The following is a 115,218-nucleotide window of genomic DNA, read 5'->3' as shown; positions in this document are numbered from 1 at the left end:
GCTTGGACTATTTGAACAAGTTGTCGAAACCATTAGAAGAGTTAACTTGTTTCAAGAGGATGTCCTTGAGGGAGACACCAAGTTGGGATGCCGTCGAAGTTTGTCTAAAATATCTGATAAGCAAAGGAATACTTGTGGATGGTGCAAAATGTTTTGACCAAGTTTGCAATTTGAAGTCGTTTATGGAATGTTGTATCAGTGATGAAGAATTTACTGCACTGCCAGCACATACAAAATGGTGCAGGTATTTTCAAAAGTCAAAAAACGCTGAATGTCATTCAGAATTACTAAGGGTTGCCCAGTTTTTCTTTGCTATAGCGCCACACAACTCAAATGTTGAGCGGGTGTTTTCACTGATGCAGAGTCAGTGGACAAAAGATAGAAATAAGATGACCGTGGAGACAATGAACTTCAAAAGCATGTCTTGTGGGGAATTTTGTGTGTTTTTGAAGACCAACAAGACCTTGTTGAAAAAAAAAACAGATCTTCGGAAAAGTACAATTGGTATGAGGGAGAGTAGAGTATTGTTTATAAACTGCTATACGTTCGTTATTTGTAATTATCTTGGAGCGTACTTGCATTCGTGTATTGCAATACAACATTTCTTTGCTGTTAGTGTATAGTTTCGTGTTTATCCGTATTTCACAAAAAAGCAATGGCGGTAATGTACTTTGGTAATTCTAAAGTTGATCAATCCAACTGAGATAAATTTGTTATGGATTGCGCATTATCAAATATAGTAACCCTAGCCTAGAGATCACCAGAGGTTAAATAAGAGATGGCCCAATAGCCTAGTGAATTCACGACACTATGTTCAAAAATCCACTCGGTATACATTGGATAGGCAAAGCATTGCTAGTGTGACGTCATATTGACACACAATATGTTTATACATCATTTTAAAAACCGCTAGTCGGGACTAAAAGAACCGCTAGTGGGGACTAAAGAGTGTCCGGATTTTACACTGATCTCTATGAAACCTGAATAGCGCAACTAGTGGCATGCGTGAGCGGTTTTTGAAGCCAATTAGAAAGCTCTGACGCCATCTTGAAAGGTTCCAAAAGTGCGTAAATTTTGCATTACGTCTTATGGGAGAGGTAGCTTAAAATTGTCTTTATGGCAATATTTGGTGATTATTTTACCGAATTTTGAGGGATTAGTGATGTATTGGTATGCTTGGTACTATACACAATACTAATAAAGCAGAATAACTTGATTTTAGCTCCTGCTGATAGAAATATACTTCGTTTTTACTGGCACCAAAAAAATTTTTTTTTATTTTGCCTTCGCTAAAAAACCTTTGCCTTCGCTAAATTCCATTGGTGATGCCACTACAACTCTGGCCGTACCGTATCCTTAAAAGGTGTTATTTTAAATGTGATTTTGAAGACCTCTATTTAGACACAATACGGAGCATAACCTTATGGTTACATGCTAAAAAGTACTTTTTATGTCATTGATTATAAGCGAGATATGAGCACACTGACATGCTATGGGTCAACATAATATGTACTGGTGATTAGCAAGGAACAACTTGTTGGTCACCTGAGAACGATTTTGCACCGAAGTTATATATTTGTTTTAAATATAAGGCAAATCGATAACCTGCTGCTTTCACACAGGCCGTTTCCATATTAAGTTGTACTGGTGTTGTCGGAAAATTTTACAGATAAATGGAAGAAAAATATTTCACACACAATCAGCAGCTATAAGTATAGAGGTGGCCAGCTTGCAGTGCGATTGCTGTTTTATTATTATAAACTATCGCATCATTGCGAATATAAAAAACACATAACAGGAAAATTAATTTACCGAACGTGTAGCTCCACGTAGTGCAACGATTAGTGAAATTAAAATGTTTATTTCCAGAATATTACGCTGTCCGTAATATTACTCTTTAGTAACATAAATTGCATTTTTAAATCATATAGGCAATAACACGCGGCTCAAGCAAATAACACAAGATACAACATAATATGTAGCCTAATAGTGATCAAGAGGCCACACGCTTGAGGGAATTTTACATTTTGTTTTACCTATACTCACGAAAATGATTCGGGGAATACGCATTTGTTATGGATCTTGGCCAATATATGTAGGGTCTAATATTGTTGCTGCTTTCATAAGGGCCGCATCCTATACTTTAATTTAAAAAAAGTTTTTACTCGACCCATGTTTTACACAATACGGAACATTACTTTCGGTTTCATGTTATATATTCATTTATACTTACACGGAAACGGTATACCACAATGTGGTGGTGATCAACAATCAATAGCTTGATGTCTTCATGTGTTTTACCCAGGGCTGCGGAGTCGGAGTCGGACTCGGGACTCGGGACTCGAGGAGTCGGTTTGTTTTTGCTGGAGTCGAACTCGGGACTCGGGACTCGAGTAACACCTTGTAAAACTACCCGAGTCCCGAGTCCGACATGCGCGTGCACAGTACCGAATTTTTAAACTGATATGGCCGCCAAATGGAAATTGTAAAGGTGGAATATTATATGGCGGAATATTTTCCAACCATGTATTGTAAGTGAATGAATTATACGACACCCCTATAAGTGGATTGCTGAATATCCACGTTATTTTAGTTACGTAAATTAGTAAAATACAGGCTGTAGAGTCCGGGCCGGACTCGGGACTCGACAAATCGCACATTTGACCGGAGTTGGACTCGGGACTCGGGAGTCGGACTCGGGTTTATTTTGTTGGCTGGAGTCGGACTCGGGTTATTTTTAACCGACTTCGCAGCCTTGATTTTACCCAAGCAAATTCGGGGCATTGCCCGAATATATACAATATATCGTGCTTATTGCAAAAGGCTGCATATTATTGTTACAAGTAAACACCTTATTTGACCTGGACAACGCCGGGTATTTAATCTAGTACGTATATGAACGACAAACTTGGCTCGCGGTGATTAGAAGATGTTAACGATTTTGACCCACGACGCACGGCGCAGTCCGACGTACAAAATGGCAAACTTTGGATAATATTTTAACATTTATACATATTCATGTTACCATGTAGCGTTAAAAGATGTTGTAAAATACGTCACTTAACTAAAGCGCAAGTTGCCCGAGACCAGAGTTGGACAACCTTTTTTTCATTGCGGAACGGTTGAGAACTAGGATTTCATCAAGGACCGGCCTTCAGAAAACAAATGTTTATTAAAGGAAATTTATTACCACCTTTTTCCATTGAAAATTTTGAGCTTGGTTTGCCACAACGAGATACCCCACCTAGCAATTATTATACTTAATGAAACCCGCAACGTGTCCTTTACGCCCAGTCTGTTTCGTTGTTTCGTCTTTGGTGCTGCAATCACAGAAATCCACACTCGCATAAATAGGATGTTTAAAATGGCAGCCAAATTTTTTAAGGTTTTTATGGCAAGGTCAGGGTTGTTTGGCCAGACCTTCATCCAAAACATTGGTAGAATGTAAATGTAATTGCATGAAACGTGCATTTCAGGCAACCATCATTAGGATTACGGATCCATTTGTTCGCAGTCCTATAGGGTCTTTAGCAATTAAACTATAATAATGTTATACGCATGACTCTTTTTACAAGGCAGGAGAATTCATGCCCAGGTTCGTTTTCTTACAAAGTCTCTGCTTAAGTTTAAATCATTTTAAATGCCCCTTTGTTTACGCGTTTTCCCATAACTTTTTCAGTCATCTTGAATATATTTGTCATTTTTTCCTGAAGTGAAAGATTTAGTTCGTTAAGCAGATTGAATATGTCACACAAGTAGGCAAGTTTTAGAAAAAGTATTACTTCCAAGGTAAGTAAAAAGCACTAAAGTAGAGTATGTTGCAACTGTGTAAAAAATATATAAAATTCCTATGAATGTTTTGCGGAACTAGGTAAAATTATCACCCGATCCGTTAAAAATCAGTGCATTTCTAAGCAAAAAGGTCTACGACAATCAGGGCATCCAATGGCAGAAAAGTCTAGACTTTTAGACCTTGAGGCCCTGGCAATGCACTGATTTGGACCTTTAGGTAAACTCCCGGCGAAGATAAATTAAAAATATTCATTAAAAGTTCAGAAAAGATAACAAAAAATTTGACATAGGATTAATAACACTTGACCCACCTAAACCCTAACGCTAACCCGAATCCTAACCCAAATAATGTGCGTTATTTTAAATTCTTTCTTTAAATGCTGGGGAAAAAAGCCCAAACTCGGATGGTTTCTCGTCCATTGTATTTAAGATTATTACGTCACAAATTGAGGTATTGGGGCCTGAAGCGTTATAATTATTAAATTATCGCACATTATTTGGGTTAGGGCGCTGGTTAGCGTTTGGGTTTGATTGGGTCAAGTATTGTTAAACTTAATTTTCTTATGCACATTTGTTAATGCAAATTAGTGCATTGTCCAAGACCTCAACGTCTAAAAGTCGGACTTTTTGATCCTTTGAATGCACTGATTGTAGTAGACCTTTTTGCTTAGAACTGCACTGATTTCTGACGGATCTGTCAAATAATAATGTGCCATTTGTCAAAAGCCCAGTACGAGTAATCAGGGTTTATAAAATATACAGAATATAAAATTTAAATGCTCTTTTAGAAAGAAATATTGAGTACATAATTTATTTACACGTAAATTACCCAACCGAAACAGTTTATCCATTTTCATCAATACATTTGTCAGCAAAATCTGAATGTTTCTCCAATAGATATCTTTCAGTGGTTCACGCAATTCAAACACTCTGTTCCATCATTTTCCTCGTCAGAGACACCTTATACTTCTGTGTGCAAAATAAGCCATTAGTGCTGCGCATCCATGTCTTCACATAGCTGCTCAAACAAACAGCCGGGTGTTAAGAGCATGTGCTTTCATGAGGTTGATCAATTTGACTATATCATAAAATGCGACCTTCTTTCTGGTGCGGCCTCCATTATCTGAACTGTCAAACCAATGGTTGAAACCATAAAGACAGACAATCAAGGCTGCAGCCCCATTCATGCATACACCGACACAAAAAGACCGGTTTTCCGTACGGTTTGGGTTTAAATCAAAAGGCGACTACTGGATCCATGTCAAAGAGTTGCCAGATGACGAATAACCGCGCTGTAGTTAATGGGCTACTTTGCACGTTCGTGATGTTCCGTGTATAAAGTTTCGGCGTTGCATTTGTGCTTGTTATGCCTATCATGATTGATTAGATCGCACACTTGTGTCAATAAAAGGCCATGTACTGATACTATAGTATCTATATTGAGTGTAGTGTTTCAACCGAGCAATATGCAGCACGCATTTGTGGAGAGCGGTAAAATACAGCTGTACAAGAGAAGGTGGGCATTCTTGGCCGCGTTAATATACTTTCAGTTTCTCGTTGGATGGGCCTATTCGTGTTTCGGACAAATCAACAACTTCTACGTCAAGTTCTTTCGCGAAAGCTACGGCGTTGTTTACTGGCTGACGACAGGCGATACGCTTGCTCCAGTAATAACAACTTTACCACTTGCTTGGTTGGCCTACAAAGGGTTTCTGGGCTTCAGGAATTTATTCGTCGCCGGTGCCATATTTTCGGTTTTGGGCTTCATGTGCATCGCTGTCTCAACGGCGAGTCGGAGTTACTTCCCAGTGGCTTTTGTCGGACAAATTTTGAATGGTTTTTCAATGCAGTTGTTTTTGGCGACGCCCCCCATTTTCGCTGTGATGTGGTTTCCCGAGGAGGAGATTGGCAGCGCCATTTCTTTCAACGTGGTTGGTATGTACATCGGCGGAATACTAGGGCTCATCATACCTGCTACTGCTTTGCATCTCGACTTTTCAAACGCCACAACTGTAGAAGGCGACCTTACGGAAGACAATCACGTGCTTATGATTATCTACGTTTTATTCACGGTTATTGCCTTGCTGGTCACTATAATTCTCATAGTTTTTGTCACCGACCGTCCGCCAACCCCGCCCACTGAAGCACAGAGATTCAAAACGGATTTACCTGCACCTAAAGAGGTTCCGACAACTTTCTGGGGACAGACTAAGGCCATTTTTACAAACAAAACTGCCGTTTTGGCCATCTTGGCAATGTCGATAATCTGGGAAATATCCGTCGTGGATTTCACGACAATGTCGAGAATCATCGAAGACTTCGTGTCGAACCATGACGCAATGGGTGCCTATGTCATGACAGTCTTTTACATCGGCTCGGCCTTCGGGGCGCTAACATTTGGGAAAGTTGTGGACGCTTACAAACGCTACAAAGTGTTGACGGTTGCCGGTGCTGGCCTTGCGTTTGCGTCATCCGTCGCGATTGTAATCAGCGATCAATGTAAAAGCTATTTATGGGTTTGCACCTCAAACCTAATATTTGGTGCCGCCTCTCAAGCTTCCCTGGTCGTTGGCTTCGAAATACTGACTCAGCAGACGTTCCCCTTGGACGAAAACCTGGTTTCGATTTTCGTTGTCGGTTGTATACTTCCGACGTCCACCGTATTCGGCGAAATTGCAGGAGCCATTTACAAAGCCTGGGGCGGCGTCGCTGTTCTTATATTCCAAAGCCTGGCCGTGTTAGCTGGACTCGTCCTGTGCTGCTTCTTCAAGATTGAAAACAAGCGACTGGCTGCTGATAAAGGAGTCTTGCCAAGTTCTGATGAAGAAATATCGGCGACCACTTCGTTGCTGAACGAAAGAAGAGATCGCAAGTTCTGAACCATGTTAGACCGATTTTGGAGCATAATAGTTGAAAGTTGCAGTAAGACGCAGTAAGAGTATCAAATCCCATACAGAAGTTGTTAGCATTTTTAACGTTTCGAATATCTCTGTATTAATCGAAAATGAAATATTGAAAATGTTCAAAATGCTACCTACTTCTGTATGGGCTTTGATATTGTTAAGTACTACGTCTTACACCGATTGTTACTCATTATTTATCATACGTACAAATGTATATTCTGTTTGTTTAGGCTTCGAGTTTCAAAAGTACAAGGAAGCTTCTTGTATTTACTTGTTGGTACGCTTGCAAGTCACCCGCAAGGCAAGAAAATAGTTTTGTATGTCCAGAATAGATTCGATATACAAAAACCGTGCGTGTGCATTTCTGGAATCGTTTCCAAACTTGCCAGTTCCATATTTAAAACATTAACAAAACGTTTAAGTATAAAAGCTCGTATTTTACATAATTAATCGATAAGTTTTTCATGCCATGTACATCTATCAACGTTGGGTCAATAAGTAAATAACGTTTTGCTTACAAAATCTAAAATTTGTATCTGGGACACCCGAAACCGTCCCATTATCCGAAAGAAAGTGTTGAGAAAGTATTTAATAGACGTTGGCTTTGCGACACCCGTTCCATTCCTGCTTTTTTGAATAGTCGTGATTTTTATAGATAGATGTTACTCTTCATGGTTGTTCAATTTATCGATGATGACTGTGCATAATCGTGAAGTTGGTCTGGCATGTGGCCCGGAACATTTCTGTGTAATTAATTTCATATTCGTGACTGGATTTCGTTAAATATACCTTGTGTTCGCAAGAAAAAACTGTTCGACGAATAATTTGTGCACATTTTACGCATGCCCAAGCGACATTGCGTCATACAACATGCCCCAATGAACTCACAGAGAGGCTAGAATTTTTTGAATGAGTGGCAAGGTTTGAACAAGATTTGTTGCATAAATACATTAATCGGTACCAAAAGCGGTGTTGCGGGTATGCTGTGGTAGGCTACCGTTTAAGTCAAACAGTGTCTGGTGCCACATCAAACAGATGTTAGTGACTGTCAATAACCGATTGCCTTTACAACTTGACCTTCTAATTTTTATCAAATAACAAACACAGAACTATTAGCCGCTTTTTAACAGCGAAAGTCTCAACAAGTGCAAATGGTACGCTTTGATTTATCGTGGCCAGACTTAAGACTTGAACAACTAGAATTGTTTTAGCTTTTCTAAATTAGGATAGAATTAAGTTTGGGGATTTTTAGTTTTACTGATTTAAATTAGCATATAGGAGAAACGTCACTCCACCATAATAATTTTTTGATAAAATTGTATTTTTTTCTTTGGAACGTAGAATACTAAAGAAACCCCAATTAGAAGTCGAAGCACTTTTGTTAAAAAGAAAATTAATCGAACTAGAATTTCAACACACATGGCAAAAATTACAATATAAGGCTTTAATACGTCAAATTAGAAAGCTAGACCTGTCAATTGTTCATGTCTGGCTAGACCCGACGACCGATTTTTGAATAAAGCTAAGACGCTTGCCTGCAACTCATGTGAAGAAGGTTTCCGGTGATGTGTTGCATTGCTTCTTCTTGTGTCAATCCTTATTTTCTGTTCATGACATTCCCTGCATTGGTCAGGCATTTATTTGTACAAGTGTAAATATATTGTTGGCATATCATTGAAAGCGATGGATGACAAACGATGGGTCGCCGTAAAATTGTGTAACGTTTTAGTTATTTCGTGACATCGCTTGTTAATTTCAACTAAAGTGCCTGCGCTGTTATTTTAGTGTTTGGCTCACTTGTCAATATGCAGCGCCAATTTGAAAAGACTAGCCAAATGCGACTGTACAAGCGAAGGTGGCTATTTTTAGCTGCTCTGTTGTTTTTTCAGTTTCTAGTTGGATGGTCGTTTACGTGTTTTGGACAAATTAGTAACTTCTACGTCAAGTTCTTTCGCGTGCACTACAGCCTTGTAAATTGGCTGACGATGGGTGATACTCTCACCCCAGTTATAACCACTCTACCGCTTGCTTGGCTCGCCTACAAAGGGGTTCTGGGATTCCGGAACCTGTGTATATCCGCTGCAGTCTTTTCAGTTTTGGGATTTATGTGTATCGCGATCTCAACTTCTTGCAGAAGTTGCTTTGGAGTGGCGTTTCTCGGACAAATTTTTAACAGTTTTGCAATGCAGTTAATATATAGCACTTCGCCCATTTTTGCAGTGATGTGGTTTCCAGAAAAGGAAGTGGGCACAGCAATTGCAGTTAACATCTTAGGCACGTACGTCGGTGGAATATTAGGACTCATCATACCTTCTACTTCTCTGCACCTCGACTTCTCAAACTCCACGACTGTAGAAGAATACCTGGCAGAAGACAACCACCTATTGATGATCATTTATGCTTTATTTACAGCGCTTGCTTTGGTCGTCAGCATTTTCCTTATGATATTTGTAACTGACCGTCCACCAACCCCACCCACTGAAGCACAAAGGATTAAAACGGAAAGAAGTTTCGCAAACCTTTTGGGGCCAGGTCAAGGTGATTTTCTCCAACCGTTCTGTCGTTTTGATAACTTTATACATGGCAGTAATCTGGGAAATATTCGTCGTCGAAATGACGACCATGTCTCGAATCATTGAAGGCTTCGTGTCCGACCATGACGCAATGGGTGCCTATGTCATGGCAATCTTCTGCGCTGGATCGGCTATTGGAATATTGGCATGCGGGAAGGTCGTCGATGTTTACAAACGCTACAAGGTCTTGGCACTGACCATTGGAAGTCTTGCGTTTATTTCCTCAGTCGCTATTGTGATTAGTGTTCAATTTAAAAGCTACTTGTGGGCTTGCACCTCTAACCTTTTATTCGGTGCCTTTTCCCAGGCTGCTATCGTGGTTGGCTTTGAAATAGCCACTCAGCATACGTTTCCATTGGACGAAAATCTGGTTTCCATTTTTGTTGTCGGCTGTATTTTACCGACGACCGCTGTGTTCGGCGAGGTCGGAGCGGTCATCTACAAAGCCTGGGGAGGCGTCGCCGTCCTTTCATTTCAGAGCGCAGCCGTGTTATTCGCCCTTATAATTTGCTGTTTCGTCGACACTGACAATAAGCGACTGGCTGCTTATAAAACTTTGGAAAGTACTGACGAAGAAATGTCGGCGACCACTACCTTGCTAAACGGAAATAGAAATCAGAAGAACTGATTCTTTTTTCAGCCACCACACCATATAAGGCAATAACGTTATTCATTTTTGTTTAAACTATGTTTAGGTTTCGTACAGTCATAATTTCTCTTGTTCATTGGGAAATACTTTGAGTCGACTTGTCTGTGTTTCCAATGAATTGCAAAACTTATACTACTGTAATTTTCTTGTATTATGCTCGGAATTTAGCTTGTTAATAAATTGCAAAGCCAAAAAGGTCGAGTAGATCGACATCATCTCGGTCAAGACTTTCGATACGAGCTTGTATCATCTTCAGTTGTCACATTAACTGATGTCGATCTACTCGACCTTTTTGGCTTTGCAATTTATTATCAAGCTACACTACCGATTCGTGCATAGTGTACCCAATAAATTTATATCATACTATTTGCAATGACCATTAAGTAAGCCCTCGCGTCATATCACTTAATCCTGGGTCATAAAGAAGGTTGTGGAAATAACAACTAAGAAACACGTTATGTCACACCGAGCTCGTGTAAAAATGCACTAAGCTTTAATTTAACGTCCGTGATTCCCAAGAGCTATATAATAATCATAATTATTAAAAAACAAATAGCCTAGATTTCGCATATCGGTATAACCTAACCGTTCCATAGAAATGTATTCCCTAAAACGTAAACGTCATTATAACTTTAGCGCAAAAAAAATGTGTGGAATATTGGCTGTAAAAGGAAAGTATTGTTGCTAAGTAACGTTGAACAAGGCTTGACTGAGAACCTACACACAGCAAACTATGTAGGACTAGTTTAGTTTGATAATTATATTAATCTAATGTAAAATCATCCTAAAAATGAAAGGCGTAATTTTCCTTTTTTTTATATATTAATTGCAAAGTGCTGTAGCTTTTATTGGTGAAACTGAAACACGCATACCGCTAAGTGTGAATACTTATTCGCGCTAACATCGTTCGAAATGATGAATGCGGTACGTGCAAACGCCATATACGGAGTTCTGATCAGTGTGGCGGCTATGACTCTACAGTTTTAACATTGAGGTCGTGATATTTGGTCGTTGTTGTCATTTTTTCGTTTTTGACAGGTCATGGCGCATTTAGTATAAATGTGTCTACGGCGAAAGTCTAAACTAAGCGTTGTAACTATACTCGCCTCTGTGACATACGAGCAGGGGTGGATTAACCATTAGGCAAAATAAGCACGTGCTCAGGGCACCAAGTGAACCACATAAATTTCCATAGCCGAATTTTCAATGGTGCCTTAGTGTTTACTGAAATAATTCGAGTTGGCCAGACGACTCACATGTCAATGGTGGCCCGGTTGAAATAAATTGTGCTTAAGTATCATTTTAAACCTCTATATGTTTGATGGATAATATCTTGGGTGGTTAATTGCATGTTTTAAATGACATATAAAGGGCACTAAAGTCTTAACTGCTTAAAGGCCTTTAAGGGACATGATCCGGTCCTGCATACGAAACAATGCGGGCGTAGTAACCCATCTCCTCAATCAGAATCGGATTCCATATTGGACACATGGGTAGCCAATGAGCCCCGTAGCTATATGTTTCATCTATTGCTGCCCATAAATGCAAAATATATTTGCGCTTTTCCGCGAACTTTATGTCTTTGCGCATTACACGCAAAGCGTTTTATTCCTTTGCATACTAATGGAATTTTACGCCGTGTGATTCATAAACTCTGCAATGTGCAATTTTGTAATTTGATAACCTAAACCGTTATTTAGAGCAAAATGCAAATCTCCGTTATGTGCCCAATGTTCTCCTATACTTTTAAGTGAAAAGATTGCCAATATCAACCAAATAAACGCCATTTTGTTTAAGCCCGATTGTAGACTTGATTGCGAGTTCGTTCGACAACAACAGGTGTTTTTGAGATTAACCGTGTTATGACGTCATGCTATTACTTAACTAGTGTTCAGGTGTCGTTTTTGAAAATTTTCATGCCCCGAAATTTTTTACAGTTCAAACATATTTGTAGTTTCGAACGCGTAAAACCCGAAGTCACATGAATAGCCATAAGATGTTAGGATGGCCCTATAACAGTTTGGGTAACGGAAATTAAAGTGAGTTTAAACTATCATGTATAAAAGGGTACTTCTTAAAATACACTTCACACCAAAGACGTGTGACGAATTATGTGTATTTTTCCGGAAAGTCATTTCAACTTTCTACGGAGAGATACTCTGTATCCCACGTTAAAAACACCCAATTTGTGTAAAAATGCATAAACTACTTTACCTCGGAACTCAATACACGGATTTCATGGTAATTCCTATTAAATAGTGAAGCCACATTTGATAAAAATTGACTTATTTGCTGTTTTCTGACGTTTCGGAAAAAAAATCAAACCGATAAAACCGATTTATACTTCACCTGATGACATTATCTATACTTTAATAAAATAACGTTTCTGAACCGCGGAACAAATTTATCGAATGCTATCTTTGCTATTATGACAAAATGGTTTTAAAGTCTATTTTGTTTATTATTGCTGTGTCTATATGTAAGTCCAGTATTGGGTTTTAACTCTAAAATATGGTATGCCGTGAAATTTGAACCTACTATACAGGGACTCGTGACCAACTGAGGAATTTTTATCGTTTTTCTTCCATTAAAATCCACACGATAAATATATACGCTAAGTGTAATTTTTAGTTTTTTACGCTAACTTTTGTTGTATCGGAGGAAGAATATAATCGAGCTACCGATATTGGCGCCAACTGGCAAAAAATTGAAATTCGTGGCTAACACGCCAAACCCCTATACCAAACGTATAGGTAATCTATCAATAAACGGGAAGTATACGCATTGGCTTTTGCATTGGCCTGATGATGCCCAACCTTTAGCAAACCATCGACAAAACACTATTTGACTTCCCGTCAATGACAATTAAGCGCTGTGTAAAGTTGACTGTTGACGGGGGTGTTGGAAATTGACACCTGACAACGTGCGTATATTGCTGAAACAAACAGTTGTATCACGTTGCGATCGAACATGACTTTACTTGGTTTGCGATTGGTTTCGGTCATAGGTTAAACGGAACTTTGTTACGTTCTTTTATTAATTGCTATTGTAGGTCCTATAGAAATAAATATATAGAAAAGTTCCTTTAAATAAAACATACGATTTTCTCCTTTATTACTCATGCAAATCCCAACTTTCTATCCTTTACGTACATATCAGCCCCTTTAAAGTGCTACCAACCATAAATAGGTTTAAAATTCAGTCGTTCTTTTGGGCAATTAAATTAGAGTTCTCAAATTTACACGTCACGCTAATGGCGGACGGCTGATGAATGACTGCTGCGTGTAGTTTCCTGACATTACATAACATTATACGAACAACGTGCATTTGACTTTTATCTCAGCAATTGAGTTTTAGTGCTGTGCGTGAGCCAATTAAAATGCAGAAAGGATTAAAGGGGAGGGGCGAAACGCGGCTTTATAAACGACGATGGGCGTTTTTAGGTGTACTGGTGTTCCTACAGTTTGCTGCCGGATGGGGGTTTTCCTGTTTCGGACAAATCAGTAACTTCTACGTCAAGTTCTTTCGCGTGCACTACAGCCTTGTAAATTGGCTGACGATGGGTGATACTCTCGCCCCAGTGGTAACAACAATACCGCTTGCTTGGCTCGCCTACAAAGGGGTTTTGGGATTCAGGAACCTCTCGGTATCCGCTGCAGTCTTTTCAGTTTTTGGCTTTATGTGCATTGCGATCTCAACTTCTTGCCGGAGTTGCTTTGGAGTGGCGTTTCTTGGACAGATTTTTAACAGTTTATCCGTTCAGTTAATCCTGACCACTCCGCCAATTTTTGCTGTGATGTGGTTTCCAGAAAAGGAAGTGGGCACCGCGATATCTGTAAACGTCCTTGGCATATACCTTGGTGGAATACTAGGGCTCATCATACCTTCCACTTCTTTGCACCTCGACTTTTCAAACTCCACAACTACTGAAGACGAGTTAGTGGAGGACAACCACATCTTGAGGATAATCTATGTTTTGTTCACAGTTTTTACGCTGGCCGTCAGCATATTCCTCATAACCTTTGTCACCGATCGTCCGCCCACCCCTCCCACTCAAGCACAGAGGATCAAAACGGATCCATTGTTGTCCAAAGATGTTCCGCAATCGTTTTGGGCGCGTACCAAGTCGATTTTTACCAACGCGACGGCCGTTTTAATAATCACGGCCATGGCGATAATCTGGGAAATTTTTGTCGTTGAAATCACGACAATGTCTCGAATCATCGAAGGTTTCGTGTCGAACCATGACACAATGGGCGCTTACGTCATGACAATTTTCTTCGTCGGTTCTGTGGTGGGCACTGTGGCATGCGGGAAAGTGGTGGATGTTTATAAACGCTACAAGATCCTGTCTTTAATTATTGCTGGCATTTCTTTAGTGTCCTCTGTCGCCATCGTTATTAGCGTTCAATACAAAAGCTACGTACGACTTTGTGCTTCAAATCTGGTGTACGGCGCCGCCTCCCAAGCTTTTCTGGTCGTTGGCTTTGAAATTGTAACCCAACAGACATTTCCGCTAGACGAAAACTTCGTTTCCATTTTCGTGGTTGGTTTTGTACTTCCATCTGCTGCCTTGTTTGGTGAGATTGGAGCTGTCATTTACAAAGCCTGGGGTGGCGTCGCTATTCTTATATTCCAGAGCGCGGCCATATTGGTTGCTCTTTTACTTTGCTGTTTCTTAAACGTAACCAACAAGCGACTTGATGTAGTTGAACATTCGCCGGAAGCCGAACTGGAAATGTCGGCAACCACGCCGCTGCTAAGCGAGAATAGAACTTTAACAAAAGTAACCGACAAGTAGCCTACGTTGAGCGTTTATTATTTGTGCTGTGTGCAATTATCGTCATTGTGTTTATGTATGGTGAACGATTTTTGTTCAGTGCAACGGTTTGTATGGGGATTACTATCCGAACGATGTGTCAACATTCTCTTTTTTTCATTTCGCAATCCGCAAAAGTAACATTTACAGCCGACTGACATTAGACAGTTTTCCTTTGTAGTAAGGTTTAGGATCCTAAAAAAATTGTTGAACAGTTTTCTTTAAAATCTTTAAAAAACATCAACTATTTCCGAATGTTTATAGTTGTTTAAATTTGTCTGCGAGTGCAACATCGCCATTGTAGACAACCATCGGAATTAATAGGCTAAACCAGGATTTCTTAACCTTTTTTGTATGCTTTACCATTTTAAAAAAGATGAAGAATAAGTTTACCACCAATATGTAAAATGGTGCTCATTTATTAAAAAACGTATGTATCACATCACATTAATTATATAGCCTACAATGCAAAGACTGCCCTCGATGTCTGGTTAAGTAATAGATAAATAGATACTGCAAAACGAAAATGATTCCCGTCAACCAATGTGGATATTTTGATTGATAGCTCATTTACCCCATAAAACGAGGAAACTTACCATTGGCGTAAATTTACCCCAGGTTAAGAAAGGCTGGGTTAAACACTAATGCATAATAAACAGCTTGCCTAATGTATCACATCCTTCTAGATCTAGACAACTTTATTTTTGTCATGTATCTTACAGCCCTAACGTAACGCTACTAAAAATCTTTAAAACAAATTGCAAACCTAGAAAGTTCAAATTTAACGTACAATCTTATTAACGCCAAAATATTCCCGATAGTCATAGCACAGTGATATCTGTTTGGTGCGTATGTTGTTTAGGGCTGGGTTAGAATTATCTGGTATCACAGTTGACTAAGAATGTATTTAAAAAACATGCATAATACACACTATTTAAAAAAATGCATAATGAAAATATTCCAATCTATATGTTTCATTTCAACCTAAGTAATTTGTCCAAAAGAATGTAATTGAATTCGTTCATTACTCTTTACCACACTAGAACGTTTGGACGCTAGATTAGTAGGCCTACTAAATTATCAGTTATCTATACTTTGCCAAGTGCTGATGACGAAATGCCTGTAAGCAGGTCATTCATAAACGGAAACAAAAATACGGAATAATGATGACTTTTTACTTGCCTAAACTTGGTAAAGAAATGTTTTTAATAGCGAAAAACGTTATGGCCGCGTTTCATTTACAGCGATAGTATGCAAACAATATCCTTTTGTTAAATCAGTATTAATTAATATGCTGTGCGATACCCATGTATACTGTATAGGTTTGCTAGTTTTGTATATATATAGTACCTCGTGTAACGTCGAAGTCGCCTTTAGCTATTATAGACTTACGTATTCGTTTCTTATTCGGAAAAATACAGAGAGTTAAGTAACAACGACCCATTTTAGCCGTTTTTCGAGACACTAGAATTTCAAGCATATACTTAACGTTGGTGAAATATAAGGAATGAGTAGGGCCTATCAACAAAGCTATGTCACGAACGGGTAACATGTCATGCACGTATAGCCTATAGCTCACATGCATTTACGATTCACGTTTGAGCACAGAACTAATACCGGTAGTAAAACGATTATTATTAAAAATGTCAATCTTTGAATCAAAACATCCCGAAAGCGTGCAAAAGGTTTGTAAAAATCTTGTTTAACTATCAGTTCTGTGCTGATCAGGTCATTTGTGTAAATGACGCTATTTTAGGAAAAGGTAATTGTCAAAGTGACTCAGTTATTTTAATAGTACCAATAGGGCGAAATTTTGGCCTCATATCAAGTCATTTAAATTTTTAAAATATAAGATAGGCTATATGTACATTGTACACCTAAGTTCATGAAGCGTTGACACTTACATACACCAAAATCGTAAGTTTTACAAGGTTTAGCTTATGTTTTTGTTGCTCTCGTTGAGTAACGGCATGCTTGGCGACATTTCTTCATCAGCACTTGAAAGGCGTTTATCAACATCCAATCGCTTGTTATCAATATCGAAAAAACAGCAAACTATTAGGCCAACAAATACTGATGCGCTCTGGAAAATCAGGATAGCGACGCCACCCCAGGCTTTAAAGATGACTGCTCCGACTTCACCGAAAAACACGACTGGCGGCAGTAAACAACCGACCAGAAAAATAGAAACAAAGTTTTCATCCAGCGGAAAGGTCTGCTGCGTTACAATTTCATATCCCACGACCAGCGAAGCCTGAGAGGCGGCCCCGTACACAAAATTAAAGATACAAAGACCCACGTAGGTTTCGTATTGAACGCTTAATACAATAGCGACAGAAGACGTGAACGCAATACCTGCACCGGCAAGCGCCAAGACCTTGTATCGTTTGTAAACATCCACCACTTTCCCGAACGCCAGTGCTCCGAAGGCTGAACCTACAGAGAAAGTTGTCATGACGTAGGCACCCATTACGTCATGGTTCGGCACGAAGTCTTCAATGATTCGCGACATGGTCGTGTACTCTACTACGAAAACTTGCCAAATAATTCCCATGGCTATGATTGTCAAAACGGCACTTCTGTTTGTGAAAATCGACCTAACCTGCGCCCAAAACGTTTGCTGAACTTCTTTGGACTTTGTTAAATCCGTTTTTATCCTTTGTGCATCAGTGGGAGGGGTAGGTGGACGGTCCGTTACAAATAGTATAAGAAATATAGTTACAACCAAGGTAAGAGCTGTGAACAAAACGTACAATATCATCAGTATGTGATTGTCCTTATTTAAGTAATCTTCTGCAGTTGTGGAGTTTGAGAAATCGAGATGCAGAGAGGTCGAAGGTACGATAAGCCCCAATATTCCTCCAAGGTACGTAGAAAAGACGTTTAAAGAAATTGCAGTTCCAACTTCGTTCTCTGGAAACCACATCACAGCCAAAATGGGCGGGGTCGTATATGTCAACTGCGTTGCAAAACTGTTAAAAATCTGTCCGACAAAAGCAACCGCAAAGCAACTTCGGCACGCGGTGGAGATTGCGATGCACATAAATCCCAAGGTTGTGAACGCTGCCGCGGATATTGAGAGGTTCCTGAAGCCTAGAAACCCTTTGTAGGCGAACCAAGCAAGGGGTATTGTAGTGACCACTGGAGCGAGAGTATCAGCCAGCGTCAGCCAATTTACAAGGCTGTACTGTACTCGAAAGAATCTGACGTAGAAGTTACTAATTTGGCCAAAACACGTAAACGTCCATCCAACAGCAAACTGAAGAAACATCATCACAGCTAGAAATACCCATCTTCGCTTGTACAGCTGTATTTTACGTCTTTCTACAAACGCGTGCTGCATAATGTTAAGTTCAAACCGAGCTGACTATACACACACCAGTGCGAAGGTCGAATAGGAAATAACCTAATTGAAAACAACCCGCCATTTATCACCGTGTAGGCTATTGCCGTATATAGTCGACAAATTCTATTCGGCTGGCGTGTGCCAGTGAGGGTTTCAATCTAGCATTTATCAACCGTTTTCAGAATTTGCATACTTGGTTACCTTTTTTTACTTTTTTTACATAAATAAAAAGCACGGGGACAAACGTTCAGAATAAATACCTGTGTATGAAGTTTAGCTTTGCAATTTACACAAAGAACGAATAAAGTTGTGCGTAGCTTATGTTTACGTGCGCGCCAATATTGTTAAATATAAAGTATCCTAATAAACATTTTCTATGGAAAAGATATTATAAACATTGCCTGGGTTTTACATATTAAAAAATCGAAATTGTCAATCAGACGGTAATTAAATAGTAGAACATTTTGAAAATTTTCAAACTAGCATCCCACATGTTAGACAATTTCGACGTTGTATATGAATTGTGCTGCTTAGTATTTTTTATTCTCTTCTACTGATAATAAAAAATAACCTTGGCGTGATTGTACGTTTAATAAATATTCATATAAATGTAATTTGCAAAGCTTGTGAAAGATATTACATTTTCTTGGTAATGACTGCTAAACCTGTCCCTTATTTAGACACCTTGAAACATACCGATGTCTGGCGTCTGCACATACACAGAGCATAACAGGCCTTTAGCACGAAATTAAAATCTTTTTTTTCTTGTTGTACTTTATCCAGAATGCATTGTACACGAACTGCAGTTCCTAATCAGCCAAAGATTTCCATTTAGACCTTCATATGGGATTATGTAGGCCTATGCCTTTAGTCATTGGTCAATTTTATTTTTAAGGCACGTTTAACCAATGTAAAACGCTAAATTTAAAGATTAGTACTAGTACAGCAGGTCACGAACGTAAAACAAATCACAACGAAGTAAATCATAGGCGAAAAGACATATGGTTCTATAGACATCAAGATTGCGTGCTGTCATCGGCGCTAATCGATACCAATCAAAGCTACGACAAAATGACAACTCCTAATAATAGTAAACGTGTCAAATGTTTGGTCAGATTTTAGGAAAACACTTTGAGATTCAACCTATAAAAAATATATCTTGACTGTACTATTTGCTTGGCCACTTACAATGCAAATTCCCCATAACAGTTTTTTAAAAAGAAATATTTAATGTAGGCTACAGGGTTTTTTTAAGGTTTGGTAGTTTTAAGAGACCGCAAGTGTTTCATTTAAATACCAAAAAGTTGCAAGTCCAAAATTTGGGAAACCGCTGGAGAAATTTGGGGGACCGTTTCGGTAGGGTAGGGATGTCCGATACTTGATATATTATTTTAAAAAACGATATTTTTTGACAAACATATCACGTCCCGATCTACCAAATAACGTCATAAATTTGCTTAAACAATCAAAATAGCTGAAATTGAAACATTGAATGACTTTTTCGCCAGGATGTTTGTCCAAAATTTGCTTTAATTTTAATAAAGTTTAGTTAACTGCGACCTACTTTTTTGAAAATTTTACTATTCAAGATTGAATCGCTCCGTTGAGTTTTTCATCATGGCTAAAACAATGTTAATTTGCTATCAAAACGGCACCAAAATCATCGCGGTATCGGACGACGTAGCCTACTGATAGTAGAACATAGCATCGGGCATCGGCTCTGAGTTTATCAAACTCCCTAACAAATGGCACAATATTTAGTTTGGGTTTCTTGTGTTTCCGTTCAATAACGGCGTTTGTGGGGATATTTCCTCATCAGAAAAGCGTTTGTCGGCATCGAGTCTCTTGTTTTCAATTTTAAAGAAACAGGTTATTATCAGCCCAATAAGTACAGCTACGCTTTGGAAAACTAGTACAGCAACGCCACCCCAGGCTTTGAAGATGACCGCTCCAATTTCACCGAACAAGGTAGTTGTCGGAAGAACACAGCCGACCACAATAATTGAAACAAAGTTTTCGTCCAGTGGGAATGTCTGTTGTGTAATGATTTCAAAACCCACCACTAACGAAGCTTGACAAGCGGCACCATAAATAAGGTTTGACGTGCAAACCCACAAATAGCTTTTACATTGAACGCTAATCAAAATAGCGACAGTGGACGCAAACGTAAGGCCTGTACCGGCTAGAGACAAAACCTTGTATCGTTTGTAAACATCCACAAATTTTCCAAACGACAGTGTCCCAATGGCCGAACCGACGGAGAAAGCTGTCATGACATAGGCACCCATAGCGTCATGGTTTGACACGAAGCCTTCGATGATTCGAGACATTGTCGTAAATTCCACGACGGATATTTCCCAGATTATCGCCATTGCTAAGATGGCCAAAACGGCGGTTCTGTTTGTAAAAATGGCCTTGGTCTGTTTCCAGAAAGTGGTCGGGACCTTTTTAGAAGCAGGTAAATCCGTTTTGAACCTCTGTGCTTCAGTGGGCGGGGTGGGCGGACGGTCGGTTACAAATATTATAAGCAATATGCTGACGCACAGTGTAACAGCTGTCAGTAAAACATAGAGGATCATCAGTATGTGGTTGTCTTCTAAAAGGTCGCTTTTAGCAGTTGTGGAGTTAGAAAAGTCGAGATGCAGAGATGTTGAAGGTATGACAATCCCCATTATTGCACCAACGTACGTGGCAAAAAGGTTCAATGAAATCGCGGTGCCGACTTCCTTTTCTGGAAACCACATCACAGCAAAAATGGGCGGCGTAGTATACATGAACTGCATTGCAAAACTGTTAAAAATCTGTCCAAGAAACGCCACTCCAAAGCAACTCCGGCAAGAAGTGGAGATCGCAATGCACATAAAGCCAAAAACTGAAAAGACTGCAGCGGATATCGACAGGTTCCTGAATCCCAGAACCCCATTGTAGGCGAGCCACGCAAGCGGTATTGTAGTTACCACTGGGGCGAGAGTATCACCCATCGTCAGCCAATTTACAAGGCTGTAGTGCACGCGAAAGAACTTGACGTAGAAGTTACTGATTTGTCCGAAACACGCAAAAGCCCATCCAACACAAAATTGAAGGAACATCAGAGCAGCTAGGAATGCCCATCGTCGCTTGTACAGCTGTATTTTACCTTTATCCACAAACACTTGATGCATAATATCAAGTGGAAGTAGGCTACTACTGAAGTGAAAATCAGAACACTGAAGCAAATCGTCTTATGTAAGTTTATCGGGCGGCGGAGACGATCAAATGAGCCTCAAATTCACTTGTCATTACATTTTAGTATTTTGTTCAACCTATTGACGTTTTATTCATGTAGCCGTTGTTGAGGCAGTCTGGCATGTGAAATACTACCACGTTCTCGTTAGTAAGCTGTCGTCATTGTTTTCTTTATTGGTTATTATGTGCATATGCAGCGAGATTTGTCGATCACGTCTAATGCTACATCGTAACTTTTGCTTGCGCAACTTGAACGGTGTCACGAGTGTTTTGGTGCGCATTTTAAAATGGTGACAATCTATAAATGATAGTGGCCACAGTCACACACATTTTAGGTCAAAATTTCTTATTTTTTAGGTCAAAAAATAATCGCACACTATAAGCTACTCACAACCTCGTTTATTCGTTCTTTGCGTAAATTACACAGCTAAATTCAAACACAGGTGTTTATTCTATACGTTTATTGTCTGTGCTATTTGTGTGTAAAAAATGGAAACGGTAACCAAGTTTGCAAATTATGAAAACGGTTGATAAATGCTAAATTGTGCCCCTCACTGGCCTACGTCCGCCAAATAGCGTTTACATCCGACGTGTGCGAGTATACCACACCGTGATAAATAGCCGGGATATTAAATAGGCTCTTAACTTTTCGACATTCTCACTCGTATGTGTAGTCAGCTCGGTTTGACCTTAACATTATGCAGCACGCGTTTGTGAAAAAAAGTAAAATACAGCTGTACAAGCGAAGATGGGCATTTCTAGCTGTGATGATGTTTCTTCAATTTTGTGTTGGATGGGCTTTTGCGTGTTTCGGACAAATCAGTAACTTCTACGTCAAGTTCTTTCGTGTGCACTACAGCCTTGTCAATTGGCTGACGATGGGTGATACTCTCGCCCCAGTGGTCACTACAATACCCCTTGCTTGGCTCGCCTACAAAGGGGTTCTAGGCTTCAGGAACCTGTCGATATCCGCGGCAGTGTTTACAACCTTGGGATTTATGTGCATCGCTATCTTCACCTCGTGCCGAAGTTGCTTCGCGGCTGCATTTCTCGGACAGATTTTCAACAGTTTTGCAACGCAGTTGACATATACGACCCCGCCCATTTAGGCTGTGATTTGGTTTCCAGAGAACGAAGTAGGAACTGCAATTTCTTTAAACGTCTTTTCTAACTTCCTCGGCGGAATATTGGGGCTTATCGTTCCTTCGACCTCTTTGCATCTCGATTTTTCAAAATCCACAATTGCAGAAGATTACTTGAATAAGGACAACCACATACTGATGATATTGTACGTTTTGTTCACAGCTCTTACCTTGGTTGTGAGTATATTTCTTATAGTATTTGTAACCGACCGTCCACCAACCCCTCCTACTGATGCACAAAGAACAAAAACAGATTCCTCAAAGTCCAAAGAAGTTCCGCAAACGTTTTGGGCTCAGGTTAGGTCGATTTTTACAAACAGAAGTGCCGTTTCGACAATCATAGCCATGGAAATGATTTGGCAAGTATCCGTCGTAGAGTTTACGACCATGTCGCGAATTATCGAAGACCTCGTGCCGAACCATGACGTAATGGGTGCCTACGTCATGACAACTTTCTCTGTAGGTTCAGCCTTCGGAGCACTGGCGTTCGGGAAAGTGGTGGATGTTTACAAACGATACAAAGTCGTGGCGCTTGCTGGTGCAGGTATTGCGTTCACGTCTTCTGTCGCTATTGTATTTAGCGTTCAATACGAAACCTACGTGGGTCTTTGTATCTTTAATTTTGTGTACGGGACCGCCTCGCAGGGCTCGCTGGTCGTGGGCTATGAAATTGTAACGCAGCAGACCTTTCCGCTGGATGAAAACTTTGTTTCTATTTTTCTGGTCGGTTGTTTACTGCCGCCAGTCGTGTTTTTCGGTGAAGTCGGAGCGGTCATGTTTAAAGCCTGGGGTGGCGTCGCTATCCTTACTTTCCAGAGCTCATCAGTATTTGTTGGCCTTATAGTTTGCTGTTTTATCGATATTGATAACAAGCGATTGCATATTGATGAGGGCTTTTCAAGTGCTGATGAAGAAATGTTGCTGAGAACGCCGTTACTCAACAGAAGCAACAAAAACATAAGCTAAACCTTATAAAACTGTTGCGCTTGTTGTAGCCTTATGTACCAGTTTCTAAATGTTTTTATAATTTAGATTATGTTTACATATATATTATGAATTTCAAATTACTTAATATGAATTCATTCGGGACAGCTTACCCTTGTATTCGGGACAGCTTACCCCGCTACGGTGATCGTAGAACGTTTTCATGTCGTGGACCGCTTTAGCTGCTATTTACAACTCAATTCCCCCCTAAGAAAAACACTAGGCCTATATTTTGTTCAACCTATTGACGTTTTATTCATGTAGCCGTTGTTAAGGCAGTCGGGCATGTGAAATACTACCACGTTCTCGTTAGTAAGCTGTCGTCATTTTTTTCTTTATTGGTTATTATGTGCATATGCAGCGAGATTTGTCGATCACGTCTAATGCTACATCGTAACTTTTGCTTGCGCAACTTGAACGGTGACACGACTGTTTTCGTGCGCATTTTAAAACGGTGACAATCTATAAATGATAGTGGCTACAGTCACACACGTCGGACTTTATTCACTTTTAGTTATATGTTGGCGTTGTAAAGTTTACCGTGTGTGTGAAGTAATTCAAATATCGGGTCTAAACGCTTAACAGTGATTCTTAACCTTTTTATTAACAAGATATCACAAGAAAGGCAATTTGGTGTTTGTCGATTTTATATCTGTAAGACAACATGAAAATAGCAAAATAGTCCATATTTTGCGTTTTAGTTGGTTTATAAACTTTATTTTAGCTAAAATTTAATTTACGACACATGGCGCACTTATCGCACAACAATTACACATTACAGTGCTAAATATATTACATTTTATCATCTTTTTGACTTTTATTAAAATGTGTTAGGGGATTTGAACTCATTGCTGTGTGGCTGCATAAAAAACGTGTAAAAAATTCGCACGAAAAGAAAAACATTATATGTTGCATTTACTTGTTTCAAATAGCGTTACTTACAATATTGTTATATTGTCAAAATAAATTATTTTTAGGCTAAAATTTTAATTTTTCAGGTCAAAATTTCTTATTTTTTAGGTCAAAAAATAATCGCCCAGTAGTTAGGTAATATTTCAGCCTTTCCATCCTTTACACCAGGGGTTGTTAAACTTTTTTACCGCGAACCCCTAAAATTTAAAAAAAATTTTTTTGACCTCGCGTGGACCACAATAGGCAAATATTTTTAAAAATGACGTCATGAATTTACGTCGCAATACAAATAGACTTCATAAGCCTGCTGATTTCGGTCCAAAAATGTGAAAACGGAGTTTAATGCATTTAGTGCAATACCGTTTTATTTTTAATTAAACTGTTGTGTTTGATAAATTGATTACTTCTATATACACTAACATTTCAATTAGGCCCTCATGGACCCCCAAAAACTAGTTGACGGACCCCTAAGAGGTCCATGGACCCCAGTTTAATAACCCCTGGTGTACACCATTGTTTTCAACCTTTGGTTTGATGTTTGATTGAGTTAGGCCGGCATCTACAGTAAGTAACATTGTGAGATTTAAAGATGGTTTGGAGAAAGATTTCCCCAAACTTGAAAAAATGTGGGGTAACATGGCCCATATTAATTAAATTTTATTTTATTGTGTTTTATTCACTTTAAGCTGACAAAAAATTCAGTGATTGGTCGCCGCAAAAAAGTTGGAAACCACTGATCTACACATTCTCTTAACCTGAACTAGAAACATTCAGCCTACCATCCTATAGTTGTATCTTATAGTGGCACCATTTCAGTGAGACCGAAAAAGATATCTCTAAGCAGATTAATATTTTACTCGTTTGCCATCTACAAAATAAAAGATACAACGAGAGTAATTTAGGATGAGTTGATTTCACTTTGTTGGCAACTGGAGCTATGCAAAGAAGACTAGGTATTGCTATAGTACACTAGAAAAGAAAACTATTAACTGATTTTACAAAGTCATTAACTTTCATCAAGGCGTTCAAGTCGGCTTGCCATTTTTCCACTGCCAGCGTCATTAGTGTTTATTCATTTGTGTTTATAGATTTTTATTTATATAATATTCAAAATAATGTCAGCTGCAAACGTAGGCTAATCTTATGTCATCCAGGTCGTCAATTATTTATAAGAAAACTTAAAGAAAAACACTCTACCGAGAGCGTAAAAATATATCAACGATGTAAAACCGTCCCCAATAACTTGAAACGATGAATGTTAATCGATAACATCTTTGCAACACCACCTTTCAACAGAAATGAATGGAAATGGTTTTATATTTACAGGGTTAAACTACATTTTTTTGTGCGCTAAGTGAGAACGATCAACTTACCTTAAGATTGTACTTCTTGGCAAACTACAGAATAAACAGTCTGCATTAAAGAAATGTTACCTATATCTAGTACAAGCCTACCTTACCGTCGATCTGTCACCAAATATATCGATGGCTTAGCTCGGTAAAAACTATGGTTATGATATTTAAACCAATACCTATACAATACTATAAGCGATATAAGCCTTGTTTTAACATTTCTCTTTTGTAAAATTCAGCCAAAAATCTTTGCAAAAAAAAATAAATGTCGTTAGTCAATAGCATTGACTCAATACCAACTATTCTACAAAATCTTTCCAGGTACTTTAGAAAGCTGCCTGATGCCAAAAATCTCCTACTGTTGTAGCATAGCTTTCATAGCGAACTGACGCTATAACAAAACGTATATCCCTGTTGATTCAGGTTCTCTCTATGATTGTGATGCTTTTGTGATGTCATATAGCCTTTGTTAAAATTAAAATCCACTAAACTACTAAAGACTTAATTATAACAAATAAAAAAATAGCACCGATTTTAAAGTGAACGAACTCAGACAATAGTTAGTAAACCTCAAAAATCACCAAGCTGCTTAAATTAATTAGCCTAAAGCAAGATTATTTGTAATTTGTATAAAAGTATTTCGTCATTTGTGCAAAAATTTCTGGAAATTTAAATACGCTTCATTGGTTTTTCAGCGGGGAAAAATACACCATTACTGTCAAAATGTGAAGAACGCACTTAGATAAAAAGGCTGAACTTTTATGGCTGTTTTTTGTTAAAATAATTGTTTAACGCAAAAAGACTGTTAAAGTATTATTTTAATTACAAAACAGAGATTTTTGCGCTGGTCCAGAATCCTACCACGTTGAAACAATTATTAAAGCAACGTATAATATTTGGGTTAGGGTGTCCGTAACCGTTAGTGTTTGCGTGAGGGTGGGTCAAGTACTATCATTTAATATTATTGCTTATCCTACCCAAAAGCTAACCCGCGCTCTAGCCCCTAACCCAATTAATGTACACTGGGTAGGATTCTAGACCAGTGCCTTCTTTTTTTTACGAATTTTGAATAGCAGTAGCAGTAAGACACTAAAGGTAATTTTGGAAAAGCCTTGACTTACTTTCAAATTGCATAATTATCTGTTTTAAAACACTGACAATCGCGCCAGCTGGCATTCTGTACCAGGTGCATGCAACATCTGTTTTACGCGAACATGAGTATGCAACATCTGTTTTAAGCGAACATTCTACGCTTATAAAATGCAGTCTTCTAATTAAAATTTTTGTCAAATACGCAAATTTTTTGTGCTTCGCATACACCAGTTTTCCCAGTCTCCTAACATTCGATTTTATTTGCGCACAAGTTCGACGACAGAAGCACATTTCTGGAGCGTATCCATCTTTCGATGCTATTTTGTGACGTTTTCTTTAAACATTTCACTGCACTAGTGTACTACAAGAAAACAAATGTGTAAAACGCTTGTGCGGCATATGTTTGCAGTGCAATGTATGCAATACAGAGTACATTAGCAAATCATAAAGTGCTCCAGAGGTCCTGATATGTTACTCTACTCGAGTGTTTCTCATAACATTACAGTTCTACTTTGTAAATATAGTTAAATTGAAATGCTATCCTAATACCCACAAGTAGCCTATGGTGAGTTTTAAACTCACAACCTTCTGGGCCATGGCATGATCGTCGCTTTGCAAATTAAGCTAAAGAGGCTCGGATAGGAGCATGTCAAGAAACAACCATACCAGCATTGCTTGCATCCTATTGGTACAAACAACTTCACAATCTGAGAGCAAATATATTAATAATGCTAACCAACGTTTTAATTTCAATTTCCTAAAAAAAATTTATTTGCTGACACTTCAATATGTTGGCTGCTTTCTGTGTATCTAAACCAAAACATCAACATTTTATTAATTTTCAGGATAGATTTTAAATTTTGTGGAAAACAATAAATTTTTCCTGTCTCAATAAAATGTTTCAAAATTCTGGTGGAGCATCAGGTATTGAATTTTTTTGTGATTTCTATATAATACAAAAAGCTTTTTTTATGCATATATATATATATATAATAAAAATTTTAAAGGAGACAGCTTTATTCAAAATTAGAATTGCAGGTTAAGAGCAACATAATATTTGTGAAATGAAAAGAGATGTTTTCTATTTTTTATAAATAGAGTCTTCTTTCTTAAATTCTTGGGAAGTTTGGATTTTGGTTTGTTTTAAAAAACAAAATATATCCACTACAGAAAATGATCAGACTTGATCTTAATCGAAGCTAAGTTTCCCTTTAAGGTTCTTCTTTAATTGTTTTCCACTTGATGCTAAAAATACTTTTTATGAATAGAGTTCGGGGGAGGTTTTGGTGGGGGAGGATTTCAAGCTGGTGGAGGTGGAGCTGGCGGAGAAAAACAGAGGGTATTTCCTCTTTTTACATTTTAGTTATGCTGACTTCTGGCAATTGATATTTCTGTTGCTGTTCGAATTGTATTGCTTATCATTAACTTCAGATAAAGCACCTCAAAAATATTGTTCAACAAAATTAAAAAATATTTAGTTTGTTTCAAAATTTGAATTATTTTTTCGCATGGCATGCATTTACACTGAAACAAGGTTGTCAAATTTGTGTTTAGAATTTAACAAATTGTGAGATTGAAAACCATAATCCAAATTTTTAAATTTGATTGTCAGAAATTTCGCTACCAAAATATTACACCCCTGACGGCGCAGCATGTCAAAGAATTGACCTTTGATGATTCGGTTTTTCGCCTGGGCGATCATGAAATTAGCCAAGTTACACTGGTTGGCACGGTGATACAAGTGGACAAAACACAAACTTGCAACACCTACAAGATTGACGACACTACTGGAACAGTAACCGCTAAGCATTGGTAAATGTTACCTTAAGGTTCTTCTAATGTAAGATTTTTATTTTATTTTTGTACAGCGCATAAAAAGAATGTGATTATTCGTTATTTTTACAAAAATGTGATTTTGGGAATAAAATTTCAAATTAAACAGAATGAAGTTGACAGGGTCGCCGCAAAGTATTTAAATCTTTAATTTGATTTTTATAAGTCTTTCAAATACTCTTTGATTTTCCAAAATTTAAATAATCTTAAAATTTATTTTTTACGTTTTGCTTAAGTGTGTATTTAAAGGTGTCATTAAAAAACAACAATTTAAAAAATTTTAATTCTGTTGACCTTGACGTTTATACTGTTATGTTTTATAATTATATTACAAAAGCATTGAGTGATCCAACTTTAAGTCATTAAAAATACACAAATTTTTGTTGAAAAATCTTAGAGTTTTTTTCATAAAATATAGAAGCAGCCCTGATGAAATAAAAGTTAGAAATTCTTTATACACTGGCTTTGATTTGTTTAAATAGTATAAGCAAAGAAGAAATGCTATATGACGCAGAGGCCGGTTAAAAACTGGTGTCATATGGCAGCATTCTTCTGAAAACCCTTCTCCTATCTTTTTGTATTAAAGCCGTACATTTCGCACGACTATTTTTGCGTTAAAATCTTACGCCGCTGCTTACTTAAACGTATGTGTATTCAGTTAATGTCTAGCAAGAGAATTTTCTGTAAGAAGATTTTAACGCTGGAAAACTTTATTTTTACATTTACCCCGAACCTGGTGTTAAGCTTTGGTCAAACTCTGTCCAACTGTAAGTTAGACTTAAATTATTAAAGCCACAGGGCGGTGATCTAAAACGCTTATTTTTTCAGGATTTCATTTGAAGGAGAAGACGAGGATGACATGGAAACTGAAGGCCAGGTGTTTGAAGAAGGGACTCCAGTCCGAGTCTTTGCACAAGTTCGAAGCTTTCAGGTAAAGAGAGCATTTAACAAATGTATAAGTAATAAAAAAATAACATGTTTTTTGTTTTAAATTTTTTGGTAAGGTTTGTTTGTGTATCTACAATAAATACTCATTGTACAATTATATATATATATATATACCTTGTTTAGCACCACTAGTTTGTGTTGTTTCTTTAAAACTAACCTGATAAGCATAACAAATCAATTGCAGCATCATTTAAAAAATACAACTTTTTTATGTATATATATTCTTGTTATGATACATTTTTTGTTTCATTTCTTAAAGTGTTGCATATAGTCTGTCAGTTTTCACAATGGCTTAACACAGAGATTTGCATTTATTCCTTGGGAAATTGAACCTACCGAGTGATACAAGTTGCATTAACCAACCTGTATAATATACCCAATCAGATTTTGTTTCATATTTTCAGAAAAACATAACGTTGAATGCACTACACATGGAGCCAATTGAAGACCTTAACGAACTCACAGTCCACATGCTCGAATGCATTAAGTTCAAACTGGTGGGAGAAGCTAAAAAGAAAGCACCCAAGGTTTGCAGTTTCGTAATCTCAACACATCTTCCAAAACAAACCATTTTTAAAAATATGTGTTTTGACTCTTAATATGCAGCAATATTAGTTATTTTGGTATTGTTGATATGACCTTAAAAATGGTATATTTAAACTTTAAACTGCAATTTGAAATCTGCCAAGGGCAATATAGCCCCAAATTTTATTTATTCCCAAAAAATAGACAAACGATATCCGTTATACAATTAAGGATCACACAACACAAAAAATAGTTGGCTTTATGCTTTTTGAATTATACATGGAAATTTAATACTGTTTTTAAAAATGGTGATTTGAAAATAGCATAGTATTCAATTGTTAAACCACCCGCTGTAAAAACTTACCTGTAGAGGTCAATTTCGCATATTTAAATAATAGTTCTTACAGGATTACAGTTTGATTACGCTTGGCTTATGTGGTTGTGATACAACAGGCGTTGGTTTGTTTAGTTGTAATACTACTTTTTTTACAATGGGTGCCTTCTGTAAGCCTTTCCAAAGGCATCTTCTGTACTGTATAATGTGTGCCGTCATCGCTGGTCTGTTCGACTACATTAGGGCTTAATAGTGTGTATATGTACGTTTCAGTCTTTTTAAAGTAATAAAAATAAATGTGCAGGGCGATTCCATCGGTTTCCAAAATAACAACGGAGGTTTCCAGAATCAAGTTGCCAACATGGGAATGGACGCCGTTCAGACCCAGGTATGTGCGTTAATGCAATAATAACAGTAAATTACAGAAAAAAGCTTTATCTCAAAAATGTAAAACCTTATTATACCTCATATACCCCCCCTCACATGGTACTGTTTTTTGTTTTCTTATTTTATAATATTAAAAACTTTTATTAAAATTGAAGCTAAATTCATATTTACTTTTAAACCTGATACTCAGAAATAAATACGGTTTCTTTGAAAGCGTTTATCCTTATATGTATGTTTTTTGCGTCTAATTCAACCTTCAATTCTTAAACTACACAACCATGGCTGTTTTTTCAGCTAAATGTTATATTACCGAACGTTACAATAACACAGTATGTAAACAAGTCATTTTAAAATGATCAGGCCAAGTCAAGTCGTGTTGAATAAATGACAAATGTCAGATTGCAGTCAAGTCAAGTCTCAGTCAGGTTAAACAAGTCCTTTCCAAGTCAAGTCCTTATCATAAATATTGCTGTAAACTATTGAAATTGGTTATTCCGTCCGAATATCAGCAATAACTAAACTAAACATCAAAAACGCAATTTATTTCAAAAACGCAAATTTATAAGCAAATGGTTTATCTAAAAAAATTAAAATAAATTACCCAATTTTATTTAAAAAAATGCTTAATGAAAACAACTGACTTCAACCCAAGTCATTTGTCCAAAAGTGTTGAGTGGAGTAAAGAAATTTTATCCAAGTAAAGTATTTGTATTTTAGGTCATTTAAAAAACAGTGTCACTGACTTACGTTATTACAACACTGCAATATTAACACTACCGGAATGCGTCTTTTAGGTTTGGAAGATAGTGGAAGCGTCAGAAGAAGCAGATGGTGTGAGCGTTACACAGATTAGGTCGCACCTGAAAGGACTCAACCTCAATCAGATCAGGTTCGTTTCTTCGTCTGGTCTATTTCAACGTATTTTCAAATGGCAAAAGCAATGCATTTGGTTTTATACCGATATCGATCGCGGATGTTTTTGGGAAAAACGTACAACCGTCCGATAATTTCTACAAGGTCTATTTAGCAAAATGCAAGCATTGTAGCATACTAGGTCCAATCTAGCCACGGTTTAAGTCGTAGTTTTTACAACCAATAAGTCCATAGTTCTCTTTAGCGAAGAGGACCATATCATCCGCCAAATAAATGGATTTAGGAAAAGTAATACATTCTTTGCAAATATATTGCTACGTAGAAGACAACTTACAGTTTTTTTACAATGCTGTATTGAAATGTGGCCGATTGAATCCATGTCGTATCATACGCTATTCAAATCAACAAAGGTTTAAAATCGCATACCGGGTCAATAACTTTTTTGAAAGCCACGGGCTTTTAAAGTCTATCAAAAGCATACCTTCCAAGCAATCCTCAGATTCGAAATCCGTATGGGTACACTTTATAACTGTTAGAACATATCGTTCGTTCCAACTTGCTTTTTCAAGAAAAAACATTTGCTTTAGAGCAGGGGTAATTAAACTGGGGTCCATTTTGGGGTTCCACGAAGGTCTAATCTAATTTATATTTAAGAAGTAATCAATTTTTCAAAGAAAACAGTTTAATTAAAAATAAAACGGTTTTGCACTGCATGCATTTACACTTCATTTCACCTTAAAATTTTTTGACCGAAATCAACAGACTCATAAAGTCTATTTGTATAGTGACGTAAATTTTTGACGTCATTTTTGAATTTTTGTGGCTACCGTAGACCACGCGAGGCAAAAACTAATTTAGGGGTCCGCGGTAAAGAGTTTAAGAACCCTTGCTTTAGACTGCTAAAAACATTGCTCAAGTCGAATCAAAATGCCTAATTAATTGCTGTACTATCTCCTAACTGCAATTCTTCAAAAGAGGTGCTCTGGAGTTTCTAAGCAACGAAGGCCACATCTATTCAACGATCGACGACGACCACTACCGCTCAACCAGCTAAGGAAAATCCAGTTGGGGCTTCGATCTGTGGTGATCGAACTTCACAACTTTGTCGAAAAAATATTTTGCGCTGAAGAAGTTTCTTTTTAAACGCTCATGTTGTTATTATGTCCTCGTCTCTTGCAACGTTGAACTTCTATATTTGCGAGATTGCGTTGAAATGGAGGTCGTGCAATGACGCAATGGAGCAACTGCCTTATTTTTTACACCGAATCGCATTTTTCGCGGTTGTCGTTAGGTTCGGATCTTGTATCTTGAAATACACATTTGTTCAGTACAACGTTCACAAAAAAATTTACTTATTGGGATGGAACTTTGAAAAAGGAAATTCATTTTTGGTACAATAGAAACGATATATTTTTTAATTCAATGCTTTGAAATACACAGTTTTTTTACAATCTTAGAAAAACAATATTTTCCTGATTAAACGCAAGTTCATTTTGAAAAATAAATACCTCAAGTTGGCTGAAGATTCATTTCAAAAATTATCTTGCAGAAAATGCAGTTCGCTTTCAATACAACACATTTTGAATAAACCAATTTCCTTCAGGACGGAATTTCATTGGGTATGTCAGAACTTTGTAAACGCTTCTGTTTACAAATTCAACCTTTTTTTGAAGTTATTATGTTGATTTTTATACAACGTTTTAACAGCTGAAAGTAGACCTTGTTTCGATAATATAAATTGTGCGAATTTCGGTGACATTTTGTATTGAATACCATTGTATATTACGGTTGTGGAAACCAATATGTGTTTCGTCCTACAATGTTGCACCACTTAAAAAAAAGTCACAACACACTAACCCTGTGATCTGATTCAAGGATCCAATTTTGCAGAACATCCCTTTATCTTCGAACAGTGTACGTAGAATTAATGTCACCTGTGAATATATTGTTTTATGACAAGGTGATCTCCAAAACAGCTTTGTCCCCGCCTCTAAATGATTCAGGTAACTAAGTTTTACGAAACTGTTGGCTCTAACTGACCAGCCTACCTAGTTCCTGTACAGAAAACGAGTCGTATGATTAAAACTGCACGACTGTTCGCGATATAGCTTCTGGCAAACTTAAGCTTGAGATCAGATAAAAACCGGAACGGTGCTTCTCGCCTAAACTACATTGACAATTTATTTTACCTCCATACTGAACCAAACACAGAACTCGACACATATGCTATTTCAATGTAAAGTATAAAAGTAGAACTTGGCTATCTTATTACACATCACTCCAGTTGGAACCGGATTTTTTTTTATTTTGCTTTGCTGCTTCCTTCCGAAGCACATTGCATTTCAGCCGCGAAAGCGCCAAAGAGCACGCGTACAGGTCGTTAAAAGGAAAATCGGAAAATGGCGGGGAACGGTTGGTTGTACAAAATGAAAGGACCGAAAAAATACGTACTGAAAAGAGAGTGTACTGCATGCGCTTTATGTGGAAAAGTATACCGCGTCAAAAAACAAGTAAATTTGCCGCTGCCAGATGCTAGGTATAGTACTTAAACGCGGGGTTTCGTAAAGAAATTTCAAGGGTTCCGCGAATTTTAAATCTATTGACTAATAAATTATATAATTAGAAAGAGCGCGACCTTTCGATTGATTTTCAACGATAAATTAATTTGGCTAGCTTATTCGGTATAATATTTCAAGTGTTGATTTGAATTAATTAAAAACAAATTGTGGACATCCCTGTTTTTGTCTAAATTATTTTCTTTTGGTTGATTTGGTATGTTTTATTTTTTTTAAACTATAGTTTGATTAAAGATATTACTAAAATGGATCGCAGATTTACTAAAATGTCAATAACAAATAATTTTCTAAAATGAATCCCATTATTTCAAGAAAGCAAAAGCGTCCTCATTGACGAAAAAGTTAAAAAACATTGCCCTTAGCTTATATACGTGTATACTCGAATAGCAACCAAGGCATGCCCAGCAACACCATAGCCCGGTAAAAAGCGTCGGCGTCTCTATTTATATAAATTAATGTGGCGCGCGTCTCCTGTACACAGCATAGAATGGTGCCGCGCCGGAAAAAGTGCAAGAAATGCATAACAACGGAGAGAGAGAAACAAAAGGTTTGCGGTATCGTGAAAAAGGTAAAACTGCAATAAAAACGCGAGTATATAGTGACGAGAATAACAATGGAAGGGGTTGCATATTATGGGAGTTTGTGGCCGTCTTGCACCAGAATATCAAAAGCACCACCGTACGACTTCGGGGGCTGTTTGTGTGTACAAAGATTTCCATTTCGAATGTATTGCTTTCTAAAGGCACAAACGGCAAATTCATTCAAACTCAAGCTGAAATTAAAAAAAAAAGCTTTGCTAAAAACAATAACATATTATGTAAAACCAAAGCGATCGGGTGAAAAAAAAACGATATTAAGCCCAAAAATAACGAAATATCAGGATATGTCTTTAGCGATCAGTACAAAAACCTTTCGAAGTTTTCATATTACGTTGCCGATATTTGTCGGTGTAGTTTTGCGATTTTAATCGGGATTGCATTTGGAAAGTCACTGTTCGGAGCGGGGCGAAGTCACAATATGCTGACGAGCGATAACAAATGCATAAAGTGCGGACGGACTTGGAGTCGTCCAGAGCTGAAATGCTGACGAGTGCGTCCAGGGAAAGCGGAAAGCGCCAAACAAAACGTCTTGCTGAATAATCATGTAGTGACCCTATATATACAGTGGGAACGGCATTGTACAAAGCTAAGTGATAGGTTTCAAGGGTGCGCGGTTGTAGAGTAAATCCGAGTCGAAAACTGTATGCTTTATCCATTTTTATAAATAAAATGGCGCGGTCGAGGCTAAACCAGCCAGTGGCTAATTTATATGGCTCAATTTTCTTTTGTTCGCGTCTTTGCCGTAATAAATTATCTAACGAAACGCACTTAGGCGCATGTGACCAATAAATTGTCAAAATTTGCTGGTCGATGCATCGCGTAATATTCAAACAGTATAATTTAAGGTTTACGTATATTTAATTTGTATTTCGCAAAATGGTTGTTTTAGCAGGATTCGAGCCTTTACTAAAAACAGCATATATAATATATAGGTGCTAAATATTGTTCGCTGCGATCATTTTGTTGTGTAATCTCTTAAAATGGCGGCCGTTTATGGAAGCGGTTTAGTTTTTGCATAACGACCGTATATGTGGGCTAAGTGCCAAGTACAGGGCTGAAAAGCCGGCGCAAAAATCGCGTCCACTGGTCGCAAAAAAATGACCCGCTGAAAAAGACGGGGTGTGAACATATGGCACTCAATAAATTACAGAAAAGCGCGCGCAAAAACAAGACAGACAGATAGAAAAAGTGTGAGGAAAAAATCCTCGTCGGGTGCATATTTTTCTTATTCAAATGGCGGGACTTTTAGTCGGAAATAAAACGCGGAGCTCAATATAGCAGCAGTAGTACGTTATTGTAAGCGCAATAAAATATATTTTTATGCAAACGATATATAGTACTATAAGTAAGTAGGCGAACACGAACTGTACAGCACTGTACAGCACTACCAGTTATTGTATGAAGTAACTGCTTTTAACACTAAAGTCGAGCGAATTGGGACGCGTCGATTTTTTTCTAAATCGTGGTCAGGGTCACTTGGTGCGTGACGTCACCGTTTGCGCTCTCCTCGTTTGTGATTTCTATGGCGAAAGTTTCCTCGTCACTGTAGTGCCGCACGATGTTGTCGTCGACCCGGACGAGTATGCTGGAAAGACACGGATCAAGAAAGTCAAAAAATGACACAAAGTTTTTCTAGAAAGTCTAAGGTAGAAGAGAACTTGGACGCTTTTTTGAGAGAAAAAAGTTAGATTGATAATGAATTTCCAAGCCAAAAAGGTCGAGTAGATCGACACTTGATTAAGACGTTTTGATGCGAGAAAGATGGATCTTAATCAAGATAATGTCGATCTACTCGACCTTTTTGGCTTTGCAATTCATTATCAAGCTACATTACAGATTCGTGCATATAGTGTACCCAAAGTTAATTTATTTTTCATATTTTTATTTGCAGTTTGCGAAGCAAGGTGTGTAACTTACCCTGTTTTCGATTTCTTTAAAACTTTGGAAATCTTTTCGGCGGAGATCGCGTATTTTTCCTCGATCTGTAAAGAAATTGAAAACTTTTAATTTCGAGATAAATATAGGGATAATAAGCAAGATTAAAGACGAAGTATAGAGAAATTTCTGCCTAGTTCAGTCTGTTTTTCTCAGTCGTTAGTCGACAGTCACTTTTCATAGTCGGAGGCTGGCTTATCTCAAATTAACTTGAAAACAAAATACGCTCATTAATGCTTTTTGCTAACGTTTTACTTTACGTTATGAACAATATACTTGCAGTTGATATAAGATAAGTTCGCGGTTTGATGCTATGTTTATGTTTAGACATACTTAACTTTGTTTAAATCGTACTGATTGACTAAGGTGTGTGATGTTTAATAACTTTGTATACTGGGTGAAATGTTGTGTTTGTCAGGTCACTCTTCTTAAGTTTTGGTAACAAGTTAAATAGATACGATAAAGCAGTAGCACAATAAAAAATAGACAAAAGCTCAGAATTTTCGGAGGAGCATAATTTTTCACTTACCGCCTCCTTGAGTCCCCTCAAAGTTGGCTCCCTCAGCATGACGCAATCAAACGTCGTCATCATCACCCTTCTTCACGTAGAGGATCACCCTCTGGTCCCGGAACCCGGACCCTCCTTGCGCGGCACCTTGGCGCCGGGAGGGGGGAAATCCCCGTCCTCGGAGCTTACCATCGATTGCGACCGCTTGTGGGCGCCACGCAGCGATTCGGAGTAGTCGAGCTGGAACAAGCGAAAAATGGTTTATTTTTTGTACTATTTTGCCAAAAAAAAAAAAAAAAAAAAACAGAAAAAAAAAGAAATTACTTTACTTGAACTGAAGTCATTCAAAAAAAGCTTGACTCGAATAGGGGGTCATTGAGACAAATAACTTTACATTTAAATAAGTGCTTTATTTATTAATTTGTTTAATTCAGAGTGTTTGTTCTGCAAAGTTATTTGCTTTTTATCTAAATTCAATTTAAATGTAAAATTAAATTATTATTTTATTGACCATAGGATTGGGCTTGGACGAAAAGCAATCATCAAATTCTACATTTCGACTGTTTGCTTTTAGATTTTAAAGCTTGACCTTAGCCCCTTATTTTTTTTAAAAAGCTTACCGCTGATCCGATGAAGACTTGGTCGAGGTCGTGCACACTAGTGGGCGTCATAATGTCGTTGATCAGGTTCTCTGGCGTCCGTTGGCATGGCGACATTGTTACTTAAAAGCGGTTGGTTGGAACTGAAAATAAAAAGCAGATTTAGTAAAACTGCCGCTTAAACAAACTGCAACATCAAAATCCATAGAGAAGACGAATAACTCTTTATTCATTTTCAACATCTGATGTGGACACAGATATAGTGTCTGAGAAGAACATGTTTTTCTGCTGATAAACTAGACGTTGTTTTTGTTCCAGGGGTGATTTACGATTATGGCTTTGTACAGTCACTTATTACGACAAAAAGGCTTTAGCGCTGTAAAAAGCGAGATTATTGTAGCCTTGAGGCTTTTGTCAAGGCTTTTTGCAACAAAGAAATATTCCAAAAAACGAAAAAATTAGGGGTTCGCGGTAAAAAGAGTTTAAGAACCTCTGCTTTAGACTGCTAAAAATATCGCTAAAGTCAATCAAAATGCCTAATTATTGCTGTACCATCTCCTAACTGAAATTCTTCAAAAGAGGTGCGCTGAAGTTTCTAAGCAACGAAGGTCACATCTATTCAACGATCGACGACGACCACTACCGCTCAACCAGCTAAGGAAATTCCAGTTTGGGCTTCGGTCTGTGGAGATCAAACTTCACAACTTTTCGAAAAATTGTTTTTGCGCTGAATAAGTTTCTTTTTAAACGCTCATGTTGTTATTGTGTCCTCGTCTCTTTCAACGTCGAACTACTCTATTTGTGAGATTGCGTTGGAATGAAGGTCGTGCATTGACGCAATGGACCAACTGCCTTATTTTACACTAAATCGCCCTTTTCGCGGTTGTCATTAGGTTCGGATCTTGTATCTTGAAATACACAGTTTTTCAGTACAACGTTCTCAAATGAATTTACTTATCGGGATGGAACTTTGAAAAAGCAATTTCGTTTTTTGGTGCAATAGGAACGATATATTTTTTAATTCAATGCTTTGAAATACACAGTTTTTATTAAAATCTTACAAAAACAATATTTCCCTGATTAAACGCAAGTTCATTTTGAAAAATAAATACCTCAAGTTGGCTGAAGATTCATTTCAAAAATTATCTTGCAGAAAATGCAGTTCGCTTTAAATACAACACATTTTGAATAAACCAATTTCCTTCAGGACGGAATTTCATGGCAGATGTCGGGCCTTTGAAAACACTTCTGTTTTCAGTTGGACATTTAAACTGTTTTTTTCTGATTGTGGCAGAAACTGTATGTGTTTTTTTACACTACGTATTAACAGCTGAATGAGACTTTCGACAATATAAATTGAGCAAATTTTGCTGAAAATTTTCTATTGGACACCATTGTTAAAGGTTGTGGAAACCAATATGCGTTTCGTCCGACAATGTTGCACCACTTATTTAAAATGAAAACAGACTTAACCAGTTGTTTGATTCAAAAAGCCAAATCTGTTCCAGAATATCCCTTACTTAAGACAGCGTAAATAGACGTATAAATGGCACCAGTGAATAAATTGTTTTTATGACAAGGTGATCTCAAAAACAGTTTTTCCCCGTCTTTAAGTGATTCAGGTAACTATATTTTACGGAACTGTTAGCTATAACTGACCAGCCTACCTAGTTCATGTACAGAAAACGAGTCGTATGATTAAAACTGCACGACAGTTCGCGGTATCGCTTCTGGCAAACTTAAGCTTGAGATCAGATAAAAACCGGAACGGTGCTTCTCGCCTCAACTACATTGACAATTTATTTTACCTCCATACTGAACCAAACACAGAACTCGACACATATGCTATTTCTATGTAAAATATAAAAGTAGAACTTGGCTATCTTATTACACATCACTCCAGTTGGAATCGGATTTTTTTTATTTTGCTTCGCTGCTTCCTTCCGACACATCGCATTTCAGCCGCGAAAGCGCCAAAGAGCACGCGTACAGGTTAAAAGGAAAATCGGAAAATGGCGGGGAACGGTTGGTTGTACAAAATGAAAGGACCGAAAAAAATACGTACTGAAAAGAGAGTGTGTACTGCATCCGCTTTATGTGGAAAAGTATACCGCGTCAAAAAACAAGTAAATTTGCCGCTGCCAGATGCTAGGTATAGTACTTAAACGCGGGGTTTCGTAAAGAAATTTCAAGGGTTCCGCGAATTTTAAATCTATTGACTAATAAATTATATAATTAGAAAGAGCGCGACCTTTCGATTGATTTTCAATGATAAATTAATTTGGCTAGCTTATTCGTTATAATATTTCGAGTGTTGATTTGAATTAATTAAAAACAAATTGTGGACATCCCTGTTTTTGTCTAAATTATTTTCTGTGGGTTGATTTGGTATGTTTTATTTTTTTTAAACTGTAGTTTGATTAAAGATATTACTAAAATGGATCGCAGATTTACTGAAATGTCAATAACAAATAATTTTCTAAAATGAATCCCATTATTTCAAGAAAGCAAAAGCGTCCTCATTGACGAAAAAGTTAAAAAACCATTGCCCTTAGCTATATACGTGTATACTCGAATAGCAACCAAGGCATGCCCAGCAACACCATAGCCCGGTAAAAAGCGTCGGCGTCTCTATTTATATAAATTAATGTGGCGCGCGTCTCCTGTATACAGCATAGAATGGTGCCGCACCGGAAAAAGTGCAATAAATGCATAAAAACGTAGGGAGAGAAACAAAAGGTTTGCCGAACACGTTTGCGGTATCGTGGAAAAGGTAAAACTGCAATAAAAACGCGAGTATATAGTGACGAGAATAACAATGGAAGGGGTTGCATATTATGGGAGTTTGTGGCCGTCTTGCACCAGAATATCAAAAGCACCACCGTACGACTTCGGGGGCTGTTTGTGTGTACAAAGATTTCCATTTCGAATGTATTGCTTTCTAAAGGCACAAACGGCAAATTCATTCAACCTCAAGCTGAAATTAAAAAAAAGCTTTGCTAAAAACAATAACATATTATGTAAAACCAAAGCGAACGGGTGAAAAAAAAACGATATTAAGCCCAAAAATAACGAAATATCAGGATATGTCTTTAGCGATCAGTACAAAAACCTTTCGAAGTTTTCATATTACGTTGCCGATATTTGTCGGTGTAGTTTTGCGATTTTAATCGGGATTGCATTTGGAAAGTCACTGTTCGGAGCGTGGCGAAGTCACAATATGCTGACGAGCGATAACAAATGCATAAAGTGCGGACGAACTTGGAGTCGTCCAGAGCTGAAATGCTGACGAGTGCGTCCAGGTAAAGCGGTTTAAAGCGCCGAACAAAACGTCTTGCTGCATAATCATGTAGTGACCCTATATATACAGTGGGAACGGCATTGTACAAAGCTAAGTGATAGGTTTCAAGGGTGCGCGGTTGTAAAGTAAATCCGAGTCGAAAAACTGTATGCTTTCTTCCTTTTATAAATAAAATGGCGCGGTCGAGGCTAAACCAGGCAGTGGCCAATTTATATGGCTCAATTTTATTTTGTTCGCGTCTTTGCCGTAATAAATTATCTAACGAAACGCACTTAGGCGCATGTGACCAATAAATTGTCAAAATTTGCTGGTCGATGCATCGCGTAATATTCAAACAGTATAATTTAAGGTTTACGTATATTTAATTTGTATTTCGCAAAATGGTTGTTTTAGCAGGATTCGAGCCTTTACTAAAAACAGTATATATAATATATAGGTGCTAAATATTGTTCGCTGCCATCATTTTCTTGTGTAATCTCTTAAAATGGCGGCGCAATTAAGGAGCAAATGAACGTTTATGGAAGCGGTTTAGTTTTTGCATAACGACCGTATATGTGGGCTAAGTGCCAAGTACAGGGTTGAAAAGCCGGCGCAAAAATCGTGTCCACATGTCGCAAAAAAATGACCCGCTAAAAAGGACGGGGTGTGAACATATGGCACTCAATAAATTACAGAAAAGCGCGCGCAAAAACAAGACAGACAGATAGAAAAAGTGTGAGGAAAAAATCCTCGTCGGGTGCATATTTTTCTTATTCAAATGGCGGGACTTTTAGTCGGAAATAAAACGCGGAGCTCAATATAGCAGCAGTAGTACGTTATTGTAAGCGCAATAAAATATATTTTTATGCAAACGATATATAGTACTATAAGTAAGTAGGCGAACACGAACTGTACAGCACTGTACAACTGTGCAGTGCTGTACAACACGAACTGTACAGCACTGCACACCAATTGTTGTACGACGTAACTGCTTTTAACACTATAGTCGAGCGAATTTGGACGCGTCGATTTTTTTCTAAATCGTGGTCAGGGTCACTTGGTGCGTGACGTCACCGTTTGCGCTCTCCTCGTTTGTGATTTCTATGGCGAAAGTTTCCTCGTCACTGTAGTGCCGCACGATGTTGTCGTCGACCCGGACGAGTATGCTGGAAAGACACGGATCAAGAAAGTTAAAAAATGACACAAAGTTGAGGAAATCATAAAGCTTATGGTAGACGACCAATTGAACGCATTTTGGAGAGAAAAACGTTAACTTGATAATGAATTTCAAAGCCCAAAAGGTCGAGTAGGTCGACACTATTTTGATTAAGACGTTTCGATACGAGAAAGATGTATCTTAATCGAGATGGTGTCGATTTACTCGACCTATTTGGCTTTGTAATTCATTGTTATCAAGCTACATTACAGATTCGTGCATAGTGTACCCAAAGTTAATTTATTTTTCATATTTTTATTTGCAGTTTGCGAAGCAAGGTGTGTAACTTACCCTTTTTTAGATTTCTTTAAAACTTTGGAAATCTTCTCGGCGGAGATCGCGTATTTTTCTTCGATCTGCAAAAATATAAACAAGTTTTAACTTTGAGATAAATAGGGATTTGTTCTCTCTTCCTCACGAAGCTTGATATACCAAACAAACCTTAAGCACAAAGAGAAAAATAAAACTACAAACAACATACACATAAGCCATATAAAAGTTATATAAAGATTTAACTTCATCGTTTATATATTGTTGGCGATTTTAAGTTGAAACAAAAAATTAGCAATTTTGTTTTTTAGGACAACACAATAAAAAGTAGACACAAGCTCAACATTTTTTTAAGGAGCATTTACTTACCGCTTCCTTGAGTCCCCTCAAAGTTGGCTCCCTCAGCATGACGCAATCGAACTCGTCATCATCACCTTTCTTCACGTAAAGGATCACCCTCTGGTCCCCGCCCCCGGAACCGGGGCCCTCCTTGCGCGGCACCTTGGCGCCGGGTGGGGGGAAATCCCCGTCCTCGGAACTGACCATCGATTGCGACCGTTTGTGGGCGCCACGCGGCGATTCGGAGTAGTCGAGCTGAACCATAACGGCAATTTGTTAAAAAAAACAAAAAAACAGCAATTTTTTAAAAACTTGATGTCTTTACCAAAAAAAAAACGGCAATTTAAAAAACAAATAAACAATACAGAACGGCAAGTAAAAGAGGCAATTGGATAAAACATGATAAAAAAAAACCGGCAATTTAAAAAAACAAACAAAAAATGTCTTTACAGAAAAAAAGCTAAAAATACAAATATCGAAAGAATGAAACCATTGCTCTCAGTAAATGTTTTCAAAATATGATTCCTATATAACCCACGTCTCTGCGCAAAAATACCTGACTCGGCCTGATGGTTTTAAAATGACTTCACTTGTACTCAACAAGCGATTATTCAAATCCCACATTTCGACTGTTTGCTTTTAGATTTTAAAGCTTGACCTTAGTCCCTTATTTTTTTTAAAAAGCTTACCGCTGATCCGATGAAGACTTGGTCGAGGTCGTGCACACTAGTGGGCGTCATAATGCCGTTGATTAGGTTCTCGGGCGTCCGTTGGCATGGCGACATGGTTACTTGGACGCGGTTGTTTGGAACTGAAAATAAAAAGCAGATTTAGTAAAACTGTCGATTAAACAAACTGCAACATCAAAACCCATAGAGAAGTAGGTATCATTTTGAACGTTTCGAATAATTTTTTATTCATTTTTAACATCTGATGTGGACAAAGAAATAGAGTCTGAGAAGAACATGTTTTTCTGCTGATAAACTAGATAGACGTTGTTTTTGTTTCAGGTGAATTTAGGATTATGGCTTTGTACAGTCACTTATTACGACAAAAAGGCTTTAGCGCTGTAAAAAGTGAGATTATTGTAGCCTTGAGGCTTTTGTCAAGGCTTTTTGCAACAAAGAAATATACCGAAAAACGCTTGCCATTAAACATTACTAAGTTTACTTGTGCGTTTTGTAGAGTTAACAAGATGTGTACATATATCCGACAACCCATGCACATTTCGTATAGCCCTCATTTTAAGGTAAATCGTTCTATTTAAAGACGCGGTTATATTAAACCTGCGTTGAACTGTACCAGATAAGTGCATTTATCGTCCAGAAGAAATGTCAGCAAGTGTCTACAGTTGCGCTACGGTGAGGGCCTCCAAACCCAAACGGTAACATTTCCTTGCATAATGAAGGAGCATCCAAAAGTTCGCGGGTAACGTAGACCCCGATGAACCGTGAACCGGGATTAGAACTGGGATTAGAGCGAATTTTGGCGGCGGAAAATATACGATTCCAATCTTATTTCGCGTTCGTATTTTCCGCAAACCGTCGAAAACATATTGACACTGACAGTGGCGCGTGGTAAAAATCTGTTTAAATCAAAACGCTCGGACCGACGCAAATGTAAACCGTTTCAGTCGGTGTGAGGCCCGACCTAGCACCGCGAGAGGCGCCAAAGTAACTGTGCAAACCCAAATCCCAGTTTTGGTGAAAAGATAAAGGATTCGAGAGAAATTGCGGCGCACAGGCGACTGGGTTTTAATTCGACGACGCCCACTATGTTGTGTATCCCAAGCGAACGGTATAGAGCAAGTGTGTTGTAAATGCTTGAACTGCGAAACTCGGACGACCTTGGTTATTTTATAAATGAGGAGGTTAAATGGGTTCGTGCTTCTTCCAAGAAGAAACACTTAAAACAATTTCAAATTAAAAAAAAACAAAAAATAACGCTGTAATAAAGATATTTAAGCAAACCCTGGTCATTTTGATAATGTAACCAAAAATAGAGGGAAAAAATCTAAAAATTTATTATCACTTCTCGACAGTTGACATCACTTTTCCTATATGACAAACTTCAAGACGCTTAAAAACTGCGGTATTTATAAAGTGTCGTTTCCGACCGGGTAAAAAGGCGCCTGGCACAATACGATCACGTGACAGTAGCTCACCGTAAACATCGGGCACGAAGTAAACGGAAGGCGTCACGTGGTCGCTCATCGTCTTGAAGTGTACTACGTCATAACGACGGTGTGACGTCACCCCGGGAAGCGACGATGACGTAGGTTGAGGCGGAGGAGTAACGTTGGGCGACTCGATGACCGGTTTAATGTCCACTGGCGAAATGGCCATTCGCTGCTGGACAGCCATACCTGTGTAGAACGAAGAAGTTCAATCTTTGACTCAGCTTAGTCTTTTTTTAAACTAAATTTAGGTTTGCTAGATTTTTAAAAAAATTGATTTTTAGAAAAGGTGTTTGAAGTAAACGACAGGTTTTGAGTTAGAGATAAATAGTAGGCCTACGATTTTTTGTCATTTGTTTATTACCACTTGGTAATAAGGATTGTGAAAATACGTTATATAGAAGTATTAATTTACGAAGATACGCCGGTTTGAAGGCTGTTCAACAATAAAAAAAAGTTAATTGCAATTATGTTGCTAACCTTACAAACACCATTTAATTTACGGGGAACTTTTGTTTTAAACGCGATCGAAGCTTTAAAAGACTTTTTTGACTGTGTAAGACTTTTTTGACTGTGTAAGTTTGATCAATTGTAACTTTGCATATATCCTAATCACACCAAGAACGTGGTAAAATCATAAAACTAGATTTTTGTTTTGGTGTTTTTACCAGTTTTAATGGGCGAAAGATCACAACAAATCGAGGAAGGGTTCATTTAAAAAAAATAAAATGATTTAAAAAAAATAAAAAAAATCGTCTTTTGTAAGAAAAGTGTAAATTCTCTATATAGTGTCGCAGATTACACGAAGACTTTGGTCTCAGGATTGGTATCAGGCACGTAGGCATCCACAATCCCAACAAATCTCGTGTTATTGGATCCCGCAGCTTTTCGCCATGGCAAAATAAGAGAAAACAAACTTTTTTTGGCAAATTAGCCGTGAAACACCAAAAGTGTAAGCAAACAGTTTAGATTGCCTTTCGACGACCTTGCGGGCCCGGATTAAGGCGGATCCCGGTGACCCGGACAGCGCAAAACGTGTCGGTTTGCTCGGCGCTGCAAAAATAAGCGCTGTTTGTCTTTCGGAGATACGAGCTGTCGCAGAAAACCGTCTGGACCGGATTCATTGAGAGCAGGCCACTCAAAACTGGCCCGACTTTTTTCTGTTTTGGTCTATTTTTTTCTTTTTCTATTTTAAACCATTTTGGTCCGGTTTTTAAGGCTTCGCAAATACATAGATCGAAAAAAAGGTACAGGAAAAACTTTTGAAATTATACTAAACGGAAAATGATAAACATAACAAAAATAGATGTAACATTGAATAAAACAGAGCAGGCCTTTTTACCGAGTGGTTTACGAAAACTGACATTTTTTATGGTAAACATTTCACAAAAAAATATTTGAAAAATGAAAAAGTTTTTTTTTGTTTGTTTTTCTTTTTCTAAAATAAAAAAATAACAAAAAAAGAAAGAAATTCGGCAAAAAATTAAGTCGTCTTCGAAACGGCTATGCAAAAAGGCCGCCGTGCCAAAAAGCTCGAAAATATGGGAAAAAAGTGGCCGCTTGATTTGGTTCGTCGAAGAGCAGACTTTGTTTTGCGCAAAATATCGGCCGGATTTCGAGGAGATGAGATAAAAACGCTGCGTCTCGGCGAGCAGGCACTTATCGTACCGACATCACCTCTTCGCTTAATCGGGTTTGCAATTTCTTTCCAAAGCAGTGCTCGGATTTGCCGCGACGCTATGGCTTTGCACCATGATAGGCGAATAAAAAGCGACCGCAATTTCGCTAAAGACTGGAAAGACTCGACATTGATGCGGCCTTGACGACTGTTGATCATTGCGGTTTAAGGTGGTGTTCGGGCGAACAGCGAATAACAATAATAAATACCTATTCTCTAACCCCTTGCACATTTTGCACTATTTATGAACAAACATTACTATGTAAATAAAATATATAAAAACTGTTGCTGTAAGGCATATTATTAATTAAAAGAGCTCGTTTGGTCAATACGTTGGTTTTACAAAGTTTGGGTGTATACAAGCCACCTTATTGAGGTAATGACAATGTCCTTATAGGTACAAAACTGCGCGATTTACACAGAATAAAAAAGAAGAAGATTTATAGGTAAAAAGTTTCAGAGATTTATGGTTAAAGGTTTTATCAAAGCAAAGAAAAATATTAAAATATCACTTTAAACACTTTGTACATTGCACTTCCAAACAAAATATTAGAAACATTCGAAAGGAGTATTTAAATCTAAAAAATCGAAGCCTATAGCGATTAATCAAGAAACCAACAGTAAAAACAAATTAAGGTTTTCTCTGAAACTAACTTTGATTAGTTAAAACAGTTTTTTTTTTAAATCAATTAATGAGTAGCACTTCTTGCATTTTTCATGCAACCTGGCACGAGTCCACAGTAGATGTACCGACACATTAGCAAAAGAAGGCGCCAATCTGTTCTTCGAAAGCAAAATCGCTCGAAGGCTCTCGCCAAATTGGCGGCTCGCGCTTAATAAGGGCATGTGTCGGCTTTTGCAAAGTCATCGCGCGACCGAAACGAGCGCGCACATACGGCCCAGGAACATTTATTTGCGCGCGCATTCGCAGTGGTTCAACGCAGATCCCAATCACCAACTGTCACAGAGCGCATTGCGGCCATACGACTCATAAAGAAGCAATGTAGCGTCGTTCGACGAGAGGAAAGTTAATTTTAGAAGAAGCTATAGTATAGTTCTTTTGAAGCCGCTCTTTTTTTTGGACTCGTTAGGGGCGAAATACAAGCGATGACGTCATCTAGATGGGGCCGATTAAAAGCGCGAACGAGCAAAAAGCGATAAACTCGCATTACACCGAACTGCGAACTTTTATTTTCGGTAAAAATGCATTTTTTAAATGGAAAAAATAAAAAAAATAAATGTTTTTTCTGTAATCAGCAAAAATCGGCCGTTTTTTTCCTGCAAAGCCGTCAAAAGAGTGAAAAGCATTGACCTATGTATATATATTTTTTTTTGGGGGGGGGGGGTTGCAATTCGTGACGTCACTCACCTTTGGCTTTTTGCTTTTTCCTCAGCGCTTTTCGTTCCTCGTCGCGTATCTTGCGTTCAGCGCCCTAAAGGAAAATGAAAACATTTCAGATGATCAGAAAAATAACGCATTTTAAATCTGCACAACTATAAGCGTGCTGTGCGTACAAAAAATAGTGTCAAAATTTTGATTTTTTTTAAAGACTTATAATGGGGTTAGCCCAGATTTTAATTATGGGATTTTAGTATAGCGTTCGCCGATCAGTCACCTTGAAACTTGATAATGGGGAAAAAACAGAAAAAGTCCCCACCGCGCTTTGAAACGCGCATTTGTGACACAGGGATTACCGAAGTCGCACTGGGGGATTACCGAATGTCCCTTTTCTTGTCTGATTTCTGCACAATTTTGCGGTATGGGCTTTTCCTGAAATCGAGAAATCTCGGAAAACACCCCTAATGAGGGCCGTAAAGGAGGGGATCTCATATATAAAGCGCTATCGAGGTTTAGGTATGGCCTAGAATTTAAAGCTAACACGATGTAAGTTGAATTTTAAGAGCGCAGATTGCTCACAGAAACAAACATTCCGATAAGCGTTTGCAGTAGCAAGGGTGATTTTTCAATCTAAAACGCAGAAATGTGTTATCTCTTAACACTCGTGGCAAAAACCAATGTTATTTTAAGATGTTTCGAGGGAGCAAATCTCTCAAAAAGTTTTGCTTTAGCCATTATATATGGGTATTTTTCCACACTATAATGAAATAGTTGTGATCTTAAATTTCATAGCGGTCATCAAGTATTTCGAGCATAATGGTTGGAGGTTGTAGTAAGACGTAGTAAGAATATCAAAGCCCATACAGAAGTATGGTATCATTTTGAACGTTTCGAATATCTCGGTAATCATTTTCAACATCAGATGTTGGATGTTGAAGATGAATAACGGATGTTGAAAATAAACAACGATATGTTTGAAACGTTCAAAATGCTACCTACTTCTGTATGAGCTTTGATATTTTTAGTAAATCAACAACTAGATTGCTAAAAAAATCGGGCATAGCAATCCGCTTCAAATCCCCATCCAATGTCGATACATTTCACGCGTTCTTTGGCAAATCGGATAAGTGTCAAGACAAGGGGACCAATTACCTTGTCACAGAAGACCTTGAGCTGGCAGACGCCGCGATGCACCGGGTAGCCGACCCTACGGTCGTCCAGATAGGTATCGATCTGTAGGAGCAGGGGAAGTCCCTAGAGATAGAAGGATTGGTTCATTGAAAAAAAATGGAGCTTGTGTTGTTTAAGATTTGCTGTAATCCTTGCATATAGGCTAAAAAAGCCAAATTTTGAGAATTAAAGTCATTTTTATGTTATAGTATGCTTTTTTTTTTGCCTTGGGAAACTTTGAGAAAAAGAGTTATGCGCGTGCTATTTTTAGAGTTGTTCAATTTGACTTTTTCACACGTCTTGTCAAATTTCAATCAATTTTCATTGATGAGCTTAAATGCAACGAATATCCAGAAAAAAAAATTGTACAATAAAAAAATATGTTTCAAACGCCACGATTTAAAACAAAATGCAAGAAATTGAAATATTTCGTTAAAGATACGAAACTGTAAATGTGAGACCAAAACACATATGCGTGATTCATCCATAGCATTAAAAAAACACCAGCAGTCAGTCCAAATACAACGCATAAATAACGTTGTTTGAAGGCTTAAAATCAGCCCGCATTTTACCAGAAAAAAATGAAAGAAAAAACACAGCATCGAGTGACTAAACGCTCAATTGGAAAACCGAACAAATGCATTAGGCCGACACGAGATCGGCCTGGTTCCAAACTGCTGTTTATATGATAAGAACTTCTCAGCACAGCAGCCTTGCAACAATAACACGGAAAATTACCCGGTGACTCACATACGTTTGAACGGGGGCCTGGTACAGCTGTAACGCAATGTCATCTTGATATTGAGACACCGTTGCCGAAATATATGCATTTGGCGCTTGCGACAGGCTTTCAAAGGCCCTTTTTAAAGGAATATGAGATCTTCGAAAGAGGTAGGTCAGTCAAAAGACTTTTCAAACCCGTTTCCTACTTTTTGTGCTTTTTTACTCTTTGCAATCTTAGTATATAAAGAAAAAAGCATGGCTACAGGTATTTGAAATAGGTGCTTCAGCATTTCTGTACTCTTTAAACGGTTTTCAAAGTCACCTTTGAAAGTCAAGTTTTAGGTTTCATTGCAACAGTTAAAGTCGCTCTTTTACTACATGTCTTGTGTAACTTTTAATTTTTTAACGCTAAGTTTAATTTAAACTTTTTGGGTTAAAAATGGCCCGCTATGATTTATCTGACCTATGACTGTGTAGCGAAAAGGGGCCTTAATCGCGATCAGTGTTTGGCCGCAGTTAGTCATCCTTGCAAGCTCTCTCGAATTAGCACAAGTCCTCGGAACCGGAGCGCTGTATTTTTAGCTTGGCGTTTGCTATCGTTTGGTTTAGGGCGAGCAGCTCAAAGACTGACTCATAAATGTTAATCTTGAGGCAAGGCAGTCGCTGATGCTGCCTGGCAGATTACTCCAACGAGGACTCTTATGACAATGTGAGATTGTTTTATGTATACCCGAACATGCGGGCTGCACAAGCAATGTCTACTGCTACCGCGGAATTCGATTTAATCGATCATAAAACTGCGCAAAGCGGCAAGATTTGCCTTGAAGATTTTCAGCGGCATTTTCACAATATGCTTCCTAAAAATGCCGGTTTTAACAATACATTAATAAAGGGGAACCGCTTTAAAAGTAGGAAAATCAAAAACGTAAACTAAAAAGAAATTATATCTTGGAAAGCTAAAATGGCACCAGGTTGGCTTAAAACATCGTAATGCCATAAATATCTTTCTGAAAATGCGAAAAAGTGTTAGCGCTTCACCTTGATGCCCTTTTGTGCGCTGAAGTCGGTGCTGAGGCAGTTGCAGCTGATGAAGATCTTGGCCGGTTCGTTTGTGTCCCAGTTGAAGCTGATGGCGTTGTGAGCCAGCTCGGCGATGTCGCTGATCATGCAGCTCTCCTTGTAGTCGGCTGCGAGCGAAATAACAGGAGTTTTGTGAAACCACGCATTGACCAACTTAACCACCGGATGAATAGTCTGTTGCTGCCAGGCATTGTTTCAATGGTACAATTATTGTTCTTCCGGCAAAAATTTAATAAAGCGCCGACGTTTCGGCCACCTATTCGGGCAATCTTTTTCAGGGCAATATAATGCAACTAAAGGCGGAAACATATATATATATATATATATATATATATATATATATATATATACTATACAAGCGACAACTGTACGAACAAGAGGCTATATTAAAATTCGTGGTATTGTGTTGTGCACGTTAATAGGCCTACTTTTTGAATCGTAAGTTGCGAACATGAGCGAAACAGTTACTTGGAGGCGTCAAAATTTCTTTTCAAAGCAACAATTTTGGATTGCCGTGGCATTCAATCACAGAGCTTTTTTGCAATGTGAATTTTGCTTTTTTGTAATTTATGTGCTCCCTTCACTGAAATAATAAATATTTTTGTCTAAATACAACATTCTGCTTTTCGATGTTTTTGTTTGTCTGCAAACTCTCTGCCACAGCCGCGACTAATTTGCAAGTTCTCCGCCTATGTTTTCGCCCAGTTCATCACCGCATGGGCAAGTCGAGGCACGTACACAGCATTCGCCGCCCACGCTCTGTTTACGACAATACACACGGCGAGGCACGCCTAGACGCAGGAGCAAGAACCTATTGCCACGTGCAACCGCCCATGCGTCTGGCGTGTGCTTCGAAACCCATCCACGTGTTTTGAAGGCCTCCGAGATTTCTCGCGCAGCCGCGAACCGTTTTAAGGCGATTTAGTGGCGCGTGCGCGTTTACCGAGCGGCATATCGCGTGACTGCCGCCGCCCGGTCGAGATTTTTTTGTTTTTGGGCCACCGCAAAACGTTGTGCGGTCCCCCGAGCGACAATGATTTATTGCGCCGCGTGATTCAGTAGCAACAGCAGGTGTGCTGTACAGCCTGGCGACCCTTCGTCATGTTTAGTCTTTTAAAGGCGAAAGATTTACACGTTGTGGAATAAGACCTGAGCTGATGTATGTTTAAACCAGCAGAAGCGCCAAATGGCGGCGACAATGTACTACAAACATCTCAAGAAAGTTGTACAACTAAATCAGCGAAGATATTTCACCTCAGGTTCGATCAACAATAAAATACACTTGCTTTTACTGGCTATTTTGTACTTTAGTTTGACTGTTTCTTATTTAATTCGCCCTGAGTGAACATGTTTAGTCTGTCGATAAAGCGCAGCAGAAGCGCGAAACGCCAATGGCGGCCACCGTCGGGAACGGTTCTGCTGGTTTTCCGGAAACAAGGCGCCTTTTGACACTTGTGTGTTAGAGCCGGTCGGTTCGCATTCCACGGGCGGTTAGTGCACTACATTCTTTCCTGAAATTCTGATGTATATCTGATTGTGGTTACGGCCCAGTCCCATTTCTTGTACTGCAACTTCCGAGCGTGACACGAACTTACACACACCTTAAAGGCTGGAACACACATAACTTTCAGACAATCAATGCAGCAAGTTGTTAAATGAAAGCTTTTTGAATTTTTAGATTAACCAAGAGAGCACTCATCGCATAAACACATAAATTATTTTTGGGAGCGAATCGTTTTAATTTTATGAGAGGTCGTTATTATTTTTTTCTTTATTTTTTTTTCTTTATTTCGCAGTTTGTCCAAACGCACTGGGATGGGGTGGGTCTGACGTTATACGAGTTAAAACAACTGAGTAATGGATATAATTGTTGAAGCAAAACAAAAAAATTAGGTTTAACGTTTGATTGTGGTTTTGGCGTTTCGCAGTTGCAACCATTCAAAATGTACATTTAACTCTATAGTTGGAAATCTCTTCTCTTAAGAAGAGGCCTTAGTTTAGCGGAAAACAAACAGCAAAGTAAAACAGTGTTCACCATTTCAGCAGCAGACTCTCACCTATATCGATGACCCTCTGCTTGGCGGTGTGCTGCCTGGAATGCCAGTACTTCCAGTGCCTCAGCTGTTCCTCTTCGGGTTTTCCGTCGCCGAAAACCACTTGCACGACGCTCTGGAAAAACGCAAAAAAATGTGTTTTTTTTGGCATTTTAGCGCCAATTTTAAAGTTTGTATTTTTCTGTCCTAATATACAAAAAAAAAACATGTTCCAGCAAGTTGTGGAAATCCTAATTTAAATCCTGGTACATAATTTGAAAAATGGAATAATTTTTTTTCAATTTCGTGCCGACCCTAATAGAAACCAAATGCTTTTAAAACAGTCACGAAACTCAACAACGGTTTTTCACTTTATACCAAAATCTACTCAAAATCGGCCATAAAATTAACTGTAAAACAATGCCTGAAAATTTCGTAAGGTGCCACACTGAAATTCGTAAGGTGCCACACTGTAAATCATATCACAAAATGGGGGCCTTTATTTTTTTTTAAACAGCAGGTTTAACCCTAGGTGTTACACGCTGATTCACATAGCGGTGTAAACTCCAATTTCTATAGAGATAGACAATTTTAAAAACTATAACCGCCTATTTTGGCGTTCTGTTTGCAATTCTAGCACCCCGAGTGCAACTAGAAGCCTTGTGTATTATGAATCGGACCAGGGATTGCACAAACATCCTAAAAATAGTAAAACCTAGCGGTTTTAAGGCAACCGTGTTAACTGGTAGTTTAGGCCGCGACAGGTAGCTCACGGGTCACATCGAAAGGGCTGTGATTAATTCGTTGCTATTTGAGGCCTAGACTCTGTGATTGAAGGCTACCGAAGTGTATAGTGAGACTGCGGTGTGTACGGTGGTCTGTAACTTGTTCAAAACACAAGTCAATTGCGGACGAGCTTTAATGGTAGAGGCAGCGCCATACGACAGGATACGCCGACCATTTGCATTGGCATTTATCAATGGACTTGAGTCAACTTCTTAGGAGGGCAAAACTTGTTTCGTCATTATCAGAGGTCAAGTAACAAAGCTTGCGCGAAAAGGTAAAACGGTTTTCAAAAATGAATAACCTTCGAACCTCTACTTTTTTTCTGCATATAGCATGGCAAAAAAATACCTTAGCCTTTTAATGCCGCAATAGAGTTTGTCTACGAAACGAAAATCATTGTGTGTAGGCTACAGTGTCCGGAAAAACTAACTACAGTGTCAGGAAAATAAGCGAAAACACAGCAGCCAGCTAGCCCGTGAGCAGTTTAGCCGTTCCGCGGTCCACGAAATGCGTGCGAGTCTCGAGACAACCGCAGCCGGACGGAGCAGGCCTTAATCAAGGCGGCGGCGGTTTCAGGTCAAACGCGACTCTTACCGTGACGCGGCTGCCGCTCTTCAGTCGGGATCGCAGGGCGCCGCTGCAGTCGCGCAGAGTGATGCAGTAGAACTGACCTGCGGCAATACGAGAGGCGTTACCTTTCTGTTCGAATAAGACTAGAACTTACTTTAAACACTCTGTATACACAAACGCATGGCGTTTTTAAAGAACAACAGTGCCGTTAACCTGTTGTAATGGCTCTATGTATCGAAACAACAACAAAAAAAGTATCTTAATTGCTTGACTTGGATGTGATTTAAGTCACTGCTTTTAAATACCTAGAATTGACAAAAAGGTACAAAATATTGGCACAAGTGTCCTTTAAAATGCATAATTCGAACTTTAGGACAAAATCAATTAGTATGAACGACGAGTTATATGTTTAAGACTTAATCAAGTCAAGTCCTTGCCTAAAAATGACAGATTTTATTGAGTAAGTTCGTAATCCTTCTTTTGTTTAGGTTTAGGCGTTCGGCTTTAGTTCTATGGAATATTAATTTTAACAGTTAAAATTTTACTTTAAAGCAAATAACTTTATTCGGATATAAGATTGAGATTTTAAATCATTTTGTTTCCAATGGTTCTTGAGGGAAAGTTTATCTCAAAAGGATTTTCTCATGATCAGATGGTTGCCCTTAACATCTTAAACTATTGTACGTTCACAGGTAAAACGTATGAGAATAGCGCTTTTCCGATTACAAGCCTTAACATCAGACACTTTAGGGCGAATTTATTTATTTATTTGCGATTTTAAATACCTAAACGTCGGCCAGACATTACACACGAAAGCTCCAAACAGCGTCTGTGTGTGGAATCGACACCTATCACGACTAACGAAGGTGGAATGAGAATGGCAGTTTTTGGCGTTACGTAATGTTACAATTGCACTGTTGGTAAAATATGGGTTTACGAAGGTATAATTGCACACGCAACTGAAGTGGCTCCGTAAACCCGCTTTAAAACAAGGCGAGTCCTAAATTTCCACCAATACAACTGATAAACTTGGGTACACTATGCAATTTAGATGTTTCGATACGAGCTTCTATCATCTTCAGTTAATGCGACTGCTGAGAAGTAAATTCAAGCCTCACTTATAAAAGGTGGGACGCAGTTGTTATCATTCTGAGTTTTTATAGATGCAGCCTTATTTAGCCCCTTCAGGTGCTAAACAGGAACAGCGGTGTTGATAGGATGCCAACGTTCACATTAACTGAAGAGAATAGAAGCTCGTATCAAAACGTCCTAATCAAGATGATGTTGATTTATACTCGATCTTTTTGGCATAAGATGTGAGAAAATACATAAAGGGCCTATATACGAAATAGAGAGTCTTGCGTTTTTCTTCAAAATGCCCATTCGAACAGATCGTGGTATTCATAAAGGTCACAAAATCCTTCTTTAAATAACTTAAAGAAAGTATTTTTCCCCTCTTTAAAAGCGCTTAAAACGAAAAAAAAAACAATCCGCCCAATTTGCACGAAAGATCTGAAAAAGATAGTGACGGGTTAAGTTAGATCTGAAGGAACTCTATGCTGGGAGGCGCTTTTCTTCGAAATGCCCATTTGAACAGGGGGTGGTATTCATAAATATCACAAAAAGTTTTTCTTTAAACAGTAGCAGTTAGCCCCTCTTTAAAAGCGCTTAAACGGAAAAAATTCCAATCCGCCTAATTTACTCGAAAGATCTGACGGAAATGTGCTGGGAGGCGAAAATCGGGTGGCCCCAAACCCAGTTGACCCCTTTGAAATGGCACACAAGTATTTAATCTGACCTTTGTTGATGTAGGACATGGTCGGTTCGCCTTCCTTCTGCTTAAGTGACTTGGGAGCTTCCATCACGTATTCGAAGCAATTGCTGCTGTGGAAGACAAAGTGGTGGGATTAGAATGATATAATCAGATTGAGTAGGGGTTCCTAAACCGGGGTCCGTGGGACCCTTGGGGGGGGGGATAAGTGGACTAGTTTTCGGGGGGTCCACGAATGCCTAATTGAAATCCTGGTGTATAATTAAAAAAATGGAGGATTTTTTTTAAACGTAAAAAGTAATTTGGCGCCTTCTCTTTATCTATCTCTACCTGATTTCAGTTTTGCATTGGTTGAACCGAAAAAAGCAGATTTCTCAAGTCTGCTTGTTTTATTACTTTTCTGACGTTAACAATCAAAATTCTATGCCGACCCTGGTCCACGTGTACAAAAAAATAACTTAAATTAACTTAAGTCAGTTCATTGACTACATTGGTCACTTACTTCTATTTGATTATACACGTTTTTTGCTTGATGCAGTGTTTCAAGTTTATTTGTTCGTTGTTCCGGCGAAATTTTGTTCGAAATTGAACGTATGAAATTTATACAAAGGATGTCAATGATTTGACTTTTTTCAGAAAATACTACGCGTATAACAAACGTTTCCAGAAACAGCATGCAGATCAGAAACAGGGTTAATCTGCATTGTGTTTTCTTCACGCAGGAGAAAACACGCAAAAGGCCAGCAAACCACAAAGAGAAGTCGCGGATCGGCTCTAATGCGAGCGGGATGAAACAAATAACTCAAATTCGGCCGCGCTCGGAGCTCTGTGTATTTTAGCTCAAAGCACGTTGGCGGCAAGAGACGCCGGAAAAGGTCGCCCCGGGGCCTCGCCAGGGCTCCAGCAGGGCCCGCTGTGCCAGGCTCCAACGGCCCGGGCCCGCCCACCTAAACAACGCAAAGAGCGCGCACGCGCACGAAAGAGGCGTTTTTTGTTGCCACCTGCGCGGATTTTGTTGGATCAACTGAGCGCGGTACCACTGTCCCCAAATCATGTCCTTCCTTTCGTACTTACGGCCATTCTTGGGCATCATTTCACGGATTTCGTGGAACAATTGAGCCAGATGAGTTCTGCGCCCTTTGAAAATGAACTATACACATGCGTGTACATTGTACAACAACTGTGATCTTCTTCCTCAAAAACGAGTTATCGTACACAGCGTTCTGTTCTAACGTACGGCCGTTCTAAATCGCACACTTCCAGCCATACGGCCGGGTCAAGCGACAGGGTCTATACATACATAACATTTAAAAAAGAGAACCTGGGATTGCGCGACTGCATCCAACTCAAACACACTCGGACATTCCAACGTTTTTTACAACATCGGGCCTGTGGCGAGTTGTTTACGGGATTTCAAGGCGGAAAAGCTGATTGATTTTATTTATTTACCCAATTTTTGGCGGCGCTGCTCAATTTGGACACAAGACCGTTTAATTTGAACCTATGATTTAGGGACAATCGCTTTTGAACCCCCCCGAAGAAACAGTGTAATCTACATATTTCAGTTTTTGAATGTGAGCATGGAGCTTTGTGTTTAAATGCTTTTTTTGGCAAAAAGAAAGAGCCCTTTACTTTGCAAAGTTCTGAAATATTGCTATTCGTATTTTTTTAAACAACCCTGATAACACCCCATTAACTTCCTATTCTTTTAAATGTTGCAATTTTAGGGTTAGAGCTTCAGCTTAATCTTTTACCTTAACAACATGATTTTCGAATATTTTAATGACGTATTTTTTCAATACGATTTCAACCTAGTTTTCGCGTTTTTGTTTGGCGACGCTGAGAAGATTTCAATTAAAACTTGTTTTACTATTTTCTGACAACATGGCTCAATGACTACATTACAATATTACTCATGGTAGAACGGTGCATATGAACACATAACCGTTTTAATCCTTGCTTTCCAGCAAATACCCAATATCGCCCCGCATCTCACAAAAAGGTTTGATAACAAATATAGGAATGGCTCATATGTTGGGATTAGGTTTTCCAATTAGTTTCAGTCGCTCATTGAACTGCAAGACCCAAGGCCTTTCGACGAAAAAAACCTGTTTAGACTTTAGATGTGTGCATTTGCAATCGTGAACTTTGTAAGGCGTTGCGTTATTTTTTACGCCAACAAACAAAATTCCCCCTAGTTTGTGTGGCCTGACACTGCAATAGCGCAATCTTTGCATTTTAATCCGGGTTTTTTCCTTAAAGTGTCAAGCAACAACAGTACAACTCCCCCAAACAAACGTGTGGTATGAAAGGATATCTAATACGAGTAAAGTGCCTGTCAAATGAGTTTTCCTTCGCGATTCCGAACGGTTCGCGGAAGGGTGATGAGTAAAGTCACAACACCAAAACGACCAGTGTAAATGTGTATTTACAGATTGGCATCGATTTCCACAAACCCTACAATGCGGAAATCAATGATTAGGTACAGATTAAAAGTGCAAGCAAGGTTCAAATCTCGGCCTCGTAACCTTCGAAATTCCCCTCCCAAATGAGCTGGATGAAGATTCGTTCGAAAAACCCATAGAAATCCTAAACTGCGTAACATTTAGCTTCTAGCAATGCAAAAACGATAAAAAAAATTTCTGTGGCTGGGAAAAAAAATTACTGAAATTGTCGAGGTCGTCGTGGAATGATTTACCGGTTTATAAAGCCTCGCCTAAAAACTGGTCGGTAAAGTCTCCAACACAAAAACCACCCTATACCGTTTAAGGCAGTGATTTTTAACATGTTTCCTTGCTGCACCACTTTCAAATCACCAACCAATTCTTGCACCCCCTTCTAGAATTGATCAAATAAGAAAACCATAGTAATTTTATTTTTTATACAAGTAACTGATAACACAATACCAAAATGTGAGTTAGTTTTACCGTTAATTGAGCAAATAATTTAATTACAGTAAAACATTTTCTGCATCTGATTTAGCCACACCACAACCCCATGGAACAGTTCTCGCGTCCCTTGGTGGTAGCACCCCTGGTTAAGAAATCCTGCCTTAAGGCTACGATTTAGATCAGCGTGGTCCAACTGCAGGCCGGCGGGCCAAAGTTGGCCCGCGAGTTTAGCTTTTTTGGCCCGCGAACTGATAGTCAGCTTTGGTTCAATCTGGCAATATCACTTTAATTTTTGTTTTTTAATTTTTTGGTGTTGAAATTATTTCATAACTACCGTAACTGAACAAAGGTATACATTCCATAAAGTTAGTATGTATACCATAGACAAGTGGTCGGCAAACTGTGGGCCGCACAGCCATTTTTAGTGGGCCGCAAGTTAATTTATGAATAAGCTTAGTGTTATAATGTAGTTGTGGGCCGCGTGATAGTCGTACATCCATTGCACTTTATTTTAAAAGTTGGTTTGGCATAGAATTTTTAAATTAGCTGAGCTTTGAAAGGCCCACTTGCCAAACGCGGTTCTGGGAGCTTGTCGAACTACATTCTTGCCAGCTTAAACTGTATGGAATTGAAAAATTTTTCGCGCCTCGCGCGTACATTTTTCGTTTTATAGTATGTTTTACATTATGATATGGCAGTGTTTAGGGCCCTAAGCCGCCGTGTTATATTTCACCTTAAAATCAAATATTCTGAATCCGCCATTATTTCGTAGTGAGTTTACGTAGTGGGCCCTTAATTGCTTTGAAAAGAGTGCTTTGGGCCGCGACAAAAAAGTTTACCGACCACTGCCATAGACTATGTTTATTTGCCAGCAATATGCCTAAGAATCGCAATTTAAAAACATTGGCCCGCAAGACAAAAAAACTTGTTTTTGGCCCGCGATGAAAGGGCCCGCCCACCTAAGACTTTAGATGGGTGCATTTGCAATCGTGAACTTTGTAAGGCTTTGCGTTATTTTCAGCGTCAACAAACAAAATTCCCCCAAGTTTGTGTGGCCTGACACTGCAATAGCGCGATCGTTGCACTTTAATCCGGATTTTTCTCCTTTAAGCGTCAAGCAACAACAGTACAACTCCCCCAAACAACACGTGTGGTATAAAAGGATATCTAATACGAGTAAAGTGCCTGTCAAATGAGTTTTCCTTCGCGATTCCTAACGGTTCGCGGAAGGATGATGAGTAAAGTCACAACACCAAAACGACCAATGTGTAAATGTGTATTTACAGATTGGCATCGATTCGGGATTTCAAGGCGGCAAATCTGGTTGATTTTATTTACTTACCCAATTTTTAGCGGCGCTGCTCAATTTGGACACAAGACCGTCTAATTTGAACCTATGATTTAGGGACAATCGCTTTTGAACCCCCCCGAAGAAACAGTGTAATCTACATATTACAGTTTTTGAATGTGAGCATGGAGCTTTGTGTTTAAATGCTTTTTTTGGCAAAAAGAAAGAGCCCTTTACTTTGCAAAGTTCTGAAATATTGCTATTCGTATTTTTTTAAACAACCCTGATAACACCCCATTAACTTCCTATTCTTTTAAATGTTGCAAATTTAGGGTTAGAGCTTCAGCTTAATCTTTTACGCGATTTTAATTATTATTCTTTACCTTAACAACATGAATTTCGAATATTTTAATGACGTATTTTTTCAATACGATTTCAACCTAGTTTTCGCGTTTTCGTTTGGCGACGCTGAGAAGATTTCAATTAAAACTTGTTTTACTATTTTCTGACAACATGGCTCAATGACTACATCACAATAATACTCCGTGGTAGAGAACGGTGCATATGAACACATAACGGTTTTAATCCTTGCTTTCCAGCAAATACCCAATATCGTTAGTTTCAGTGGCTCATTGAACTGCAATACCCAAGGCCTTTCGACGAAAAAAACCTGTTCAGACTTTAGATGGGTGTATTTTCAATCGTGAACTTTGTTGTAAGGCGTTGCGTTATTTTCTACGCCAACAAACAAAATTCCCCCAAGTTTGTGTGGCCGACACTGCAATAGCGCAATCTTTGCATTTTAATCCGGGTTTTTTCCTTAAGGTGTCAAGCAACAACAGTACAACTCCCCCAAACAACACGTGTGGTATGAAAGGATATCGAATACGAGTAAAGTGCCTGTCAAATGAGTTTTCCTTCGCGATACCAAACGGTTCGCGGAAGGGTGATGAGTAAAGTCACAACACCAAAACGACCAATGTAAATGTGTATTTACAGATTGGCATCGATTTCCACAAACCCTACAATGCGGACATCAATGATTCGGTACAGATTAAAAGTGCAAGCAAGGTTCAAATCTCGGCCTCGTAACCTTCGAAATTCCCCTCCCAAATGAGCTGGATGAAAAACTGGTCGGTAAAGTCTCCAACACAAAAACCACCCTGTACCGTTTAAGGCAGTGATTTTTAACATGTTTCCTTGCTGCACCCCTTTCAAATTACCAACCAATTCTTGCACCCCCATTCTAGAATTGATCAAATAAGAAAACCATAGTAATTTTATTTTTTATACAAGTAACCGATAACACAATATCAAAATATGAGTTAGTTTTACCGTTAATTAAGCAAATAATTTAATTACAGTAAAACATTTTCTGTATCGGATTTAGCCACACCACAACCCCTTGGAACAGTTCTCGCGTCCCTTGGGGTAGCACCCCTGGTTAAGAAATCCTGCCTTAAGGCTACAATTTAGATCAGCGTGGTCCAACTGCAGGCCGGCGGGCCAAAGTTTGCCCGCGAGTTCAGCTTTTTTGGCCCGCGAACTGATAGTCAGCTTTGGTTCAATCTGGCAATATCACTTTAATTTTTGTTTTTTAATTTTTTGGTGTTGAAATTATTTCATAACTACCGTAACTGAATAAAGGTATACATTCCATAAAGTTAATATGTATGCCATAGACAAGTGGTCGGCAAACTGTGGGCCGCAGAGCCATTTTTAGTGGGCCGCGAGTTAATTTATAAATAAGCTTAGTGTTATAATGTAGTTGTGGGCCGCGTGATAGTCGTACATCCATTGCACTTTATTTTAAAAGTTTGTTTGGCATATAAATTTTAAATTAGCTGAGCTTTGAAAGGCCCACTTGCCAAACGCGGTTCTGGGAGCTTGTCGAACTACATTCTTGCCAGCTTAAACTGTATGTAATTGAAAAAATTTTCGCGCTTCGCGCGTACATTCTTCGTTTTATAGTATGTTTTACATTATGATATGGCCATGTTTTGGGCCCTAAGCCGCCGTGTTATATTTCACCTTAAAATCAAATATTCTGAATCCGCCTTTATTTAGTAGTGAGTTTACGTAGTGGGCCCTTAATTGCTTTGAAAAGAGTGCTTTGGGCCGCGACAAAAAAAGTTTGCCGACCACTGCCATAGACTATGTTTATTTGCCAGCAATATGCCTAAGAATCGCAATTTAAAAACATTGGCCCGCAAGACAAAAAACCTTGTGTTTGGCCCGCGATGAAGGGGCCCGCCCACCTAAGACTTTAGATGGGTGCATTTGCAATCGTGAACTTTGTAAGGCTTTGCGTTATTTTCAGCGTCAACAAACAAAATTCCCCAAGTTTGTGTGGCCTGACACTGCAATAGCGCGATCGTTGCACTTTAATCCGGATTTTTCTCCTTTAAGCGTCAAGCAACAACAGTACAACTCCCCCAAACATCCCCCAAACAAACACACGTGGTATGAAAGGATATCGAATACGAGTAAAGTGCCTGTCAAATGAGTTTTCCTTCGCGATTCCGAACGGTTCACGGAAGGGTGATGAGTAAAGTCACAACACCAAAACGACCAATGTGTAAATGTGTATTTACAGATTGGCATCGATTCGGGATTTCAAGGCGGCAAATCTGGTTGATTTTATTTACTTACCCAATTTTTAGCGGCGCTGCTCAATTTGGACACAAGACCGTTTAATTTGAACCTACGATTTAGGGACAATCGCTTTTGAACCCCCCGAAGAAACAGTGTAATCTACATATTACAGTTTTTGAATGTGAGCATGGAGCTTTGTGTTTAAATGCTTTTTTTGGCAAAAAGAAAGAGCCCTTTACTTTGCAAAGTTCTGAAATATTGCTATTCGTATTTTTTTAAACAACCCTGATAACCAGGGCTGGGGAGCCGGAGCCGGAGCAGGAGCCCGGAGCTAAGCATTTTCTCTGGAGCCAGAGCCGGAGCCGGAGCCATTGTTATTATTTTTGTGGAGCTGGAGCCGGAGCCGGAGCCATTTTTATTATTTTTGTGGAGCTGGAGCCGGAGCCGGAGCCATTTTTATTATTTTTGTGGAGCTGGAGCCGGAGCCCTTTTTATTATTTTTGTGGAGCTGGGGCCATAGTTTGTGGTGCTAAAGCTAAGAAATTATATTTTGTTCCATCTCCAACGTTAGTTAGCCAAAAGCTTTTTTAAAAACTTTTTAAAACTTGCCATTGAATAAGTGACTGGTGGCACCGGAGCTGGAGCCGGAGTCATTGGGTGTGTGTTTGATGGCTCCGGAGCTGGAGCCGGAGCCAAAGGATTTGAGTTTTACTACTCCGGAGCTGGAGCCGGAGCCAAAGGATTGAGTTTTACGACTCCGGAGCTGGAGCCGGAGCCATTTAATAATTGCCTGGTGGCTCCGGAGCTGGAGCCGGAGCTAATGCTATTTTACGGTGGCTCCCCAGCCCTGCTGATAACACCCCATTAACTTCCTATTCTTTTAAATGTTGCAAATTTAGGGTTAGAGCTTCAGCTTAATCTTTTACGCGATTTTAATTATTATTCTTTACCTTAACAACATGATTTTCGAATATTTTAATGACGTATTTTTTCAATACGATTTCAACCTAGTTTTCGCGTTTTTGTTTGGTGACGCTGAGAAGATTTCAATTAAAACTTGTTTTACTATTTTCTGACAACATGGCTCAATGACTACATCACAATAATACTCCGTGGTAGAGAACGGTGCATATGAACACATAACCGTTTTAATCCTTGCTTTCCAGCAAATACCCAATATCGCCCCCCATCTCACAAAAAGGTTTGATAACAAATATAGGAATGGCTCATATGTTGGGATTAGGTTTTCCAATTAGTTTCAGTGGCTCATTGAACTGCAATACCCAAGGCCTTTCGACGAAAAAAACCTGTTCAGACTTTAGATGGGTGTATTTTCAATCGTGAACTTTGTAAGGCTTTGCGTTATTTTCTACGCCAACAAACAAAATTCCCCCAAGTTTGTGTGGCCGACACTGCAATAGCGCAATCTTTGCATTTTAATCCGGGTTTTTTCCTTAAGGTGTCAAGCAACAACAGTACAACTCCCCCAAACAACACGTGTGGTATGAAAGGATATCGAATACGAGTAAAGTGCCTGTCAAATGAGTTTTCCTTCGCGATACCGAACGGTTCGCGGAAGGGTGATGAGTAAAGTCACAACACCAAAACGACCAATGTAAATGTGTATTTACAGATTGGCATCGATTTCCACAAACCCTACAATGCGGACATCAATGATTCGGTACAGATTAAAAGTGCAAGCAAGGTTCAAATCTCGGCCTCGTAACCTTCGAAATTCCCCTCCCAAATGAGCTGGATGAAAAACTGGTCGGTAAAGTCTCCAACACAAAAACCACCCTGTACCGTTTAAGGCAGTGATTTTTAACATGTTTCCTTGCTGCACCCCTTTCAAATTACCAACCAATTCTTGCACCCCCATTCTAGAATTGATCAAATAAGAAAACCATAGTAATTTTATTTTTTATACAAGTAACCGATAACACAATATCAAAATATGAGTTAGTTTTACCGTTAATTAAGCAAATAATTTAATTACAGTAAAACATTTTCTGTATCGGATTTAGCCACACCACAACCCCTTGGAACAGTTCTCGCGTCCCTTGGGGTAGCACCCCTGGTTAAGAAATCCTGCCTTAAGGCTACAATTTAGATCAGCGTGGTCCAACTGCAGGCCGGCGGGCCAAAGTTTGCCCGCGAGTTCAGCTTTTTTGGCCCGCGAACTGATAGTCAGCTTTGGTTCAATCTGGCAATATCACTTTAATTTTTGTTTTTTAATTTTTTGGTGTTGAAATTATTTCATAACTACCGTAACTGAATAAAGGTATACATTCCATAAAGTTAATATGTATGCCATAGACAAGTGGTCGGCAAACTGTGGGCCGCAGAGCCATTTTTAGTGGGCCGCGAGTTAATTTATGAATAAGCTTAGTGTTATAATGTAGTTGTGGGCCGCGTGATAGTCGTACATCCATTGCACTTTATTTTAAAAGTTTGTTTGGCATATAAATTTTAAATTAGCTGAGCTTTGAAAGGCCCACTTGCCAAACGCGGTACTGGGAGCTTGTCGAACTACATTCTTGCCAGCTTAAACTGTATGTAATTGAAAAATTTTTCGCGCTTCGCGCGTACATTCTTCGTTTTATAGTATGTTTTACATTATGATATGGCCATGTTTTGGGCCCTAAGCCGCCGTGTTATATTTCACCTTAAAATCAAATATTCTGAATCCGCCTTTATTTAGTAGTGAGTTTACGTAGTGGGCCCTTAATTGCTTTGAAAAGAGTGCTTTGGGCCGCGACAAAAAAAGTTTGCCGACCACTGCCATAGACTATGTTTATTTGCCAGCAATATGCCTAAGAATCGCAATTTAAAAACATTGGCCCGCAAGACAAAAAACCTTGTGTTTGGCCCGCGATGAAGGGGCCCGCCCACCTAAGACTTTAGATGGGTGCATTTGCAATCGTGAACTTTGTAAGGCTTTGCGTTATTTTCAGCGTCAACAAACAAAATTCCCCAAGTTTGTGTGGCCTGACACTGCAATATCGCGATCGTTGCACTTTAATCCGGATTTTTCTCCTTTAAGCGTCAAGCAACAACAGTACAACTCCCCCAAACAAACACACGTGGTATGAAAGGATATCGAATACGAGTAAAGTGCCTGTCAAATGAGTTTTCCTTCGCGATTCCGAACGGTTCACGGAAGGGTGATGAGTAAAGTCACAACACCAAAACGACCAATGTGTAAATGTGTATTTACAGATTGGCATCGATTCGGGATTTCAAGGCGGCAAATCTGGTTGATTTTATTTACTTACCCAATTTTTAGCGGCGCTGCTCAATTTGGACACAAGACCGTTTAATTTGAACCTACGATTTAGGGACAATCGCTTTTGAACCCCCCGAAGAAACAGTGTAATCTACATATTACAGTTTTTGAATGTGAGCATGGAGCTTTGTGTTTAAATGCTTTTTTTGGCAAAAAGAAAGAGCCCTTTACTTTGCAAAGTTCTGAAATATTGCTATTCGTATTTTTTTAAACAACCCTGATAACCAGGGCTGGGGAGCCGGAGCCGGAGCAGGAGCCCGGAGCTAAGCATTTTCTCTGGAGCCAGAGCCGGAGCCGGAGCCATTGTTATTATTTTTGTGGAGCTGGAGCCGGAGCCGGAGCCATTTTTATTATTTTTGTGGAGCTGGAGCCGGAGCCGGAGCCGGAGCCATTTTTATTATTTTTGTGGAGCTGGAGCCGGAGCCCTTTTTATTATTTTTGTGGAGCTGGGCCATAGTTTGTGGTGCTAAAGCTAAGAAATTATATTTTGTTCCATCTCCAACGTTAGTTAGCCAAAAGCTTTTTTAAAAACTTTTTAAAACTTGCCATTGAATAAGTGACTGGTGGCACCGGAGCTGGAGCCGGAGTCATTGGGTGTGTGTTTGATGGCTCCGGAGCTGGAGCCGGAGCCAAAGGATTTGAGTTTTACTACTCCGGAGCTGGAGCCGGAGCCAAAGGATTGAGTTTTACGACTCCGGAGCTGGAGCCGGAGCCATTTAATAATTGCCTGGTGGCTCCGGAGCTGGAGCCGGAGCTAATGCTATTTTACGGTGGCTCCCCAGCCCTGCTGATAACACCCCATTAACTTCCTATTCTTTTAAATGTTGCAAATTTAGGGTTAGAGCTTCAGCTTAATCTTTTACGCGATTTTAATTATTATTCTTTACCTTAACAACATGATTTTCGAATATTTTAATGACGTATTTTTTCAATACGATTTCAACCTAGTTTTCGCGTTTTTGTTTGGTGACGCTGAGAAGATTTCAATTAAAACTTGTTTTACTATTTTCTGACAACATGGCTCAATGACTACATCACAATAATACTCCGTGGTAGAGAACGGTGCATATGAACACATAACCGTTTTAATCCTTGCTTTCCAGCAAATACCCAATATCGCCCCCCATCTCACAAAAAGGTTTGATAACAAATATAGGAATGGCGAACATGTTGGGATTAGGTTTTCCAATTAGTTTCAGTGGCTCATTGAACTGCAATACCCAAAAGCCTTTCGACGAAAAAAACGTGTTCAGACTTTACATGGGTGTATTTTCAATCGTAAACTTTGTTGTAAGGCGTTGCGTTATTTTCAACGCCAACAAACAAAATTCCCCCAAGTTTGTGTGGCCGACACTGCAATAGCGCAATCTTTGCACTTTAATCCGGATTTTTCTCCTTTAAGCGTCAAGCAGCAACAGTACAACTCCCCAAAACAACACTTGTGGTATGAAAGGTGCCTGTCAAATGAGCTTTCCTTCGCGATTCCTAACGGTTCGCGGAAGGGTGATGAGTAAAGTCACAACACCAAAACGACCAATGTAAATGTGTATTTACAGATTGGCATCGATTTCCACAAACCCTACAATGCGGACATCAATGATTAGGTACAGATTAAAAGTGCAAGCAAGGTTCAAATCTCGGCCTCGTAACCTTCGAAATTCCCCTCCCAAATGAGCTGGATGAAAAACTGGTCGGTAAAGTCTCCAACACAAAAACCACCTTATACCGTTTAAGGCAGTGATTTTTAACATGTTTCCTTGCTGCACCCCTTTCAAATCACCAACCAATTCTTGCACCCCCTTCTAGAATTGATCAAATAAGAAAACCATAGTAATTTTATTTTTTATACAAGTAACTGATAACACAATACCAAAATATGAGTTAGTTTTACCGTTAATTGAGCAAAGAATTTAATTACAGTAAAACATTTTCTGTATTTGATTTAGCCACACCACAACCCCATGGAACAGTTCTCGCGTCCCTTGGGGTAGCACCCCTGGTTAAGAAATCCTGCTTGAAGGCTACGATTTAGATGACGAGTGTGGCTAAAATTAGACGCATGCGCAATCGGAGGACGCCTATATACGCTTTACGTTTTCGACGCAGCAGGAAGTTCGCAAAAAAGGCGGCCGCTTTCAATTTCGGACGCAATTTTCCAGGCGCATTTGGGGGCGCGCGAACCTGGCAATAAGCGCCGCCGCAAATGGGCGCTGTAATTCCCGCAGAGGGAGCGAGCGCGAACGCATGCGGGCGAAATTAGGCACAATTACGCGATACCCTGAAATCATGCGTCCCTTGCAATTGGACGCGCCGCGACCTATGGCGTAAACTCAACGCCTGGCCGAATTACTTTTTTCTCAGTCGCCTTCTGCAGCATACAAAGCGACCGCTTGTCCGCGCAAAGCCCTGCTGCGTATCGCGCGAGGCATTGCACTTTGCGGAATTATAGGAGATCGGCCAGGTGGCACGAGGAACGTGTAAGCTTGCACGCCGCACGAAATCGGATACAGTGCCCGGTGCGGGAGAGATAACGGCCTGATGAGATTGACAGACAAGCAGTATGGTTCCTTATATGAACCCCAATGGTCGCGCATTTGCAATGAGATATCATGTAAACTTTCTTCAATAAACCTGAAAATAATAAACATAGAAAACGCGGAACCCTTTAATTTGCCGGTTTGGCGTCTTGTAACCGGGGAGTAATTACAAAGTGGCTTTAAAAGAGTTATTTTTTTGCGCGACAGCCAAAAATGGATGATGGATGAGAGCGACGGTCCTAGGATATCGGGGGTCGTGAGTTTAAACCTCACTGGCAATTTCTCTAGTAGGCTTTACTTGTATTTAATTCATTGAAATAGCATCCAAGTGGTTTAACATGTAAACCTCTGCTCGTTAGCTATTGTCTCACTGGTACAACTTTGTCAACTTAGTAATACCTTCGTATACCATAATTTAACATTTTATTTGTGCATTATGTTTTCTTGGCTTACCGATTAAGAAAAACAATGCCGATATTCAGTTAACGCTTTAATTGCACAAATTCGCGTTCTGAGCGTGGAATTTGGCGGGTTAGGGCGTGCGCTCAACATTAAAATTCTCGAACCGAACGCCACGGGGTAAATCTTCGGGATAACATCAACGAACGAGCGAATTAAAATCGGTCTTCTCAAGGAATCTGGGCTTGGCCCCGAAATCTGGCGAAACTTCGCGAAAAATGCGACCAGTCTCTATATTCTGTTGCATGGAAGAGAAAATTAAAGCAAAAGCCCGTAATCCACCGGATCAAAATTGTTTGCAGAAAAGCGAACGGCGCCTTATCGGTTCAAGTTCGGCAAAAAAGTCTCAGTATATACCAGCTTTGGTGACAAATTTTGAGTCAAATAATGGGGCCATTACCCGTGAAAGGTTAGGAGCCACTACAATTTGTGTGATAGTACATAATTCTCGTTAATGTGTTGTCTGAAGCGAGCTTTTAAGTTGTAATTGCAGTGTGGGTTAAATATGTAAGAGTTTAAATGCAGGAAATGGTAAGAACAAGCAAAACTAACCAGTTATAGCCTTAGGAAACTGTTTACGGTTGTATGATGACTAGGGCGATTATCTTTTAACTTGTCAAAAAAAATCAAAATTTTGTTAAAATTTACTTGTTAGGTCAAAATTTGTAAAAAAAATTTATTCAAGCAAAAATCGAATAAAAATACACATAAATCGTTTACAAAATTAAAAAAACGATAGTCGGCTTTTTGAAATTGATTGTTCAGTTTTTTTTTGTTAATTTATCGTTCAATTTTATCAAAAAAATGTAGTTGTGATTTATATTTAAAGTCATTTTAACCATATTATATCTTCATTAGAACAATATACGGTATAAAAAACGTGTGAATAACGACGCCTAGGTTATTTACATCATTGTATTTCTAACAGGTCAAAATTTTGTCAAAATAAATTACTTTTAGGTAAAAAAATAATCGCCCTAATGATGACGTATTGTTACGGCGGCTTTGACACAGCGTAACCTTTGCGGGATTACGATCACATTGGAATTTCGATCTTACCTTAAGAGAGCGGAGACGTCTCTCGGCAGAGCACCATTACTACAAATGGTGTTATTATAGTGTAGACTGTAGGTGATCGCGCCGACTTTTGCGATTTTTAGGAATTCGGCAGAAGCGAAAAGTCAGTTTAGTTAGAGCTTTAAAGAAAGTCATTTTTTCTTGGTTTTCGGTTGATATTGTAAAACAAGAACTAACGCCAAACAGGTAACAAACGGTATAAAACGTGCATCGCGATCCTAAACTGCCCAAAGAGTGAAAAAAGCACAGATACTTAACTAAAAATGGAAGCCTTGTGTTTTAAAAGCAGTTTCAAAACACAAGGCTTCGATTTCAAGTTAAGTATCTATTAATTAGGGTAAAAAATAGGCTTGGGAACCAGCATTACGAAATAAGAAACCTTCTGCTTTGTAAAGAGCCATTTTAATTTGACAAACGAGTGGGAAATTAGTTTTTATAGATAAAAATATCCCTTGCATATTTGCGACCGGTCGTATAAACTGGTTAGGAGGCGAGAAAAAATACGTGGCGGAAAATAACAGCATTGTATTTGGAAGCGACTATGAGTACGGGGTGGAGAAAGGGAGCGAAAAATGGAAAAAGGGTGTAAATATCATTAGATGCAATATTGAAAAGAAAACGCATGTACTTTGGAAGTGGGAATTTAAACCTACCGTGACATAAAGATGCAGGCTCAAAAAACGCGACTATATAGCGAAAAAAGGGCCTTGCGCTTTCTCGGGCAGCCACGGAGGGAATACGACCTTTCAAAAAAGCGTCATTTTTCTTCTACAACGCGGCGCCTGGCACGCTTGTGCTGTACGGCGAAAAGGACGGAGACCGATCAGTGACGATCATCGGTTTAACTCGATAGTCAGGCGACACAGGCGACGGAATGAGCGTGGGAACGTGACCTTGCGACCATTGGCGACGGCGGCGGTCAAAATAAACTCGAAGCGCGTTTGTTTTCGTTCCGTGATGATCGCATTAGAGGCGACTGCAGCGTATTAGAAGCGCACTTTTGGTTGTTCTGTGGCGAAAGCCTACAGCTTTTTCTGAAAGCGATTTTTTGTGGCTCGTTTCTAATGCTTGGCCAGACAAAATTTCGGTGGACAAATTTAGGCCGAAAGACCCTTCTTAATAAATTTCCAGGGGATTATATAAAAAAGCACACAACGCGACTGAAAACTAAATCATGCTCATTTGGGAGCAATCTTTTTAAACTGTCTGTAGAGTGTGATGGTTTTTTATGTTGTTCGTGATGTTTTAAAGTGTTTTTGTATGCCGGAAGGGTACAAAAGAGCTTTTTGATGCCGGTAGACTATAGAAAATCAGGTAAGGTTTGCTCGCAAAAATAAAGGTAACTCAATCAAAGCTGATAGAAGCACATAATGATCTCAGGCGACATATAACGCCGAGGCCAACTCACGAGGTTTAAAAAAAAGGATAAAACAATAGGTAAAAAGTGCTAAAAAATAACCATGTCATTCACTTCAAATCAAATACTGTTCACATATTCGCAACCATACACTTGGTTGTGGGCCACCAAATATGAAAAAAAAACGTACACAACTAAACTATATATAAACTGTTGCTACCAGGCATAGCAATAAAATTATCAAGAAGCAGCTCCTCTAGTAATTGTAACTGTTTACCAACGGTTCGGCAACCTAATTAAATCGCCTTGTTCAGGGTAAACTTTCATTGAACATTTATCCCTGGGGTGAACCTTCACCCTAAAGAAGGCGATTTGAATTTGCAAAATGTCGATTTTATCGACTATTATGGCTTTGATATTTTTATTGCGAGTTGAATAGGTTTGCCGAAAATATATTTTGTCCACCTATACAAGCAACAAGCCAGAGCTCCCCCTAATACTTATAAACCTTATAGTATAACCCCACCCAAAAAATCGGGCAAAAACACATCCTTAAATACCAACCTGCCGTACTCGGCTTGTAGCGGGTCGCCGTGCTGGTTGTGCTGCGCCACAAACGCGCTCCCGAGTCCGATGGATGGAGATCCCAGGAGGTTGGAAGAGGAGGAGACGGAGGAAGAGCGTTGGAGTGGGACTCCGCATCCTCCCGAGTTGGAGTTGTTGTTGTTATTGCTGTTTTCGAAAGCCTGAAAGCAGGTGGGCGAGATTCGATCGTCCAGCGCCTTGCCTGGCGCCCTCTGGTGCCGGTGGTCGGGCACCCCCGGAACCGAGGGGGTCTGGCCCTGGCCCGGGTGGGGGTCGTGGTGGTACTTGTGCTGGATGTAGTCGGACGGGAAGGCGACCGTCTACGAAAGAGATTAAATGATTGTTTGTTGTTTCATTTAAGGAGGACGTGAAGTTTCTCATATGCGTTAGAACAGTGCTTTTCAACCAGTGTGCACTGTGCACCCTAGGGTGCATCAAATTATAATGGGGTGCACCAGTACGAAATAGTTTACAAGAGTGCATCACAAACTTTTAATGAAATATTAATACTTCTAACTGAATGCTGTTTTATGGTATGCAATAGTACTCGCAAGCAGCCTGCTGCAGCCATAATCAAACTCTCACCGAAAATGTTTAAAACTCCGGCAGCTCCGCCGGTTTAATTAACATGATGATATTGTTAAGAATAATGATTTTTAGATCGCTTTTTACCTCAGTTTACCTTTTAAGTGAACAGGGCGCTTGAGTTTGTCACAAAAACAGGGTTCACCAAACCAAAAAAGGTTGAAGAGCACTGCGTTAGAAGCCATAGACCCAAGGCTTTTTAACTTATTTTCGTCTGCCATCTTACATGTCTTTTCAGGTATAGGTCTGTGGCCGAAAGCCAAAACAAGATTGAGATTAAATTATTGTAATTGTTGTTTCGTTTAACGTGAAAGTTATGACGTAGAAGGTATAAAAATAGCGCCTCAGTTGCGTTAGAGCCAATAGACTGAGGCTTTTTCGTCTGTGACGTATCGTGTCTTTTTAGGTAGGTCTGTGGGCCATAAAGTCAATTTAGGAATTATTCGTGCTTCATTTAAAATATGAAAACTAAAACTATTCCTGACTGCTATTGAAACCATTGCACATGGTCAACGAAATGTTTTGTTACTGTTTGCATATGTGACTGTGCTATAAAAACAATTCAAACATAATTGCTGCCTTAGTTTAAACAAAAATGTTGCAGACTCCTTTTAAATAGATCACTATGGACAGGACGCCAGGTTGTTCGTTAGATAAAAAAAAATATGGTTTGTTTGGTTTTATATTTCTCATGAATTAATAACTTTGATAAGTATTTCGCCGATGACCTATAAGGATTTGTTGATCGCTATTCAACGACGTAATTCAGATAACCATCTGAGGTAAACACGAAAGGTATTTCTGGCACAAACGGGGCCGAGTTTTAAACAAGGTTGGTTCGCATTAGTTTGCGTGCAATTCGTTCGCCAAGAAAAGACGTCGGAAGAGATTACCAATAAACACGCAGACACTATTACCTCGTGGTTAAGCGCAAATATGTATAAATAGGAACACGCGCACTCGAGACCTGGCATCTATACAGTTTGCACGAGGCGCTTCCGTTGATACGTCAAACAACTATAGAGTTAGCCTTACGTAAGCACGCACTTGCCAAAGGGCGCCGGCCCTAATTAGGCGACTCCATCAAGTTGTCGCACAAGTGTGTGTTTAACTGTTTATAAGACATTTTGACAGGTCCTTCGCTGTTCCATATACAGTCTACGCCGGCGTGTCTAAGTGGTATTGACGAGAGCGATCTTATCTGATTGTTGATCACAGTTGATAGCCGCATTCGCCAAATTTGAAATCTCTGAAAATCAGCTGGCAGCGTTGTACGACAAATAGTATTATAATTAGGAATGTCCGAAGGTATTGGATCAGAGCAGATACCCGACACCAAGTGGTGGTATCGGTACTCGCCCGATACTGGGGTGTTATCGTTGGAAATCCTATTGTTTAAAAAGGTCTGACAAAATGCTGCGTTAACGATCGAAGGAAACGAAGCATTTGGACGCTGAAGTAATAATATTATTGGCGTAATTATCCATTAACGATTGCTTTTCACGTTTTGCTATTTTAAGTCGAAACGGTCTTAAAATTTAGATTTTCTGAAGACTTTTTGATATTTTACCTATACGTTATATTGAATATTTATTCGTGTAGCAGATTGGGTGAATGTTACACGCATATTTTTTTATTTCTTTTATGATATTGTTATATCCTATCAAATGTCTAACAATTTTTTTCTTAAGCTATTTTTATTTTTGTAATACTGGCTGCACCTCTACAAAGGAATAACTGTACTTATTTATTTAAAGTTTATCTGTCTTGTTTTGCAAAATAACTTCAAATGCGCTATTTCATGTTTTTCTCAAATTGTACGTCGCTGCAGCCTGGTACATCGTCTTATTTTTCCAAGGGCGTCGCGCCGTGATTCTATTTCGTATCTAAACCAAATTGCAGTCATAAAATGTTTCCAAATAAAATAAAATGTTATCCTTGACGCAGGTGCATTTTAAATCATCGTTACGAAAAAACTACGGCGATTGATTTTGCTTTTTTGACACAGACAAAGAAATTAACAAAATCCAAACGCTTAGGTGCTTCGAAAGTCCAATAAAAGTTTTCCAAATGCAAAAAAGTTTAAAAACAACGCGCAGTGTGATTTGCGAACATTGTTTTTCCTGTCCTACTTTGTGGCGAGATTATTGCTTTTCCTGCAGATTCAAGAAAACGGCGGGGAATTTTCCACTCTTGAAAAGCGCCAACAGCAAGACAAAGATTAAAGCGCTGGTCAAAAGCTTTAATCCGTCGCGGAATGGCCGCTTGTTGTTTTCACTGAAGTGCCATTGTTCGTATGCCGGATTGCGGTGCACCTTGCGGCTAATCGCGATGCTAGAGCGCCGCAATTACATTTCGAATAACAACTTTCAGCAAAGGAACTTATATTTAAGGCATTTCTTCGCTTCTCGTCTTAACGGAAACTCATTTGGTGCTTTTACTAATTAATAAAAAAATATCAGTTCAAAAACGGATTTTAGGAAATTTACTGTTTAAAGTTTGTCAGCATGCCACGGTAGTCGTTTCGCAATTTAACTCTATTTATTTATACAATTCGCCAGTGCTTACCTCCTAAGCAAAGATAACGGCCCACAGCCCACACTTTTAAAGCACCAAGCGCCGTTCGGCTTCTGGAAGATCCAAACTTTTTTATGCGCACGAGATCGAAATAATTTGCCGCCAATTGCAGCAGAAGAGTTTTACACGAAATCTGCATCGCAGGACCCGGCACCACCGCTAAGAATCGGTGAATAGCGGCAAAAGTCCCAACCGCAACGTCGTGCTTCGTCCGGCCGAAGTGAAAGTCTCCGCGAAACTTTTTGCGTTTTTGTCGCTTTCGGAGGTTTTAGAAGCGGGACTAAACCGATTATCGCGACAATTTTGGTTGCAGGAGATATAACGGCGGCCAGCCAGTTTTTGGCCCGAATTCTCGAGTGCAGAGCAAAATCATGGCGTTTGATTCTCATTTTTTAATCCAATGGTTAGTTTTCACTAATTTTTCGTTTTTTAATAAAGAGTGGCCGATTTTAAGAACAGTTGCAACTCCCGTGTTTTTACATTTTAAGTAAAGTACAGTTTCGGGTGTTGAATTTTTATTTTTTTTATTTTTTGTTAATTCAGGCCTATTCCTTGGCAACTCATTATCGGTGCAGTTGTCGCCAGGTTTATTGTTTTTTTTTTATAATTTTCGATAGTCCCGAAATTAAAAAGAAGCTTATGGCAAAATATAAGCGTTTCTCACCCTTTTGATTTTTGCATAGAAGCAGTGGGTAATGTTAGAACACGGGTTCTTAAACTTTTTTTACCGCGGACCCCTACAATTTTCTTTCATCTCGCGTGGACCACTGTAGGCAAAAAAAATTAAAAAATGACGTCATAAAAGAAATATACTTCATAAATTTGCTGATTTTGGTCCAAAAATGCGAAAGTGAAATGGGGTCTAAATATATTCAGTGCAATACCGTTTTATTTTTGATTAAATTGTTTTCTTTAATAATGTGATTACTTCTTAAATATAGACTAATATTGCAATTAGATCTTCATGAACCCTCTAAAACTATAGTTCACGGACCCCCAAGGGGTCCATGGACCCCAGTTTAAGAACCCCTGTGTTAGAAGATTTAAAGTTAGTGGTAAGTTAAACTGTCTCAACAAAGAAACGCGATAAATGTACATAATTATTTCGGAGCATAATGGTTGGAATTTGTAGTAAGACGTAATAAGAATATCAAAGTTCATACAAGTATAGGTATCATGAGAAGGCACTATGATGAAATGAATTAAGCGTTATTCGAAACGTTCAAAATGATACCTTTACTTCCGTATGGGCTTTGATATTCTCATAAAAAGTCCTATATACATATTTAAGCGGCTAAAATCCAAAGCGGGAACTTTTTACGCTCCCGCGCTTTTATCAACCGCTTGCTAATTGCCAAAACTTCCAAAACACTTGGCGCGGAGCCGACGGCGCCAATTTTCACGCGCAAGTCCAATTGTACACCACTTGTCGATCCCACAGCACTCCCGCGTAAGTGATAGAACCAGAAACAATTAGAGTTTCGTCCTTGAACGCTTCGAGCCTCAACGCGCAACGCAAAGCGCTCGTCTTACGTCAAACGAATGCGGGTGGCTTCGGAGCGGCGTGACTAGCCTCGCTCGCAATTTGCGCGTAATTGCGATGACGTGCGTTGGAAAAAAAGAAAAAGGCGGCCAGCTGCGCGGGGCTTTTGATCCGGCAAGGCTTTTAATCGCGCTGGGTTTAATTTTGTCTGGAACAATGGAAAGAACGCAATAGAGGTACGGGAAATTTGACAATGGCGGTTTGAAAACCTATAAGGGCGAATAATTAGCGTGCTTGTGAGGCCAATGTTTTGACAAACGTATCATCTTTTTACCGCTCTACCTTTTTTTGGTAAAGTTGCCATGGTAAAAATAAAGAACTTTTTTCGCAATTGCTTTATGAATGTTTTCGTGTCAGTTTTAAACCGGGTATAGTTTGTCAGTGGAGGTTTGAGATATATCGGGCCGCCTTTGTTAGCGTGCATCCTTTTTTTTATCACATGATTATACGTTTTAATAAAGTGAGTTATGATTAAATATAAGAAAGCAATTCTTTTAGGCATCTTTCGTGTGCCAAACACTAAATAAATTGGGATATGACTTTCGATCGCAAGATAATAAAAGATTAGGCATAGCCATAAACGGCTTATCAGCGCTCATTTAAAATTAGGCAGACATTAATTATATGGTTTTGATTAAACCTTATTATTTTTAACATTGTGAATATGCACTGACGTGGTGGCGGGGAGCGTATGACTGTGGTTATGTGTTCGCACATACCGGTGCTAAATATAATCATTGTGAGTATTTTAGGTAAATCTTAAAGTGCGGTTTGGAGAGATGAACGGGTCGTCTAATAAAGCAACAACTGACGACAGCAATAAAGATTTATAAACAACTTTGAGGGAATTTACATTTTCGTTAACACGCCATACGACGGTCGTTTCTCACTCGATTTTGAAATCGAACCGCCGTCACACGTTATACAACGTGGTTGGAATATGACAAGGGAAAGTACGGCTGGCAATGCGCGCGTCACACTCTCGGGAGAACGGCCAGTGGACTCGATGCACATGTCGCTATTTGCCGATCTACTGGGATTAGTGGGTTCTGATTTGGTCTGGTGTGGCTCTAGACTAGACCGGTGGTTATCATCCTTTTTGCTTTGATTAGCCAACTCCAGCCAAAAAAAACCCGAGTCCGACTCCGGCCAAAAAAAATATCCCGAGTCTGACTCAAGCCAAAATAATACCCCGAGTCCAACTCCAGCCAAAAAAAAACGAGTCCGACTTCGGCCAAAAAAATACCCCGAGTCCGACTCCGGCCAAAAAAATAACCCGAGTCCGACTCCGGCCAAAAAATCAAAGCAAAAAACACCCGTTCTCGCATTTTCGCAAGGGTTTTTTATACTGTGATGTTGAAATAAACGAAATCAAAACATCCAACATCAAGTGTGTACCCCTTTGGGAACCACTGCTTTATACTCCTACATAATTTGTTTACGACTATTGTGAGCAAAACACGCAATGCAATGTTTTCGAGTATCTCCTGTACAGTAAAGTATAATTTACAGATGATTTAAAATCGGAAATATTTGTTTAGTAGATGCTGGCTCTACAAAGCGCGTGATATCTCGCGAAGGATTCGAGCTTGTTCAGACGTGTTTTAACCTTGTTTATCGGACACTTTTCTTCAATTAGCGCCCGGGCCAGAATAAACGGCCACTTGAAAAGAAACGGTTCGGTTTGATTTTATGCACTTTTTTTAAAAAACGTGTCACGGTTTGCACGACTTAGGCCCTTTTTGGAAAATGATTTACATAAACGCGCAGATGGCAATAACAAGCCTGTATATATTAAATTGAAATGATTACACAGCGGATTACAAGTTTATTTCCAAGCACTGTTTGTAACCCTCTTGTGTTAGTACAGTGGAATAAGGTTTGGCCAATTTTCAAGAACGTTTTAAAGAGTATACACACTACACAGGGTATTTTTCCCCAACTTTAGATGGGGCATTTGCAAACGAGAAGCAGCATGAAAAACAAATGAGCCGCTTGTGTTTTAATGCCTATGTAAACGGACTCAAGAGTAAAACACATCACAACAGACTGGGATACCTCGAATTTTATAAGCTCTTCAAACACGATTATAGGCGTAAAAATAGTGTGTTTCAGTTTTCTTTGGATGATATTGGATTAAAAATGGCTAAATTCGCAAAAGCTTAAAAATAACATCTGAATTAGAATACAATTTACCCAATTTAGAATCCATTTAGATAAAAAAAAATTTTTTTAAACAAGAACGCAATGGAAAACTATTTCTACCCCTGCGCGCGTATCCAATAAAACTGTTTTTATTGGCACACACAGCGTATACATTATATATATTTACGTAAACGTGTCTCGCCCCCCTCTCCCCTCTCGCCTCTGTTTACAAACGAGAAGGGCGGGCCCTTCTATTTTTAACGTCGGATTTAAAGCTCGTCGATCACTCGCGACAAGCAGGGGCGGAGAGATGAGCTGTTTGGGAAATTTGCTCGCGCAAAAGTAAACAAGGACCGTCGGGTTTTTACGCTGAGCGCACGAGAGAAACTTTTCCGCTTTGGCGTTAGGCAGGGAATTGCGATCGTGATCTGGGCTTTACGAGTAGTTACAAGTATTTTTTTCGTACATCTGTCGGATAGCGCGCCGCGGTTTTAAGACTTTCCCAATCGTCATACGCGTTAATTAACAAAAATACCACTTTGTGTTGTAGAAAACATTTCGCGGTACGCATTGATTTGGTTAGGGGGTTCGAGAAACTTTAAAGGTCCCTTAAACCCCCCCAAATGTATCATTAAAACATATTTTTCGAAACACGCAGAATATTAGCAGTTCTTCTTCATTTTTTTATTGGAAATAGTGGATAAATCCTTTTGTAAAGAGCATAGGTCAAAAATTTCGACCAGTCACACAAGTTGAAAAAACTTAATAAGAATATCAAAGCCCATACAGAAGTAGGTATCATTTTGAACGTTTCGCATACCACTTTATTCATTTTTAACATAGTTAACCTGTTCTTGGTATTTTAGCGCATTTCTCAAAGGTATCGAAGCGAAACAGGCACCAAACATAGAAACGTTCAGATTTTTCGTAAACACATCCTGATTCGTATTTTTTACACTTATAAACAAAAATGGAAATTTGGCGTGCGGAGCCTAAAATAAAATTCCAGCCTAAAATACAAAATTCTCACCTCGGTCACCAACCCGCCAAACTCTGAGCGCACCGTGTTCAGGGTAGTGACGTCACTCATGCTGACGTGGTGACCCGGCGACGACGGCACGCTTTCGCTGATGACGTCACGAAGAAGAATATCTGCGTGGGAAGTGATACAGTTCTTAATTCAAAACGGCGTGGCTTTTCGTAGTCTAGTTTAAAAAGTATTTCAGGCGAATCAGAGACTGTTTTGTCATGGAATATATTTCCTTTATTTCAATCTATCTTTAAGATAAACGTTTCGAACAAAAATAGAGTTGATAATGCTAAATTTCTAAGAAAATTATTTAGTTTTGGGAATATGTTTAAAAAACAAAATTGTGTATTGTACACCTATAATTGAATTTTTAATCGGTGTTTTTGTAGTGTAGCAGAAAAACTCTGGTATTTGTTCGAATTTCACTCTATTTCTAACAGATGCTCCAGCAAGGCTTCGTACCAGACTGAAGTAAAATCTTAACACCCGAAACGGAGCATTGGCGCAGGCTATGACGTAATGTTAATACCGCCCTGACCTCGATCGTGCTAGGAACCTAATCGGGCGGCGGGCGTTTTTCGGCGAACCGGGTTTTCGGCGGGACGATTGGGGCAAACACGAGAGATTCGCTTGATGTGGCCGCTTAAGCTAACAGCGGTTGCATCGTTACCACCTCGCGCAAGCCTAAGCCGCTGTGTAAGCCTTCCGCTTAAGCCTTTGCAAGGAAAGGTTGTTCGCAAAGTCTAGTCGGCTCCCAAATAAACAAGGCGTTACCAGCAGGTGAGTATAGACTGCCACACACAAGTCCCCGATATTTTTTGAGGAATTAGTGGCGAATCGAGGCACGCACCAAAATAAATTGCGTTCGGATTCGCGCTCCCGATTTAGAGGCTCAGGCCATTGATCTTTTGGACCCTGGTGGTCTGGTTCTAGCGAACAGACTCGCCTACAACAATGTTCATGCCCACAGGTTCGCTTGAAATTGCGTTCGTATCTCAAGACGCTTTAAACATCCAAATTCCATCCGCCGTATTGCGTTTTTTGCGGATTCTTCTCCGGATTCCATGTTGCCGTTACATACAGCGTAGGATCTCTATTTCAGTCACTCTAATGTTATGTTTTCAGCCGTTAAATCAGTTTATTGTCGGCTTTCTTGGAAGTAGAACCCCTTTAAAGTAACGTTGGTAAATTTTTAGTCAGTTTACATAAGTGCTTGGCAGTGAGTGAATTATAAAATTGTAGACAAAGCGTTGTGATATTTTTACCGTATTTTGTGGACCAAATAACATAGTGTTTTATAATAAACAAAGCAAAAAAAACGAGTTTTCATGTTTATAACAATGAAAAAGCGTGTTTTGTGGACACAAGATTGCATAATTTTTGAACAGTGTTTAAGTCGGTTAACAATAACGACCTCAATTTCACATAGTTGTTTTTTATTTTTTATGCTTCCTGTTTAACTTACCCCTTGTACAAAATGCAAACCCGAATTTTAAACGCATCTTTGTCAAAATTTGGCTCAAAATATACCGACAAATAAATGTGTGGCCGTGTCAACAGGAGGAAATAACTCAAACACTTGGCTAATTGGAAAGACCAATCTCGCTTGAAGGTGGCCGCTCGGACCGACACAAACAAGGACTTTGCGGCAAAATTTTGCAACATCATTGCGCTGCCGCAACGCGTAGCTCCCGGCCGCTTTAAACCGCTTAAAGTCATTACCAAACAAGCTCCGTCGGGTTGTTTGTTCACGCCGCCTGCACGCGACCAAGTCAAGTGTTAATTGGCCTTCTTCGGTACGCGTAATCTCGAGAAAGGAGTGCGCTGCGATTTGGTTTGGGTCGAAGTGATTTATTTTTTTTCTAGTCTCTTTTTTTAGTCGTAAGGTTGCAGGCGCTAATCCGATTGCAGCCTTTACACCGAGCTTTCTTCTACGCCTATCCTAGGGCTTGAGCTTGCTCTTGGGTGGCATTTAGCCTCATACCTTGATGTGTTCAACCGAATTGTCGTGATTTTTAGTCAAAATCTTCAGAAGAATGCCAATAGTCGTGATTTTTAGTCAAAGCTCTTGGGTGGCTTTGAGAGTTTTTTTATTGATACATTTATAGCTGAATCAGAGTTGTTTCACATAGAAATATAAAGAAACAGACCAAGATTTCGACTTAATTTGACAACTTTACCGCTGTTGTAAAAAAAATTATTTTAAATAACTCAAAATTAGTCAAATGGATTGAATAAAAATTCAAGTCATATTCCAGTCATTTGCATGTCCAAGCTAAGCCATTTCTAAAAAGCAAACAGAAAACAAAATTTGCTTGCGGACCAAGGATCCTTACCTGTTTGTCCAGACGTGTTCGAGTTGGTTCTGGAACATTCGCTGGAGACTGGAGACAAAACTGAGACTTCGTCCGACATTGTGCCATTGCTCGTATCGAAATCTTGTCTGTTCCTGTACGAAAATGCATTAGATGCTTTCATGTTTTTAGTTTCAGCAGAACAATAAACATTTTTTTTTGTCTGAAGGATACTTTGCAAAATTTTGTTAAAAAATTATTTTTGTAACGTCTTTATGTTTATGGTGGTTTAGTATCGAGATTTAGAGGTTAAAATATCTCATGATTCGGATTTTTCAAGACGTTGGACTTTGAACGTAGAGAGTGCTAAATTAAAACTAAACTTGAGGAAATTCATAGAACGTGACCTTCGGAAAATCGCACCAACACAATTTGGCGTTTGTTTGTTTTCCTAAAGGCGCGGTTTAAAAGCCCATGAAACGCGGCTTCTAATCGCGCCGCGTTTAGAGGTTGTTTTACCAAACACCGAAATATGGGGAGGGGAGGGGACGTTTGCGCATGCGCGTTAACGCCCGGACGCGCTTTAGCTAAACAAACAAACGGTCATGGTCGCGGTTGGGGATACTTTCATTGCTTGGAGAAGTTCGGTTTTACGCGCTATTAAGGGAGGCAAAAAGCAAGCGCCTGCGGGAAAATAAGCAACCATTTCCCGCCGATGCCCGACGCTGGACCCGGATTGTTAGTTTGTTTGTTTACACAAGTGTTTCTCGACCTACGCAAAAAATGATTAAAAAAACTAACAAATAATTGGATCGCCTTTTGGTTTGTTTGGGTCGCCTACTGCATTGAGATTGGTTCAAGGCAAGTTTTCTGTAAGATATAGGAAAATTGCGAAAGCAATGGCGGCTACTAATTAAATTGGAGAGTATTCGATAGGCCCAGACGTCGAGTGCCAAAAGCCGGTCGGAAGTTCATTTCGCGAAGTTAGCGCGCCTCGTGTTTTGCTCCTCAGACCGCGGCGCTATAGCGTCAAGCTGTCGATTGCGAAATCGCGAACGGATCGGACCATTCTGGCGTGATTTCTGTTTTGCAGACTCGCGTTTGCGGCGTCTGAGGTTGTTTCTGCAACACGCTCGCATTGCGATTCGGAAATTTTTCGAGCGGACGAATTACACTTTGAAATTTCGTGGGAAAACGACTTTAGTTTTTGAATTAGGTGCAAAAAATTTTGTGTTTCAAGTTTTTTTCATGATTTGATAAGGAGTGATCACAAATGCGAACCTCAAATAATAAACCTGCGAATACAAGTTTTTTCACCAATTACAAGTGCGTTCGTATCTGTTATTCTTAAAGCCAGTGTAAATACTAAGTATATGTAGTTTTTAATATTGCGTATAACGTTATACTTCGAAAGAATGTCAAAGCTCGAGAGATATTCGAAATATTTAAAATGACACCAACTTCTGTATGGGCTTTGATATTGTTACTACGTCGTACTATAACCTCCAATCATTATGCTCTAAAGTTATATAAACTGTTGAACTGTTGTATAACTTACTTTTTAAACAGAGTAAATTTATTACCTTATTTTCGACTGGATCGAAGTATAGCTTTCTCGTCAGTAAGTTAAAAACAACGATATTATATATTTATTTTCGAAGATGCTCATCTTAAGGGTTTCTATGGCATTCGCGAACTATAGATAAGTTGTCGCTGTAAACATGCCAAAGTTTGGGATTTACGTCAGCGCTGGTCTAATCTTGCACGAGAAGTTTATTTAGCGCATTATCTGCTGATACACAGTTTAGATTGATCGCGGGTTTTTAGGTAAAAGCCAAAAGGGTAGACCGCTTTTACCGTGTACTGGTAGGCACGGGATGTATAATTGTATATATATACGGATTTAAGCGCAATCGCTACGATACGCAGAAAAATATACAAGTTTCAGACACCCCGTTATTCAATCATTACGGACGCTCGAGGGTATTTCAAAACGAACCCGATCTAACTGGTAAGCGAGTCACGCGAGATCTAACCCTTTTCGCGAGTTCACTTTTTGGCAACTTTAAGTTAGGTGTTAAACTTTGCTGAACTAACTAACACGAACTGGGACAGTAAGATTTTACGCATTGTGTTATTTTTCTGTCTATGTTGTTTTTGCTGACTATTGTTTTTTTACCATTATAAAGGCAGACAGAAAAATAAAAGCTTAAAATAAGAAAAAAATCCAAAATTACTCGATCGGATTCGATATGCGTTAGCCAAAGTAATACTATGATTGGCTATTCGTCCGTTATAGGGTATATGACACCGATCTGACATATTACATTAATTTAATATAATGCATCGTTATAAAAGTACTAAACAATTGTAAACTGACAACCAATGATTAGTTAGTTTTAGAATACTAACTAATTTTGGCTTAACAACCCGATAAACAATTCGTTTAATAATTTTAGTTTCATCATTTTTATTTGGACTTTGGTAATGACGTCATTTGGTATCCAATCGAACCGTCATTACAAACCTCATATTGGTTGTTGCGCCGTGTTGAGGGCTGCAGTTCGATTCACAAGTAAGGACCCGTTTCTCTTGCGGCACCTGTGAAGGAAAATCAAGTTACGACGGTTGCCTCGTTTTTGTCATTTTTCATGTTCGGTCAGATGTTATTGCCTCGGCTCTGTTGAATCAAAACGCCGGTTTTAAAGGATTTTCCGTCAAGTTTATGGGAATTTTTAAGTTAACAAACAGATTATACAGTATTTTCAGTAACAGTATAGCGCAATACACCGGTTGGTCTTTTTAGTGTCGTAAAATAAAAAAAAAAATAGTATCGTAAATAAAAGTTTAGGAAATTTTCCACCCTAAAGTGTCTGACGAGAATTTTTTGAAACTTATACAACCGTGAGGGGTATTTTTCTTAGGGTTTTTCTCAAGCTGTTCTTTAAACCGTTTAGCGAACAACTTTGATACATTTTTTTTCGAACAACTCTGAAACATTTTAAAATAGAAAGAAACAGATAACCATCTGTTGCAGGGTTTCCTAAACTGGAATCTGTGGACCCCTATTGGGTAAGGGAACTAGTTTTAGGGGTCCATGAAGGACTAATTGATATCTTGATGTATAATTCCATATCTTAAATACATTTTTCAAAAATAAACAATTACTTGAAATTTATTTATGACTTATCTAAAACTAACGCATCAAATTAAGCGATAACAAAATGTTTCTTCTTAAGTCTTGGTTTTATGACGTCATCCCTTGTTACACGCAAATCGAACAAAAAATAGGGGTCGGCGTTAAAAACATATTACGACCCCCTGCGGCCTACGGTAACCGCAATTGGGTTTTCTAACAACTTTACAGCATTTCGATACACACAAAAACGGCATTATACCATATAGTGATCGTAAAGGATTCCCAGAACGTTCTACGCAAATCAAACAAAAAAGAGGGGTTGGCTATAAAGAATTAGGAATCCCTGCGGCCTATACCAACCGCAATTCAGTTTTCTCGCACTTTTGTAACATTTCAATATGCACAAAAACAAAACGGCATTACACCTTGTAGTGATCGTATAGGATTCCCAAAGCGTTAGCCGACTCCTTGTCTCCCTGGATGGAGATCATGGCCGTCGTTCTGCCAGTGAGTGGGTTCTCAAGGTACGACTTCCACGCTTCGTCTTCGGAGGTGTAGCGCATCTTGCCTGAGTCCCTGACCATTGAAACGCTCCCGATTGCGCTTGCGAGTCCCATGGATGCCATCACCGCCGACTCGGCGCTCCTGGAAGACACAGGGAGTTGTAAGGAGGAGAATATATAATGAGAAGGAGAGATATTTTTAAAGCGGTCAGTTTAGATTAAAAACTGACAACAAGTGGCGCTTAAATTGACAGAGTTCTGACCAGGTGCAGCACGGTTGTGGAAAGGCTCGTCAATAATAAATACAATTTGTCAAAAAATGTTGTCACTCTTTTTGAATAAGACAGATACGACTAACAACCAGGTTGATTTTAGATTAAATTTAACTTTTGGGTAAAGATCGATGTGCTGGATTGCAAACTATATGCCTGAAATGCTTACTGCAAGCTTGGCATCGGACCTGACCGATACCCGATATCGTTACTCATCGGTTTATTTGCCTGAGCGCTTTTAAACGCAGGCAGCAAATTAGGTTTTTCAGTTTTTTCGGCAATTTCACACCAAATTCACAAAACAATCAGAAAACACAAGCCTTGTGAGAGGTGAAAACAGCCAAACGGCGATATTCAATCAGTGACATGTTTGCTTATAAAGTCTAGGGAATTACCACAGGCACAAATTAGTCGCTGAAAAAAAAACGGAAGCCCGCTGCTTTTGAGAAACTCCTGGTCTTAAGAGATAGCGATCTCTTCGGCGCAGTTCGGCGTATATCTCTAGCTGCAATTGTTGGCGGACGGTTGACCTGCGACCCTTCGTGTTTGGTTTCGGATACGGGAGGGGCGATTGGGAAGGAGAGGGGGGCAATTTGCTCCCTGGTCAGTCTTTAAACAAGCTCTTTGCGATCTCGTTTAGAGATACGGCTCGAAAACGACACGTTCTCCAGGCAGTTTGCGTAATTTCCGCGCGCGCGCAGATACAACAAAAAGTCGCGGTACTTGTTCAAGTCGTAATAGGCGCGGTGGCACTTAAGCCGCGGCCTGTGGTGGATATTTGCTCATGATGCTGCTGCAACCGCCGGCAGACAGACTGCAAGGCCACTCGAGAAAAGCCGGCACGCACGTTGTCTTTGACCTTTCTTTTCACCAATGAAAGCCTACGGTCATATGGCCATACATGGACAACGACTTTTAAATTTGACAAAGGTTCAAAGGGCTGGAAGCCGCGCGCGGCACAACAGAAAGACCGCAATACCTACTCGTCGACAAAACACCAACGGTCGATTTCGTCCGAGCTTGGCTGCAGTGGAGTGCAGTGTTTAAAGATTTCTTGGCGCTGGGTAAATGTTGATTGCAGCATAAATATTTAAGGCTGAGTTAGAAGAACCCTACCTGGATTATATACACACGTCTATGCTGTGTTGTTTTAAGTCGCTGTAATTACGCAAGTCATGTCAAGTTTGTCGCAAAACTGGCTATAAAGAACATTTTAATCCAATAAAAAGTAGGAATTTGCGAAAAAAAGTCTTCTGTTTTACTCATTTAAGTCACCGTAATTGTTTCAGGTGACATAGACACTGAGAGAGAACGAACTTCAAATCCGCTATTTTTCCGTGCCCCCAAAATCGAATCGTCCAGTCGGCGACCCTTGCAACAGCATTTTATATATACAAAAAGTAAAATTTACTAAATCTCGACTTAACTACACATTTACCCGACTTAACCTTGTTTGTGTGCTTTAAAACACTTGTGGAGTAACACAGCGCCGTATGGACGCACATTGACGCTAGGGCTCGTTTCGATTGGGAAATAAGCACCCTCTTCAACCAGCTATCCCGACACGCTCAATTCGGCGCTCATTCAAGAACTGCCAAAGGGCCGGGTACACGGCAAGCTTAGCTTTACCGTGACGCAAGAAGACGGCGTTTTTGTGGTGGCAATTACACCCCAGCGTTGGAAGATGAAACGCAATTTGTGAGCTTGTGATTGCTTCCCGAAGAGAGGCTCTTAATTTGCCCTTTCACGACTTTCACCGTTTGTGGTTGTGCTTGGCCTGCTGCGGAATCTTTAGGGATTAGCAGAGCTTTGGCGGGCGTGTTTTGCCTTGCAACTGCAATCACGCCAGGGTTACTTCTCCGGCCCTAAAATGTTTGACCTAATGTTCGCTATCAACATTTTAGTGGCAACGTTCTTATTTTGGAAAAGTTGTTTTTTTTTTTGGTGATTCTTTGCTTTTGTTCTCCCGAACAATTGCCAGCCTAGTTTTTACGCTTTAAACTGCGCCTTTCCCCGCTTCTTGGTAGTAGGGGAGCAGCAGATTTCTTATTTATGAATGCGTTAGTGCCGTTTTCAAACGTAAGTATGACGTACTAGAATGGCCCGTCTTTTCTCCATGTCTTTTTAGACCCTAGATAATTTAGCCCCAGGGCATAATTTTAGTTACTTTTTTGTCAATTTTAAAATAGCTACAGTGTCTCATGTTTACGCTTTTTATCCACATTTTTTCGTTTTTTTATCCTTTGGACAGTATGATTACCGCCTCTGTTTAAAGGCATATGGTATTTAAACATTGGCAAGCTTTTGCAGAACCGTGTTCCACCACCTCCAAATTCTGCAATGCCATTAATGAAAAAAACGTTTTCGAAACGGTATCAGTCCCGTTTACGAATTCACGAGCCAAGGCTAATTAATTTAAGCATTGCGTCTAACCGAAAACGCGTCGCCTTTTTCGAAGCCAGTAATTGCAGCAGCGGGCTTGCATCGTCTGTTGATGGCTAATCACCATTTTTCCGATCGATCGAGCTGAGATTTTTAAGTCACGATTCAATTGCGATAATCCGCTATGGGTCTTACGCCCGCTCGCCCTGTGTTTGTTGCCGGTGGCTTTAGCGGCGGGTCGCGAACTTTGCAAATTCGCGACGTTTATTCGGGCGCGAAAGAGGAGTTAGAAACAAAACACGCAAAGCGTCGGGCGCCCCCGAAAAAATGTGTCCATAGTTGAGCTTGCTGGTTGATTTGAACAACTGCAAGCAACTGTCTTCGAGTACCGAACAGCTGCTATCCTTAAACTCATCCTTAAAAAAAAACACAAAAAATCACCTGCTATCCTTAAACTTATCTTAAAAAAACAGCTGTTATTCTTAAACTTATCCTTAAACAATTGCTGCTATCCTGGTACTTAAACCTTATGTTTTCATCGATTTTCATTGGAAACAAGCTAAAGGTGTAATACTTGACTATAAAGATCAGGAAAAGTGGCAACGTGAATGTGCAGTGGTAAAAAGATGGTGTCGATATAAAAAAAAACGCAAAAAAAAAAATTCGGCAGCGACGAATGGGGTGAACATTTCGCAGGCAAGACTGCAATCAAGACGCGCGTACGCCCATTCCACTCCACCCCCCATTTGACAAACGTGTTGCCTTACGTGCGAAGGGCGCGGTTTTATGACTTTATCTCTGAAAGGAGCGACGCACGAAAAAATCCGGGCGTAGTATACGGTGCAACGGGATTTTGCCGCAAAGGTCGCCTATCTACCCCCGATCGCCGACTGTCTGCGCCGCATCTACGACTATAACTGGCCGCGACGCGCAGATTTCCGCGCGCCGATAAGCCCCGGTGCGTGATTTGCGGTCTTGCTGCATTCTGCGGCGATCGCGACGCCGTTTTCCCGCCGATTGCTTTGCCTTTTTTGCACGCCGGGGCTCTTCTTGCACGCCAGCGGGTTACGCAATTGCCAGGTAAAGCGAATGAAAGTGAGATTTTCGCCGTCGACAATGCGTCGCTTTGTGAAAGGGCGCGCGCCAAGGCTATTGCGTAAGCGCGATTCTGATGACGTGATGGGCTAAAACAGTGTTTCTTTACCTTTTTTTCGTAGCGACCCAAATTCTAAGCGATAAGTATGCGAAGGTTATTGCGACCCATTTCTCTAAATTGAACTTGTTGTAAGTGAATACAATACATTGCAAGGAGAATAAATAAATTCAAACTTAATTGAAGTGGAGCCATATCTTCGTATCTTTACCGCAGTTTTCTTGAATTTTAGAGTTATCTTTCCCAGAACCCATATCAGTAAATGTAACTATATAAAACTTCTGAAATCGGCGACCTATCTAAATGAAACAGCAACCCAACTTAGGGTCACGACACATAGGTTGAGAATTACGCTGGGCTAACAGAATAAAAGTCACCATTAATGGAGTGAAGGAGGGCTTAACGTTGCACGCGCTTGGCTGCAACGATAGCGGTTACAAAATAAATACGAGAACCTGCCGTGTTTAGAGTACTTACTCCTAGACCTAGATTGAAGCAACGCAATAGATACTGTCGCTTTTCAGACAGTGTTTATATTACGATATCATAATCAGTTGTTTGTAGGAATTTAAACCGAAGGAGGCGAGTGAGTTCTCTAAATAATAGTGCAAATTGAAGCCCTTAATGCATTTCAGTAACTTCGCCGCTAAAGATATTCGGTTTGGCATAGTTGCCAAAACAGGACCATTTAACGTGAAATATCGTCAATATAGTGCATTTACAATACAAATTAGAAAGTGGATTTACAATACAAATTTTTGTTTTTTTTCGGGCATAGCTGTATGCAAGTGTATAAGAACACTCCACACAAATATGAAAACGAAAAGCGAGCTATTTTCAAGCGAAGCAACCATCAACAACAACACGCCACTATGTTGGTTATTAAACAGAACAAAGAAAAATTAATAACTAACTGATTTTAGGGCAGATGCAACAGGTTTACAAAAGGGGCGTCTATCAACTGTCGGCAACGGCGCTTAGATAAACCGGCGAGACATGGCTCTAAAGAGATGCAGCAAGGATGTTACAGGGGTGCACTTTGCAGGCAGCGCAAAACAAAAACGCGAACCGCAAAAACCGAAAGGCGCTGGCTGGCACTGAAGGCCGGTGAATCATGCAGATGCTATCGGTCCAGCGATTGGCCTGCGTCCAGCAAGCCGCACCAGCCTTGACCTTTAGCAGACGCAAACATTGCGCCGCGGCGGCCGATAATGCAGGCGGCTTGCTTGTTTTTCGTTCTTTCTCTTTTGCTTTACGGAGACGATAAACAGACGGCCGTGCGTGCGTTTTTTAGATTTAAAGCGTTTTTTGCGCCTATTTCTGTTGCAGATCGTTGAGTGTTTGTTGGTGGGTAACCTGGTCGCAATGTGTTGGGTTTTCGTCATTTTTAGCCGAACCGCATCGACCCCTTCTGTTTGTTTTTGCGCGAATTTACGGGAGTTAAAGAGCAAAATATTTTCTTTGATTGTTGTCGGGTAAAACCTGCTTAGCCGATTGTTTCAAAACGTTGTTGTTATTGTTGTTGACAATTCGGGAAGTTTTTATCAAACATTTAAGACATTTGAGAATTAAAAAAAAATACTTTTGTGTGGGTAGAAAATTGTGGTGGAAGGTATTTTAGAGATGGTTTAAAATTCGGAAGGTTCGTTAGTCGAAGTAGTTGTAATCAAATATAAGTTGGAGGTATTAAGGTATGTTTTTTTTTCTAAAATGACTTTTTTATTATATGTACCACAGAAGCCAGTTTTCAAGAGTTTTGTAGTTTAAATAGGAATTATATGGATAACCACATTCTAGCCTTATATAGCAATATTAAAACAACACATTTTTTTCAAAGAAAGGGTTAGTTTACTATAATTTCTTGCAAACATATACTTCTTTAAAAGAACAATAAAAAGTATTTTGATGCCATAATAATTAAAAGCTTCTCCTCATTTAAAAGTCCCAATGCTTGTTTTTTTAAATGTTCAAAGAGATATTTATTTAGGATGCCATATTTACGTGGTAACGTTGACCAGTGACAGGAAACATAAAAGCGGCCCGCCTTGTGTTGTTTACGTCTCATCTCCTTAACTCGGCCAACTTCATATACAAACAATTACCTAATTATTGCGGAGAACTACAAAAATTCCACATCAAATTTATACGCCACAGCCTAAATAAAAAATTCGCAACTCCAAAAACCTCAAAAACAACACGGGAACAAAATCGAAAATTCGGGCAAACATAAGGGTGAATTCTGAAAACTGAAAAATAAACTCTGAAAACAAAAAACCTGTAGGAATAACTCTAAAACGATGGAAACCAAGGGAATGGCCTCCAAAAACGTAATAAAAACATCGCAATGATTCCAATACCCTTGACAAAAAACATCTCAAAAACTATAAAATCGAAAAACCAAGGATATCAACTCTGAAAACATCCATGACTCAAATGCAGGACAAATCACTTTCTTTCAAAGATTGGTATAATATAATAGAACATCCCCTGAAAAAAAAGTATAACGCCGACCGACCCAACTGCTCTAAAAACCCTGATGTATTCCGCATAGAAAAACAAACCTGCTCGGCATATGTTGCTCGTAGTTGCCCTGATTGACGGCGAACGACTGGGTCAGGTCGACCGGCTTGTCGAGGCTCATATCGCAAACCACGCCACTGGTTGGGTTTGGGTGCCTACTCAAATCCAGCAGCGGCGTATCGACCAAGCTGAAGTCGTCTACAAGCTGCGGCTCCCATCCGCCGGGAATGCGCATTCCGCGGCCGGCCGAAGAATCGATTGCGGATTTGGGGTCATCGGCGTCCAGATAGTGATGCGGCATCTTGTAATCCTCTGCGGAAAGCTGGCGCCTCGTAGCCGCCGCGTCCTGCCTGCAAGAGACCTGCGCGCTGTTGCACATGAACAGTCCAGGCGACTGGTCGTAGGTGTCGCCAGCCACGGAAGACGGCATCTGCAGCGAGACGTCGTTTCCCAGCCGCGCGCAGGGCTCCGACGGTCGGCCGGAAATACGGCGCTGATTTCCCGCCGAAGGGTTTTTCGGCTGGCCCGAGTAGAAGGAAGGCATGAAGGCCGAGTTCTCGCTATGGCTGAACTGCTGCTGCTGCTGTTGTCCTCTTACGCCGCCCGCGTGGCAAGCGGTAACGGAACTGCGTCGAGCGGCTTCCGTATCGCTCGGGCTGCCGTAACGCGACTGCTGTTGCTGCTGTTGCTGCTGTTGCTGGTTAAGCTCAGCATGCTGCTGCTGGTTCTGTACCAGCGAGAACATGATCTCGTCCGGGTCGCAAAAGCTCATGCTGCCTTCGATCTGGCCTTGGTAGCGGCCGGCGCGGTTGCTGTTGCTTATATTGCTGCTGTTGTTTCGTTCCAGTTCTACGCCGAAAGTCTCATTGCCGTCGCACGAAGCGCTGGCGTTGGCGAGGCTGGCGCTGCTGCTGAAGTAACCCGGGTCGGACGGACGCCGTTCCCAGCCGCAATCCGAGGCCGCTTCGCCGGGCGAGTAGTTGAGCGGCGAAAAGACGGAGGAATGCAGCATCTCCCCGCCGGATCTGGAGGTTGCGTTTTTGCGTGGTATCTTTGCGGCGAAATCCCTTGTTTTTATGGAGCTGGTGATTGACTTGATTTTAATCCGTGGGTTGTTTTTCAAAGAGTCAGCAGCAAAATCCTAGGCCTATACGGTATGTGCCAAAGCGCAGTGCTCCTGGCCGCCGCTTATCAGTACTGCGATAAAGGCAAGTGGGTTTAGGGTTTCGCCGGCGTGACATGCGATCCGCTTTCAAGCTAGATTGGCTTGCGCCACCAAATATCCTTCCTCGCACTACTAGGAAACCGCAGCGGAAGCGCCGGCTTGCTTGCCCCTCATTCTAAAAATGCATCAGCTGTATAAACTTGTTCTGGGGTTTTTGCAGTCTGTGCGGGCTGCTGTAACACAAGTGCGCTATTCTGTGTTCTCTAATGCCACATTAAGGCCCGGTTTCAGCCTGCCAACACTCAACCTGAATAGTAGATAAAATGTGTGCATATTTGCGTTTTTTTTCTGAAAAGCTTCTGCCGCATTCTTTGCTCAACTATTTAGCCTTATTATATAAACTGTATGTAGTATATCTAGTAAACAATCAATTTGTTACCAATAGGTATATTTTTCAGTTGCGAGTAGTTAATTTGGTTCTTTCAACTTGGTTTCAATAAAAAAGACTACAAAGATGTTTTTCAATCTCCACTTTGTATTCCCAATTTTCGAAATTTCTCTAAATTCTAGACTACATGAAACTCGATATAATCCACTTCCTAATCAGTTGGTTTTGTACTTAAACTTAAATCCAGAGAAAAGTCGCATAATACATCCTTGCAAGAAATGTCGGTGGGTGACAAACAAATCTTGTACATTGAGCTACAAAATAACGCAATTGTAAACGATAAAACTCCACTATAAACGCTGAATCTAACGCTCGGTTGCTGAAAAGCAAAAGCACGTTAGCTCTGCCCGACGGCGAACTTGTTCAAATACAAAAACTGTTCAACTCTGTGAAACTCTCCAGTCGCCATGAAACCTAACCCGGCCGCTGGCAGCGATAGGTCCAGAGTGGCCATCGGCCGGCCCACACGGGAGTGTTTAACTTTCTCGGCATTTTTTTCGTTTGTTTCTCTCCCAGTCCAAACAGTGGCAGCGGCTCTTCTGTGCAACTCCAGCACTCTTTCAGGACGCCCGGGGGCCTATAGAGTCGAGCAAGTCGCGTCAGCCGCCGAAGAGCGAAGAGCTGTTATTGCTGAGCGAGCGAAGAGTGGCGCGTGAATTTCTTGCCCGGTTTTGAACCGGGATTCCGAGAAAACAGACTCCGAGGCCTGACGGTAAGAGTTGTGCTGACTGTTTTTTGCCTACTGCATTGTCCTTCTATAAGACAAGCCGGCTTTATATTGTTACCACAACAACATTTTCATCTGTCCTGGTTTCATTACCCTTTTAATCCATGAGTTAGCGAAGCATCCTATAATCCATTGCCGACCTCTAAAAGGCTTATTGCAATGCTGCCAACAATTTGAAGACAGCCATCAAACAAAAGTAGGTATCATTTAGAACTTTTTCGAACAACTCTTTAAGAAACGTTCAAAATGATACCTACTTTTTTATGGGCTTTGATATTCTTATTACGTCTTACTACAACCTCCATCTATTATGATCTAAAGTCTTATCATCCGGGCTCAACAGAACACTTTTTTTTACATTTTCACATAACTGGCGAACCGACGTTATACTGATCCAAACTTAGACATGGGTGCCTCTTGCTAAATCACTCTGGCAGTCAACCTACACATTAAGATGATACAGAGTTGCTGCTTAACCCACGTCAAAATCTACAAAAATGCCTATAGTTTTCAAACAGGGGGGGCAAAATAACAGAATGCACTTACACATCCAAGGCCACCTTGAAAATCTAACTTCCAAATGATTGCGGCCTGTATAATTGGCAAACACAGAGAGGTTTCCACCGTTCTTGACAAGACTGGCAATTAAACAGCTTCAGATGGCTTGTCCACGCAAAATTGCCAAAATACCGGTTGAAACGGCTGTGACAGTGTTGTCTTTGTTTCTGGTCATCAGACGCGAAATTAACAAAAGAAGCCATACTAGCACTTGAGACAGACGATTTGCCTGATGTCGCATTTGCGTGCAAGGTACGACAATTGAGAAACATTGTCCCTGAATACGCAGCCGGTGATTAGGGTGATAAAAAAAACCTTCTTGGGCAACAACTAACAAATAGGCTTTGCCTTTTTCGGCCATAAAGGTCATTTTTGCACACTCGATTATAGATAAATTTCGTTTTAATTTAACCACCATAACTTGACGCATATAGTTTGCCATAAAAAAATGAAAAGCTTTCGGCATATAAATATTTACCAATTGCATATATGCTGACCAATACTATATAACCTTTACAAACAAGATAACGAAAATATGTTTTTCTATATTAATTTTTTGCAGTATATATGGGGTGAACTTAATATGTTGTAATTTAAACAGCAAAACATTGCAGGAGGAAGAACATATCCATTATCCATAGTGGATCAAATGCAATATCGTACAGGTAATATTCATTCGTTGTTTTTGCCAAACCGAACAAAAAGTCGGTTTGGCAAGAATGTTGAAGTCAATGGGTAGTCAAAAAACAAATGCAGATCAACTAGACCGTAATCCATCTCACACTAACCGAATCTGTCGATCAATGAAGTAAAGGTTAGGGTTTGTAAAACACCTAGCCTGCAGTAAGGTTCGAACTCACGACCTCCGGCCATACCGGGACTGTTATAGTTAGTTCGCAAAAGGCGATTTCAGAATTGACAATATCACAGTTGTTGAACACGTAAGTGTGTGTATCAATGAACAGATCAACAATTCTCATTTCTATTTGTCGCTTTATGCGCGCCAAGACGTACAGCGAATGGACATCTTAGTCATTCAAGGCGTAATCGAAGTTCGCTTTCTGCCAATTCACTATAGTCTACGACCGACATTTAGGATATTATATTACGGCTTGACGCAGAACGCGTGCATGTGTTTTTCAGTCGCCGGCCGAAAACGCGCCTTTTCGTTGGAATTGCGCCTAAAATGAGGCCTAGCGCGTCTACTGCGTTCCGTTTACGCACGAAGCCCGTTTGCGTCGCCGACAGACGCTATTTATACGCACGCTTATCGGCGTAATAGGTGCCTAGCGCAACGTAACGCACGGGTATAGGAGAAAACGCCACGCGAGCCGCTATATCGGTATGACTCTAACTTTTAGAGCGGCGGGATTTTTTCGCTCGTTAACTGATCAGAAAACGCCGCGCTACTATTAATCGCTTTTAACTATACTATTTATGGACCTTTCTAAATATAGTTATCTCATTCGATTATTTTTTGCGTGGGAGTTATACTGTGGTAGTCATATGCACCGGGTTAAAGGTTACGCCCGTATATAGAAACAAGGTGACCCCACTGGGATGTAAGTTAATGTCACGGTACAATCACCGATTCTATTCTAGCTGCATCTTAATTTTATCCTTGCATTTTTGTAATCTGTGTTGAGCCGGAGTGTTCTGCCTTCAGGCAATTAAATGCATGGAATAATTTATTGCTACGCAGCGCTAATAACGCTTCATTAACCTTAAAATAAATCGAGTCTGTTTTAGTATGTTTTAATGAATTAAGTAAGTATGATATATTTCGATTTGACAGTTAAGTTGATCGATGAAATTTGTTTAAGTTTTAGAACGGCAAATTTAGGGATTTCGCCAAAATTTAGGTAAAATACTTAACCTGTGGTTTTTATCAGTGGTGGTCGTTATTTGATAAAAATCGCTTAGCTTGTTTTGCCGCATGTTAACACAAAGATAATCCGACAACTTTGTCGGTCAAGTGTTTATAAAAATCTATGCAATTGTCAAGATATATCTAATAACAATAAAAGAGTCAATGGAAAACAAGGTTTTGTCTTTTCTCGAACTGACCTCAAATTCTAGAAGCACCAGTTACACAACGGATATTTTCGCCCACGAATTTTCGGATCCGATTGGTTTTCGATCGCATCAAAATATGGTTTCCAACCGGCAATTTATAACTAAGAGTATCATACACACGACACTTAAAGTCATAGTTAACTGCCCACGCATTACAAGTTTCACCCATGTAAGCTTTAAAATAGGACCTCGGTATTATTAGACCGTTTTTATCCTGTACAAAAAACCTCACCCACTTACAATGACTAAGTACGGTAAAACGAATCAAGATAAATTCAGATAAGTCTAAGTAAAAAATTACTTTCACGACGTGCAGAAGATTGATGAACTGTAAAGTTGAAATATTTTGAGTCAAACTTTTTTCTGCAACGCACAACAAACATGCAACCACAAAAACAGCGGTTTTGGATTCTACTTCCTGTGAACGTTAAGCAAATGTCGGAACAAAGGCGCCATATTGATTAAAACGTTGAAACTATTAGGGCTCTAATATACCTCCGGGCACAACTTAAAGGCACAAAACATTGTGGTTTCAGAGAAACAGAAGTCTAAAAACTGAAAACGTGAAAAAATTACCTAAATGTCAGCCGTGAAAACGTGAAAAAATTACCTAAATGTAAGGCTAAATGTCAGCCGGCTTGTCAATTTTGAAAAACTTCAGTCCACTTTATTCGGCCCATTAAATTATTTGCGCGCATTTTGCCAGTCCTTTTGTCGGTTCATTCAAAGCAGTATCCTTTTTCTTTTTTTTGTCCTTATCTGAACAATAATTGCGCAAAAACATGGTAAAAAAACGATCGGGCTGCCTAAATGGAGATTGGGTTGTAAACACGGCCCCAGACAGTCAAAACAAGGCATTAGCCCGCGTAAATATTGTGGCACCTTCGGTGACAGTTAAGGCGCAATTAATTGAGCGATTAAATCAAATATCCAGAAACAGCCTCGGAATGGGCTAGGTAAGATAACATAACGCGGCCATATTGATATACAAGAGAGGCCATTTCAAACTGAATACCACCAAACCGCCATTTTCAATAAACGATGATAATAATGAGCCTTGGAAAAGTGATTATATGGTTAACACACAAGAGTTTCCATTCGTTTGTAATTTACGATTACGTAAATGAGTCCTACAAAGCTATAGTTAGCGAGTTTACAGCAAACTGCGGCTCTCCAGGATGCTTTTCGTGGCTCTTCTAGTTGAATCATAAAATTCCAACACATTTTAAAGGTTACCAAAAGTAGGCTACCGTTTATAAACTTTTCTCTCTTTTTCTTTTCTTTATTTAGTCCAGAATTTCGTTTATGACGTAACACTAAACATATAGTCTGAAGAGTTAGTTAACAAAAGACTGATAAATAAATATTATGCGTTTTATTTTGCTTTTACCGTTTTATTTATTGTTAATTATTACCGTTTTGTTTTGTTATATTACAATTCTGTTATTATATGCTGCTAACCTTGCATTATTTACCATTTTGGATTGAAATAATTTTGAGGCTCTCTGGTACTTGCATTTTCTGCAAATGGCTCTTACGTTGAATACATTTGCCCACCCCTGGGCTATAGTGCACTTACGATAATTTGACCCGAAAAGACAGTAAAATTTAAAGCGGCATTTGCGCGCAGTCAGTCACGCAATCAGCATCGGCCATCAACGTCCGTGATGAAATGCCGCAAAAAAAAAAAAACAGAGCCACGAAAACACGAAAGTTTCGTCTCTCGTCGATCTTTTGTGGCCAAAGTTGCACACAGCGGTTAATGCAGGCGCTCGAATAACCCAGGGCAATGCGAGCGGTAAGCAGGGTCGCAACCTTTTTCGTAGACCGCGGGCTTGGCTTGTGCAATGCGCAGCAGCATATACAGTGTATTGGGCGCATTCAGGTTCGCGCATAATTGCGAGGAAAATCAGCTGAACTTTTGGGCGACGGTGTTAAACCGGTGTTTTGACATCGTGGTTGTGGCGGGACGGGAAAAAGGAAAAGAAACCTTCGAAAAGAAACCCTGATTTGAAGGGCGAGAGTTGTTTATAATTTAGGCAACGCGTTGATTTAATTATATCACTTCAGTTGTTCTTCTGGTGTTCCGATTTTTTGCATGACAAATACGTAACGAATGAACAAATTATTTTTTTATAATGTTTGGAAAAAATCGACAAAGAGCATTCAAATAAATTACACGATTTGTCTTTCTTTCTAATACTCAAAAACGGAAATATAAATTATTTCTGGGTAGTTTTTTTCTAAAAAGTATAAGAATATGTTTTTTTAATGTAACGTCCTGTTATCCGATGGAAACCATAGAAAAATATTATCGTAAGTGACAAAGGCTTTAAAAATGTAGATTTTTTTTATTGAAAATTCTCCCTCCTAAGACCAGCAATATAACATCCGTTGGCCTTTGAGAAAAGCAAAAACTGCAATCCGATCTAAAAAGATCTCCCTGATGTGCTGATTAGAAAACAGGTGGAAATTGTTGCATTGCAAATCATGCAACCGCACCGCCGGCTCCCGACGTCAGATCGACCTATGACTGTACGCCGGGGATGCACGGCGGTTAGTTCCGCTCGTTCGTTATTCGATCTCCTGACCTATAGAAGTCCCGAGTCCGGCCTAAGCTAGGTTGGGCGAACGGCACCGTTGACATTTCGGCTTTGGCTTGCTTGTTGTTTGGAGGTCGCCGGAGCCTAAACAGGAAAAACCGAGAAACTGTTGTCGCGAGGCGAAAAGCAATTAAGTCTGAGATAAAACGCGGGCCGGGGCCTTTAGGTTCGACGAAACCGCACAACTTTGCATGGAACGTTTTTCCTAAACATTGCCATACTAAGAAATGTAGGTTTTATTGGGCACGAATGTTTTTCGCCTGGGCTGGCATAGCTTTTGAAAAAGTAACATTTTTAGGGTATAAAAAAAAAACTAGGGCGATTATTTTTTGACTTGTCAAAAAAAGTCAAAATTTTGTCAAAATTTACACGTTAGGTCAAAATTTGTCAAAATTTTTTCAAGTCAAAATCAAATAAAAATGCACATAAATAATCGCTTAAAAAATAGAAAAAAAAACTAAAGTTAGCTTTTTGAAATTTATCGTTCATTCTATCAAAAAAATTTAGTTTTGATATATGTTAAAGTCATTTTAACCGTGTTATATCTTTATTAGAGCAATATACGGTATAAAAAAAAGCGTGCTTAACGACGCCTAGGTTATTTAAATCAATGTATTTCTAACTGGTCAAAATTTTGTCAAAATAAATTATTTTTAGGTTAAAATTCGTCAAAATTTTAATTTTTCAGGTCAAAATTTCCTATTTTTTAGGTCAAAAAATAATCGCCCTACTTTTAACAATACGGCAAAGCACACAAAGTTTTATGTATGTGTGTGTTTTAGTGGTTAAATAGTTGGTCCTGTTTTATCTCTGAGTCTTATATGATACTTGTACTGCGCGAGAAACAAAATTTATCAAAATTTTTTTTTAACAAACAAATTTATTAACTTAGAGGTAACCCTGGTTGTAAGGTTAATTAGTATACCTTGCTCGCTGACAACTGTCTTGATACGGCCCTAATAGAAGGATCGTAACGTGAAAAAAGGCCACAATTAAGTAATTGTATCCTGGCCTTCCATAACTTGATTAGTTCCAAATGGCATTTGCAGCAGATTCACAATTCAGTACCGGCGACCTATTTATGGTTATCTTTGACACGAGGCTCTTAATCTGACGTCTATGGAGGCAAATACAAAAACACCGATGGCATTTGCCTTTTTAAATTGCGTGCACTGCCTAAGAAGCCAAATTCCGATTTTCAGATAGAACCCCGCAGCTTTATATCAGATATAATTTATTTGAGGGAAGCTAAACTCGCTCAGCGTTATGTAACATCACGTCGAAATTACATACGACGAAGTATTTTTGCTTGTGTACGAGATGGATGTTTAGAATTGTAATTTGATGATTTGCTAAACAAAGAAAACATTTATATCTGAATTCGTAAATAACAAAGAGGATTGCTTTAAACTAAATTATTTTTAAATTCAATTAAAATGTTTTAGTACAAAACCAATTTCGAAACGATTTATTTTATTTAGAACACTCAGAATTTTTTTTTAGTTTGGTATCGAAACAAGGCTAACTGTTTTTCTTATGCAACAGTTGCAGAGGTGATTTTGAGAAACCTTACAAGTGACCGATTTGGTATACCGCGCGCAAAAAAGTGAAGCGAAGTAGCGAATGTCCGATGTCACGGAAAAACGTTCGATTTTTCAACGACAACAAAAATCAGCTCGAAAATTCGTAAGTGCTGGGGGTTCAACGGCCGTTTGTTTATAAGTGCGACACGTCGGTCGAAGATTTGATAAAGGTAATGGCCGTGGCATCGCCAGGGCAATAACACCGACGTCGGGCGGGACACAAAACAGAAAGAGAAAAGCATTATTACACAAACGGAACGCCCTAGCGTTTTACCATTGCTGCTGCATAGCTGCATATGAGTGGGAAAAGGCGTAGTCTTTGCGCGGGCCAGAAACGGTTATGGCAGTTGTAGGGGGGGAGGGTGGGAGGGGGTGGTTACGACGTTGCAGGCGAAATTTTGCGGCGATTTGGCCAACGGGCGTCTCGTTAAGTCGGCATAACGCGGTAACGCCTTGCGCGAAATGACACAGAAATCATCATCATCGCAACAATCATCAACGCGCCGTCGCTCGCCTTAGCGCCTTGTTGTTTCGCGCAATCAAGGCAAAATAGGTCGGTCGGCTTTTTCTCCACACTGAGAGCTAACGACGACAGCTATGCCCGGCGTTCGCTATTCGGCCGAATTAAGCGAACTTGCGGCCTTTTCAAGCCGATTTTTTGCTACCGATGTCTGCTGACTCGAAACATTGGTGAGTGTATGCGTGTTTCGCCGTAAAGCCGGGCTATTTCGCTCGGTGTGTAGTGAGCACTTGTTGTGTTGTGGCGATGCGGCGATTTCAACACGGCACACGGATTTCAGGAGTTGAGAATGGCTCGATTTCGGCGCACAAAAAAAAAACGGCGACTATTTTTGACGCTGTATACGTCTTGTTTTTTTTGTTTGTTTTTTTAGTTTGCTCGATTTAATCGTTACGAACAATCACAACACAACGCACGCTGTATTTTCCCCATATATTCAAAACTTAGACAGTTAAAAAAACACATTTAAAAAAACAGGTTAAAGAGGCAACAGACAATCATTTTCCTAAATAAAAAAAATCTACCCTTTCTTTTTACAGGCATCAGTTTTTATTAGTTAGAATAGCAACTGGTCATGCCTACTCATTACGGCAAAACATCAAATTTTGTTTCATCTAAAAAATGGTTACGTTCCCCTTTCTGTCATTTCAATAAAGTGTGTAAATCTGATTTGACGCAAGAATCATTTTGATATTTCTTCCTGGATGAGATTGCTGACATATACGAGATTTTTTTGTCCCACGGGAAATAGTTTTTTAATTTTTCAATTAACATTGCTTTTGCAGCTATTAAAGTAACTGAAAATGGAACTTAAATAGTGGCGCGTTGCAAGGTGGAAACACTTTTGAGCGAAAGGTTACAAAACTAAAATAAATAACAAAGTTCCATTCAAAAGGCCGATTTGAAACAGGTATATTAATTATTTACTGAAGAAATTTTTTTTCAAGAAGTGTCCCTAACCCCCTAACCCTTGTCATACATACAAAAAAGTCAAAACGTTGTTCTTTCGAAATTCAACCATTTCATTTCGCAACTCCAACAAAAAAAACTCAATATACTACATTTTTTCTGCATAACAAAACAAGATAAACTTTTCTCCCACACTTGTGCACTCCAAGTTCAAGTTCAAGTTCAGGCGAGTGCGTCTTTTTAATATTAAAGGCGAGTAATCTTCCCAGAAAACTTTCGACGCTGATCAAAAGGCAGATACTCTGTTACGTCAGAGAGCGGTGTGTTGCGTTACAAGTGACGAAAATGCCAAGGCGCCTAAAACCGTGTGTGGTTAAAATACAAGTCAGTATAGCTTAAATCAGCCACTAAACAACTTTTTTCCCAGTTAATCGGCGAATATCAAATTCGAACCCACGGGTATCACAACCTCTATACGTAAACACAACCGCCGTTTTCACACAGTCGATTATTATTATCGGTAGGGCGTCGTGTATATAGCTTCCATGTAAACAAGCTGTGGCAATTTAGAAGAAAGTCAATAGCGAGAGATGGCCGTAAAAAGACAACGGCCGGCAATGGCGCTGCAATTACAAGCTCGCAAAAGTGGCCGTGCTTTGTTTTGGCTTGGAATTGCCAGGCGACGGCTTACACGGACGAGGACAAACCCTTGGTTTGATGCATTTGAGGCAAACATGCCGGCACGATTTTTCGCCGCTGCCTTTGTTTAGGTTTGATGTCGACTTCTATTTTGGCACGGCGAGACTAAACGGAAAACTTCAAATTTGGCCTGCAAATTGGATTTGACATGTTGGTAAAATTAGGTATACAGTGGTTTAATGGCTTGAGTCATTCTTTTTAAATGACTTCACCTGACTCAAGTATTTTGACTTGGGTTAAGTGAAGTCTTTCCGACTAATGAATTGGGTTGAAATATAAAGTGTTTTCATTGAGCAAATTATTTTTTAAAATTTGTTTATTTATCCTAAAGATTGCCCATGAAACAATTTACTTGCAATTTGTTGCGTTTTGTTAATTTTTGGTGGGGTTAATGCTCATAATCGGACGAGTTTACCAATTTTAATATGCTCACGTTTTATGTTTTTGGGACTTGAATTGGAGTTGACTTGCTCTAATAATGACTTGATTTAAGCAACTGATGACTTTTCTATTTATTTAAAATGACTTGACTGTGACTTAAGTCAGTATAAAATTTCTTGTTTGCAACACTGCAGGTAAAAGTATCCATTGTTGTAATGACTTAAATAACTTTTAGGTGCTCTAAAAGTCCCTAATGAAGATTTTCCCTATAGGCTATCGAAACATAGGTAAATTTATTAACATTTTTTTATTGATGCAATGCCTGGAAGCAACATTATATTCAGTAAGTGAAATGAAGGTAAAAACTATATGTATTGCCGCTAAAGCAAAATTTGAGCATAATAACCTGGACTTGAAATATTTGAAGTTGAACGTCACAATTTCAACAGTTTTGCGCATTTGACAATATTAATGTTTGCTGACGGATCAAATGGCCGCACTTTTGTCTAACACATCGGGTAATCACATTAAAGGCCAGTTTACACTACAGCTGCGCTGAGCTGAGCTGGGAGTACAAACGCTCCAAAACGTAACGTTTTCATATAGCTGCCCTGGGCTGGAGTTTAGCAAAGCGTGGAAATCGCTCCAAAGCGTATTTTTCCAGCTGCACGGGGCTTGAGTTTAACAAAGCGTGAAAAGCCCGAAACAACAGAGTTTTAATGCAAATTACGCTTTGCTCAGCTCAATGCAGCTGTAATGTAAAGGTGCCTTAAAACAGAAATTAATTATCAGACATCTATATCTGGGTACCTCGTCTAGTAATTACAAGACAGATAGAAAGTTGCGAGAAATACGAAAACGTGTTCGTACGTAGAGCGTCATCACGCACGGCAGCACGCACCGGTCGGGCGAAATCAGGCGTTGTGCGGGTGCCGGCAAAATTCCGGGTAGTCGCATGGGCCGGGTCTTTGGCCGTCGGCGTGCCAGGCACCGTCGCGCTCTGATTGTTTACGTAAAAACGGGCAAACAACGGCCCGGTGCCTCACGGTCAAATGCATGGCGCGGCGTCGGATTGTTTGGAGGCGAAAAACAAGCGCTCTAATCGCGACAGCTTGGTACGTTGGAAAGCAAGTCGCTGAGCGTTTGTCGTGGGTGGACGCCGCTCCGTTGTTTGCTTGCAAAGGGTGTAATTGCGATTGCACGCCTGTCTGGGTTTTTTGCAGAATGACAGAGGCGAAAGCGAAGCTTATTTGACGGAGAGGCTGCTTTGACGGGCCGCGATGCAAACCCAAGGGAAGCATGCGGCTCGAAATTTCGTCGTGTATTTTTTCCGGAAGTAAGCAAGATATCCAAACACAATGAAACTCTCAAGGAACGAACCCAAGTTGTTCGAAAAACTGACTAAGTCCAGGTCAGGTAATTTGTCCACAAGATAAAGTCAATACAAGTCATTGGATTACAGTGACTGACGTCAAGTTATTAACTTATGTCATTACCAATACAACACTAAAAAAACTGAAAATGTGCTAAAAATGTCAAAAGCACAGTGCTTGAAACGTTTGCCTTTTCGGTTTTAACGTTCGTTTTTATATAAGCGTCCATGCACCAGATTAACTGTCGTCATAATTTGCGGGTTTTATTTTCACGAAATAGGGCAAAACTCATGTGTGTGTTTACTTATCTGGACATCGTTCGTTGAATTGTGCTCAGGAATTAAACTACGCCGGGCAACATAATTTAAAACTGTGAGGTACATAGTTCGCACCCGACTCACATAGACCCGGAAAACGTTGGGTGTGGTTGCAACGACCTAATCCTCAATCAAGATTTGGGAAAAGGCGCAGTAACCGGACTGGAATTCAATCGGAGTACAAATCAAACATATGTGCGGCAAACATGTAAAGCCAGTTGATTGCGGGCCCCGCAAAACAAACAGATAAAACTCGCCCCACAACTTTTTCATGTTTAAATACGCCGAAAAAAGACCTGAATCTGGGTCGGCCCCTGAATTAAGATAATTGGGGCGGGGTGGGTTACCCACAGACGAAGTTCAAAGCGTGAGATATGTGAACAAGTGCTTTTTCAGCTTCGTTTTTAGCAGATTTGATGATTCGGTCGCTAATAACCCCCATTATCGCTGCTGCGCATCTAAGCTTTCTTTAAATTTTCCAACGGGGCATGTCAAAAAAGTCTCTCGGTCTGCAAGGCGCCAAATATCGTTTGTTGTATTTTTCTAACCTATAATCTCGCGTTTCATTGCGGCTCAACAAATTGCAAACGAGCTAATGGGGGGAAGTGTGTAATGGCAGATCTCGACTCGCCCTTGGTATATTCGTTTTTTGCATGAGCCGTGGTAGATTCAGAGATACCCGAAATGACCTTCAACTTGTGCTAATCGCCAATCAGCGTTCGGTTTATTATCGCGTTCGCGCATCGCAATATTCCCTGTGCGACACGCAAATGGAAAATTGACTCACCTGACCTCGATTGCTACTTGAATTTGCATTTCAAAAAAGGCAAAAATTCACCGTGAAACATGCCAGGACGAAATAGCCCTTTTCGTCACTCAAGAAACGAATCGTTGAAATTTAATATAAATACATGTCGTTCGAAGCCATTGGATTTGAAGGTTTTTTAAGGTCAGGTAATTTTTGCGGGAAACACAATTTTTATGTTATTTTTTTATCATATTAGAAAACAAAATAATCTTTCCTCAGGACATCAGTAAAATAGTTATTTTATCCTGCCGTTTTTTGTCGAACGGTATAGTTTTTCTTGTGTTTGCCAAATAAATAACTTTGTTTTACTGATATGCGTTCCGTACCATTTCGAGTATTTCAATAAAAAGTAAAAATTTAGTTAAACTCTGAAAAAAAAAAGACTACAAAAATATTGTCCATTTACATTTTTAATACAATATTATTAATTTTTTTTTTTTTGTAACTTGTTTTCATTTTTTTTAGGTTTACCACATTCTTTGCAATTTTATTTTGATTGTTAAAAAATAGAAATAAAGCTTGTCTTATTTTTGTCGAATTTCAATCAAACCAAAAGTTATTCACAGGTAAACGCGCTTTAATAAACATTGCGAGAATAGTGGGATGCGCACCACGGGCCCGAAATGTGTCAAAATGGCAAAATGACCTTTGAAAATTAACCCAACGACAATCAACAGGCATTTTTCGTTGGCTGTATAAACTCGAGTAGGGGTTGAATCGTAAAACGTATGAACAAGCAAGCTGAAAAAAACGATCGTACGAGTTAATAAAGAGAAAAAGGACGAAAAAGAGAAATGGAAAGAAAAAGAGAGCGAAAAAAGGAGAGAAGTAAGTGAGCAAGACGTGTCCCGGTAGCCTAAATATCAAAATGTCGGACGCTTGCAGTTTAATTAACTTGGGTTTAACGCGACGGCTTATGAGCGCAGTCCCAAGACAAACCGAAAGCGCCCAGTCGACATCATCAGCAGCACTAACAGCATGGGTGGCACTCTCGCTGTTTTTGTCCTTCATATACACAGACATACCGCGTGCAGCCTTCTTTGCAAGTCTAGGAAGTTTTTTTTTTAAGAATCTTGATTGTGCTCTCCGGCGACCTCTTCCGGTGACTTTTTTGACGCCTCAATTTCCAAAACAACCAAATCAAAAAATGCACTTCTTTAGCGACTGGGATATTTTAGTTGGTCCAATGTTTCACAAAGATGCAGTTGGTTCAAACGGGGATGTAAAGATTAGGAAATTGGCCCAAGATAAAAAAAAAAGAACGAAAATATGGAGAAAACTTGTTTTGGGAAAGGAGCACAGCACTGACCAACGGGTAAAAAAGCAATACTGAAAAAATTAGCGGACTGCACTGAACAAATAAATACTTGTGGTCTACTTCCTTGCTCCGTTTACAATCTGTGCCGAATCGCGCTAAGAAAAATGTAATTTTCTACAAAATAAGTAATTACCGCGTAAACAGGCTACGGCGTTATAAGTGGGGCGATTATTTTTTGACCTAAAAAATGAAAAATTTTGACCTGAAAAATTGAAATTTTGACAAATATTGACCTAAAAATATATGTTTTTGACAAAATTTTGACCTGTTAAAAATACATTGATTTAAACAACTTATTGTTGTTTGAAGTACTGCATTAGTGTCTTGCCGTTGTCAACCACACGTGTTTGATGTTTTACTGACTACAGGTCGAACACAAGTCAGTTGTTTCGGCTTTATGCAAAACAAGACGTTGGTTATTTAAAAAAATGTTTTGTAAAACAGTTCAAATAAATACAAGGTAAAAATATTTGCAGAAAATTAACAAGACTGAGCATATTATCGAAATAGAAAATAGGAATATTGTAAATCACAAGCGACGACAGCAAATACTGGTCAATTATTTTGTCCAAATCAGAGATAAACAACTATATAAAGCAGGGGTTCTTAACCTTTTTTGTATGTTTTACCCCTTTAACAAAGATGAATATCAGATTTACCCCCCATTATATAAAATTGTTCTCATCTATTAGAAAATCAGGTATAATAAATGCGACGGGTTCCCTTGCTTTTGGCAACGACTTGTTGTTAAAACATTCCAGTTTGATCTATTTTTTTCATTTCAGACTGGACAGTTTTGACTAAAAAACGCCAGTTTTTGCTCATCATAATTTGATGAGAATTTGCTGCCTTTTTAAAGGAGCCGGTTTCATGGTACTGTTTAAAAATGTTTCCGCCCACGAGACACGCTTAGGAACTTAAAGACCATTCTCAATAAAATATGCAAATTCAAAATTAAAATAATTTTTCTGGTACTTTCTCTTCTTTTGGTACACGCCATTTTTAAGATTACATTTTTTTGTTACTTTTACGGACTATAATTATCAGTCAATAAGTTGTTTAAAGCCTTAATCATTGGACTAAAAAGATTAACAATAAACTAACTTGGCCAGTTAAGCAGTACCCATTGACAAAATTAGGCAATCACATGTATAACAAACACTGAAATTTCAAAAAGTGTATCGGAACTTTCAAAACAGCTCGCAGAAACGTTCTCCAGTGGTCTCCAATCTTTGAAATAAGCGACCCCAATTTAAATAAGATGTATTTAGAGTTTGCATTGCGACCCCATTTGGAGACAATTATAGGCAATGTTAAAACAAGTGCTAGAATGCAGCAGAACGGGCACCTACTTCGCCGGGGAATGTATTCATAATGACAAGTAAAAAATGTTTTTAGCGATAAGCCTCTTCGCCTGTTTGTGTTTGTAAGTGGATATGCTTTCTAATTTGGCCTGTGCAATGCAACCTCAGAAAACGCGGATGTTTTACTAGAAATCCACAGCATTTGTTATGATGTTACAAATGAGGGACGATTTTAAACATCTCTACTTTCTACGTTTGACACACTTGTACTTGTAACTTGGTGTGGTTTTAGAAAAAGTGCGACATTTGCTGCGCTAAATTAAAAAACACAAATTTTGTCAAATGTATACGTTAACTGATATTGCAGCTCTTTAAGAGCTAAAAACAGTAATTTTTACACCTCAATGTATAGAAAACTAAATACATAAATCGTACTAAAAAAACAATACGAATATGGTGAAAAAAAACAACAAACATTACGAATATGGTGAGTTATGGCGACCCCACAAAAATTTTAGGCGACCTCACTTGGGGTCGCAACCCACAGGTTGGAGACCACTGCCTTAATCTATGCTGTGACTGCCGAATAACCTGATTTATTCAAACAGTAAATGACGTATTAATGAAGTAACTGAAAGATAAAGATATTGTCAAAAAACTAAAAAAATGATCAATTAGCGAAGCATAACGTTATCGATACAAGGCGATAAAAAATCAATAGGGTACTAGGCTAGCTTCAAAAAAGCAGTTCTAGGAAACTATGTTACCAATACCTACAGCTGGCACTATTTTTCTATCTCGTCAGCTGAAGTGGATATTTTGATTGATAGCTAATTTACCCCCTAAAGTGAGAGGATGATATAGGGTTAAGAAAATATGATATAAAGCAAAACAGAAATTCGAGCTGAACCTATTGCAAAATAGGCCTGGGTGGGAAATTCTGCCGATTCGCGTATACCGTATATTGCTCTAATGAGCTAATACAGTTAAAATTGTCGTATAACTCAAGACTAAACCATTTTGACAAAATTTTAATTGAACGACGATTTTAAAAATCCTCCTATAGTATTTTTTTTAATTTTGTAAACAATTTATGTGCATTTTTATTCAATTTTGACTTGCTACAATTTTGACAAATATTGACTTTACGTGTAAATTTTTAAAAAATTTTGACTTTTTTTGACAAGTCAAAAATTAATCGCCCTAGTTATAAGGCGTTCCAGAAAATCTAAAAATTGACCGCACGCTATTTTAAAACACGCTGCAAATCCGACACTTTTTTTTTTGAAATAAAAAACAACAGCACAGGTCAAGAAAATGGAATAGAATACACATTAAAAAAAATGGTTGCGTCTGCGCGCGCGAAATGCCGCTTCTCTCGGTACGAAGCGAAAACGAGAGATTTCATTTTTCGTTTTTTTTTTTCATTACGCAAACGCGAGCCATCGGGAAGGCGTACTGTTTGTTTTGGGAATAAGCGCGCGCAATGACGGCGCATTTTCGGCCCCGATCTTCTAGGATGGCGGTATTTTTTTGAACGAACGCTCGTTCGCGCAATTAACCACAATCAGATAAGCTATAGGCACCCTCGGTTTGACACAAACGTTGTTCAGATGCCAGTTAGGGGCGTCTTGTATTTGGCATTCCGATGCAAATCCACATTTCTTTTCGGATGAAACGAACTTTACGATGAGATTTCTTCTTAACAGGTTTTGTAAGGTCAAATTAACAGAATAGTAAAATAACGACACGCTAAGCCGCTAATGTATCAATAAGTTTCGTTTTTTTATTCTTAATTATTTATTAATACTTAAGGCAATAGGCCCAAAAGTTTAAATGGCGCCCTTTTTGTCACCGGATTGTTTGGGGTTATTCGTGGGTAATGGATGGGGTAAAAAGGGTGAGGAATAAAATTATTAAGGGAGTTAGTGATGTACTTAGCGGTGGAGTTAAGGGTTAGGTTAAATGTTGTCTATAGGTATGATTCTGGGCATTTAGGTCTTATTCCCACGGATTTGTAGGACTTATTCCGATTTTTCCTTTTTACAACTATTTGGTATAGGTCATATTTTGGTCTTATTTTGAACTGTGTTTTATTCCGACGTTGATGTTGTTCATATTTCGATCTTATGGAAGAAGTCCATTTGTAGTATCAAAACAGCGGTGACATATATTATATGAAACGCGGCGACATATACAACGTATAATGACGCTTGTAAGCAATTTTCTATGCATGTAATCGCGTCGATTTAACGTTAAGCTTCAGACGTCGACCGCACATATTCCGTCGGCATTCTGGGAGTGCCGCCTGCAAGTCAACGCAAAAAGTCGTGACGGCTGCGGAAAAGTATTTCATTATAAGGGGCGCGAACCGCACATGCCACACCACCTTTAAAAGCGACCAATCGAAAGGCGGCAAAACCATTTTTACTTCATTTTGAAAGACCCGCTCGCCCAAAGAGTTGATCCATTATTTACCCCCTTAAAACCCCAGGCACACCTATATGCTTTACCCTTTTCAATGTGAAGTTTTGTTTTAACGAATGGACTGAAATATTGTAATATTTGTGTTGCACAGATTATTTAATCGTTCGTATTTATGTTGTTTTTACGTTATTTCAATCTTGCCTTGTCACTCACATTACTTTTGTCGCTTCTGCATTTCTGCATCTCACCTTTACCGTTTTATCTCTTGTCTCGTCAAGTTTTTTGTAGGCACCTTTTTATTAGTTACATTCGGCACTCGCACCATTTTACTCTTTTTGTGGTTGTTGGTGGGTACATTAAAAAATAAAAGGGCAGATCGAGGTCAGATTGCAACAACATTGCAACTTCTAATCTTTCGCCCGCTTTCACTCGCTGGCCACTTTTACCATTTAAGGCTGCTTCTTTTCCTTTCTTTTTTTCATTGCCGGCACCAAATACAATTGTGATAAGCCATTTTTAGCGCTGACGAATTCTGCGGGCCGTAAAATAGGGATTCTATAATTTGAACCCAACATTTAAACTAACATTTTATCTTGCAAACCACTAGTAAAAATATGTGGATATTCTCCAAAAATTCAGAATATGGATCGTTTGACTAAATAGGGTAAAAAGGGCACCACAAGTCAGAACAGCTTGTTCCGGTAAAAGATCTGCAACCGGAGGTTTCGCTATTCCACTTTCAACCCTGCAGCTAAATGTTTAGTTTTGCGTAATTGCCATTCTAAATTCGGCTTCATATTCAATCAATTTACCATTTACAGTGATTAATTAAAAGTGATCTACTGAGCAAACCTCATTAGCCATGCGTGGACTTTGTCTTCAACTTGCCGTTGCAACAGTGCCACATGGCGGTTACTATAATATCCGTTGTAAGCCGCTATTGGGCGTTGGCGAGCAAACGTTAATGCAATTAACTGCAGATAGGGAATTGGTGCTATTTGCCAATCTAGATGCCCAACTGACCGGTTTATATGTTGTGATACTCACCATGTAAATTAAAAGCTAGTCGAAGGTGTATAACAAACAAACTCATAAACCTGTTCACCGTATGGACAAAAAAATATTGGTGCTCATAAAACAATTACACTTTTTCTAATTGTTTGTACTCTATTCGTAAAAAACGACATCCTTCGGAACTCCATAAAATAATACTCAAAATGATGTAAGGATTGTTTTAATAAAATATAATATCCAATATAAAAGGAAATTCGGTAAAACCACAACAGGTAACTGACTAACATCAAATGGTTTTGCTGCATTGGTTTGGCAGAAAAGTAACACAGAAATTGCCTAACCCTCCAATGATTGCCAAGTTAGCATAGCATGTCAAGCCGATTTATGACCAAAATATTAACGGACAAAATGCAATTCCCGACTGCCGGTATAGGTCGCAGTATGCTGGCTGCGATAAACAAATAACACATACGATAGCCAAGATCACGCGTTGATAAATTGCCGTTATCGCGCGTTATGCAGGTTTTTGTCCAAACAAACACGACAGGATTTGAAGAGAGGAAATGTCTTCGTGCAATTGTTTTTCGACAATCGGCCGAGCAAGTCATAACTTGCTAAAAACACTTTAACATTGACCTTTGCTAGTGACTGGACTTGACTGAACTTCGGTCCATCTTCTTTAAACGACTTAATTTAAGTTGGGTCCCTGGTGCAATGAAGTCATTGAGGCTACTGCCTTGATTTGAACGTAGTTGACTGAATAAACGACATAATCGTGCTTTGTGTAACAATATATTTTAAAATTGCCGTTATTTTCTTAAACTAATGAAATTGAAGTGTCGTACGCCTAATTTATGCATATCGCTATGCAATCGTTTTTACAGATTGTTAAGTTTGTCATTTCTTTTTAAGTGAATAAATTGACTTTTAACCGCAATACCATGAATTGGGACTCAACCAGGGTAACTTTTGATTCACTGTCACCCGCACTTCTATTTATTGCAAACGAATTGATTTTTTACATCGACAACGATATGGCCTAAATGACATTTTGAAATGACAAAAATGCAAAATACTTTGATACGCCAATTTCGTATAACGTAGTGTGGGAATCATTACCGTTCAACATAATACCGCCATTCTACAATTTTTTTAACAAATAAGGGATTCAAAGAAAATCATAAATCGTTCAACAGTTTGACAATTTATAATCAAACGACTACATACCGGACTCGGAACTTAGCCAAGTATCACCAAACTTTTAGAGCTCACCCACCATTTAGCCGTGAGTTCGCTTTACGGCGGATAAGATCGTTTAGGGTTAGGCGTTAGCTTGTTTTCTTGTTTACCTCACACGCGGTTTTGTACGCTTTTTAATTACCTCTAACCTCGCCGCTCGATTTTTCGTATACGGTACGCGAATGGTTATGTCTGGGTAACGAATAATACATACACAAGTTCGACCTTAAACTACTTGTTGCAGTCATTTCGAAAAAAAAAACGCAAAGTTTTTCAATTTTTTTCTGCAGAAATCAAGCGTTTAGCAGGTGTATCAAGCACTTTTTTAATTCAAGCAAAATATTTATGCATTGTACAGCAATATACAATATAGGCCTAATCCAGAATTTGTAAATCTAATTGATTTCCTATTAGTTGCAAATTTTAGGACAACAAATTGTACCGTAAACAGTATTCAACCAGCGTTGAACAATTTCACACAAACACGTGCTAGATTAGTTTTGACTTTGAATAACTGGTTTTGCCTTCAATGCTACATTTTCATGCATAACTGTTATTCGTTTTAGCTGGTTTTAATAAACCATTCACTAACGGTAAGAAGTAATCAGCTTGACAAACTTGCACGTATTGCTGTTGCAGTATTGCAGTGGACACATGGTAAACTTTTGTATTTTAGATTTTTCCAAGGAAAAAAACTTCACTTACAGTTCTGAAAAGTCCTGTTCCCGAATAGTCGACATCATTTCATTGATTGACTTGTCTTGAGAATTATTTCCACGCGCGAATGTTCGCAGCTGCACAAGAGCCAAAGTGATTTTGCAAACTCAAAACCTAGATGCTCAGACCGTATACAGCACGAACGCTAAAGCACCTGCCAAAACAGTAACATCACAATTCAGTCAGCCGCGCCATACTTAACTATAGCCTTCTACAGCGGCCTGACCGCGAATTAAAGGCTATTGGTGATTATACTCTGCGTGGTAAAGTGTACGCCTGACATCTCCCTACAGTCTACAAACGGCACAGAGAGAAAAAGGATGATTTCAGTGCTTCTTGTACGTTAAAAGCGTCGCATTGCCGAAATGTACAGTCTATGCCTGTGGGTCACGTGACAAAATAGACACTTGCAGCGCAAACAATGGGCAGTAAAAAACGATTGTGACGTATTGAATAGAAACAATGCCACTTTCGAGA

At 39.3% G+C, this 115,218-nt stretch overlaps 4 protein-coding genes across 4 annotated transcripts; 2 read left to right on the top strand and 2 right to left on the bottom strand.

The window, feature by feature from the left end:
- Positions 1-5,258: 5,258 nt before the first annotated feature.
- On the top strand, positions 5,259-6,671 carry LOC146157286 (putative MFS-type transporter C09D4.1). Its single transcript, XM_083388158.1, has one exon. It carries the CDS (start codon positions 5,259-5,261, stop codon positions 6,669-6,671), a length of 1,413 nt encoding a protein of 470 aa, XP_083244284.1.
- A 13,168-nt stretch (positions 6,672-19,839) lies between these two features.
- Positions 19,840-21,243, bottom strand: LOC146157285 (choline/ethanolamine transporter flvcr2a-like). Its single transcript, XM_083388157.1, has one exon. The coding sequence runs from the start codon at positions 21,241-21,243 to the stop codon at positions 19,840-19,842; it is 1,404 nt and encodes a 467-aa protein (XP_083244283.1).
- A 6,442-nt stretch (positions 21,244-27,685) lies between these two features.
- On the top strand, positions 27,686-32,861 carry LOC146157284 (replication protein A 32 kDa subunit-like). The gene is made up of 8 exons (XM_083387784.1): positions 27,686-27,713; positions 28,058-28,128; positions 28,402-28,601; positions 29,451-29,553; positions 29,975-30,097; positions 30,734-30,817; positions 31,611-31,705; positions 32,665-32,861. The coding sequence occupies exons 1-8, from the start codon at positions 27,686-27,688 to the stop codon at positions 32,741-32,743; spliced, it is 783 nt and encodes a 260-aa protein (XP_083243910.1). The 3' UTR covers positions 32,744-32,861.
- Positions 32,862-42,222: 9,361 nt separating this feature from the next.
- Positions 42,223-114,846, bottom strand: LOC146157283 (grainyhead-like protein 2 homolog). The gene is made up of 17 exons (XM_083388156.1): positions 114,730-114,846; positions 86,151-86,370; positions 85,114-85,187; positions 82,629-82,741; positions 80,293-80,414; positions 72,392-72,732; positions 56,365-56,450; positions 54,591-54,667; positions 53,235-53,346; positions 51,136-51,284; positions 49,357-49,458; positions 48,235-48,298; positions 45,176-45,376; positions 43,701-43,822; positions 43,042-43,266; positions 42,694-42,758; positions 42,223-42,352 (listed from the first exon to the last, which is right to left on the bottom strand). Exons 1-17 carry the CDS (start codon positions 114,765-114,767, stop codon positions 42,223-42,225), a joined length of 2,241 nt encoding a protein of 746 aa, XP_083244282.1. The 5' UTR covers positions 114,768-114,846.
- Positions 114,847-115,218: the final 372 nt, after the last annotated feature.

The sequence above is a fragment of the Ascidiella aspersa genome, chromosome 4 (assembly GCF_963924565.1).
Source record: "Ascidiella aspersa chromosome 4, kaAscAspe10.2, whole genome shotgun sequence".
Taxonomy (NCBI): domain Eukaryota; kingdom Metazoa; phylum Chordata; class Ascidiacea; order Phlebobranchia; family Ascidiidae; genus Ascidiella; species Ascidiella aspersa.
Note: the sequence above shows the minus strand (reverse complement) of the source record. Positions and strands in the feature narration are given on the sequence as shown.

Excerpts from the sequence above, each read along its gene's own strand:
- LOC146157285 (XM_083388157.1), bottom strand. The coding sequence starts at position 21,243 with ATGCATCAAGTGTTTGTGGATAAAGGTAAAATACAGCTGTACAAGCGA.
- LOC146157286 (XM_083388158.1), top strand. The coding sequence starts at position 5,259 with ATGCAGCACGCATTTGTGGAGAGCGGTAAAATACAGCTGTACAAGAGA.
- LOC146157283 (XM_083388156.1), bottom strand. The coding sequence starts at position 114,767 with ATGATGTCGACTATTCGGGAACAGGACTTTTCAGAACT. Across the intron at positions 49,459-51,135 it reads GCGCACAAAAGGGCATCAAG|GGACTTCCCCTGCTCCTACA; the intron begins GTGAAGCGCTAA and ends TTCTATCTCTAG. Across the intron at positions 45,377-48,234 it reads GAAAAAGCAAAAAGCCAAAG|GTATGGCTGTCCAGCAGCGA; the intron begins GTGAGTGACGTC and ends CGTTCTACACAG.
- LOC146157284 (XM_083387784.1), top strand. The coding sequence starts at position 27,686 with ATGTTTCAAAATTCTGGTGGAGCATCAG. Across the intron at positions 28,129-28,401 it reads CTGGCGGAGAAAAACAGAGG|AAATTTCGCTACCAAAATAT; the intron begins GTATTTCCTCTT and ends TTTGATTGTCAG. Across the intron at positions 31,706-32,664 it reads CTCAACCTCAATCAGATCAG|AGGTGCTCTGGAGTTTCTAA; the intron begins GTTCGTTTCTTC and ends ATTCTTCAAAAG.